The sequence below is a fragment of the Barbus barbus genome, assembly GCF_936440315.1.
Source record: "Barbus barbus genome assembly, chromosome: 31".
Taxonomy (NCBI): domain Eukaryota; kingdom Metazoa; phylum Chordata; class Actinopteri; order Cypriniformes; family Cyprinidae; genus Barbus; species Barbus barbus.
This window is the reverse complement of record NC_136759.1, coordinates 19,670,108-19,814,286: the sequence shown is the minus strand read 5'-3', so window position 1 is coordinate 19,814,286 and position 144,179 is coordinate 19,670,108. Positions and strand designations below refer to the sequence as shown.

General features: G+C 37.5%; 7 protein-coding genes across 9 annotated transcripts; 4 read left to right on the top strand and 3 right to left on the bottom strand.

The window, feature by feature from the left end:
• Window positions 1-7,458: 7,458 nt before the first annotated feature.
• Window positions 7,459-10,176, top strand: LOC306851532 (mRNA decay activator protein ZFP36-like). Its single transcript, XM_079387828.1, has 2 exons — window positions 7,459-8,186; window positions 8,319-10,176. The coding sequence occupies exons 1-2, from the start codon at window positions 8,154-8,156 to the stop codon at window positions 9,246-9,248; spliced, it is 963 nt and encodes a 320-aa protein (XP_079243954.1). The 5' UTR covers window positions 7,459-8,153; the 3' UTR covers window positions 9,249-10,176.
• Window positions 10,177-27,701: 17,525 nt separating this feature from the next.
• LOC306851531 (mRNA decay activator protein ZFP36L1-like) lies at window positions 27,702-30,910 on the bottom strand. The gene is made up of 2 exons (XM_079387827.1): window positions 30,738-30,910; window positions 27,702-29,839 (listed from the first exon to the last, which is right to left on the bottom strand). Exons 1-2 carry the CDS (start codon window positions 30,789-30,791, stop codon window positions 28,700-28,702), a joined length of 1,194 nt encoding a protein of 397 aa, XP_079243953.1. The 5' UTR covers window positions 30,792-30,910; the 3' UTR covers window positions 27,702-28,699.
• A 15,698-nt stretch (window positions 30,911-46,608) lies between these two features.
• Window positions 46,609-50,846, bottom strand: LOC306851862 (trafficking protein particle complex subunit 6b-like). Of its 3 annotated transcripts, none has more exons than XM_079388340.1 (7): window positions 50,638-50,846; window positions 49,880-49,971; window positions 49,702-49,769; window positions 49,490-49,607; window positions 49,317-49,400; window positions 49,092-49,185; window positions 46,609-48,823 (listed from the first exon to the last, which is right to left on the bottom strand). In XM_079388340.1, exons 2-7 carry the CDS (start codon window positions 49,967-49,969, stop codon window positions 48,792-48,794), a joined length of 486 nt encoding a protein of 161 aa, XP_079244466.1. In that variant the 5' UTR covers window positions 49,970-49,971; window positions 50,638-50,846; the 3' UTR covers window positions 46,609-48,791. The 3 variants fall into 3 exon arrangements, with proteins under 3 accessions (XP_079244466.1, XP_079244468.1, XP_079244467.1); XM_079388342.1 differs by having other exon boundaries at window positions 47,855-48,823; window positions 49,880-50,220; XM_079388341.1 differs by having other exon boundaries at window positions 47,855-48,823; window positions 50,733-50,827.
• A 59-nt stretch (window positions 50,847-50,905) lies between these two features.
• Window positions 50,906-58,836, bottom strand: LOC306851210 (uncharacterized protein). Its single transcript, XM_079387365.1, has 4 exons — window positions 58,606-58,836; window positions 56,643-57,093; window positions 52,635-52,901; window positions 50,906-52,554 (listed from the first exon to the last, which is right to left on the bottom strand). The coding sequence occupies exons 2-4, from the start codon at window positions 57,052-57,054 to the stop codon at window positions 52,085-52,087; spliced, it is 1,149 nt and encodes a 382-aa protein (XP_079243491.1). The 5' UTR covers window positions 57,055-57,093; window positions 58,606-58,836; the 3' UTR covers window positions 50,906-52,084.
• A 6,973-nt stretch (window positions 58,837-65,809) lies between these two features.
• Window positions 65,810-82,661, top strand: LOC306851743 (calcium-activated chloride channel regulator 1-like; the record flags this gene model as incomplete). The annotated part of the gene is made up of 15 exons (XM_079388179.1): window positions 65,810-65,926; window positions 66,040-66,177; window positions 66,283-66,433; window positions 66,554-66,659; window positions 66,752-66,920; window positions 69,966-70,193; window positions 70,348-70,572; window positions 70,663-70,843; window positions 70,941-71,047; window positions 71,134-71,349; window positions 71,567-71,831; window positions 71,959-72,105; window positions 75,703-75,921; window positions 76,071-76,420; window positions 82,443-82,661. The coding sequence occupies 15 exons, from the start codon at window positions 65,810-65,812 to the stop codon at window positions 82,659-82,661; spliced, it is 2,838 nt and encodes a 945-aa protein (XP_079244305.1).
• Window positions 82,662-97,450: 14,789 nt separating this feature from the next.
• Window positions 97,451-106,583, top strand: LOC306851742 (calcium-activated chloride channel regulator 1-like; the record flags this gene model as incomplete). The annotated part of the gene is made up of 16 exons (XM_079388178.1): window positions 97,451-97,597; window positions 97,871-98,008; window positions 98,105-98,255; window positions 98,368-98,473; window positions 98,557-98,725; window positions 99,188-99,472; window positions 99,623-99,934; window positions 101,160-101,390; window positions 101,545-101,769; window positions 101,862-102,042; window positions 102,143-102,249; window positions 102,353-102,568; window positions 102,783-103,047; window positions 103,157-103,321; window positions 105,833-106,057; window positions 106,198-106,583. The coding sequence occupies 16 exons, from the start codon at window positions 97,451-97,453 to the stop codon at window positions 106,581-106,583; spliced, it is 3,309 nt and encodes a 1,102-aa protein (XP_079244304.1).
• A 16,377-nt stretch (window positions 106,584-122,960) lies between these two features.
• Window positions 122,961-140,483, top strand: LOC306851501 (calcium-activated chloride channel regulator 1-like). The gene is made up of 14 exons (XM_079387783.1): window positions 122,961-123,146; window positions 123,261-123,398; window positions 123,507-123,657; window positions 123,778-123,883; window positions 123,969-124,137; window positions 135,787-136,014; window positions 136,134-136,358; window positions 136,450-136,630; window positions 136,731-136,837; window positions 136,932-137,147; window positions 137,365-137,629; window positions 137,738-137,884; window positions 139,251-139,469; window positions 139,617-140,483. The coding sequence occupies exons 1-14, from the start codon at window positions 122,997-122,999 to the stop codon at window positions 140,030-140,032; spliced, it is 2,718 nt and encodes a 905-aa protein (XP_079243909.1). The 5' UTR covers window positions 122,961-122,996; the 3' UTR covers window positions 140,033-140,483.
• The last annotated feature ends 3,696 nt before the right edge of the window (window positions 140,484-144,179 follow it).

Below are 144,179 nucleotides of genomic sequence, written 5' to 3'. Positions count from 1 at the left end.
ATGCTTCATAAAATAAATCTCTGGCTTTAAGAATCATTAAGACTGCATGAAGTACTGATATTTAAGTACACAAGCATGCACTTGCTTACCGTGCACTATTGAGTTTAAAAACATTTAATTTATAATAATGTTCACTTTTAAACGCTGGCTGTAGCTTTCACCTGCACCTGACTGAAAACTGCATGGAATCATGTTCAAGCAGGCTTAACATCTGCACATAATAGTTAGGTATGTTTCCTTCATTAAGTGCATAGTTTTCCTTTAAAGGAGTTGGCCGGGAGGGTTGCGGTGTTATCAGAGCATGGGGAATGTTGACAGGCGGGATGGTGCAGAGATAACGCTCGCACATCCATGAGAGCGAGAGGCCATGAGTGACGCACGCAAGACTCTCACACCTGCTGTTTTCCTCCCTTATCCCAATCCATCTCTTTTTTTTTTTGTTCTTTTGGTTTTATCATCTCTTTAAATATGAAGCATTTTAATGTTTTTACTTTCAGTGTGGTTTCCTAGTTTCCTTTTGAATCTGACTGTCAGCAGTCTTTATCTCTCGACCCCCGAGTAGGTTTGACATCATTTATGGGCTTATAGATGTTTTGATATTGTCACTGGAATCTCTGCAAGTTTCACAACATTTGGAGTTTTTCTGCTCTTAATTCCTATATATAAGAAAATTTTGTGATTGCAGAATAGGCTAGACTTGCATCCGTTTCTTCCACCCCTTTCCTTCATGTTCAAAACAGGAAGTCCTCTGAGGCCATTAGCTTTGTTTCTATTGAAAGTTGGGTCCCTCATTTAATTGTAAATTTGACAAACTCTGACTTTTTATTATTTTTATTATGTGCTTAACTCTTTATAAATAATAAAAACATACTGTTGCAAATTACAACTGTACTGTAAAATAAAAAAATGCATATTTAACAAATTTAATGTAATACCTGCTTCACTCTGAAATTATTGCAATTATAATGCAGCCCTGTTTATTTAGTTTAATTTTACATTCGTTATAATTAATTATTAGCGTGTCAACTTGAAAACCCCATTTGTTTCAGACTATTGTCACTATTGTTATTATTCATTGTTACTTTTTTATTTTTAGCATTGCATTTCATGTAAAAAGATGCTAAATTAAAAGTTTTTAGTATTTATTGATCAAATTATGTTTTATTATTTAATTTATAATTTTAATTTTCTTTTTTTGAAGTTGAAAATTAAATGATAATTAGAGTGCATTTTACGACAAAATAATACTCTTTATCTACTTCAAAATTGAATGTTTTATTTCAATGTTACTTGCTGTTTATTTGTAATTATTTATACAACTTAGTAGCGATTTATGTGTGAAAATTGTTTCTACACCAATTTGATTAGAGCAAAAATCACTGGATATACGCTTGTGTGTAGAAACTCGTACACGAACGCCTCAAACCAAATATATAGCAAGAAATGCAGCACCTTCATAGCGCGAGCATTACAAACAACCTCTTCTTCCGTTGAGAACGGTTCTCTGTGGGTTTTATAAATGAAACCTCCACAAATGTCTGTGGGTGTATGCAGCCACAGAAGTGCAAGCGCGGGCTGACAGATGGAGCACTACTGCTGGTTAAATGGAGGAGCTCGCTCTAGAATGAGAGATTCTGCACCCAGTCTTGATGACCATACCGCGCTCGACTGTGAGCTCTGGGCCCAAATATTCCCACAGGAGTGATGCACTTTATTTTGAGATAATGTGAATTTAGTAGTGTGAGATAAGGCCAGTGAACTATGAAATCCACTGATTTTGCCTCATGCAACTAAAGTTTGACACTGTCAAGGCTCAAGCTGCCGTTGTACATAAGAAGTATAGGTATCACTATAGTATACGCTCTAAAAAATGCTTGGTTAAATACAACCAAGCGATTTGGTTCTTTTGACCCAGCGGTTGGGTTAAATGTTTAACCCAACCTTCTGGGTAGTAACCCAAATGCTGGGGCAAAAAAGCCCAATTGCTGAGTTTGTCCATATTTTACCCAACACTGGGTTGTAATTAACCCAGCATTGTTTGACCAATTCTGACTATTAATATCTATTATTAACATCTTGGCTGTTTATTAATACTTATAAAGCGCATATACTGCATGACCATATTCTACATCCTTAATCCAAGCCAATACCTAAACTTAACAATTACCTTACTAACTATTCATAAGCAGCAAATTTGGAGTTTATTGAGGCAAAAGTTGTAGTTAATGGTTTGTAAACAGCGAGAATTGGACCTTAAGTGTGACCCAACTACATTGTAAAATAATATACTTCAATGCAAACTGAAAGTAATGTTTTCAGACACTTACAGTTTATATTAACATCTCATTATATTAATGTTGTTGGTTTTTTTGTTTTTGGTTTTTTGAACACATGGAGATATTTAGTAGAATACAGGTAACCAAATAGTTTCCAGTCCCCACTGACTTATTTTTATTTATTTTTTTTCTATGGAAGTCTTTGGGGACCATCATCAACTCCTTAGTTACTTTCAAAATATCTTATGTTGTGCTTAGCTCATATAGATTTGGAACAACTTGAGGGTGAACTGATGACAATCTTTTAGTAGGATTTAATTACATCATATGTGATTTCATACTTCTATTGTCTTTGAAATATGCTTGATTTAAATTGTTTAAGTAAATGTGCTGCCAAATATGGACAAGCATTTATGGTAAACTAAAATGTACTTCAGTGCCAATTCTATTGCCACTCTATGTAAATATATCTGAAATTAAATATTTGTAAAATTAATAATGAAGTTGCAGCTTAGTACATTTAAAATATAGTAACTTAAGAATAATATTGATGCAAACTTTCTTTTCACACTTTGAGCACTGCATTTCCATTTATTACATAATTGTTCTAGTGGTAATTAGGCACTGTCAAACAATTAGATCATGATTATGTTACCACATCCATATTTTTTTATCAGAAAGTCTTCAGAACCTTATCAATCTGTCATCGCTTGCTGCCAGCTGAGTCTACTCTTGGAATGTGAGAGCTTTACAAGTGTGTCGGTGCCAAAAAGGGCTTCTGCAAAACATATCAATTACAGCAGGAAACCTTTAGTTCATTTGTTTTGGTTTGGCCTCCAATAAAGCTTCTCAAATGGCAGATGGTGGGCTTAGGTGTTCATGTTGAGGATATAAAAGAGCTGGGGAGAGATTTCAATCAGAAGACTCATAGTAGTGCAACTGTACTGGCCAACTATGACTGCTTTGGGAGGGTGTTTGTGAGTGTGTGTGTGTGTGTGTGTGTGTGTGTGTGTGTGTGTGTGTGTGTGTGTGTGTGTGTGTGTGTGTGTGTGTGTGTGTAAACACATCGACTGCATAAACAGAGTTATTGCACAGAGTGAAGGGTGGTATTTGGTGGATAAGGCTAAGTTTGTTCCTCAGTGAATATTTCACACTGTGGAAATGTGTTTTAGAGGGATGTGTAAAATCTAAAGGGCCTAAGTGAAAACAGAGCAGAGAAGTACAAACACACCAACTTTACAGTTACTAAGTTATCCTTTATGCTGCTGTTTCTACTGATATATTATAGCGGTTTAAAGAATCCTGCTGCCTTGAAAAGTGCCGAAAAGCTTTATTACGTTGCCTTATGGGATATAGCATGTATTTCACAGCATTATGGATAATGTTTGCCCAGCAGGGCCCCGCCAGGCCAATCATTATGAACCCCGACACAAACCAGATTATCATGATTGTCCAAACTATTACACAGTTATTTAAAGTGCCCCTATTATTCCTTTTCGAATATTACCTTTCATGCAGTGTGTCATGTAGCAGTATGTGAACATAAACTTTTTGCAAAGTTGTGAAGCCGAAAGTGCATGATATATAAAGTTATTGTCTATCAAAATAAAGAGTCGACTCTCAATCGTCGTTAGGAATTCGAATCTTATTCTGTTACGGCTGTACATCACGAAGTAACACATTTGCATAATGTCCGGCCATGGGCTGTCATTCATGCTGTACGCGATAATTACAAAGTACATTACAAAATATTTTTTAAAGACGTTTCTTATGCTCATCATGGCTGTATCTATTTTATCAAAATTACAGAAAAAAAATTAATTTTGTGAAATATTATTGCAATTTAAAATAACAGTTTTCTATTTTAATAGACTTTAAAATATAATTGTATTCCTGTGAAGCGAAGCTGTATTTTCAGCATCATTACTCCAGTCTTCAGTGTCACATGATCCTTCAGAAATGTTTCTAATATGCTGATTTATAATCAATTTTGGAAACAGTTTTGCTGCTTAATATTTTTTGGGGACTTTTTTCAGCATTCCTTGATAAATAAAAAGTTAAAAAGAACAGTGTTTATTCAAAATATAAAGTTTATGTTACAATATATACTACTATTCAAAAGTTTGGGGTCAGTAGATTTTTTTTTTCATATTATTATTATTTTTTTAAATAAATTAATACTTTTATTCAGCAAGGATGTGTTAAATGGATAAAAAATGATAGTAAAGACATATATTGTTATTTTGAATAAACCAAATACATTTTTATTCATCATAGAATCCAAGAAAAAAGTATCACAGGTTCCAAATAAAATATTAAGCATATAAATCAGCAAAAGGATCGTGTGACACTGAAGACTGGAAAAATGGCTGATTAAAAGTCAGTGCAGCATCACAGAAATAAATGAAACATTAAGAATAAAACCAAAACATTAAAAATGGTACAGATCCCAAACTCTTAAATTTAGAAAACGTAAATGTATGAGCTGATAAAGTAATAACATATGAGTGTTATGCACAAATGTATGTTGCGTTGAGTTTTGTCTTACTGAATTTAAACAAGGGTTAATCAAAAAGGAAATGCACCAGGTGTATGTTAGAGGACGATGATAAATTATACCAGATATGTCATATCTCTAAATATAAACTTCCTCCTTAAATAATACAGTCAGCATTTTCCCGATAATAAGATAGATTCATTAAGCTTCTACTAAAACTAAAGATACCAGACCCGGAACAGTCTAAATTCGCTCATTTGAGCCAGATTTGACTAATCGCAGATCAAGAAAATGTGGTACTTTCCCTACAGAGGCTATCTAAATTTGACCTTGGCCCAAACACACTGTCCGGGTCCTGCTGGGTCATAACGTTATTATACACAGAAAGAAAACTAAACATGCCACTGTAGAAGTGGAAGTGAATGGACGAATATCATGACTGATATTATCACATGATTTAAAAATTAGTAAGACTTAATCAACCATGTTCTGACAAGGCAGTATGTCTCTTTTGGTTTGAAGAGCCTCCCATAGCGCCTACTTCTCACATTACAAGCCGAAACATGTATAGCAGCATAGGCTATATTAAATTAGGCCAAATTAAGTCATCACTACAAAGAACACACACTAACTAGGTAGTTTTGAAAATAACGTGGGTCTGATTTCTAATTTAGGTGGAGTAATAAAATGTGTAATAGCTCCATTTAGGAAATCCCCTCACACTGGTCAAGGTGACATACTATTGCTCACAAGAAAGGAAAGCTCAAACCATCTGTGCAACCGCCTATATGTTTGTTTGAACACAAGCCGTGGCGAGTAAACCACTGCTGGTTGATGAGGAAGAGTTTCTGTACTTATGGGAACGGTGCCAATGAGGAAAACGGGGAGCTAAGATCCCTAAAGAAATGTGTCTGATGACACAAGTGAGAATTTCCATGTCTCATGCACCATTTTTAACATCCATGCCCAGCCAAATTGGACAAAGTCATGGAGAGAGGCAGCTATTTTTAAGTGAACATGAGATGACGTGCCTGTTTTTAGCTGCCTTAGTCAATGCAGCAGCTACAGATGAAGTTGACCATGTAACAAAAGAATATCAGTCAACACGTCTACATGACTGAAGGGAACATTTGCTTAAATTTCCAGAAGAATCAGCAATTAATGAGCACAAGTGAAGTGATTCACATTTGTGCTTCTGTTTAGGCCGCTCATACTCACACATTACACAGATGCCATTATGTTCCCAACGTTCTCTCAAAGTTATGAACAAATGTTCTTCTAGTAACTGTAATAGAACATTAATTCAAGGTTATCAGATATTTAATTATGTTCTCAAAATGTTAGCATATAAATGGCATTTATACACCATTCATGGAACTTTGGATGTTCATGGAACATTTGTTCTAATGCTTTTTAAAACTATTTGTTTAGAACTTTCAGAGAACATTAAAAAATGCCTATCAGAAACATTCCATAATGTTTGCAAAATGGAACATTCCCTTCAGGTTTTCTCTAACGGTCACATAAACAACATTTGTTTTTTTGTTGTTGTTTTTAACAAAAACTGTATGTTTTGAATGTTCAGAGGACTTTTAATAATCTTAGTTAAACATTCCTGAAACATAATTTTTTTAGCTGGGTTAATACTATCCATTTAGTCAAAAAAAAGATTTGTTTTACAGACAATTTGTATTTTATTTTTTAGTTGCGGGGCTAGTTGTCACTCAAGAAAATTGGCACAATATATCTCAGAAACAATAAAGCATACATAATTGCATAAATGTTTGTTGGTTTCAAACACCAAGATATATTTGATATTTTATCCTCCAAACTAAAAATTCCAGTATCTTTTTTTAATAATAATAATAATAACTGTTTCTTAAACAAGTGAAAAATCTAAATAAAAAATAATATACATTCAGATAAGATTCAGAAATTCTATTGAAGTATATTCTAAACAAAAGACTATACTTTTTTTTTTTTTTTTGTCATTAATTACAGAATTCACCAAAACAATTTATCAGTATCTTTTTGTTCTATTTTACTTGTTTGTTTGTTTTTTTGTTTTTTTTGTTTTTTTTTTTTGGGGGGGGGGGGGGGGGGGGGGGGCTGTTTAATGGCACAAAATTGTGACAACTTACCCCATATACTTTAACAACATTCTCTGCTTTTGGGGCATGTTGTCACAAAAGTTCAATGAACTGTATCTTTTTTTTTTATTCTTTTTTTTCTTAGTCTATAGTGTAAAATCTGTGACGTCTAACCTCTCTTATTTAATCTAATTTAGTTTATGCCTAATGATTTGCCTTTTCAATATAAATGAGGTATTTTCAGTTCTCATCATGGCCACCGGTGGCAGGAGTGCAGCCTTCACACAATATGAGTCAGACTGATACCACAAAATGAAACCGGGACCCAGCAGACTATCTAAAATTGTGCTATTAAATAAAAAAACCAAACCACACCAAATTACATTCATAACATCCTGTAACTATGTATGGGATAAAATGCAGTCAGCTGGTCTTTATTGCAAAACAGTCCCAGTGATCTATTGAAAAGGTTGTTTTGTAATAATAACCCTCTGATGCATTTTGCAGCTTATTACACATAGACAGACAGACAGACAGACAGAGAGACAGACAGACAGACAGACAGACAGACAGATAGACAGACATACAGACAGACAGACAGACAGACAGATAGATAGATAGATAGATAGATAGATAGATAGATAGATAGATAGATAGATAGATAGATAGATAGATAGATAGATAGATAGATAGATAGATAGATAGATAGATAGATATTATATTAGATTATATTTGAGATTAAATTATATTTACCTTACCTGGAAAGGTCAATTACGGCCATTATTCACTGACCACTCAATGTTGTCATTGACCAATAAAAATGAAGTATTTAAAGAATAAAGAAAAAACTTATTTAAATGTAAAGTGTTCTTAATTATTTCAACCTGTTGTGGATTTGATTTCGTCCCACAGTAAAGTGGTAAGAAAAACACATGCTGGAAAACATAAAGAGTATCGTTCTCAACCAAACAGAGTTCTGTAGGCCATGGGAAACGTCTGTCGGGGCAGTTAACGCGACAGGTTACTGTAAATTAATCACACTACTCTCTTGTTTTGCCTGTTGGTAATTTTTTTTATTTTTTTTTTTTGCCACTGGCTAAAAAAAGCCGTGCTTTACAACGTCGACAATCGGTGGGAGCGGCGTACGGGAATATTATCGCCCCGCCCACTTGTTTTTTCTTCGCTTATGAGCATAAAACCGAGCTGTGAGCATATTGAACACCATACTGAACACAGCATAACGCTTCCAGCGCTTCTGACAGCAACATTCCTTCACAACAACACTTCACTATGGCCGATACACTGGGCGAAAGTCTTATCAGGGTAAGTCCAATTGAGTTTAAGTGTTTTGTTTTGTTTTAATTTGTTTTTTTTTTTTTCTTTTTGGGATCGTGTTAGAATTGCCAAGTGTGTTTCATCCTCCTAATTCATATTGTTGTTCTTTTTCCCCCCCAGAATCTCATCAACCTGGGTTTAGATGAGCCGTTTCTACACCTACCCCGCTCGGTGGCACCGAAGAGCGTCAGCTCCGAGGGGCACACCGACGACATCTGGCCGGGGGACAGCTGGAGCCAAACCAGCAAGCCCCAGTTTCCTCTTAAAGCAGACCGATCCATGAGTCTGACTGACACCCTCAACAGAATGAAGCCCCACGACGTGCCCCCACCCCCCGGATTTCCTCCGCTGGCACCCCTGCCCTCGAACCGGTACAAGACCGAGATGTGCCGAAGCTTTCAGGAGCACGGCAGCTGCAAATACGGCACCAAATGTCAGTTCGCTCACGGCGAGAGCGAGCTGCGAGGGCTGTTCCGCCATCCCAAATACAAGACTCAAGCCTGTCGCACTTTCTACCAGTTTGGATACTGTCCTTACGGAAGCCGCTGCCACTTCATCCACGAGGACAACAACTCTCTGACGCTCGACCAGAACCCGCGTCAGCTGCGTCAGAGCGTCAGCTTCGCCGGTTTCACGCGCAGCATCTCTCCCCAGACTTTATACGAGCCCCTGAGCTTCACCCGTGCGCCTTCGGTGTCTCCCCCTCCCGCTGATATCTTGTCCCCGGTCTTCAGCGACTCCTGCCGCGACATGTTCCCCTTCAGCCGTCACAGTACCGGAGATATCTACAGCAACGCGCCCTTCACGCCAGAGCCTCGGTCGCGATGTGTCTGCGGACACGGAAATGACTTCCAGGGCTCCAGCAACGGGCTGTACATGAAGGAAGACATGAGCAAAGCCAACCTGCAGCGCTTTTCCTCGGAAGACTCGCTGTCAGACCGCGAGAGTTACAGCAGCACCGGCAGCTCCAGCGGCTCTGAGTCTCCCACCTTCGACGCCTCGAGCGGGAAGCGCCTGTCTGTTTTCACGCGGATGTCTGTGTCTGACTGAGGAGGACTTTACCGCCATTCCTTCCCAATCATTCAATCAGTCAAAGCATAATGTGTAACCAGTCTTAATACTGTTAATTTATTATTACATATATTGCTAAAGGAGATTATTTTGATACCAAGCTGCCCTTCAAAGCCTAAGCAGGCATGGCTTTTATAACGGTGTATTATTAGCTATTTTCTGTGACATTGTCTTCCATTCGCTTTTGCTTTTCTTGCTTTTCGACGTTGTTTGGCAGTAAGCATTGCAGACAAGTGCCTTAAAATATCATAACCTATGCTAGTGGCATAAGCAGAGCTTGTGTCAAATGTGCATATAGAATTATGTATGCATATATCATATATCCAGTGTGTGAATTAGGGGGTTGACTTTTCAAAGGAAAGTCTGGCCGTTTTTGGAAGAAGTCAGTTCCCTAAATAATTTGCAACTTGTGTATATCTACCAACAATGTGACAAACTTGAGAAAATGACCATACATTCACTCACAAATAATGCACTTTACAAATCAATACGGGGTGAATGTTTCCATGTAGCATTTTAACCAAAGCATTATGATGTTAGGTACCTGTTTTGTACAAGAAAAATAAGAAACAAACCTAAAAACCATATATTTATATTGGACAAGAGCTGTCAAGTTAATGTTTTGACAACCCTGGTTGGGTCCTTACTCAAGGAAACTTGTCTTTTATCAGGGACTGTAGCAGTACAGTATTTCTTTAGAATAGTTCGCTTTGTTTGCAATGTTTTTTTGTAATTGTATAGACCTAACTAATATATTTATTGAGTATTTATTGAAGGTATAGCAATGTATTTTTTACTTATTTATCAACGTGTCATGACCATTGAAAAAAAAACAAGAAGCATTGACACGAAATGATGGAAATAATTTCAATTGACCAAAATAAATGCATATTTTGAAAAACAATTGTATTGAACTTGTGTTCTCTACCAAATGCACCACAAGAATATAAGCTCATCACCTACAGTGTTCCTCACATAACTGCTCGCATTTCAAAATCACTTCATCACATACCTAAGAAAAAATGCAGTTTTGTAAATACTCGGACCAGTATTTTGAAATACACAGAGATATTTCACACAACAACACTGAGATCTGACCTGAATCTCCAAGACAGCTATGCACGACAAAACAAAGTCTGAAGCAACTGATAACTGTCTATAGAGATTCGAATCTGTCCTGTATTTCCAGTGGTGTTGCCAGCTTCAAGATCTGTGAATTGGCCAGTTTAATGGAGTGCAGTAAGATCTTATCGAGTATTTCACAGGCACATGACAGTGTTGTGCATTACATAAGCCTACGCATTGCCTGCTTCATATGTTGAGCGTTGCTAAAGAATTACATTTGAACTATTTGCCATTTTTCCCCTTAACTCATGTTAATCAACCCTTTTATAACTCTTAATGTTTAACTGACTGCATCCTCTCTTAACCTTTTCATAAACCAGTGCAAAGACATCCCAATATGCAAACATAAGTGTATTGTGAAATCTGATGAAATGATTTAAAATCATTTGTATAGTGCGTTTGACTGTACAAAGCAGCTTTACAAAGAATCGCACCATACAAACCCAGTGAGCAATCAACAGGCAACAACAACCATAGAGATTTTAAAGAATGCATTGACTGTTTTTCTTATTTACTCTCAGAAATAGGTACAAAAGCTGTTACTGGGACAGTACCCTTTTTAAAGTACTATTGAGATGCTGATATGTACACTTGAGGTGCTAATATGTGCCTTTAAGCTACTAATATGCACCTTTTAGGGGTAAATAAGGTAAAAAAAAAAAATTGTGTACCTTTTTTTTTTTTAAAAAAGTACAGTTACAGCTTATTATTTAATAATATTTCTATCTTTCAACTACCCCGTTAAGATGACCTTTCAACAATCTGTGCCACATGTCATTTGGTGACAATACTTTTGTGTAGATATCACATTTAAGTAAATAGTTAATCTAGTTTACGCCATAGTAAAATAAATATAAATGAATTTCAAGAAAAAGCAGAACAAGTACAAGTGGCTATTCTTGTTCTCTGTATTATTCATATTGTTACAAAACATATGTGATGAAATATAAAAAAGACCCCACCTCTGTGATCCTCCTTAAAAGTGCTTTAGTTCTGAACTAAAAACATAATGTGGTCTTATCATTCTCACACTCCACAACTTGTCCACATCCTGTTAATTTATATAAATATAACGACCACCATAACTCAAAATAAACATAACGGTGTCATGCGTGGGAAGATGCCACTTTAAGATATCACATGTCCCTATTTGGTCCAAATGAGGAAGTGTGGGCCCTGCCAAATGCCACAGGAAAATCTGATCAAATTGACTAGAAAATTGCTCTGTCATTCCACTCGACAGAAGTCTTTAAGCTACAATATGGTTAATATCTGTGGCGTAGAAGCCACTGTCGCATTTAAGAGTTAAATTAACTTTATAGTCCATTTCTCTGCGCTCGTCTTCTTTGCCAGAACATACACAGGATGTGTAACCATAACGACAGTGGCAGTCCAGTAAAAGCAAATAACCAGATGAACACACAAATGGCCCGTCTTCTCCCTCTCTCTTCTTTTCAACGTGCTTTAGGACGCTACTGGTGCGCTTCACACAGCAAACAGTGGCAGCTGTTATACAGCACAGTAAAGCCGGGCCTGAAATTTGCAATAACAGTGAGTGACTTGTGATTACCTCACTGTTTACTAATGCCTAATGCTTCTGAACTCTGACAGCTCTCCATGGGTAGAAAATATGCTTATTTGACCAGCTCATACGCTACACCCTGCTCATTTTAAATGGGAGTTTCATTAAAAAAAGTCTCATTTATTCAGCAGGTTTGCTTTGAAGTCATTTTAGTCATGTGTGACTAACTTCACAAAGGTACAAACAAAGATTAAGTGACGGTGATTCTTAAAATAATATATATTGTGTAGTAAACACTGCACTTTTTTTGTTTTAGCTCCTCTAGATGGGTTACTATTTCCAAACATATATGGAAACACACAGTTCTCCAAATAGAGTCAGCAGTTTCGATGAGGAAGTAGGTAGTTACATTGCCATTGAACAAAATAAACACTTTAAAGGGATAGTTCACTCAAAAATGAAAATTCTGTCATTATTTACTCACCCTCGACATGTATGAGTTTCTGGTGAGCACAAAAGAAGATAATCATGTAGAATGTTAGTAACCAAACATCTGACGGCACCCATTGACTTCTATGGAAAAAAGAAAAAAATATGGAAGTCAATGGCTACTGTCAACTCTTTGGTTACCAATGTTCTTCAAAACATCTTCTTTTATGTTCCATAGAAGAAAGAAACTCATACAGGTTTGAAACAACATGAGGCTGAGTAAGATTTTCAGATTTTCATTTTTGGGTGAACTGTTCCCACCACAGACACTGAGCGGCACATGTAGCCCCAAAATTCAGATTAATAGGTAACCAACGTGAGTTTTCAATGGTTAATTTGTGGATTATTATATCCCCTGAATCCTGAATATCTGGTAACATTTAGGAGCACAGATGAAAAGATGTTCATATAAAGTGAAATTCAATTCAATAAACAGCAATACATAGAAAAGCAATGAGGAAGCAAGTCTCAAAAGCAACAACAAAATAAGGAAGTAGAGAGAAACAAACAGTTTATATGGGGTTACTATGGCAGCAAACCTAAAGTCAGGCAATCAAAACTGCCGTTTTGTTCATTTCCTTCTACTTCTAGTCTCGGGACTGATGTGAAATTCATAATTTCTGAACTGATATAAGCTATGACGTACTCTTTAACTCTTGGACTATAAATGAGTAAGCCATTGTTCAAAACAAAACCCATGATTGAATTTGTTTCTGGTAAGTTAGACGTCCACCCTATTCTATCAATGTTTCACAGACCATAGCGGTTTATAAAGTACTTTAACCTTTCACCGGTTTACGAACCTGTTTTAAGACACACCGCAATGCAGTGTTAGTGACAGCCTGGATGTCTAATGTTTAACCCGCTTGTAGCAATACGTTTATGTTCACTAAGTAATGAATAGAAATGCCTAAGAAAACTGAGCACAGACTTCTGTTAATGTTCCACCGGTTCGATTTTATAAGCTTGCCTTATCAAATTACCTTGACAATGGCCTGATTCAAGCAATCGAGAATGATAGTGGCCTTAAATTAATTTTACAGTCCGGCTTCAATACAAATGAAGCTCAACTGCCAACATTTATGACATAATGCTGATTACCACAAAGAATCACTCATATTGTTTGCGACTTGTGGCTATACTGTTGAAACGATGAATATTTGAACATTTGCGGATTCACTTCCATTGCAACCCAAACGTTTGCTAAAGAAAATGAGGGACAAGTGGAACACTTTTTTTTTTTTTCTGGTAATCAAGCCTCAAGTGCTATCTAATGAACTTGTATTGAACCCGGAATAGTTCTTCAAGGAATACAGTTGTTGGCGATATTCAGTGTGCAGGAAATCCGAAGAGGGTTTCACATTATCCACGTGATTTCAGGGTTTCAAGGTGTGCTGTAAAGTCTCTTGCTGGGGCAAGGTTAAGATCGTGGAAATTGCATTTCTGCTTCAAGTAGCATAAAGGGAATTGCACAACACCTGCTCAGTGCAGACGTGCACAGCGTCATGGAAAGGCATCTGGCTTTTATTCTGCCCGTGCAAGTTGCTGTCTAAGCCTGTCAAGGATTCGCCTGCCAAGAACAATACGAGGTCGGATCCCAAGCAAGGAGTGTGGAAGGAACACATGTGGCCGAAAATATGAGAGCCGAGCGAGAGATTGCTTAAATCACAGATGCTTGCTGCCAAATGTCTTGCATCTGTGGTAAAGTATTCTCGCTGCTGACTGGAGGGAGGGTGTTTCCATTTCCAATGTTACAATCCTATGAAAATTTCCTGTAAAACATGCCTATTTTAGGAATTTTCAATTAAGCAGTTGAGTTTTATCGAGTGGGATTTTATATGGCGTTCGGAGAGTCCCGTTTGTATTTTGCTGCGGCATAAACTCAAACTCACAGTTGTGATAGTGATATGCCATGATATTTGTACGGCTTTACCACACCCTGCCATGGCCAGAGGGTAAACGTAAAAGAGTGGGATTTTTCCCTCATCTCTCCCTTCAGTGTTTGTGCTTTTGCGTCACAAGCAAGCAGGACCTCTCCTCCCTGGGGCTGCCGGGACGAGCGCTGCTGGAGTAAGGAATGTACCAAAGAGAGAGCGTGTCTATAAAAGGAAGGCACTTCCACCACTGGCTGTTGACGTCAGTCGGCAACTATTTCCCTCTTTTCCTTCACTCTGCTTTCGGGCTAAAATCAAGGCCGCATGGAACATCTTTAATCCTGCTTCCTGTTCTCTTTTTATTTTATTTATTTATTTATTATTATTATTATTTAGCAAAAATGTATTTAGACATCAGAAATAATTTATAAATGAAGGTGGTGTCTAGATTAAAACAATACACATTGTTCAGTTTATCTTCAGTGGCCTTAAAAAAGTACTTGGGCATGTAACCCTGAATAGAAAAGACCGGGGAAAAAATATATATATTATTATTATTATTATTGTTTATAATATACCAAAATAATAAGTAAACATGCAATCTCTTTATGAAACAATCACTTAATTATATGTGTAATAACGCAAATAACAATAACAACAATAATAATAATAATAATAGTAGTAACAACGATAAAAATTGTTGTTGTTGTTGTTATATTATTAGTAGGAGGAGCAACAACAATAATTTATATTTATTTGTATTATTATCTATGCATAATACACTTTAGTGTGAAAAAAACTCTTTATACAACATGTCAAGCTACCTCTGTGTCTTGTTTTATAATATATAGTTATAACATATAGCCTAACATAATTATCACAGTAATCCTAAATTCTGCCAAAAGTACCAAACTAATGTTGTGTTCTTTAATTAAGACTGTGGTAATTTGCGAGTGTGGTAATTAACTACTAATGTTATCTGAAATATATTTGCATGACATGTAAAATATGATGTGCTTTGGGGAAAAACATACCAAATTTACTCTGAAACATTACCCATGCACATTTTTAAGACAAGGTATTTCACAAAAACATTGTTAAGTTTTCAATTAGAAAACATCAGGATTGTTCAAAAAGACCACTTTCTGTTTATCAAACATAATATGTTTAACTTGATCTGTGGTTACTCTGCTCAGACATATATATCTTGAGAGGAAATTACTTCATGCACTAAAATAATCATTCGAACTAGATGGTTATCAGCGATTGGTTTTGACGTTTTGTTGTCTAATGCAATGCAATTAAACTGGCTCTTAAATATCAAAATACTGTGTACAAGAATCTTATGTTTTTCCAGATAATAAAGTTAAACACGTTGTCCATCTAGTGCAACAAATTAACACCAATATCTGGTGAAACACTGCTTGTGATATGAGTAGACCAAAAAATACAGTACAAAAACATTTGTAGCAAAGAAAAGTTTATGAAAGTGCAAAAGATAGTAAAGCATTATCTTCTTTGCATGAGTTCTCCAGACAGAGCTCTGTGTTTGACACTTGTACGTTATGTTCTTTGTGTAAAAGGACAAAACAACAGCGTAGGTCTAAATACAAAAGAACACGTATTATTCTCTGTCTCTCAAAAGTGCAGAAGTTCTGTTGCTTCCTTTTTCAGGTTCCCTTGTGAAACATGACGCAAGAGTTTTACATCTGTTGACTGCAGATCTGTCTTATTCCCATATTAGGATTTAATCAGTGTGAAGGAAATCAATATAACACAAACTATGAATGATTGAACAAAAATGTATTGGCACTAAATTATGCCATGTCTCAAACATGTTCAGGGAGGGTTTATAAATTACTGGCTACAAAACATGACTATAGATCTATGTAATGATTAATTAGTGATGAATCTACTGATAATTAGCTTAATTACTAGAAAATTGTCAAGAAGATATATATATATATATTCTGTCTTAATTATATGTTGCATTGTATGTATGTATGTACAGTATATAGTCTGATTTTAAAAATATATTTATATATATTTACAAATATATATTTTTGATCTTTTTTTTTTTTTTTTGGTTTAGTTTGATCATTTATATTTCCCCATATATTTATTTCTAAATAAATATATGGGAATATTTTTTCCCATATTTATTTCTAATAAAAAAAATAAGATCCAATTCAAAATATCAACAAAGACTCTACTACGCAATACTAAATAACACCTGTGTCTGTGTTTGTGTGTGTGTGTGTGTGTGTGTGTGTACTTGTTTAGGCTACATTGTGTCATTATTAAAAAATAGTAAATGTTTATCTGAAAGTGTAACAAAGCAGACAGGTTTAGGGTCAGGATTGGGTTAGGGGATAAAAAATATTGTTTGATCAGTATAAAAGTAATAGAACTCTATTTAACTGAAACTCAGACAGCGGACATGTGCTCCATGTAAATTGTTTTGCTGAGGCATGATTTTTTTTCACGGCATGTGAAACAGCCTTTCAGCTTGAGACATGAAACCAGCTTCAGCATATGGCCAGATGGTCAGACTTCAAACAAGTCATTACAATCTTGTTTATGTTGAGTCTAAAATAAGTTCTCTCTGGAGTATTCTGAAATACTGCACATGACATTGCAAGTGTATGCAGGCGAACAATTCCTCTTTATGGCCACTGAGGCTGGCTATTTGAACAGGTGTGTGAATTTTGAGAGGGAAGTATGAATGTGAGTGGAGTTTGAAAGGACCACTTTCTGCAGACGCTTTTTGCAGGCAATGCTAAATTCCTTCCCTCTGCTCTGAAAATGATCCGGCGTGGAAATTACCTGCTATCAAATGGAATGATAAGTTTAAGTATTCCAGAGAACAGAATGCTTCAATGGGGAAATTTGCTGCTTTTAAGTTTTGCTCATCCCTCTTCCAGGAAAAAAGACATTGACATGTTTATCTAGATCTACACTGCAAACTAAGCATGCTGAGTGTCTCCATTATTTCAGTATTTTCAGAGGCATGTTTAAACCAGTGCAAATTATTCACCAGCTGCTCTGTCAATAGCAATAGAAAACACCCAGCAACATGCAAGGGAGACCGAGGCGAGATGTCACACTTAGTACTTCTGAATATTTCTCAGGAGGGTTATTTTTTAGTTTATTTGTGTTTAGGCACATATATAAAATAAAGACAAAAACTGGAGTTCATTTAACACAGACTGAAGGTTTGTGGGATTGGTTGTCACAGTCAGGGCTGGACTGGGACAAATAAATCGGCCCTGGCATATTGGCCCAGACCGGCCCACTACATACGATCAAAATACTACCCATCTTTGCACGCTCTTGAATATGTATACCAGCTCCTATTCCGTAAAAGCACTAAAGCCATATAATAATAGGTAGGAACATCCCCCGAAATGGAGACAGGAACTAACAATTGGAATTTGCTTTGATCAAGCCCAGTTAACACCTTTAGGGACAGAAGGTAATTTGCATGAAAGGTACTGGGAACTGACCCACCCTCTACAGTGTGCAATACATCTCTAAACTCTTAGGATCTGTATTACCTTTTAGTTTACTTCTTATAAGAATGAGACCATTGTACCAGACACCCTGAGACAATTCAAATGATACCAAACATGACTGTGAATATCACTTGCATTCATGTAGAACATTATATTAAGTTCAAAGTCTCTGAGGTTCTGTAATTCTTACAGAAGTAAAAGTACAAGTAAATGCAAAATGGAAAAAAAGCAAATATATATATATATATATATATATATATATATATATATATATATATATATATATATATATAAATCTTCATACAGCTTTAGTAGCAAGATTGTGTTCAGTTTAAATAGGAAGCACTTCATCCGGTACTTAGTGTCTTTCATTCCAACATAAGAAAACATTTCTGGAATCTGCATCTAAAATAGCATTTAGATGTATTTACACAGTTTATGTATGATTTACATGGACATGGATGCATTTAAACTGCAGTTACAGATGCATAAATAGGCCTAATGTTGTGTTTTTTAACATAAAACGTTGAATACTGGTATTTGAATATAATTTAAAACATGAAAAAAAAAGTGAAATTAAAACCGCTAATAGGTGACAGCAAAAACTTTGGTGACAGAAAGTGATCGTTAATGAGTGAGTTATTGAGATTCAACCGATTCATTCAAACGACTGATTCATTCAGGAACAGAGCATTTGACTGTTAATGAGTGAATCACTGAATCATTTATTCAACCGATTCGTTCAAAAAGCGGATTCATTCAATAAGTACACATTACTCAGAGACGCAAAACAGTGCTGTGATCTTTGCTTGGAACTATTTTCGTTGGCAAAATTGAGCAAAAACAAGCAATAAGTCTAAAATGTAAGTCACTTATTGCTTTACTGAACTTATATGAAATGATTATTAAATGTGTTCATGCTGATATCTGCAGAAAAATGGTACTCTTTGTGTAATATAGATATAGAAGTTAACTATATTATATAAATATAAAAATCATACAGAATCATTTTTGCTGTCTATAATTTAGAATGCCTGGAATTTTGAGTTTTAATACATTAATAAATCAAGTGCGTGCTCTCTGTGTGTGATTTGATGATATAGCCTACTTGATAATGTCAGATCACACATCATTACAACTGTAACGGTCTGTGGTTGTGGATGAAAAGGCGCACGACGAAGACATAAACAAAAGTAGGTATCTTTTAATGAACAGCATCAACACACTACGACATAATGTTAACTTAAGATCGGACAACAATACAGGCAGAACTGAGGACTTATAAAGGGAGCGATCAAACAAGGAAACAAGATAATTAATACAACACAGGTGATGATAATGATTGATTAACTAAACTGGGACAGGAAATACCAAATAAGGGCAAAACTGAACAGAAGCAGAAACCAAACCGTGACAACAACAACACTTACCCTATTATTGCAGAAGATATATTGTATATCACACACCCCAGACTCCACTTTGAGCGGAAAATGAATCATCCGTGATTGTGCGCGCACTTGTTTGCATGTATCAGAGTAAAATTATACGTTTTAATTAGGAAATATAGTGGAGTAAAAGTAAAAGTTGGCTGAAATATAAAAACTCAAGTAGGCTACAGATACTCCCAAAAAATACTTAAGTACTGTAACGAAGTACTGGGGTCAGCCCAATGTCAATTATGAAAATAACCAATGGGCTGCTGATTAAATGTCTCATGGGCCGGTCTGTCTGGGGGGAAAAAAAATCCTAAACCGACTTTTTTTGACAAATACATTAAACAGCCGCAAAGACCACAGCGCCGTCAACTATTTAGGCAGAAAAACTATAGGCTGCTAAGAGTTTTATGTGCCGATCAGACAAATATGGTATGAGAAGATGTATAGGCCCGGCCCAAAAAGTACGTCAGCCCAGCGGGAAAATGCCCGGTCTGCCAGATGGCCAGTCCGCCCCTGGTCACAGTGGAATCTGCCATTAAACATGCTGTATGTTTTTTTTTTTTACTGTACTAAAGCTTAAAAATGCATAATATGTTTAGCAGATATTTAGGAAACATGCTCACATAACTTGTTTCTTCGATTAACAATGCTACTGCCAGTTTATTCAATAGTATTTTGACACCCTGTGTTTCCAGTTGTTGGAAAACACAATGTATTGCAGCCATGGAAGCCAGCAAACAAACTGGGTCAGAGATAGCAGAAGTTGAAAAACTTTCAACTTTTCAAGTGCCAACCCAGGCGTCAGCCAATCAGATCGCCTCATGCAAATACCCTAGCGCAGACACTTGCTATTCATGTTCATGCAACACCAGAAAAGTAATGGGATTGGCTGTTGTCACTATGAAGTCGCGTCAGCACCATGCTTTAGATGCCTTCCGTCACGTGTCGATGCTGGCGCCCCATGTGAATGTACCGTTATAGTGTAACATTCGTTGAATTCCATTGTCAGTTGCGCTTGTTTCTGTTGCCCATTTTTCAGTCTGGCAACCCGCGTGAACGTTGAATCTGAGGAATATTTTGCATCCAGACTGCAGTATGGGACACGCGACTACACCTTCAAATAAAGTATTGTCAGCTTTTCAGCAGTAAAACAAACTGATTTTTGGAACATTTTTGGAAACGTATCAGAAATCCAGAGTCGTTTACACTAAAGAAAAAAAGCTATGTATATGTAAAATAATATTAATTTTGGTTGTTAATGTGTTTATTGTGTTGCTATACAGTTGCAAAGGGTTCTGGATGGTTTTAGTGCCTACCCTGCTGAAAACAAAAAAACAATAGAAACCATTACAGAAATTCTAATGGTTTCTACTACAAATACTATAATAAACATTTCAAACTATACATTTTTAACCATTAAAACCATTAATAAATGGTTTTCTTTAGTGTGTTTTGGGACATAGGGGCCTATTCCATTAGGATTTAATAATTTTAACAAGCCACCGATAGAATGTGACCAATTAAACCCACAGGGACCATCACATTTTCCATTAAAACCAATACAATTCCCATCATAACCAGTAAACCATTACAAATTTTGTCATGGTGTCTATTGTTTTTTTGTTTTGTTTTTACAACAGGGTTGTTATATGGTAGCTACAGTGCTAAACCCCTAAACTTAAATATAGGCAATAGAAATAATGATGCTTGCCTTGGAATACGCCTTTAAAAATAATAATAATAATAAAAGGGAAAATGGAAAGGCGAGGGCAAAAGGGGGGCTTTTTGAAGAACTGACTCTAAATTAAGAACATGTTAAGTTAGGCCGCTGGAAATATAGCTAGGGGTAAAAGGCCATTTCTCAAACCCTTCTAAAACATTCATCCAGTCAAGCCTTCACCGCTGTTGAAACAAAAGCGCGTCTGATTTAAACCACCTGACATGCTTCCATTATGGTGCTCAGCGGTGGAGCGAATGTAACCACTTCTGTAACAGCTGCACCACTGCTTACTTTTTTCCATTCCAGAAGTGCGAAACTATTCCATTCTAGCTGTTACTACAGTATGAGAGAGGAAACGTCTGAGGAAACAAACTTTAGGAAACTTTCAGCCATGTTTTGTCGTAGTGAGTCTACGGACCGTCCGTCACTCGCTCACACAGGAAGTTTGCCTATCGAGGGGAGTGTATACAGTACTATCTTGAGATAATACATCTAGGCAATTTTCAAATCCTTTGCTGAATCAGCAAAGGATATTGGCAAACTCATATCGTCAAAACCAGCCTAGACAAGACTAGCATTATCAGTCAAATTAGGCTACACCTTCAGACCCAAAGGTTCTCATGAGAAAAGAGTCATAGTAAGATTAGCTCTGTGGTATCGATGCCCTGAATTAGCATCCAGGAGTGATTTCCCTCGCCACAGTGTGTATTGGATTGATGTCAGTATTTGCGTGTTCATTCACATCAGGTGTGAGGTCACACTACGCTTCCTTTACGCTGTTTTCTCTGGCTTTGTTTACGCAGACAGCCCCCTAGTCAAAACACAGCGTTCATTGCTAGGCAGCATACTAGCGCTTGCAACACTCTATATTTTTCTCTTGTTACTGTGTTCATTTCACGTTAATAAGGAAAAGGCTGAGTAAGCAGATATCTAGAAATGTGCATTTTATTTTAATTAATTTGTTAACATGATCTAATTCTAAAGCTAAATATACCAACATAAACCATAGATACAAACATATGTGTAGTTGTTTGCTGTTATTGTCATGTGCAACATCTGATTAATTGATTTTTTTGTATAGAATATATAAATGAGCTAATTCATTATAGTAATGTAATATTTATTGGGAATTTATGCATAAAATATATTGGGAATATTTAAGTGAGGCACATAGCTTTATCTGGTCTGACTATATTAGTTGATGCTGTTTTATTCATTTTATTTTGTTAAGATGGTATAAATTCAATTAAAAACTAATACTAAATATATTAATATTAATTAGAATATAGCAAGTAATTATAATAATATATATATATATCATTTTACAAAGTAATTTTAACGTGAATAAATAAATAAATAGTATTTATGCACTATGAATTGGGAATAATTATTATTTATTATTGGAGAAATTACATATTTCCCATTTGACTGCATTTGTCATGTGAAAATTTAAAGTAAAAAAACAAAACAAAAACTATTGTACTAATGTTGTATCTGTAAAATAAATAATACATGTATTGTATTGTACTAATGTATTATAAATAAATAATTTAATTAAATTTTAAAAATTAAATTAAATTAAATTAATGTAATATCTATTGGGAATTTATGTTTATAAATATATAAATACATGAAAAAATATATATAAAATAGTATAGGCTCATATAAAGCTGTGTGCCTCACTTAAATATTCCCAATATATTGTTTACATAAATTCCCAATAGATATTGCATTAGTATAATTAATTAGTTCATTGATTTATAAATACTTATTTATTTTATAAACAAATCTATTTTTATTTAATCAGATGTTGCACATGACAATAAAAGTCAGAAAACTACACACACACACACATGCATGTTTGTATCTATATATTCTGTTTATATTAGTATTTAGCTTTAGTATTAATAAGTTAATCATGTTAACAAATGAAGTAAAATAAAATACACATTTCCCTAATTTCCCTAATAACAATGAGAGAAAAATATAGATTTTGAAAGAGGACCATTCGTTTTCTGTTCAAGGGTTTGACATGTAAACATCAAGCATGCATTCAGGAAAACATGTTTTCACAGAGTGGATCGGGAACAAAATTTCGCAATTTTCGAGTCTGTTTTCAAAGCCTTGGGCACCGGGACAAATCCATACATGCTGTGAAATGTGATTGTAAGCCTGGGTTGCTTTAAAAACACGTAGGGGTTTGGAGACCTGTCCTTTGACGGCCGCTTTGTCGTTCTCTCGCTCTCCTAAAGTGCTTTCGTCAGCAGGGGGAGAGGACCGTTGCTTCTGAAACACATGTGGGATGTGGAGCTGTGGCAGGATCACAAAGAGTGCCATTCAGCCCAGAGAGGCTCTGAAAACAGCAGCAGTCTCCCTTTGCCTCCATCTGTGGCCTTATTTCCTCTAACTCCAGCGCCTCTCCCTTCACTGCACCTCACACAAAACACAGAAAACCTCAAAGATTACAGAAGCAGACTTCGTTTCCCAAGAGTGAAAGGCATCGAGATCCAGATGCTTTGTTGAGTTGTTCTGGTCCAAAGAACTTTTCACGAATGCCCAACTTGCTGGTGTCTTATGACTTTAAACCATTAGAGGAACCAATCCTGGGTTTTTGAAGTGAGAACTTTTTAAGTTGACTTGATTATACACTATTATATAATACAAAATGAACTCGTTGTGAAAAGGTGAGTGCGGTTGGTGCTACGTCAGAAGTCTTGATTTCTCAACACCATCCAGCAATTAAAATCATGTAACAATGTCAACAATTAAGTGTAATTATAATTGAAACTAATTAAGTACAGCTGATTCATTTGTATTATTATTATTATCGTCGCAGTCATTTTGTGGTTGTTCTTTTTTATTTGAATTTACTGAAATTATAATATTTAGTTTTTCCTCCATGTCAACAATTAATTGTAGTAATTTTAACAGTTTATATATTATTACAGGAAATTAAATAAAATGTATTTATTTATTTAATTATTTTTAATTAGTTTAGTTACTTACTTTATCTATCTATCTATCTATCTATCTATCTATCTATCTATCTATCTATCTATCTATCTATCTATCTATCTATCTATCTATCTATCTATCTATCTAATTAAATATATTTATTGTTTTAATATTGTTTTAAATTACATGGTGTATTTACCTTGAATGTTTATTGTTAAAATCACACCAATCAGTCTGAAAGTTTGCTAACAGGGTTGAACCAGAAAACAAAACAGTGCATACAATATTTAGTTTGTCCTCCAACAATGTCAACAATTAATTTCAGTAATTTTAACTGTTTGTTTGTTTAATTTGTGTATGTAACTTAAATATCGTGATTATAAAATCACTAATACGTCAGAAATTTTGCTGACATAATTAAAAAGAAAATACAATATTTATTTTGGCCTTCTGAGATTGCAGACCAGCATTTTCTAAATGCTAAGTACTTTAATTTAATTGAATTATTATTTTTTATTATTTATATATATTGCACCCCATTCATATTGTTCTTTTTTTGTCAGAGTAAGACAGATGTGATTAATCTGTGGATTAAAAGAATCTTTGTGCTTTCTGTTCATTCTCAGTAGGGAACTGACCTCCAAACAACCTTGGAATAACCATTAGAAAACGTCTAGTTCATTCAGAGTTACTCAATCGGGCTTCTCCTGAGAGGGAGCAGTATTTATTATATTTTTTCAAATTCACAACTGTTTTGTAAGTACTTGAACATGTTCTTAAATCTGTCTTTTAACGTAGCACGATGAAAAGCACGATGGCTCTCAAACAAACGTCCACAGCTGAAATAATTGGTGAATTTCCAAAAACATCAGAAAGTGAAAAATATATGTCCACCCTTGTTATCTAAAACAACATCCTAATAATAATAATAAAAAAGATTGGATATCCAAACGTTTCTGGGAAAGAATAGTTTAGTTACATGAATGATCAATTCAGAAACCATGTCATTTCCACATTGTCTTTTTTGGTCCTTTAATGTTGTTCTTCTGATTTTCTACAATAACACATAATCTTCAAGCCTTTCAAACAAAGACCTGACAGCTTACAAAAGCCTTGTGAGTTCTGAAATGATAGTTTGTGTGTCTCAGGCCACGAGCACTTCCTCTTTTATGAGGTACTGCTACTGCTTTAGGAGGAAATGAAGCAAGCATGAAAGGGAAGTGAAACTGTCCAATTGTGACATTAATGAAAACATGTGCTGTTTTTTTCTTTTGCTGTCGTAAGGTCCTGCACGCTGTCTAAAATTGTATACTGTTGCAGTTGAGACATTCCAGGGGGAAATTATATAAAACATAGAAAATGTATACGTCTCAAGACATCTCACCACCCATCTAAAAGGCCTCATGGGATATCTGATGATGGGGATTCCCCATAAATAATATTCCAACACTGCAACACCGACTGTGGTACAAATTAAACATGAATGATTATAGTGCAACTAGCATTTAAATCTACAGTATTTATTAGGCCTACTTATATTTTAATATGAATAAACACCTGAAACTGTTAGCAATTTCAGCTTCCTGCTCGCTGATGGCCACGAGGAAGCAGGCTGTATGCTGTTTTAGCTATAGAAGATTAAATATAATAGACTTCAGTAGATGACAGGACAGTCTGTTACAAGCCATTTATTGCGATGTGACAACTATAAGCACTTTAATAATGGAGAATTAGCTAAGTTTGTCTGTCATGTGTATTTGTAAGTCTCTTCTGACCTCTGGTGGTTGTTTGGTTATATACACCTGCAAAGAGGACTTATTTAAAGCATTGCTCAAAGTTTTCAAAGGTACATGTATTATTTCTTTCTTCAGTGGAGCACAAAAGATTATGCATATAATAATAACAGTCTCAGTCAACTTTCAATGGGAAACAGATGCATGCTGAGTGAACATACCTAACTGTCTAATCTATATATAAAGTACATATAATCTTTTTTTTTAAGAACATAATAGTTTTATTCAGCAAGGACACATCAAATTGATCAAAAGTAACACCAAAGACACGTATAATGTTACAAAAGCTTTATATTTCAAATAAATGCTGTTCATTAGACTTTCTAATCATCAAAGAATCCCGAAGAAGAAGAAAAGTATCATGATTTCCACAAAATATTAAGCAGCACAACTGTTTTCAGCATTGTAATAATAAGAAATGTTCATTGTTCCTTGAGTAATGATGCTGCAAATTCAGCTTTGAATCACAGGAATAAACTAAACATATTAAAAGAGAAAACAGACATTTTAAATTGAAATAAATAAATACAAATTTTGAATGCGTTTGTGTCTGTGTGTGTGTGCGTACACACACACACACACATATATATATATACACATATACAACAATTAATAGACTATAACAAGAAAAAAATACATATATAACATCAAAACTTTGCACTTTTTTTTTATTTTTTATAAGAGGGCAAGTTGTCAAGTACCTGTTTGAGTCCAAACACTACTACTAGACCATTTATGCAAAAAGCCCTTATAATCACAACTATACAGCATTGCAAACATGAAACTATCAGTCAATTGATTATTTTGCATGAGAATGCTTGATCCTAACAACTTGCAAATATTTCTTTCTCGGTCTCATTGTCTTACAGTAGCCAGGTTGAGCTCCCCACCCCCAGCTCTTTCCGCTCACGGATTCCATTCTACACAAGAGCCTGGAGAGCATATGTTTGACCCACAGTCCCAGTGAATGTGGCCATCTGCTCGGGATTCCATATGATCCGGACCCTGTGTGAGAATGTGCCCGGCTTTGTAAAAACTCACTAGGCTATGTGGGAGAATCTTCCCCGCACACAATAGAGAACAGTAAGACAGTTTTAACCCTTTCCCTGGTTCGCCTCTCTCAAAGGACACCTCCCCGAACCATTGTCCTCCCTGACAAGTGAATAGTGAACAGAATCAGTTTCTTGTTACTTAACTGTCAAACGCTTTCGTGAGATTCAGTTTCAACTCTACATAACATCAACAGGACCCTCATTTGCTTAAAAGGACACAGTGGAAGAAATGAAGAGGAAGTAAATATGCAAGTTGAGGGTAGAACCACGTCATTCTAAATATAAGACATTAATACTGTTTTATAGCAAATAACTCAATATTTGTCACCACCAACCTGTTACCACATTGAGGAATATGCAAATGGGGGGTTAACCAGATAAAACAAAGGACTTCTCATTTCCATAGTAGATGGGATCTGCTCACCTCCCCCAACCACAAGCCACAAGAAACGAAGGACGAACAAACCTACAGCACTGATAAGATATAATCAAAGCACAATTTAGCAAATCAAGTCATTAATGCATGACTATGAATGAATGACTTAAGAAAATCATAACATGCTAAATGTTTAGTTTGTGCAACAAAATTACGCCAATGATTTTTTTGGTTTAATAGAACTTAGCAGAGCTTATTTTTTTCAAAGTCATTTGTGTAGGCAGTCACAATTTTGGAAATAAGTTCCTTTGGAATATTGGGGGGGAAAAAAATCAGGGTGAGCAAGTAATTTCCCTGTGGTTTCAAACCTGTATGACTTTCATCACAAAACAGGAGACGTCTACACAATGAACATCAATTTGGCCCATGCTTGACTTCCACTGAACAGACAAAAACTTCAAAACACTTGTGTGCGCCACAAAAATCATACAGGTTTGGAATGATGTGAAAACTGTCTGTTTACCAACCCCTAATTTTTTTGGTTGAACTATCCATTGAAGAAAAACACCAAGAGTCCATGTTCAACAACAGGTTTATTTTCAGTACAAAATGAGAGGGGCAGCAGGTAGAAGAAATCAATATATTAAACTTAATACAAACGTTATCAAAAAACATGTTTTCTATAAATACAATAAAATAAATAAAAAAAGGAAATTAAGTTACTTGAAACGCTCCATCGTGTAACAAAGCCAACAGGGGCATTGCAGACAATCAGATGCAAAAAGGGACCCATCAGAACCAGCTATAAAAATAACTAAACCAAACACAAGGCCACTAAAGGCTCATACAGTAATAAATCGATTTGCCTAAACTCATAATAACAACAGCTACACAACCGAAAACTATGACACAGGCAACTCATTCCAAGTAAAGCTCCAACTGTGCACTTCCAGAGGCCTGCGTACGGATCCTCGGAAACTTAAGGCAAGTAGGTCTGGGAACGAACCAAACGCCGATCTCAAAAAAAAAAAATAATAATAATAATAATAATAATGAGCTGGAAGAATGATATTGCAGACTAACACAACCAAATAAATTCAATTCTAACATCAGAAACAGTCAGTTTACAATGGCAGTATACAAACTGTGGAGAAAAAAAAAAAATTAAATAGAATTGGTCTCTAGTTAGAACGAGTACAATGAATCTCTCAAATATTGAAAAAGACCTTGTCATAACCTCTCTTTGGCCATTTCGGTACAATAATTTTGTAAATAGCTGATTGCTAAATGCATCTTAAAAGTTAACAGCTTCATATGTTACCAAACCACATCTCGATGCAAGAACTTTCCAAGTTAATTCTTTTCCCCACTTGTCTTTTCATTCATCAAAAATAAAACACGGAGAATCGCTCCACTTAAAAGCACATGAAACCCCATTTAAAGAATCATTTCTACATTCAGTACCTTCAAACAGTATGTTTCACTCTGAGCTTAACTAAAATGTCAAGTATCGGCCATATAATACAGTAGGTATACCACAGTATACAGTTCAGTCCCGGTGAGGAGCAAAAGTCTACAGGAAGAAGCTTGTGCCGGAGTTGCTGCCTTCATTGTAGACGCTGTCATCGGGTACCGAAAGCTGGCTGAAGATGGGAAGCCTTCGCCCGTTGGCGTCGGGTCCGAAGGACGAGTCGGAGCCACTCATGCTGCTGGATGAACTGCAGCTGCCACCCTCATGGTCTGAGAGAGAGGTGTGGGATAGGCTTCGGAGGCCTAGGGAAGCCCCGCCGGTGGGACTCTGTCGCAAGCAGGCCTCAGGCTGGGAAGGGGCGGGCTGGGTGGGTGACAAAGTGGGCGTCAGTCCAGAGTGAGAGTAGCCCGAGTCAGGAGAGGGCAGAAATTGAGGCTGCAACTCTCGGGCCTGGTCCAGAAGGGTGTTGGGGTCTATATCAGGGAAGGCCAGAGACAGAAGGTCGGACATGGCGGTCGATGTCGGAGTCGAAACAGAAGGTGCGCACAGGAACGCGGAAGACGCTATGGGGGGTTCTAGTGGTTGGGGAGCTGTGGGAAACCCGGCAAAGCTGAAGCTCTGCTTGAGGAGGGGAGGCCGTTGGACAGCAGGGTTGGAAGTCTGGGCTCGGGATTGCATGTAATCATCTTCGGCGTTGTGCACGAAATGGCAGCGGATGCCATAGGGGCAGAAGCCAATGGAGTGGAAAGTGCGGCAGGGCTCAGTCTTGTATTTTGGGTGACGGTTGAGGTCTCGCAACTCTTCGGGGCCGTGTGCGAACTGACACTTGCCGCCGTATTTGCACATGCCTCTTTCGGCGAACGTACGGCACAGCTCGGTCTTGTAGCGTGACGAGGTCACAGAAATTGAAGACGTGGAGCCGGAGAGGGAAACGGCGCCTGACATGACTGAAGATTGCTTTAAATGGCCAGGTTCAGCAGAAGACCAACCCAGACTTCCAGTGTTGCCCTCCACCATGCTAACGGAGCGCTCGGACCAAAAGGACATCTTGGTCCACTTTGACGGAGATGATACTTTCTGGGGTCCCCAGTAGCTTGAGTTCATGGTCCCGCTCTCAATGCTGTCAATAGAAAGTCCTGAACTGGTGGAGGAAAGTGTGCAGGGACTGTCAGGCTTCCTATATCCAACAGCAGCTGCGTGTGAGGGTTTCATTGGCTCTCGGAGATCAAGATCTAAAAGGTGCTGTAAAGGAAAAGAACAAAAGGGGTTAGAAATCTTAAAGTAGATGATGGGGTCTGGCAGTTTGATTTAAAAGCAGCAAGTATGCTTTTACTAAAAAGTCAGTAAATGGAAGCAAGGGAGCCTGACTAACTTTTGCAAGTCTGCTCTTTCAAAAGATTCCGAACACCACAATAAAAAATGATAAATGCGTACAATTTGCCTATTAAGTTTTAACAAGTTGTTATATATACACACACTTTCATGCTCACCAGTTCAGTATTTGCAACCATGATTCAGTTGTTTCGACAGGCTCCAGTGAGTCGACTCACTAGAACGATTCGTATACGAGTCGACCGCATCAATTCGCATAAAAATACTTTAATGCAGCAATAAAAAGATCGCGATTTCAAATCTGAAACTTTAGTTTGCGTACACATTTAAGATTTAAATAACTTCGAATCAAAAGAGGAGGAAAAGACACTTTGCAGCGGCATTTTTTTTTTTCACAACTCCGGGCAACCAACTTGTTTACGTTTAAAAATCAAGCATTGTTAAAATATTTGCGCTCTAAATCTCAACAATGCCACAAACAATGGTGCATTCATGCCGTTCTGTTGAAACGCCATACATGCAAAATAAGCACAACATAACGATAAAAAGGCGCACACTCGTGGCCCATGTTCCCCCCCTAGCTGGGAAGTTTCTAGCAAGCTAACGTTAGATTTCATTTAATTGATTCGATCAGTTATCGTCAACCGTACAAGAAAACTTTTGCATTAGGTTTTGCACGTTTCCTGCAAAATGCATTCAAATGCATTGTGAAATTCGTACTAAAAGTATGTCTCGTGCATATTTTGCTACGCGATCGGTCTCAAAACAATCACACGGTCGTTTTTAATTTATACAACTGTAACTATACCTTGCACAGGACATCATCCAGATCAATAAACTGATTGAGCGCGTAGGATGGCATAGTCCTACGTGATGAAGACTTTATTAGACGATTCCTCTGTGAACCCACGCAACTCCCTCGTAGTTTTTCCTGAACTCCACGCTTTTCAGCACGTGTTTTTAAAGCTGCTGCGCGGCGACCACACCTCCGCCTTCTCCTTGCTCCGCCCGCTCCACTCTGAACTGTACAAAGCGCGGAAACGAGTTGATTTTGTTTATAAGGCTACCCTTTATATAGCATACAAATATTATAGGCCTATATACATTTATCTTACATCAGAATTGCATTGGAGAGATATAATAGGCTAATCATTATAAAAGAGTTAGTAGCCAGGACGGCCATATCACATTAGGCCTTCAAGTGCTTCAAGTCAGAACTCCCAAAAAATGTTTGTGTTCTGTATTAGTGTTGTCAAATTTAATAGCTGATGGTAAACAAGTAAACCTGCTTTTGGGGCAATATTGTGAATATCATTACAATTTAAAAGCTATCTCTTTTCTATTTTATGATATTTTAATATGCAATTTATTCCTGTGATGCTAAAACTGAGTTTTCAGTGTCATTCATTACTTCAGTCTTCAGTGTCACGTGATCCTTCAGAAATCATTTAATACGCTGATTTGCTGCTCAGGAAACTTTTTCCTATTATTATCAATGTTGAAAACAGTTTTAGAAAGAAAAAAAGAAATGAATCATTTTATTCTACAAGAAGCACATTGATCAAAAGCGACAGTAAAGACATTTATAATGTCACAAACGATTTTAGTTTCAAATAAATGCTGTTATCTTGAACTTTCTATTCATCAAAGAATCCCGATTCAAATATTTCACCAAAACAGCAAAAACCGATCAACACTGATAATAATAAGAACCACTTTTGTCATTATTATTGAGCATCAACATATTAGAGTAACGATGCTGAAAATTTAGCTTTGTTATCACAAATAAATTAACTTTAACAATTATATTAAAACAGAAAACGGTATTTTAAGTTGTAAAAATATTTCACAATATACAGTTTTACTGTATTTCAAATCAATGCAGACTTGGAGAGCATAAGACACTTAAATTGTAATTATTCCAGACTTTTTTTTACCAGTAGCCTATATTCACTTTTCTTCACTATGCATTGAGTCTCACTCAGTGACTATTTTAGCTATACCCAATTAGTTTAAGAAAACATTGTTTGAGGCTATTGTGAATGATGCGACTGTGTTAAAACATCTCAAGGTTCAATCACACCACCCTGTTAGACCTGGAGACGACAACCCTCTGAGTTGCTTTGATACAACCTAGCAAAGGTGTTGAAAGTGTCACCCGCTGGTGAAGAGGTTGACATTAAAGTAATTTTATATTCCTTTTCCTGGTGACCACAGACATACTGATCAGCAGATCCCACTGTGAGAAGAGACGGATATGAAGACCTGCTGGTGCAGACGGCAACTATGCTAGATTCTTTGTAGTTTTTTGGTTAGCAAGTAAACCTTGAATCCAAACAGCGACTTCATTGGACCTACAATTTATAGTGGTATTTTTGGGACAATGCATATGGGTCTGTATTCATCAATAGACCTTGAGTCAGGGTAGTGCCATATTTAATTGTTGAAAGGGATTGAAGTACAGTGTGTTCAATGGATCATGCTGTTGTTTAACATACCAATTGTTCAGCTGATGAAAGTCTTTCCAAAAAATGTTCAATAGACAAGAACTCCATAAAAGTTTTGAAAGCTGTGATTTGGCAGAGATTACATGATCTAGGACCATACAGTGCATGCCATTGTAAAGACTGTAAGTCTATCCCTCATTGTTTTCATCCATGTAAAATTCAATATGATGTCTATACTTACCGACATCTGGTTACCGCTCATGATGATTATCAGTCCAACACTCTCCAAATAAAAGTTCATCAAAGAACCTTTCAGTAAATAGTTCAGTAAAGATTTTTTTTTTTTTTCTACTGTGAAGAACATTTAAAAAATCAAAAAAAATAAAAAATCAATCATGAAGAACCTTTAACATACATAAAAACCTTTCCATTGGACAAAAGTGGTCTTTAGTGGAAATAGGTTCTTTAGATTAATAAAATGTTCTTCACACTAAGAACATTTTTTTTATTTTAAGAACTAATCACTGGAAGGTTTTTTAAGGAACCAAAAATGGTTCTTCAATGTGAAACCCCCAGTTTTTGAACATTTATTTCCAAGAGTGCATGAATGTTAAAGGTTCTTCATGGAACCATCTAATGTCAATAAAGGTTCCAAAAGACATTTTCTACAGCCATGCCATAGAAGAACCATTTTTGGTTCCCCAAAGAACCTTTCAGTGAAAAGAACCATGTTTTTCTGACTGTGAAGAGCAAGAACCTTTTTCCACTATAAAGAATAGAATGATTCTATGGATGTTAAAGGTTCTTCATGGAACCATCTATGTTCCTAAAGAACCTTTATTTTTAAGAATGATAAAAAAGGGCACAGAAAGCCATTAAACCATTTCGCTTTAAAAACTAACTTTAATTTAATAGTGTCCGCTCTCTATATTTTAAGGTGGCTTGTTAGTGACTGTAACGTTACTCTCTCACCATGTTGAGCTGCACTAATAAGATTTCCCCCTTTGTTAATGAAAAGCAGACCAAAATGCGAAGGGGAAGGGAGGAGAACAAACCAATATGTCATCTTATGAAGGACTTGTTGAGACACAAGGGCTCTTGTGAACTAGCTGACTTAAGTCTAATTTCCATCTATGCGGCTGTAACTTTACCTCACCACCGAACAAAACGGCTACTCTGTCTAATACCTATTGTTAAAGTTTCTGCAAGACTAGCTTATAATTAGAAACGTACTTAAATGAGGAGGTCAAGGAACTGGAGACCTCAATACCGTTCTAATAAGGTAAAACAACAAGTGCTTTAGAGAGAGAGAGTGATGTAATGGTTCAGTAGGAGTTATGGGGGAATAAATAGAGAATACTTCAATAGAGTCAAACTTCAGAAGTCCTCGCTACTCATTAGAGGCCCAAATGATTGAAATCGAAATACCTGGCGGTCTAGAACACTAAACCTGTTGTCTTTGGGTCATTAGTGTGTGATAAACAGACATCTGGTCAGTTTGTTTTGGGTACTTGGAAGAAGCATTAAGGGGCTTCAGTGTTTGCTGTGATGTTGTTGTCAGGCAGGGTGTGTGGTTAGGGAAGAGGGGGCTTTTGGGTGGATGGATGGATGTGTGGGTGGGGGGTGTTTCCCTCCTGCTCCACTGATTGAGCAAAAGACTTTAGAACATAATGAGTAAAAAGTTCTTGGGCTAAAAAGCCTCCCCCAACCCCCAGGGGAACGGAGGAGTGGTAAAAGAAGGAGGTGGGGGCAGGGAGGGGTGATTGTTTAGGGAAAGGGGAAAAATGGCTGAAGACCCTCTGCAGTTTAATCCTTAATCACAACAGTGTCAGGGGGCAAAAAGGAACATCACCCGAAAAGACACCCCCAGCTTTTTCTGCGCTCGTCCTAGATGACCAGAAAGGAAATTATTCAACAAAGCGCTTTCAATTCATCAAAGAATCCCGAAATAGAAAATGTATCATGGCTTCCACAAAAATGTTAAGCACCACAATTGTTTTCAACATTGATAATAATAAGAAATGTTTCTTGAGCAACAGATCAGCATATTAGAATGATTTCTTAAAGTTTGTGTGACACTGAAGACTGGAGTAATGATGCTGAAAAGTCAGCTTTGCCATCACAATAATAAAATACATTTTAAAACATATTAAAATACAAAACCGTTATTTGAAATTGCATTAATATATCACAGTATTACTGTTTTTACTGTGTTTTTGAACTCAACCCTAAACTTATGAATGGTAGTGTATGGACCAATGTGGCACAATTGTCTTGTCCTATTAATTTTAAATGTTTCAATTGAAACCTTTCTTGAAAAAGTATTTCAAAACATTTGAAACCACAATAAATTAAAAGTACATTTCTAAGGACTTAAAATGTGTGTTTTAACCATTTTTTTTTGTTTATCATGGAAACTCTTGTTTGTTATTGACTCCCTCACATCTTTCTGAACAAATAAAGAGCAAATCAACAGAACAAAAATGACATTTAATTTAAAAAATCTCCCAAACTAAGTCCAGAAACTCAACAAGTGTGCTTTCATATGACCTTAATCCATTACGGTGCACCACATGCCATTGCAAATGACCTGTAAACGTCCCAAGAATGATGTCAATCAACTTGTAATGGGCTCTGCAGCTGCAGAGGCCCAACCTTGCAAATGGGAAGCCATTACATGACATAAAACCTCGGCTTGTGGTTTCCAGCGGTCTCGAAACAAACCAAAGCCACAACGAGATAGCTTTGCCTTGACAGGGATCTCCATCCTTTAGCGGAGCATGAAAAGAATATTTCACACCCGCCTCTCAGGGCTGTTCTCATGCAAATACGGTAAGAACGCATGAGAAACGCACACGGGCGTGAGGGACAAAAGAGTGTCCAATGGTCTTATAAACTCATGTGTAGCTAAAAATGAAAGGCTGAACATATGATTCGTGTCTTTTATGACTTTTAATGATTTGTATTGTTATACGTTTAATCTCCACTGCAGACATTCGGATGTCCTAAAGTTGCATTCCCATATGAAATAATTAGTTTTAGATGAATTTTAGGGACCGTGCGTTATAGTAGGAGATTAAAAAATCTGTCATTTCAGTCTAAAATGTCTCATTATCCTCCACTGCACATTAGCATGTTGACTGAGGAGGGCTTGAGTTTGTTTGTCCTGCGCAATATTAATCTGTTTTAATTTCATTTGCAGGTGCTGAAGCACACACCCCTCTGCATCGCCCCTCAGCGTGGGATCACCGTGGGGGTTTTGGAGTGAAAGCAGACAGACGACCTTCTGAGATGTCCCTGTCAGAGGATGAAACTACACACTCCAGTGCACTAAATAATCAATACAAATGTGCAACAATTTACTTTCAGCAGTAACTTAAAGGCACAACTTTGTACCTTAGTTAACCCTAAAATGTATTCATAGTATTGCCTTAAGAGTACGTAGTATTACTCTAAAGTACTAATATGCACCTTTTAGGAGACACAGAGGTGTCTCTTTAAAGGTACTGCCCCAGTGACAAGCAATTATACCCATAAAAGTGCTATTTTTCACAGTTTTTATTTATTTAATTTTTTATAAATGTAACTTAAGAGCCAAAGTATGGGCTTTCTTGAAAAATACATTACACTTTTAGCAATAGTTAAGTTGAAAATGAAAATTCTGCCAATAACTAAAGTGGTATTTTACTATCATCATTGTTTTAATATTTAAGTTGCTGTTCATAATTTGAATTGTATTTCTTTTTCTTTCTTTTAATTTTAATTTTGGTTAATGTTTTAAGTGATTTTTTTATTATTATTATTATTATTATTATTATTATTTTTTTTTTTTCTATAAAGCTTTATTTTTATTTCAGTTTTAGATTTAGTCATTTTAGTGCTATCACTGCTTTCTTTGGAAAAGAGCAACTTGGACATTCTTCAAAATATCTCATTTTGAGGTCCACAGAAGAAAACAATCATACAGGTTTCTAACAACAAGGGGTGAGTAAATGTCAACATATTTTTGGTTTTTAGGTAAATTATTCCTGTAATTTGCACTGGACAAGATTTTTGCATATGCTACTTTGTTGGTAAGATTTTAATAAAATAGTTATATAAGTATGTTGATGTTTTATTGTCACTTCAACATGTCATATACATAGTGTTAATCTAGTCACAATTTTACATTTTAATGTTTTGAATTAGTTTTTACTTTTATATTTTCTGTTTTAATTTGATAAATTCTAGCCATTTTCTTGTGTATTTATTTATTTTACATGTACATAGTTTTCATTCATTTTTATTTAAGTTTTAGTTATTTTAATACATCATTAAAATAATTGAAAATGAGGAATACAAATTAAATAAGTAAAAATTGTTGATGTATTTTATATTATTTAAGTTCTAATGTTATATTTTAACCCTGCTGTTCATAGGTTTGTTTTTTTTTAGCATTTTTTAGGATTTTACTCATAGTTAGTCCGATCTTTTTCTTTTTCTTTTTCCTTTCGTTTTTATTGTGTTAAAATGCTTTCTTCTATTCCAGCTTAATATTAAAGTCACTTGTACTTTAATTGATCACATTTCGGATCAATTAAAGTACAAGTGCGCCAGTGAGGCGAAGTTTGGGGTGCAGTTATCTGTTATCTGTTGTTCCAACCAATAGAGGAGAGGGGGAGTGTTTAGGAAACCTGTTTAAAAACCATGATTTAATTTGCAGTTCTGTTTGGTGCCACTAGAAGCACAAAAATAGACACACTCTCATTTTAGGGTTCAGTCATGTTTATCCATTTAGTGTGGATCCTTTCCATCATCCTGACACTAAACCAGAAACAGGTGATGCAGACAAACCAAAACAATCTGCACTTAAGACAATCTACACGGTAAACAAAACACTGCTCTCTGCCCTTGTAATGTGTGTGTGTGTGTGTGTGTTGGACTCTTTTTGCATTTACTTTTATATCAGAAACCTCAATGCATATGTGTGAGCGTAAAAACTATATGCACACTTTATATATGCTTAAGTATTTGTATTGTGTATGTTTTAACTGAATATGTTTGTAAAAGAGTGTATGATCGTCACAGTGAGATCATCTGTGCAGCAGATAGGGGCTAGTTTACTGAAAAACAGTCCTGGAGGGAAAAAGTGTCCAGTTACGCCAAAGAAAACAAGTGAACCTAAGAGAAAGGCAAGCCTTTACCAAACATCGTGATAGCAGGGATGTTGCTAAATAATAGCAGACACTCTTAACTGTCGGGCCTTTATGGATGAGTTGCAGCATTTTAACTATATTTGTCTGTTCAGAGTTGCATACACAACATAGCCATTGAATTATCACTGTTGTCAAAGCAAAACTGTTCTTCAGGAAGAGAAAACTATTGTTTAGGTGTTTACTGAAGGAAGGGAAATATCACTTTATGTCACTGTATGTTATTCGGGTAAACATGAAAGCTAATTGCCTAATTATATATGAATTATATAGGAAAATAAGAAGAAAAATGCTCAAATATTTAATACTAATGAAATTTCCATTGAGTACACACACACACACACACACATATGAGCATGCTTCTGCGTTTTTGCTAAAATGCGAAAGCACACTTTTACATACAATTCACTGCAGTTTCCCACAAATTAAAAACTAAATTTTGCACAAGTCCACTTTGAAAGTGTCACAGAACATTCAAGTGTATGATTGTGCAGAAATGTCACAACAAGCATGATTTTCATTTTCCCATGATTATTTTTTTTTTCAAATAAATCTGAAATTAAAATTTAATTATATATGATTATTATTATTAAAAATTACCAATAGTTAATAATAAAAATGTAATAAAATAAAATAAATTAATATAATATTTTGCCTAAACTTTGTTCCTAAAATAAAGTAACCGCATGCATGTAGATATGAAGCTCAGTGTATCTACACATATGGTCACATATCAAAATATGAGCATATTTCTTATATACACAAGGGTGGCTCAACTTACCCCAAAACCCCTCTATAGTCAGAATCCTGCAGATAATCTAAATCTGATGTTTAGCTTCATACTCTCAAGCATCTGTGATGTTAATCTATGAGCTAAAACCCACTCGAGACAAGTCAGCTGCACCAAAGAACCACTTCCCCATTGCCAAGCTAGCTTTTAATTTTTATTTCTCAAGTTAGTTTCTTATTTTTCTTCCCTCACCCCACAGGAAGTCTCTTCAGGCTGTGTATTGTGCCCTGCGCTGTGGCTCGCTCCCTGCCGAGGGCCCAATCTCGCTACGCAATGAGCAGATTTGTTTTCAAAGCCTCCCCCTGCTGGTCGCCTTTATGAGCGCCCCTTTAAAAGTACTCAAAGCACAGAAAAGTGCACTTATATGCATTTGGAACACGGAAGAGAAACTAGATTGGCCCCGTTTACAGATTCCCATTTACGCTGCATTGAGTTAATAAAGAGTTACGACATTTAAGACCTGTCTCAGTGGATTTCTCAGAGTTACTTGGCCACAGCAAAACATCTGCTTCCTGTATGGGAATGGGACTAATTCTGTTCCCTCACACACACATACACACACCCACCCTCAGGCTTACCCTGCACTCTTAGGGCCCTTGCTTTCTTTTCACAAGGCTGTCCAATCATAATAAACTATGGAAAGTCCTCTAATGAGATTCGGGGCAGCCCTGGAGATCTGCCTCCCAGTGCATGCCTGAGCACCTACATTGTGTTTTTCCACACGGGGAACAAAGAGAACATTGCACTCTACCAGAAGAGATCTCTCTCGCTCAGAAAGGACAGGCTTTAACTACTGAGCACCCTGTGGGTCAAGCGTCAAGAGAGCGAGAGACACTGTTGTGTATGCATTAATCAATACTATTTGCCAAAAAAGAGGTGAACTTGTTCATCGTGTGGCGTGCATTAACCATCCAGAATATTTTTTTTTTTTTTTTTTAAGCTGTGTAATGTACATTTATGTTCAGGATCATGAAATAACTTGCTATATATAGCATTAATCTTAGAGTTGTACAACGTTTAGCTTTTTGGTTTTGCTTCAGAATTGTCATTAATATGAAAGTTTGTATCCCCCATGGGATTTGCAAATTTTATTATTAATATTACTATAATTATTATAAAGGTAATTTCAATGTTTGGTCTTGAAGTTATGAGAAGAAAAGAAGAGTCATGCGATAAAAAGTTGCAATCGCTTTTTTTTATTTTAAATTCTGTGTTGATAAAATGCAAGATGTAAAGTCAGAATAGAAAAAAAGGTAGAATTGTAAGATATAGTCAACATTCTGAGATAAACTCAGAATTGTGAGATATAGTCAGAATTATGATATCAACTCAGAATTGTGAGATATAAATTTTGAATTGCAAGATATAGTCAGAATTATCAGATATAAACTCAGAATTGTAAGATATAAACTTAGAATTGCAAGATATAAACTCAAAATTGCAAGATATAAACTCAGAATTGCAAGATATAGTCAGAATTATGATTTAAACTCAGAATTGTAAGATACAAACTCAGAATTGCAAGATATAGTCAGAATTATGATATAAACTCAGAATTGTAAGATATAAACTTAGAATTGCAAGATATAAACTCAAAATTGCAAGATATAAATTCAGAATTGCAAGATATAGTCAGAATTATGATATAAACTCAGAATTGCAAGATACAAACTCAGAATTGCAAGATATAGTCAGAATTATGATTTAAACTCAGAATTGTAAGATATAAACTCAGAATTGTAAGATATAGTCAAAAATGTGAGGTATAACCCCAGAATTGTGAGATATAAATTTACAATTGCAAGATATAGTCTGAATTATGATATAAACTCAGAATTGCAAGATACAAACTCAGAATTGCAAGATATAGTCTGAATTATGATATAAACTCAGAATTGCAAGATACAAACTCAGAATTGCAAGATATGGTCAGAATTGTGAGATATAAACTCGGTACTGTATATCTCACAAATCTGTTTACAATTCTGATTCTTTTTTTCTTCAGAATTGCAAGAAACAAAGTCCAAACTGTGTGAAAAAAGGTCGCAATTACCTTTTTTTTAATGTTTTTATTCCATGGCGGAAACATGGTTTCCTTATATTTGATATCAATACAGTGCCAAAGTTTTTCATAAAAATGTCAACCAAAATCAAACACTGAAACTAGTCTAAGAAATGCACAATAGGCTGAGTGGGTGAACTAACAATGAGGTTGAATGCAATGAAGGCATAAACAACAGCAGAAGTGTAACTTACAGACTAGTTGTGTTTGGTTACAGTGTTTTCTAAATTCATTTAAATGGTTTCTTGTTCTAGTCCTCGCAAACCATGTTTATATTCACTGCAAGAGAACCCTTATTTAATACAGTCTGGACTGTATGAAAATAAATAATATTCAAAGCTTTGTTAGTTTCATGTCCCATTGTGATCTTTGTCACTGTCCACTCCGTTTTTGTTGCAATATTAAATTGACTTGCTCTGGAACAGCATAAAAAATGACCCATCCCCACCCCCACCGCTCCTGCCCCCCTCAGCATGATGGCGTTTAAATGACCCCTGAATCTAAACCAGGCCTACATTATCCAGGCCTGTCCTCCAGGCCTGTTGTTTATTCCTTTTTGAAGGCTCTTGACAAATAATCAAGATATCTGTCTGATTTGCAACTCCTGAGGGGCGACTGGGGGAGGACGTCAACACTGGACGAAAGTCTGAAGTTTCTTTGCCCCTCCTATAGACATATGAGCTTCAGGGTTGATACTTGTTGAGATAATAAGGCTCATATCCCACAGGCATATGGTTTGTTCCCAACATTGAGTTTCCCATTACTTTTCATGAATGGCTTTTGTAAATCAAGCAAAGTGTGAAATTTATTTTTGATAAATTCATTTTGATCATTTTATCACAATATTGTGAGTTGGTTCTTTTTAGTGAGTCAAAAACATAGAGTGTAACCAATGTAGTCCGATTCACAAACAAATGACTCTTATGAGTAAGTTCTTTTTAGTGAATCAAACTCAGCAATATAAACACACCTTTTCTGTTTTAAACGTAAATGACTGCCCATTTATTGGCAACAGTGCATAAAGTTCAGTCCACTCTTGGAGGATCAACACATTTGCATTTTGTTGTCACAAATTACAAGCACTTTCTTTTACACTTGACACATTAAATTGTCTGATTAAAGTGAAGAACACTCTCTTATAAGAATGGCTGTCATGCGTAAGTGTACAGCTTGTAGGAAGAGTTTCCTATAACAAATTAAATAAGAAGTCTCCTTTTCCTTTCCTACAATTTTCCAGCTCTGAGCTCCAGCTGGGACTCATTACAAACACAGTGCTAATTCATCCCAGTGCCCAAAGTTTGACACTAGTTGGCCATGCCCAGCAGGTACTGCGCTGGGATCAGAGGTCCTGACTCGTCCTTTGCCCTCTGAGAGGCCCCCTTGCCTGGATTCTCTTCGTAACAGCAATCCTGTTGATTCAATTAGAACCAGAGGAACGTAGCGAGACCTTGGACAAAAGGTTCAGCGCAATGCGGACCGTTCATGGAAGAGCCAGCGAGGCAAAAGGACGTCTATCAGACCGTCCATCACTGCACAAATGCACAAATGTCCCATCACCATGGAGAAGCCAAATGGGATGATGGGGCAGAAGAAGTGGGGGGCATATGGGGTGGAGATGGACAAAGGGGAGATTCTTTTATTTTATTTTTTTCTTAAGAAGGGATCCTATTGGACACAGTGGTGTGACATAGAGTGAATCAGCTGAGAAGGTTGAGTGACTGTCAATGAAAGGATTACAACTGACACAGCATTTCATTAGGTAAACAGTGAAGGATAAGCAAGAGTAACTAGCTTTCCTTTAATATGAGGGTCATGCACTTCTACTGAACATTGTGCACCACTGAAAATACTTGAAATTTTGTAGTTAGCAGGAAACATGATGACATTATATGTAGACTGAGCAAAGTTAATTGAATTCAAATCATTTTCTCAATTTGCATATGCAATAAAATGTATACAAACCAACAACTTGCAACAAAGCGAAGATAAACGGGCAAAAATAATTCTAAGTAATTTGACTTATTACTAATGTACTGTGTGAAATGCATAGTTCACCCAAAAATGAGAATTCTGTCATCATTTATGTACCCCATGTCAATTCAAATCTGTATGACTTGAAGTTTTCCGTGGAACACAAAAGAAGTGATTTTGAAGAATGTTTGTATCCAAAACGTTTCTGTTTGCATTAATTTCCATAGTATTTTTTTTTTATCCATACTATGAAAGGCAATTTTACCTGAAACAATTTGCTTGCCAAAATCTTCATAATCTCTTTTTTTGTGTCCCACAGAACATAATTTCATGGTCATATATGTTTGGGGTGACATGAGGGTGATGAGTAAATGACACAATTTTCATTTTTGGGTTTTAACTTTTAATAGAAATGAAGGAAATTCTCAGTGACACAGATATATTTGTTCTAATGACCAGTGATCTGCTTTCTTGAATATAATTAGTGATCTTTAATTATGCATAATCCTGACAGGTCAACATAAGGTGTTTTTACAGCCTACAGCCTTTTCTGTAAATTTAGTTTTATTTATTTTTAGAGGTCACGTGTGAGCAGAACCTGTTGTTGAAATGTCTAAAAATCTGCTCCAGCAGCCTAAAAAGTTGTAAAATTGATGAAAAAAAGTTATGTATTGATTAAAAACTATGCAAAGGAATATCGTCAAATTGGACAGGTGCTGAATGGCGATTCAAGATGTGAATGAGTTTCAAGAAAATTTGGGGAAATTTATCATTACCTAACTTGGTCACCGATTGATCCTCAATAGTGAATGGGTGCCGTCAGAATGAGAGTCCAAACAACTGATAAAAGCATCACAATAATCTACATGTAACCCACACAACTCCAGTCCATCAATTAATGTCTTGTGAAATTTTTACTTCAAACTGTATCTTTTGGCTAAAATATAATATTGTTGTCTATCCATATTGCTTTCTTCAGTGAAAAAAATGATCTGATCTGAATTAGGAGAGAAATATGCACAGATAAAGCATGTGAAAACAGTCCAAAATGGTTCTAAAAACAGTAAATGGTGATGTGAGAGGACAACATCGGATGGTCTTTTACCCTGACGCGTTATTATGGTTTAAGATTTTAGAAGGAAGAAGTGCTTTAAAGTTAAGATGTCTTGATGCATTTTTTATTACAGACGTGCGACTTTTCACTTCACAAGACATTAATTGATTAACTGGAGTAGTGTGGATTACTTGTGGATCATTGTGATTTTTTTTTCTTCAGCTTTTGGGATTCTCATTCTGACGGCACCCATTCACTGCAGAGGATCTGTTAGTGAGCAAGTGATGTAATGCTTAATTTCTCCAAATCTGTTTCAATGTGGAAACAAACTCATACATCTTGGACGGCCTGACGGTGAGTGCATGTTCAGCAAAATTTCATTTTTGGGTGAACTATTCCTTTAATATTAGACAGTTTATAACAAGTTCATTACATTTAATAATGGACCTAAATCAGCGTAGACAATGGAAGGCATACAACAGTATAACACACTGAGCAGAGGGTAAACCTGTTTGATTTGCATCAGAATATTTAGAGGTCCATTATATTGAATTCTGTTTAATGTATACATCCTATTAAATGCTGAACCAATGCAGTAAACATTCTGCCTCCAACCTTGTACATAATGAACTCAGGCACATAGCCATAGCAACTCTCAAATCCTCTTGATATCCCTCTACGCTCTCCGTCCCCTTCTTTTAATCAAGCCGAGGAATTACCAGGGAAGTGATTAGGTACAGGTCTTTAGTTTTTTCTCTTTCTTTTTAAAAGCGTAATCTTTTCAGAATAGTAAAAAGAAAGACTCTACATATATCCCGGCATTGTGGCCCACTTTCTCTCTGTTTTTACAAAGAGACTGCTGCCTGGTTCCCTTTTGAAATAAGAGTGGCAAATTAAAGGTTATTGTTTGCCACTTTTAAAAGCATTTTTTCCCCACCCACCCCTCAACCCCAGGCCCACGTCTGGGATTTGTCCTGCTGAACATCTTGGCAATTTATGTAGAAGACAAAAGGGGGAATGTTGTTACCCATTTTTCTTGTCAATCAAGATGTTAAACAGTGCTCTGATGGCCTAACTTCATGACTCTATATTAAGATGCTCAGTTGGTCTAAATTATCGCAACAGAGGTGCATTTGAAGTAAACAATAAATATTTGTAACATGCACTCTGGCAAAACTTTGGATACATTTTATTTTATTTTGTGAAAGTAAAATAGGGCTAAACAGGTACCTTTGAACTGCACAATAAACATTTTTAATACGTATACTGCCTAAGGTTTGGACACATTTGAATGTGTAGGTGGACAGGTTTTTATGAATATGAGTAAGTATTCCAAAGTGAATAACTATTTTATTGTAGTTCAATACAATTTTTATAATGTTATTTTTTACATTATTTAAATGTTATTTTTTACATTATTTAAATGTTTTAAATATTTAAATGCATAAATTTGTATTTGTATTTTGCTAAATTTGTACACAGTGTGTACAATGTTTATTTTATTTTATTTTAATTGTTAATTCCAGAATATGAATAAGTATTTCAATGTGAATAACTATTTTATTTTGGTTCTATAAAATATTTAAAATGTTATTTTTAACATTATTTAAATTTTGTAAATATTGAAATGTATTTTTTTTCACAGGCAATACGTGCTAAATTTATATATATATATATATATATATATATATATATATATATATATATATATATATATATATATATAAATTATTTATATTTATTGACATTTAATTTATGTATTTATTTTCCAGCATTGGAACTCTAATATCATCACACTTTGAAAAAAACTTTAAATTTTTGAGTAAATTTAAGACTTTATTTGATTTTTGTTTGCTACATAATTCCATGTGTTATTTCATAGTTTTGATAATTTGCTTTTATTTTAAATATCATCAATAACAAGTAAAAATAACAATAAAAAAAGAGTAGATCCATCCAAATGTTTAACTGGTTGTGTATACCTGTATAAATCTTTACATAACACAATATACGATCTCAATTACATAACCTTAAAGATCACAGTGTTTTCTGACACTATGGATGATCTTACACCGTTCCTCAATTCCAGCACAGTACACTAAACAGGGTTTAATGAGCAGGCTTGTGAAGGCATCACACTTAAACAGAGGAGTGTTATGCTGGGATTTTGTGTTCCTCCGTCTGCATTGATGGAGCAGCTGCGGCTCGAGTTCCCATAGTTCCATTAATCCCCCGCAGCACTCGAGGAGCACAGACGAGGACAAACGAGGGAGGGACACAGACACACGGGATGCAGAGAGGAGTGGCTGGGATGTATTGTCCCACTGCAGTTTATCATTAATATGCTCCTCTGTGAGATATTAATACAAGTTAGCCAAAGAAACGAATAACAGCTATTTCAGCAGGCATTTCAAAGCTATTTCACATGCATCTGGCAAATGGGTTCATCACAAACAGGGGAATCTGTCTTCAATGAGACAATGACATTACAAACAAACCTTTATTTAATTCATTAAATAAATGAATAAATACAAGTTTTATTATATATTATTTTATATATTGTATTTATACAGTATTATTTGTAATAATATTGTATATTGTATTGTGTATATATATATATATATATATATATATATATATATATATATGTATACACACACACATATATACGTATGCCTGTATATATATATATATAAGCCAAGCACTTTATAAAAAAAAAACCCTGTCCTGTAATACTGTATTACTTGTATTAATACTGTAATACAATATTAAAAGTCATCCTTATGTATATCCAATATATATTATTTAATAATAATAAATATTATTTATTATTTTTGTAATACATACTGTAGTACAGTATTGAAAGTCATCATGTGTTTCCACATTCCACAATTAAACTTTATATTATAATATAATTTATGAATTAAACTTTTTGGGGGGGCTACATTTAAGTAATGAGTATTTTGGGAGAAAATGGGCTTAATTGTCAAAAATAATGTAAAACAATGCAAAATATCTTAATGGTCTTAAATGTGCTTAATTGTCTTAATGCAAAATACAAGTTCAGTTATAGTTTAATTTATATCTTTATCATTTATTATTTTTAGTATCAAGATTCACACTCATCCACACCTGAAAAAGAAGGAAGATCGTCAGTTAAATTAGCCGTGGAGACAAAATCAGCAATATTTTATTAAAGTTCTGAAAGAGATGACACAAATACACTGACAAAATGGTGTAGACATTTCTGTATTTTTTTGTTTGTTTGTTTTTGCTAGTAAAATCAACAAGCACACTGAATTGAACATGAAATTTGAAGTAGAAAAACTGAAGTTTTCCTGTAAAACATACTCCGATAATATTTGTTTTAATCTTTAAAAAATCAATGTAGCCTAATAAACACAAAATATAATGCAGCAGCATTGCACAAGGCGAGTCTGGTCTAAAAGACAAACTGCCTGTTGAGACAAAAGCCAGGCAAACAGGGAGAAAGTGAGGAGAAACGTGTGGTGTAGGATGTTTTCTCGAATGTTCTGTGGGACAGAAGGTGTTTGAAGTTGGCCTCAGTTAGACTCAGCTGCAGACTCTCTTGTCTCGGCCTCCACTAACCCTTTCATGACAGCGCAGGAGAAGTGAGACAGCTGGCCGTTTATTTACCTCCACCAGCAGCAAAGGAAAACTGCTGCACAAAAGAGAGCTCATGAATGGCCTCTCACTAGGGAAGCCTTGCTAAACTTCTTTATGTGGGCCTTCAATTAAGCCTGCCACTTTTTGTTTGTTTCTTCTAGCGGCATGAAGCAGGCTTTTAGGACGTATAATCGAGAGGAGAAGAGCGCATGACCTTACACACTACATCTGACAGAAAACGAAAGAAAAATGCAAACAAGCTACAAAATAACAGTCTGCCATTTATAAACAGAAAAAGAGCATTAGCTGTGTTTTGTGCTGCTGACATTTTGACATATGCAATAATTATGCAACACAATTAACGCAACAAAGCGTTTTTCCTACGATGATTCAGCATCATGTGAAGAATGTAAATGTGTGTCATCTAGATTCTTTGTTTTTATGGTGAATAAACTCTTAATGTTTGATTTCCAGTTTCTGTAAAGAGATGTGTTCTCTCAAATCAATATATTTATAAATCATTTTAAACTGTGCTAATATTAGTTTTAGCTACATTGCAGTAGCTGCATTTTGAGTATTAACTTGTATTAGTAACAAAAATATTTATTTATTTAGAGTTAAAGGGAGATAAATACTGAATATTTGAATGCTACATTTGTGGACAGAAGCATCAATCACTTTCATAAAACAAAAAAAATTGGAGTAGTGCTAAGAAACTTGTAACATTGTCAGATAAATGTATATTTTTCCATTGTTATATTGCATTGGTAACTCAAATAAATGTATTACAAGTATATATTTTTTATTGAATAATGATAAATTCCTCCATAATTATGCAGTCAACAACAAACAAGCACAGTACACAGAAAAACTAAAGTACAAGGTTAAGAGATTTCAGACTAACTTAAGAGCAAGACGCTTGTACAAGATCATTCAAATCAAAGTTTTATGATAAAATATTATTTTTTGAGCTTTTACTCCGACAAGTGTCTGACTGACAAAGGTTGCCCTCTTCTGGTGAAATATTTTTTTTTCCCTTGAAAACTTGATCAGTTAAAACATATGCCTCTATTTAAGAATTTCCCCCAAACCATAAACATATTTTTAAACAACAACAAAAATCCGTTTTTCCAGAATCCATACATTTTCTCCATATGATTATCAATCTTTTTTTTGTTTGTTTTTTTCCAAACAATAAACTAAGTGTCAACACTAAATTATGGCTTTAGTTAACTGGGTTGAGATAACTACAGCTAATATGTACATACATAATTTACTTTTACAATAAACCTGTAGAAAAGAATGCATCTCTCATTTTAACATTTCACTTTTTGAAATTTTATCCAGCTGAAGGAGTATAAAACATATGGACAAAAACATGTTAAGTGAAGTTACGAGTTTTATGAAATATTCAAAAGTTACAAAATGTCATATTTATGAAAATATGTTCCCATGATTATCTGTGACAGCAATTTAGTCTGTAATAAGTGGAGCTGAGGTAGAATACAACATTCCAGAATATTTCCAAACAGGTCAAGATTTTGAATTTATGTGGTATGGAGAGAAAAAAATTAAATAAGATCGCAGAAATGCTTGAAACTGCAAACAGCATTATATAAAAGATAATGTTGTAAACATATAGAATCTAGGTCCGTGTAATTCACATTCACAAAGTTTTAATAGAAGAAACATTGCTGTTCAGAGCTCATTTAGTCCATCCTAGAGTTTCTGAATTACAACTTGGAATTTGCCTATAAACAGAAAAACAAACGACAATGAAGGCAGTTATAATCTTAATAACAGCGTCAAATCACACTTTACCTGTGTATATGCTTGCTATTAAAACCTCAAATATTTTAACATCATGTAGCCAAAAAAAGTATTTTATATAATGATTACTTTGTTTGCATGCCTATCTATCCTTCATACATTCATTTATTTACTTATAATTTAAAAAATTTATTAATTCATTCATATATTTAGTTAAGAAGAGTTAAATACTGTTTGGCATAAACGTACATGATGGCATTAAAGAAACCTCTGCAGTGACGATGCTCTCCAAGCCCAGGTTAGATAGAGCTCCTCGAATCAACCCACAGGAAAAGGCCAAGTACTGCAGAGACCCCAACATATTTAGAAATATTAATGTTTCATTTATCATGGTATAAAATAATGTAGACAAAATAAAACCTCAAGAGTATGATTTAGCATGAATGGACTTAAACAGACAATAGACATTCTTACTTTAGGTGCCTCTTCAAGGTATTGCTTTCCACTGGAAAGCTGAGTTAGGAGTGCAAATTTATTATCCTGTAAGACGTATGTGCCCTAAAGCAAAGCCAGTGAGAAGAAATGACAGTAACGCTGAATTCTACAATGCGTTTTCACATATTAAATACACAATTGAGCTTTCAAACCTGATGGTTGGTCCTCAAGTTGTCGATTTGTTTTTTGAAGATCGTGCTCCAAACATCTTTACACAGGAACTTCATTACGTCCAAGTCATCTTTGAAAGTGGGGCAGTCTTTTGTAAATCTTTTCAGAAACATATGCAAAATCAGGCAAAAACTAGGTTTATAAACTATGGTTAATTTGTAGTATGAAAAAAAAAAAAATTATGACTGAATACCTTTCAATCAATCCTTGTCCAACTCTGAAGCCCATCACCTCTAGAGTAGAGACACATGTCACTCTTTCCTTAAGAAAGCAAATCAGAACATGAGGCAAATGGCAAAACCCTGTAACAAAAACATAATTCAAGCAGAACTAAATCTGATGTATGCCATCTGGATGCTTGTTGATGGTACCTTATCAATGTCCTCCCGGGTCGCCTGCTCCTTGTACACGTGAGCAACAATCTCCATGTGGAGGAATTCAAACAGAGTGTCATCTGCCATATCTGAAAGAAAGAAAGAACATCATTCCTCAGACATCTGGAAACACTCCACTGGAAAATGGACATTTCTGTCTTCAACCCATTTAGAAGTGGCTCTTCCATTGTTTTTTACACTAGTGAATATTTTTAAGTAACTACAGGCGTTTTAAAAAAGCGGGTATATAAATATACAACCTGAGAAAGAGATTTTGACAACTTCTTGGATAATGTGTCATGTGCAGTTGCATTAATGCAGGGGTTTTCAAGTGAGTGCTATGGAATTAAATTAGTGAATAAATAAATGAATGGATGGATGAATTAATTAATTAATTAAATAGACATATCTGAAATGTATTTTAATAAATAAATCTAAGAGTAGTAGGAAACAAAAACAAAGTAACAGAAACGAAATGGTTGCCAAATAATGTCATGTTTGAGTATGAACTGTGACTTTATTAATTAAAATATAAACAACCTAACGTTTTCGTAAACATATATAACGTTACACGAGAACTTTACAGAAACTGTATATTATGTCTTTAGATGTGCTGTTGATGTCCAGCTTATGTCAAAAACGACAACTGTAAGCATACTGCTGAAAGTCTTCTTGCAATCTGGGCTTTATATTTAACATATATGTGATTCGTAAGATTACAAACCATAAGTATACATAAATGTAACTTAACTTACCTCATCTGTCTGATTAATGTGAAGAATGTTACCGCACCTTCAGCGATGTTAAATATGATATGATATTAGCATAAACACACACTTAAATGACTTACTCGCCCGTGTCTTCAGTCACGTAATAAAAATACATTTATAAAGAACCAGATAAACAAAATCCGCCTTCAGTTCTGTGTGTGTTGTGTGTAGCACTGATACTTACAACCAATACTGCCTCCTGCTGTTCTGGAGAATAACTTCATCTCATTTCCTCGCTGACCCAAACGACTGTCATGGTCATATTAGAGTTTATTGTAATAATATTTTACAATATTACTGTTTTACTATATATTTTTTAATCAAATAAATACAGCCTTGGTGAACATAGGAGACTTATCTGAGCCCATATAGCCAGGACATGCCAATTTCAATACAACTTAAGCAGGACCCCAGCTAACAATTTTACGTTCTAAGAACGTTTTCCTAACGTTCTCATTAAGTTATAAAAACGTTATGTTTGAATGTTCTTAGAACGTTCAAAACGTCCAGTTTTTTAGACGTTGTATTAACGTTCTTGTTTGGTTATAAGAACGTTATCCAAAACGTTTTTAGAACGTTTCAGTTTTTTGTTATATTAACGTTCTAATAACGTTATTTAAAACATCATTAAAACGTTCTATTAATGTTCTAAGAACGTTTTCCTAACGTTCCCATTAAGTTATAAAAACGTTATCTACTTCCTGTCATTTTTTCCCCTTCCACTTTAGTGTTTTTACCCACACACTTTGACTTTTCAGTGAATTTTGACACAGTACCAGTAGTTTAATGTAAAAGTAATTTTGTAGTACCCTGTATGAACACTACTAAGATTAATTGAATTAGTGGCATTACAACTAACCCAACCCTGATCCATTTTGTGTGTCAAAAATATAATGACACATATCAGTGAAATATTACTTTATATTAAGAGTCAAGCAGTTGAAATTAACAGATTTATAAATTCATACTTAACGAGTTCAGATTAGATGATGAAATTCATGACGACACACCTTCTTGTGTTAAAATCAGCCTTAAAGTGCATCCCAAACCTAACTGGAAGAAACTGATAGTTTTACGCAACTTTAAGCTTACCAATAACCCACTTTTTTCTCAGATAATGCAAGATGATTACAGACATAAAGCTACCTTGGTCCGAACTGCAATTTTGAAACAGTCACTGTTGAGCTACTTACCGTCTAAGATTCACATCAAGTGTTAGTTCGCAAACAAACCAAAGTAAATAAATAATAAGTCTATTGTTCTATTTCTCAAAAGTGTTACTGATTAAAACATCAGAGCACTGAATACTTTCCTATGAAACTGAAAAACGCATGTTGATGATGTTTCAGATCAGACAAGCTCCTGAAACATCTACAGGACAAAATACTTTTGTTGTTCCTACTGAATGTATAACGTCCCAAATAAACAGCACTCAGTCGTGCTTACACAATCCATTCTGCATAACAGCGTTCTTGGTTGAGGGTGAAATCTCTAAAGAAGGTGGGCTTGAGGTGTTTTCTTTGCACCCCTCCAAGATTTGAGGAGTCTCAGTGTCACTGCCCAACTCAGAAGGTGACCTCTTGTGGACTTCCAAGAGAGAGACCTTCCAAGGAGCAGCTGTTGGTTTGCTTTTAGGCATGAGGAACGTGGGATATGGATCAAGAGTCTGCGTTTGAGCTTCGTGCACGTTCGGACTAACTGAAGAGTCCGTGTCTGGGGTCTCAAGCTTGGGTTGGTGGTTCCTTGTGAAATTGGAGAGCTGCTCCAGGACCTGGATCTGGCGATCCATCATTCCCAGCATGCTGCAGTGGAAGGCTCTCTGCTCCGCCAGCTGTTCTCCAAGCCGGTGGTTTAGGATGGTTAGCTGCTGGAGGATGAGGCTGCTGGTCTCCTCAGAAGTTCCTGCTGGGACAAAACAAGAAGATCCTTAACTCCTGAGGTGATTTTAGTTTATGTCAGACAGAACTGAACCAGTATGTCACCTGGGAAGTCATTGTGGCTGCAATCAATGGCGTCTCTTGTACTTTCTGTAGAGTTGGGAGTGCATAGGGATGGTGGTTCGGTCTTCACTGCATAGAGATATTCTCCTGACAATCCTAGGGTCATAACTTCATCTGGTCCTACGGCCCAGCTTGGAGGCTCAGAACCAGCCACGTCATCTGGATTCAGACTCTCATCAACATCAGGTTCAAGTTTAGAAGACATGCTCTCAGGCTCAGATTTAGGGATTAGGCCTTCAGGCCAAGGACCTGGAAGAAGAGGTCAACAGGACAAAACATCACTTTCATCAAACATCAAGTCTAGAGAAATCTTGATGACATTGACCAAAAATAAAAATTCTGGCCTCATTTTCTCACTCTCATGTGGTTCCAAACCTGTATGACTTTCCTTAGTCAAGATATTTGGGAATGTTGAGAGCTTTGGAGCCCACTGACTTTTATGGTATGGACAAAATCACTTTTCTTAGACATTTCTCAAAATATCTATGTTCCACACAAGAAAGAATAAGTCATACAGGTTTGGAGCAATGTGAGGGTGAGTAAATGACAGATATTTTTGTAAAAGGGAAGTCTATCAAATGCACTTAAAACATGTCAATAATGCAAAGTGGCTATAAGAAAGTGATTCTCAACTGGTGGATCACAGGTATTAAGGAAAACAAATATTGCACAAAATTAGATTAAATAAGTCTCATCAATTTATAATCAGGAGGAGAAAATTATTCCCATATCTTTTTTTTTTTTTTGTGGTTGGCGTCAAAGGCTGCATGTCAAGGTTAGCCAAATTAGAGAAATTCTGTGTGAAATTCAACCATCTATGAAAACCTGGAATAAAACTTTATGACTATATAAGGTCACTCCTTGTCAACTCAGCCAGAGATCCTCGGCTCAATTTTTTGATATTGCTAATATTTTTTTTTCTGGAGAAAGATAAACATGTATTGTGATGAAAGCCAAACTATTAAATGTCACAGATGTATATTTACTGAGTAATCCACTATTTTGCTGGGGGGGGGGGGGGGGGGGGGGGGGGGGGTCTCCTCTATCATTCTAAAAATGAAGACCCATTCAAAATGAGTCTTCATTTTAAGCCCTTAATGGTTCGCTTCCAGAGATACTGGCATTGCAATATGGCTCCAGGAGTAAATCATTAAATTGTACACGTTCAGTGGTCAAAAACCAAATGTGAGTCACTTTGCATAAATATGGGGAAATATGATACTTCTAATATATTAAAGAGGAAGGTTTGAAGAATAAATAAAACTAAAACTAGGAATGTATCTCATTTCCTTCTGTCAAAACAACAGACCTGTTCTTCTTTTTCCAAAGTTTTCATGCCTGTAACTGAGGAAGTATTAAAGATATCACTATATTATTTTAGATTCTAGTTCTTTAATAAACTATTCTTTTGAAATCTTCAATTTCAAGGCCCTACATCGTTCAGTCCCAGAGATATGGGGGTCTCTATGAGGCTCCATATTCAGATTGTTGAATATTACACATTTTCAGTTGTTGAAACCCAAATGTTAGTCACTTTGATTAGAGCTTATAAATATATTTAAAGAGCAATGTCTGAAGAATAAGTTATGTTGAAAATAGAAATGCATCTTGTTTCCTTCTATAAAAACAGTTATATGGAACACACCTGTTTGTGTCATAAATATAATTTTTTCCAAAATTTGCATGCCTGTAACTCTGTAAAAGTTATCTTAATATGATTTTAGATTCTGCTTCCTAAGAAACTTTTCTTTTGGAATCTTCTTCTCATATATGGTTTAATCCTAGAGATCTCGGTGCAGCTCCATGTCCAAATTGTTGTATCCTACTCATTTTTTTAATGGTCAAAAACCAAATGTGGTTTTGTGTTTATCTAGGGGTTTATTTTAGGGATTAGGGATGTACAGTGTGACACATCAGAATATGAAAAACCAGGATTAAATGTTAACTCTAGGTAAGGTATAAACAGTGTAAAATTAACCAGGATCCCATTTACCTGGGGTTTAGAATTACCTAGTGTTAAAGGGATAGTTCACCAAAAAATGATTACTCACTCTCATGTCGTTCCAAACCTGCAAGACCTTTGCTCATCTTCGGAGCACAAATTGAAATATTTTAGATGAAATTCGAGAGCTTTCTGACCCTCCATAGACAGCAAGGGTAATACCATGATCAAGGTCCAGAAAGGTAGTAAGGACATCAGTGGTTCAACTGTAATTGTATAAAGCTACGGGAATACTTTTTGTGTGCAAACAAAACTAAAATAACTTTATTCGACAATCCTTCTCCTCCGCATCACCCTAGGGCACCATTTTGGAGAGTAGCACGATGCAAAATTACAGTTGAACCACTGATGTCACATGGACTATTTTAACGATGTTCTTACTACCTTTCTGGACCTTGATCATGGTAGTATGCTTGCTGATTATGGAGGGTCAGAAAGCTCTCTGATTTCATCAAAAATATCTCAATTGGTGTTCCGAAGATGAACGAAGGTCTTATGGGTTTGGAACGACATGAGGGTGAGTAATTAATGACAGAATTTTCATTTTTGGGTGAACTATCCCTTTAATTATGTCAAGTGTGAGAGACCTTATATGTTTTAGGTACTATCACTGATTCTGCCAAATGTGCCCTTTAGCAGTAGATACTACTTATTTGACTATGCTTCCTATTTTATAACAATAATAAAAGAAAAGTGACCAGCAATTGGTTTTTGGCCATTGAAAACAGGTAATAATATTCAACAAACTGGACATGGAGCCTCATTGAGACCCCTATATCTCTGGGAGTGAACAATGTAGGGCCTTGAAAATGAAGATTCCAAAAGAGTAGTTTATTAAATAACTAGAATCTAAAATCATATTGTGATAGCTTTAATACTTCCTTAATTATAGGCTTGAAAACTTTGGGAAAAGAAGAACAGGTAAGTTCCTGTCTAGTTTCAACATTATTTGTTCTTCAGACCTTCCTCTTTAATAGAAAATAATTATCATATTAAAGTGACTCACATTTGGTTTTTGACCACTGGAAATGTGTACAAAAAGATTAACAATTTACTCCTTGAGCCATATTGAAATTCCCAAATCTCTGGAACCGAAACCTGAAGCCAACCATGAAGATGCCAAAAAAAAGTTTGTTAAGACAATATCTACAAGGGCTTTAAGATATCATTAATACTTCTTGAGTTACAGGCATGAAAACTTTAGAGAAAAAACTTGAGAAGTGCTCATTCTCCGTTTTTGAATGTTCACCATTAGCACATAATACAACAAAGATTGCTAAAATCAACAGATTTTACTAACAGACGTACCAATCTCTGTGTAAAAGTAATATTATGAGGCTATTATGCCATTTTGACCCCCCTCTAAAAAATAGTGGACGACTCAGTAAATAATCATCTATGACATTTTATATTTTGGTTTCCATCACTATACATGTTTATCTTTCTTCATAAAAAATATTAGCAAAATCAAAAATCGGAGCCACGGACCTCTGGTTGAGTTGGCATGGAACGACCCAATACTGTTTTACACCTTCAGTATATCCAGTATGACTAATGTAAAATATCCTGAAGCAAAACCAGTTGAGGTCCAATGATGCTATAAGACATGCATATCTCTAGGACAAAAAAAAAAAGGATATTTCACCCAAAAAATTTTTTAATTCTGGGATAATTTATTCAACCAATCAGTTCAAAACCCATTTGGCTTTTTTTCTCTGTGTTCCCTAAAATAATATTTCAGAAGATTTGGGATAAAGTGCACAATATGTACCACTTTTGTGATGTTTTCATTGAGCCTAACAACATCTGTCCTCACATTCAGCTTCCCATTTTAATCTTTCATTTTCTGTCCCACAGAAGAAAGTCAGTCAAACAGGTTTGGAATGAGGGTGAGTAAATGGCAAAATTTTTGGATGAACTACTCCTTTAATAGCATGCATACAGACAAATAACTTCAAGTCATGCAAAAAGGCAATGAGAAGCAGTACTGTCTGCATGGTCATCCAGGTCTGCGAGTGACCGTCCAAGCAGGGCGTGCCCATCTGTGAGGTCGTCCTCCCTGCCTCCCACCTTCGGTCTGCGCACCAACATGTGATCCAACATATGGAAGTAGCGGAAAGATTCGATGGCAGAGAGGCGAGCGGTAGGACATCTGTAGCTGGCCAGCTTGATCTTACGGTACTTGTGTTTGAGGCTCTTCCAACGGTTTCGGATTTGGGTGACAGTGAAGTTGATCCCCCGCTTTGCAAGACTCAGCTTGAGGCGTCGGAAGAGGGATTCATTGCGCTGACGCTTCTTATCCAGCTCGTGGACCAGACCCATCTGCTCTATGAGGGCCAGCATCGCAAACGTGTCCGGTTCAGTCCACCACTTGTTGGGCTTCTTCTCGTTGAGGTTCATGGTCTCCTCCCTGTTTGAGGCCCCTAAACATGCAACCCACTTCAGAAAGAAGGTAGATTAATCTTAAAGTACAACTCTTATTACAAAATTTAAATGCATTTGAAAAGTTACAAAATTACAACAGTGAAATTCTGGGATTCAAAAACAAATTTAAATCTGGAAATGACTTAAGTATTTTTTTAAAAAATTCAAAACAACTAAACATTATGATGTACAATATTTCAGATTGTGCACTATTAGGGGCCGTTCACACCAAACACATTTTTTGCATTTTGACTGCTTTTCCGTAGTTTCTCTATATAAACATTTGCAAAAACGGTCATGTTTGATTGTGTCACGTCTTTTGAACACACACTTTTCACGTTCTCAAGTTAATCTTCATTTTACTGCCCTATGTCTCGCGCTTTTAAACATAAAAATATTTTTGTAAATGGCCCTTTACTAGATCAAATTATTGATATTGGCCATGTGAAAGAGCAAAATGCAAACATATTTTCTTTCGTGTGAAATGGCAAAAAAAAAAAAGACTAGATTTTTATCTGTCGGAAAAAATAGTGATCTATACATTATCACTCTATAGTGATCTTGTTTGATCACTATAGAGTGCGTTGCTGACTTTTTCAACAGCGTTGGTTCCAGAAGTATATTTTCCATTCATTTCCCCCATAGGGAATAAAAAAAAATATTATATTTTTAAATATAAAAACTATTTATTCAAAGTTGTTGATTATATCTATAACAACATACGTTAAGCGTAATGCAAAATATGCATATAAATACAATATTTAAGTTTTTAAAAAGTATAGGGTGACTGACTTAATTTTGTAATTTGTGGTGATTCTTGGGAGAGGCTGTTCCCTGCAACCTCTTTAGGTGAGATTTCACAGCAGTGACTCTCAGTTTCGTGGAATTTTCTGTACAGCATTATGGGTAATTAAAAAAATCCATCATTAAACATTATTATTTTACAAATAAGTTGAAATAATGTGAACAGATAGCTACAACAAAAGCATATACCATGATTAACAAACTCTGAGCTCACAACAGGTCTAGGTTTATAAATTATCATTAAAAAAATAAATGAATAAAATATAATAATCAATTTCCCTATTGAGAAAATGAATTAGTTTTTACTTCTGGACCCAGCTGTTTCATTTTTGTCACGCCCTCACCAGTGCACACCTCATTAGAGGAGATGTTGCTGAGAGGTAATGTTTTCTGATTAAAGATTATGTAGGCTACATTAATTTAATAATAATAATAAATGTACAAATAATTTGTAATAAACACTAATATTTCATTAAAAAATTAAAGTTGACAATTTTTATTTCATGGTGACTTTAAAGATATTAAATTAATTTAGCATGGTTCTCAATCATAACATTTATAAGGAAATACCAGAGAGAAGCATTATTGAGTAGTAATCTGAGACATTCCGCAGTGCAAATCATATGCATTATTAGGCCTAGTCATTATTAAATCGTAGTGACGTAAAGGATAACTATCAACACCGTAAGCATAAAGCATGCACAGAGAGTACAGATCACAGACCTGTTAAGTTGTAGGCCTCCTGCACATACTGTAGTGCAGCAGGGATTCATCGAAATCGCCTCCGCATCCGCTCAAACGCGCTATATTTGCCAAATAACAGACTGTGTAAAACATTTACGATACTTGTTAATTGTGGAAGGTTTTGAATCAGTGTTTAGACACTGAGAACATCTGTTTACTTCATACTGAGCCTTTCCCTCTTGATTTCTCATAGAAATAAATCGAGCGGATAGAACGGCCTTGAGCTTGAAACATGAAACCTAACATAGGCAGAGATTAACGGGGCGACTGATGTTTCCAATTGGTCGGAAACGATGGGTGTAAAGGCATGATGTCTCTCCACTTTGTATTTTAAATGTAACATAATTTGACGACGACAAGTGTCGTTTTTCTAGTGTAAATTATTGTGTAGAGGGTTACTGAAACTGAGAATAGAGACGGCGTGGTCACGTGATAAGTGTTAGTTTTCACAGCGCTGATGAGGCTGGACCAATGACAGTCGTTTGTGTTTAATTCATAAGGATTTTTATAAATGCGGATTTCTGTTTTGTTTATCATGTAGAAATCTGTGGACTGAATATAATATAAGTACTCATTTAGGTGCACAAGTGTCCACGGTAAAAGAAAACAAACCCTGAGGTTTGGCTGTGGCTCTATGATTGATTCGGCTTTCTGAGCCGTCAAGCGGCCCCTGGTGGAAAATCACAATATTGAAAACAGTAACATTTTCTGCTCCCGCTTGTAGTTGAATAACATTACATTGTGATCTCGTTACTGCCACATAGTGTGTCGGAGTAGCTTGTGTTGATTCACAGTAGTTGTGAATAATGAATACATATTTAGAAGTAATCAAAAGAAACTTGAATATTATTTTTTCTTTGACAATCAATGGAGAATTACCACACACCTACCATTACTTCAGTGCAAATTTAATCAAGCATTAGGGTTAACGAGGGGCCATCACTAGACCCGTTTAAATGTGTGAAATAGTGTTCTATGCCCCCATAAAATATTACTGATAAATTCTATCCGATTCTATACCGATCTGAGAATGATTCCCTGACAGTATTTCAGCAATCATATTGTGTGTTTTCTGTGTTGAAAATCAGAACTAGCGACAAGGGCCGCGTTTTACATATGGCAGAGTATTGCAGTCGCCAAACCCTAGCCCAGTTTTTCCCAACTAGTGTGCTGTGGAAAATTATGCAAATATCTTTATTATATTTCATTATTATTGTAAATCTGTGTTATTGGTCTTATGTCTGTTTGAGGTTTTTACAAATATTTAACCAATGAAAAGCATTCAAAACGGCTTGTCACTAATCCTAAACTGTCAGCAAAACGTAGAAACTCCATTCAGAGTGTCACGCACAGCCTGCAGACAGATCTCCGCTTGTTCGCAATGCAAGGGTAAATAAATGATGTTTGAATAAGTAGTGTTTTCTTTACTCAAGAAACACAATGTTTGTAAAGTCAAATGTTGTTGTGTGTTTAAAAAGTGTCTTAGCATTTATCGTCTAGTTGTAGCCAATATATTTTTGTATGTTTCAAATATCCTGTGCATAGTGCTTCATCGTTTATATCATGAGATTCTGGCCAAGTGTATTAAACAACAAGAAAAACTAAGCACCCATATAACTACAATAAACATTAAAACCTGTAAGTTGATGAAGGCGATAGTGCAAGTGTCTGATAAAGCCACAATAAGAACTCTGACAACTCAGTGTTTAATTATTATTATTTTTTTTTTAACTTTCTTTTAGTGTAGCAAAACTATGGTTAATTTTAACTACCATGTGTTTTTTTGTTTTGTTTTTATTTGTAGTAAAACCATGGTTAATTTTAAGGGAGGTTTGCAAAACGGTCTGAAACTGTCATTTAGTCTGATTCATTCTGATACTTCACTCACACACTCTCAGTGGTAACAGAGACAGTCTCTTTTGGGAAATACTTCTTGAATTGTTCCAAAAGGGTGACCAGTGATGTGTTCTTTCAAGCTGCTAAGACTCAGTCCATTCTCCTCCAGATGCTCCTCAAGCTCAGGAAACATCTCCACATTTCCTTGTTCAACTCACTCAGCCCATCTTTCCAGCTTTTTCATAAATACATCAACTTTGTCATTCATTGTCAGGATATTTGTGCTTGGCCCTTGTAATGACAGATTAAGCATGTTAAGCCTTTCGAATATACATGCCAAATAAGCAAGTTTTGACAACCAAGCTGGATCTGTCAGGCAGTGGGCGAATTACAATTTTGAGTCTTTCAGCAATGAGTGCACTTCTTCGCGCAGTTCAGAAAGACGTCAGAGTGCCTTCCCTCGTGATAACCACCGGACTTCGGTGTGAAACAGCAGTGCTTCGTGCTGTGAGCCCATCGCGCCTCATCCCACCGGTTCACACATGAGAATCAACGCCCCTTGTCGGCTGTGAGGGGCTTGATGTCATTTTGCGCTTCTGAAGAGAGCCTGAAGCCCCCTCTCCGCCCTATTCTGCGTGGTCCTGTGTGCACTCAGAACTGATCTGTGTTCTCACGAAAGCTGTGGACGAGCTTGGCCTCGAATGGACGGCCCCGGAAGAGCCCGCTCCCGGCTTCCTCGACGAGTGGTTCTTAAAGGGACACCATCAACCTCTCTTCCATTCATGCCTGCGGTCCACAATGAGCTCACTAAAACATGGCAGGCTCTGTACTCAGCATGTGTGAACCCTTCTACTGCAGCTGCTCTCCCCACCATTGATGGTGCTGAGGAAAAAGGGTACAGCAAGCTCCCCCCTCTCAAAGAGGCAGTAGCTGCTTATCTGTGTCCAACGTCAACTCGTGGGCTCAAGACTGCAGCACCTCCATCCAAACCCTGCAGAATGACGTCAGCCCTGCCCAACAGGGATTATGCAGTGGCTGTCCAGGCTGGCTCAGTCCTGTATACGATATCTGTGCTACAGGTATTTAAAGCCAAACTTCTCTGTGACATGGACGAGTCTGGCCGGGATCCTAGCGCCTTCAGAGGGCTTCGCACGGTGACAAATCTGGCCCTGCGCACTACGAAAGCAACGACGCAGGCAGTTGTCAAGGCCATGGCCAACTTGGTGTTGCTAGAGCGCCACCTTTGGCTGAAATTAACGGAAATCAGGGACACAGAGAAATTGGCCTTCATCGACTCCCCGGTCTCGCCCAAGGAACAGGTCAACCCTGCCATGGACGGATTCACAGAGTGTTTAACCGAGGCACAAAAGAGGTCAAAAGTGCTGCATCATTTTCTGCCTTAGCGCCCCAGCTTGGCGACTGTTTCAAGCCGCCCAAAGACAGCATTCACGCAGCAGCCTGCAAAGCCGGTGCAGCCTCAGCCCCCACCTAAGTCAGAGCCTGGGCTTCAACAGCGCCCCTGGACGGCCTGGAAGTACCCCTTCCCGAAGCGACAAGGTCCCCGCTCTCACACAGTGTTGGACCCAGAGCCCCAGAAGCCATCCTGATCTGTGTGCAGAGAGGAAGAGGAGAGGGCAAGTTCTCGCCAAAACCAGAACCCCCTCAAAGAAAGTTTGCGATCTTTCCCCACCTCTTTGAAAACTTCTGAGCGGTGGAGGTATTGTAACAGGACATGTCCTTCAAGCTCAGCATGTGCCCCAACAAACTACTGCTGTGATAGCGGACCCACATACATTAAAGATCATTTCTCCTCTCCCTGCAATCACAAATATCAGTTCCCCGTCTCTGAGTGGCTGGCTTGGAAAGCCATTGCGTGTCAATTTGGATTCTAAAAATTATAAAATTAGGTTACTTGCTTCAGTTTGCTCACTGGCTGCCTTGTTTCAAAGGCATTAAACAGAATTCGGTATAGGACAATGAAAGCGCACATTCTCTGATCCAAAGTGCAAACATTGCTTGCAAAGGGTGCCGTGGTAACGGTCCCCTTAGCAAACAGTGAGTTTTTACAGCGGATACTTCCTCATTTCCAAGATAGTGGGCTCAGACCAATTCTCGATCTTAGACATCTGAATCGCGCCCTCATGTGACGGCCATTCAGAATGTTAACGTTTAAACAAATCGTTGCTCAAATATGCCCCGGGGACTGGTTTCTGTCCTTCGATCTGAAAGTTGCATACTTTCATATCCAAATAGCCCCTGTCACAGACTGTTCTTGAGATTCGCATTTGAGGGAGTGGCCTATTAGTACATGATCCCTCCATTCAGACTGTCCCTGCCCCCCCGCACTTTTACGGAGTGCATGGATAGCATCATTCATGTTGGGGACTGCGTGTCCCTCAGGGTATTTCAGAGGATGCTCAGCCTCATGGCGGCTGCCTCCTCAGTTATTCCCCTAAGCTTGCTACACATGCGGCTCCTCCAGTATTGGCTAAAACCTCATGTACCATCCCATGCCAGGCGACTGGGCCGATATTAGGGCCCAGGCGCCTAATATCGGCCCTGGCGATTTTATGTGGTTTTGCATTGTCCTGCTGAAATACACAAGGCCTTTGTGTGAAATAAACATCCTTTTATAGCTAATCATGTTACAGACCTGATGTTAATTAATTTAATTAGTTGACAGATATTCTCCCAGCTGAATATTTTCATAATTGCTTACTTTTTCAGCCCTTTGTTGCCCCCCCTGCAACTTTTTTGAGACCTGTAGCAGGCATCAAATTTGAAATGAGCTCGTTTAGTGGATAAAGTGTAAAATTTCTCCATTTAAATATTTGTTGTGTTCTATATGTTAATTGTGAATAAAGTATTGTCTCATACTTTTCATTTTATTCAAATTTAAAAAAACTTCCCAACATTTCAGGAATTCTGGTTGTACATAAGGTCTCGAGAGAAGGCGGAATGAAGGTTATCATGCTATTTAGACCATTTGTGATGGTCATCCTTCGGTCTCATAGATTCATAGTTATATTCGTAACTTACGTTACATTAGTAATTGGAGTGTTAGCCTGGTTATCCCTGAGCCTGCTTTCTCCCAAAGATTTTTCTTTCTTCATTTTGTCACCAATGGAGTTTTGGTTCCATGCCACTGTCGCCTTTTGACTTCTGAAGCTGTGTGTTTGTAAGAAACTAATTCATCATTAAGGCATATTAACTTGCAACCTTTACTTTGCTCCTTTCTCCAAATCTATTCCAATAAAGGAACAAACTCATCTACATCTTGGCTGGTATGAGGATGAGTATATTTTCAGCAAATTTTCATTCTTTGGTGAACTATTCCTTTAATCATTTACCTGGTAACACTTTATTTCAATGGTCCCTTTTGAACATTTTGTTGACACTAAGTAATGTTGCAACTACATGTCAACAAACTCTCATTAGATTATTAGTAGACCGTCTGCTTCATATCTACTAACTCTTTATTTTGATGGTCTCTCTATTGACACTCTACTGACTGTAAGTAACTTTGCAAGTACATGTCAATTTATTCTAACCCTAACCCTACTAATCTACTAATACAGGTGCATCTAAAAAAAATTGAATATTGTGAAAAAGTTAATTATTTTTTGTAACTAATTTCAAAAAGTGAAACTTTCATATATTCTAGATTCATTACATGTAAAGTAAAACATTTCAAAAGTTGTTTTGTTTTAATTTTGATGATTAGAGTTCACAGCTCATGAAAGAAAAAAAAAAATCCAGTCTCTCAAAATATTAGAATATTTCCTAAAATCAATCAAAAAAAAGATTTGCAAAACAGAAAAGTTCAAGTTCTTTAAAGTATGTTCATTTATGCACTCAATACTTGGCCGGGGCTCCTTTAGCACAAATTCCAGCATCAGTGAGGTGTGGCATGGAAGCGATCAGCCTGTGGCACTATTGAACCTTCAGCTCATCTGGATTGTTGGATTGACTGTTTCTCATCTTTCTCTTGAAAATATCCCATAGATTTCATTTGGGGTTCAGGTCAGGTACGTTGGCTGGCCAATCAAGCACAGTAATTCATGGTCAGCAAACCAATTGGAAGTGGTTTTGACACTGTGGGCATGTGCTAAAGTCCTGCTGGAAAAGGTAATCATCTCCATAAAGCTTGCCAGCAGATGGAAGCATAAAGTTCTTCAAAATCCCCTGGTAGACGGCTGCATTGACTTTGGACTTGATAAAACACAATGGACCAACACCAGCATAAGCCACAGCACCCCACATCATCACTGCTTTTATCTGAAAAGAGGACTTTAGACCACTGAGCAACAGTCCAGTTATTTTTCTCCTTAGCCCAGGTAAGATGCTTCTGATGCTGTTTCTGTTTCAGAAGTGGTTTGGTAGCACTTTTCCTGAAGATGTTTGAGCGTGGTGACTCCTGATGCACTGACTCCAGCTTCAGTCCACTCCTTGTCAAGCTCTCCCAAGTGTTTGAATTGGCTTTGCTTGACAGTATTCTCGAGCTTGCGGTCATCCCTGTTGCTTGTGTGCCATTCCCTACCCAATTTCTTTCTTCCAGTCAACTTTGCATTTAATATGCTTCGATACAGCATTCTGTGAACAGCCACCCCTTTCAGTAATGACCTTCTGTGACTTACCCTCTTTGTGGAAGGTGTCAGTGATTGTTCTCTGGACCATTGCCAAGTCAGCAGTCTTCCCCATTATCTTCCCCATATGTGGTTTCAAAGAACAAGAGATACCCAGAATTTATACTGTAAGAATGGTCATTTATAGAAGCTCAAATGTAAATATTCTAATATTTTGAGATACTGGATTTTTGACTTTCACGAAATGTAAGCTTCAATCATCAAAATTAAAACAAAACAACTTTTGAAATGTTTTACTTTACATGTAATGCATCTAGAATATATGAAAGTTTCACTTTTTGAAATTAGTTACAAAAAATAATTAACTTTTTCACAATATTCAATTTTTTTTAGATGCACCTATACACTACTAACAATGAGTGTTAGTAGAAATGCAGGTGCAATGTTACTTATATTCAAGAGAATGTATTCAACAGAAACCATTTAACTTAGTTGTTGATTATGCAGTATACAAACAGAGAGGACTGCATAGAAATGAATAAAGAAATGCAATGCAAAACAGGAATAAAATTAGTAGTAAACATGTTCACACTGTGATGACTTTATTTTTTTCCTGATAGAAATTTGATTGATACCATCAGTTCATGCCAGTAAAAAAATCTTTCCATTTGACTTGACATTGTTCAAAACAGAGTCCGGGGGTTGCTGTTCATCTGTACTCCGGAGCTATTGACTCACGTACAGTGTTTGTCTTGTTATGGATGTTGCTGTCGTCCACCTCCACTGGAATCAAGCTAGATGGAAATGGTTATGTTGATGTTGTTATTGCAATCAGTTCAAAAGTACCACAGGATAACAGACTAATTGATAAAATCAAGGTGAATATGTTCTTTTTTTGTCTATTTAACAAACTTCATGTACTTCAGTGGTTTTAGAGATTTTTTATTTTTTAAAACAATTTCTCATTTTATCTTTTAATTTCTTCTGACAGGAAATGGTCAGTGAGGGGTCGATTTACCTTTATAATGCACTGGATAAAAAGGTCTATTTCAAAGAAGCTACAATACTAGTCCCACCTCAGTGGAATGGGACAAACTTTACCAAAGCAAGAACAGAGTCCTTTGGAAAGGTACAGAGAATGATGCCCTTTTATCTTGCCTGCCAAATATTTTTCACAAATAAATGACGTCACTTGAATAGGATGATTCTCAGACCATTTCTATGTGAATTGCAGGCCAAAATAAGAATTGATAATCCTAATCCAGCATACGGTTTTGAACCATACACTAATCAATATGGAGAATGTGGAGCTGAGGGAGAGTACATTCATTTCACCCCAGAATACCTCCTGAATGATACTTTAATTCAGCTTTATGGATCAAGAGGTGAACATTGTTTACATTCCTTCAACATTTAAATATTTATCATGAAATAAGAGAAGTCGGAAAGGTCTATTTATTCAGTATTATGTTTGTTTTTTAAGCAGTTTTCTTGTTTGTTTGCAGGAAGAGTCTTTGTGCATGAATGGGCTCATGTGAGATGGGGCGTGTATGACGAATGCAATGGAGAAAAACCATTTTACCACTCGAATGGCCGTATTGAAGCTACAAGGTGATAACTAAAAGAAAGCATATGATTAAAAAGCATATGATCTCTTTGGAAATGATCTCATTCTCAACCATTGGTTTCCTGTTTATCTTTAGGTGTAGCAAAAATATTGAAGGTCAGTTTTATGAAATTACTGCTGGAGGATCTCTTCAACAGTGCCGCATTGATCCACAAACTTCACTACCTACCAAAGGGTGCATGTTTTTTCTGGACAGAAATCAAAGCACAAACAGCTCCATTATGTTCTTACCGGGTCTGGATACTGTAAGTATTGATTACACACAGATCCACACATGAATATGTCTACAGTAACAAATATCAACAAACTATGAGTCAGCTACATGAGTCTTGGTCATAGTTTTAGTCATGCAGGGATAGTGGTCTGGATCAAAAGGATCACTCAGGGCCAGAGAACAATAGCCAACCATGAAACATGTAACAAGAGCAGCTACAGTGTAAAAACAACTGACAAATGAACAAGGAAAACACAGGGGTGTTATACAAAGGTGGCTGCTGGGAAATTTTCTAAGTAAGGCTTTGCCACATCCAACAATTTTAGCAAACATCCCAATATGATTTAATGCTAAACAGTTAAAGAAAAACTAAAGTGCACAGAAGCAAAAAAAATATATATATTTTGAAAACTTGAAACATATTTTACATAGAGATAATTGTTTTACCAAGTTCAGAATTAAATTTGAGGATGCTTCTCCAAGCTTTTTTTCCAAGGTAAATAAAAAAACAAAATCTACATTTTCATAATTCCTAATTTATGTATACAGTGCAACAGCAAATAACGTGAGGAAAAAAATATATACATTTGTTTAGAGTTTTTTTGTGTACCTAAGTACCTAAATGTCAATCTGCAATAACAAACAGGACCACCTGGGGATGCAACAGACCAAAATACAAAAATAAAAACTTTCTGAATGTGGTGATCTGAAGGCGACTAGGCATCATCAGTGAACAGTTCCTCTGTCAGAGAGAGTGTTTGTGTCTGTGTTTGGAGTGTCTGATGCTCATATGTACATAAACACCATTGAGCAATGCAAACTCTTATAAAACACTCATCAGACATGCGAACATATACTGAAATGTGCTTGTACAAAAAGCTACTGTATGTGCACCGAAAGCACACATATACAGTTTATTTCACAATAATAATAACGTTACATTAATATTCATGCATATCTAATCCATGTTCCTGTATCCAATTGTAATCGTCTTTACCGTGATTACAGTTGGGTCATTCCGTCTCAACTCAAGCAGAAGTCCCCGGCTCAAATTTGGGAATTTTTATTCATTTATTGATTTATTTTTTCTGAAGAAAGATAAACATACAGTGGAGGCCAAAATTGTTAGAACACTTGGCATGTTTAGGAGTTTTCAGTTGTTTTTGTTGTATTGGCCATTACAATATAAAACAAAAATCCATAAAACCAACTATTGCTGGAACTACAGTCCCTGTGACAAAGGAGTCTTCTGGAACACTGAAGATGATTTACTGGCCCCCTCAAAGTCCGGACCTCAACCCCATTGAGCAAATTTGGGGCGAGTTGGAAAATAAACTGAAATTTCAATATGGCTCCAGGAGTACTGTGGTCAAAAACCAAATGTGGGTCACTTTGCATATAGATGATACTTATTTTCTTTTAAAGAGGAATGTCTGAATAAAAATATAATAATGTTGAAACTAGAAATGTATCTGGTTTCCTTCGGTCCAAAAAAAAACACTGCATTGAACATACCTGAGTGCCATAAATATTATTTTCCCAAAGTTTATGTGTCTATAACTTAAGATGTATTAAAGATATCTCAATATGATTTTAGAGTCTAGTTCCTAATATACTTTTATTTTGGAATCATAATTTTCATATATCATTCCGTTTCAGAGATATGGGGACCTCAATGAGGCTCAATATTCAGATTGTTGAAAATGATCCACTTTCAGTGGTCGAAAACCATTTGTTGGTCTCTTTGTAAACAGCTGATACGTGTTTTATTTAAAGGGTAATGTATGAAGAATAAGCAATGTTGAAACTAGAAATATTGCCTCCCTCTATCAAGACAATTGCATAGGAAATACCTGTTTGAGTGCCATAAATAGCATTTTTCCAAAATTTGCATGTCTGTAACTCGAAGTATTAAATATATCTTAATAGGATTTTAGATTCTGGTTCCTAAGAAACTTTTTCTTTTGGAATCTTCAATTTTAAGGTATTTAGACTCGATGAAAAAAATCGATGTTACGACCTTTGGTTTAAGCCTATGCTTATATCCATTACCACCTGTAAGCTCTTTCAGTAGCTGTGGTCATTGTATAAGTATTTTATTTTCTGAGTTGTGTTGTGGTAATAGCAACAGGTAGTGCTAGTAGCTCACTGAGTTCAACCATTTCACTTTACCAAAATAATGGCACCCACCATAGTCCAAAAGACAGGTATGCTCACAAGATAGGAACGAGATACCTTTCTAGTTTTAACATTATTTATCAGACATTCCCATTTAAAAGGATCCACATTAGGTTTTTGACCCCTTAAAATGTATATAATTTAACAATTTACTCCTATAGCCATGTTTAGATACCAATATCTCTGGAACAGAACCATACAGGGCCTTAAAATTGAGATGCCAAAAGGAAGGTTTGTTAAGACCCCATATCTAAAAGCAATTTTTTACCCACCTGTGATTTGGTTCTGAATCTCAGGTGAAAATTGCCATTTTGACCACCCTCTACAAAATAACGGATTACCCAGTAAGTACACAGTACATCCATGACATTTAATATTTTGGTTTTCCTCACTATAGCCTACATGTGTATCTTCTTCAGAAAAAAAATATTGACTGGCAAGGAAAAACTTGAGAACATTGAAGGGCAAACTAACAGAAAAACTGTAAACTGACTACAAGAATGCACCAGAGGAAGTAACTGAAAAGTCCTTACACAAGACAGGGGGAAAAAAGACAGTAATCGTAACACTAAACAAGCAGCAGAATGACAGCCACCACAATATATTAACTAAAAGATGAGCTCACCATAAAACCACAGGCCTAAAGAGTAAACAAATGCACCAGCATGAATAAAAGCAGCAGCAAAGAGCGAAACAATAAACAGTAACACTGCATAACCTGTATGATTTATTCATGTTGCAGTCCATTATTGGTGTATACCTCCCGTGCTCACTTTCCTAAAATCTGCTCAGGTTTGTCAGAAATGCAGAAAGTAAATCACAGAACTTACTTCGAAATTATTTGAGATGCTTATGCTGTGTAATGCACTTTTATTTATGAAGGAAATCCTATTTTCAGGTGACTGCATTTTGTCAAGAAAATGAGCACAATTATGAAGCTCCAAACATGCAAAACAAAAAATGTGAGAAAGCAACATGGACTGTAATATTTGAGGATTCTGTGGATAAAGATGTACTCCGTTCTCTGAAACCACTGCAGTCCCCTCCACCACCACCATCTTTCAAAATTGTGCAGCGAAAGCAACGGGTCGTTTGCCTCATCCTTGATGTCTCAGGAAGCATGGGAGTATGTGATAACAGACATTAAATTCATCTGAAAACAAAGATGCTACCATGACAAACTTTTCATGTTACCAATGCTTTGAAATTACAGTTTGATAACTAACTTTGAAACCGTAAGAAACAAATGTATGTTGTTGTTGTTCTCACCCATTTTCTAGGGCTCTAGAATTCTTCAACAGCAGCAGGCTGCCACACATTTCCTGCGGAACATCGTTGAGGATCAAGCCAGGGTTGGAATTGTAACCTTTAGTACTTTTGCTTCTACTCTGAGCCGCTTGACTACTATTGACAGTGACACCACAAGAGAAAATCTTATCAAATTGTTGCCAAAAGTAGCAAGTGGATCAACAAACATGTGCTTGGGCCTTACTCTAGGCTTACAGGTATTAATTGTACTAGTATGGATTTTTATGTTTTATGTGATATATGAGGTATATAGAGTTTGTCTATGTCATTGATCCTTTTTTCTTCAGATACTTAGAGAGGACAATGGGGATGCATTCGGAGATGAACTCATTTTTCTGACAGATGGTCAGGCAACGGACAACATTACTGGTTGTGCTCCATCTGCAATACAAAGTGGTGCCATCATACACACACTAGCTTTTAGTAACAGTGCAGCTCATGCACTAACAGAAATGGCAAACAAAACTGGTAAGTGATATCAGCACGAATAATAATTTACTGTATCTGTCTCAGTTTATATAATATAAGCACCGGTTTATGATAAAATGTCACATGATGAAAACAGGGGGACAATTTTTATCACCCAATGATAAGACCACATCTAACCAATTAATGGACGCGTTTGCTTCGCTTACATTATCAACTGGAGATTACACAAATGAACCAGTTCAGGTATGTAAAGGTTTCCCTTTTTGCCCACAATACCTATATTACTCTGAGAGTGTAATAAATCATAGTCATTTTAATCATCCCTTTAGCTAGAGAGTGTTGGAGCAAGAACATCTGATTGGTTCAATGGGACAGTATCAGTGGATCAGACTGTTGGGAACAAAACCAGCTTTGTAATAATCTATGAAATAAGTTTTCCTAGTATTTATATACAGTCACCAAGTGGCTTAATCTACACTCAGACAAATATGAGTCATGATCTATTGCAGAAAACCGTCACTTTAAAAGTTCCAGGAACTGCAGAGGTATGATAACCTTTATCGACCATTTATTTATTATGTTTATAGCTCAAACCATTAACATGAAGGCCTAAATGTTTTTTCGTAAACACAATAAAAGGCATCAAGAGTTTTAAATAAACATTTAACAACAACTTCAGACTAAGGAGTTTAATACTGATGATTGAGCTGATACACTTACAGCAAACCCTTACTGATCTGCTTTTATTTTTTTGTTTGGTAGCCTGGGGACTGGAAGTACAGTATCCAAACTACAATACTTCAGGCTTTGACTATAACAGTAACTAGTCAAGCGACACAAGCTGATGTTCCTCCTATCATTGTCAAAACCCACATGGACCAACAGTTCAGTGATGGCACTAAACCCATGATAGTGTTTGCTGAGGTTAGTCAGAATTACAGGCCTGTAATAAATGCTGATGTTTGGGCTACGCTGGAGTCAGAAACTGGCTCCGTACATACAATACAACTCCTTGACAACGGAGCAGGTAAATTATCAACAATAAAATGTCAATTAAAAAATAATAATAAAATTAAATTAAACAAATAAATAAAATTAAGTGTAAGGCACTTTTCCCAACTTTAGCAAATAAATCAGAAATCCATCTTTCACAGGAGCTGATGCTTTTCAAGATGATGGAATCTATTCCAGATATTTCATAAAGATGGTAAATGGGAGAAGCAGCTTGAAAGTAAGAGTGAAGAATCAAGATGGACGAACCAGATTTGCTGTCCTATACATACCTGGATGTGTGATAAATGGTAAAACCAGACATCACATCACATCTTCATAGCATAATAACCTGTCAAGTTATTAATTGAGGAATTAACTATGTACTGTATAAGAGCAATATCAATATTTATATTGAGACGAGATTGATATTGCTCTTATACATAGTTAATTCCTCAATTAATAACTTTACAGGCTATTATGCAATCTTAAATGAGGTTCTACAATACGATCATGTAAGATAAATTAAATATATAACCCAACTTCATTCATTTTCAGATTAGATATTAAAAAATAGTATGACAAATTATATTAATTAAATGTTTATAATCACAGAAGTATGTCATCAAACCACAAACTCTTCATGTGGTATGTTTGATGGCATTACAGGGTGTCCCAAATGAACGCATTTTGTCAAGTGGACTTCAACACATATCCTGAGCTCAGTGATTAGGAAGCAGTAAACACTACATAGGGACCATGTCAGTTGGAATGCAGCTTGTCAATCATAAAGTTTTGTTCCTGAATTAATCTGTTTTGAACAAAATGTTTGTGTTAATGATTCAGTTATTCACTCATGAAGACACTTTTTTGGTGTAACCCGAAGAAATAGTCAGTGAATCAGTGGCGAAGCTACGGGTGGGCCTGGGTGGGCCTTGGAAATGAGTGATTTTCCAAATAATAATTTAATTAACAATAATAATAACAACAACTGTCTTATCACATTATAACTTTATATATTTATATATAAAGAATTATTAAATGCAATTTATCAAATACTTGTCAAAAATAAAAGTTAAATATGATTCGTCAGGTTCAGTTACTACCGCCCACTTTACGACGTAAAGATGAAATAGTAGTAATTGTGTGTTTGAGTTTAATTTTAAAATTGTGAAGCAAATATCAATTAGTCAATACTTTAAAAAGCGTAAATTTAATATACCAATTGGACTGCAGCAAGAAACTGTCACGGAACGGCGAAGAAGCACCGCAAAAAAGATGGAGTCAGGGTCCAAGTGCAGGGAAGGTGCTCTTTAATTGAAACGAAAAGGCCAACACGGCACAAAAACAAAACAGAAACGGACTGGGATACCAAAACGGCAACACAGTGCATGTATCCCAGACCCGAGCAAACACTAGAATTACACTCACATGAAATATTAATGACGAACCCAGGCAGAGTGGTGGGAGAGGGGAGACTATATACTGTAGTCTGTGGTAAATGGGGAACAGCTGGGAGTGTGAAGTGTACAGGTGTGTGTGGTTAAGCAGGTGTATGTGATGTGGCAGGTGTATGTGATTACGGAGATGAGTCCGGGAGGAAGGGAGATGGTGACCTCTGGTGGCGACAGGGAGAAGCGCAGGGCCCGGACTCATGACATGACCCCTCCTTTAAGGAACGGCTTCCAGACGTTCCACCAAAACCCCCAAAAGTCCAGAGGGAGGTGGAACAGGGGGAGGGATGGTGGGCCAGGCCCGTATAGCGGAAGGGAACCTGGGGCCTGAGGCAGTGCCGGCGGGATGGAGACCCAGGGCAGAACCAGCGGCCACCACAGCGTTGTGTTTGGAAGCTTTGTGAGCGAACACCGCTCTCTCGGGAGCTTCGTGAGCGGGCATCGCTGTCTCGGGAGGAATGTGAGTGGTCACCACCGCTCGCACCGACATCAGCGGGGGTTCCCGCACGCTGCGCATCAGCCCAGGATGCTTCGGAAGCAGGCGCGAGGCACTGGGCGCAGCCGCCGACGCCTCCACCGCCCCCTGGATCGCCGCCTCGGGAGAACTGTGAACGGGCTGCGCAGCTAACTCCACCCTGAGGGCTGAGCCGCTCACCTGCAGAGCTAGGTCGATGTAGTCCTCCAGCGACTCCTCGGGGTCCTAGTATGCCGACATGACGGCTGATGCCATTTTAGAGCATATACTTCAGGTGTTAACGCCACTTGACCTGGATCGTGAGTTATGTGTGGGATTTTGTTTTGACGGTGCTTCTGTGATGTCAGGTGCAAAAGGAGGAGTGCAGACTATTCTTAAACATACTTTTCCTCATGTACACTGTTCTCGCCGCCTTAATCTCGTTTTAAGCAGCGTTGCAAAAGTATATAGACACGTCAGTACATTCTTTGAAACACCTAATTCTGTCATGGCTTCATGACTGGAAGTAATCATCATGCACGATTTATGGATATTCAAAAGGAGTTGAATCCAGCACGGCAGTGGAGCGGAGTTGGAGCGGTCAGTGGACACAAGGTGGGGCTCTAAGTCGTGCTCGTTCACCAAGATCCTGACACTACTTGATGTGATCCTAGAAACATTTACTGAGTATTCTGAAAGCAGCAGTGGTCAAATACTTGACCACTAAACTAGAGAGTCAGCTTCTAAACTAGAAGCTGACTCTCGTTTGCAGCAAATGCAAACAAAAAAGTTCTTGTTTCTTCTAGTAACATTTAGAAAAAAAAATTGTATCTGTCACAGACTGCATTCATTTAATTGAGGGACTGAAATCGAGTGTTCAGAGACAATACAAATCAGGATTTTGAGGAAGAGCTTAAATTAACACTTGACCTGATGGAAAAACATGAAGTCCACAAAATGGACGTTGCTGCCTCCTGAGAAAGGAAACTTCCTGCTAAATTGTCTGTCTCCGTAATCACAAGCTCTTGGGAAAATTGACAGCATTAAAAGTGATGAAGATCTGAGGCATCTGTGGAATGAGGTGTTGGATCGCCAAACCAGGGAACAGCCGTTCATTTACAACAGTGCTGCTGTTGCCTGTTTACCCGGTTCAAAAGCTTTCGGAGACAGAAACTCACTAACAGTTGCAAGTAAACACTGTAACATAGACATTGGTGATGCTGAGCTCACAGTGTTCATGCAGCAGCTAAAACAGAAGGCAGATGCTTGACAGTGCCTCCCATCACTCATGGAAGTGCTGGATATCAGTCCTGAGGACATCTTTCCAAACATCAACAAAATGATACGATCACTCATTACTCTCCTGATGACATCATGCAGTGTCGAAAGATTTTTCTCCACAACAAACCGCATAAAAACATGTCTACGGTCCTCAATGCTTACTGTTCGCCTAAGCAATTTGTTCACTCTGCTCACTTTTGAATGTGAACTGACAGACACTTGATTATGACGAGATCATCTCTGTGTTTAACCAGAAGCCCTGTCGTCTCAGACTAATATTGTAGGAGGACGTGTAAATGTAAGTCAATTTTCTTAATGTTTATAGTTATTTAAAAAAAAAATAATCTAATTCTTATAGTGTCATTATACTTAATAGAAAATACGAAAAAAAAAATAAAAATAAAATTGTGTGTTTCTCATAGTTGGGTTGTTGTGGTGCTTATTGTTTTTGAAGCATTGTGCTGCATTGTTTTTTATTTATTTATTTTCCATAATTTGGCGTGCAGCTTTCATACAGTACTTTTAATTTTGCCCACCCTGTTTTATGAAGGCCCACCCACCTAAAAGTGTCTGGCCTCGTCCCTGCAAAGAATTAATGCAAAAAGTGGAACTACCTGTTATATAAATGCCAATATACTGTAATTACCTATAAAGATGTGTGGCTAAAAATATAAATAATAATAAATAAATTCAGGTGGCTCCTCTAATTTCAATTGTAGTGCAGCTGAACCCTCCAAAGCCTCCCGTTTTTGAAGAACCACTTGATGTTGGAAACTTTACCAGAACAGACACCGGAGAGAGTTTTGAGGTGAAACTTTCGGGCACAACTCCACCAAATTTTCCTCCTAACAGAATCACAGATCTGAGTGCTGAGATCCAGGAGGACACTGTGCTTCTCAACTGGACAGCTCCTGGTGAGGACCTCGACCAAGGGACAGGTAACCCATACAATTACTATAGCAGTATTTAAAATGTTTTTCATCTTTGCTGACAAAATAAGAGTTGTTTTAAAGTTACATCATGAAATAATGTATCATTAATTGTCTTGCACTGTGTGTATATGTGTGTGTGTGTGTGTTCCTTTAAGCTAAATCCTATGAGATCAGGTGGAGCTTTGACATTAAAATGCTTCGATTCAACTTCAGCAATTGTCATGTAGTCAACACAACTGCTGTCTCACCTCAGAAGGCTGGATCAGTTGAACAGCATTCATTCAATCTCAATATCACAATCCAAAATGGCACCACACTCTTCTTTGCAGTTCAGTCGGAGGACAAACAAAAAGCAAAATCTGAAACCTCCAACATTGCTCAAGCTTCAAAGATCCTCCCTGCTCCAAGACTTCCAGTAACATCAAACCCAGGCATGAACTTGACAGTTCTTGTCATTTCTCTGTGTGTGGTAACTATGGTCATATGCTTTATTGTTGCTGTAGTCGTATGTGTCGTGAAACGCAGAAAACGCTCTGCTCAAAGTGATATGGCATTAATAATTGCAAATGAATGTCCCAACAATCATTATACCTAATTTAAAAATAACTATGTACATCCAGCAGCTTTAAAACCTTTCTTAATATAATCAATTTCATCAAACATAATTTCTTATTCTTTTAATATTTTTGCAGCATATGTAATCTTGCACAGATTAAGAAGGATTTATGTTTCTGTCTATCACGTAGGATTTTGTGGACTGAATATAGTTTCATAATTATTCAGTTAGGTGTACATTTGTCCACTGTAATACAAAACAAATCCTGAACTGTCTGTGTCTCAATGACTTATTTTGCTTTCAAGTGCCTCTGGTGGAAGATGACCAAATTCTAATTAGAAAACAGTAACGTTTGCTGCCTCGTGCGATTTCTGCTCCAACTTGTGGTTGAATAACATTGCTTTGTTACCTAATGTAATATCTAGTGTTGTTTCTCATAGTTCCATTTTCTTTCTTTTCTTTTTCCAAATAAATAAATACCATTAATTAAATGTCACATTTTAACAGCACTTTCAAAACACTTCTAAAATACACTCCTAAAAATGTTTTGAGATCTTTGTTGTATACTTCTACTTTGTTATCCTTTTTATGTATTGGTGTTTTTGGCAGTTGTGTGTTTCTTTGAATAATGGTTTTCTTTTATTTTTCTTCACCTTTCAAGTTATGGTTTTATGTAGATGTGTTTACAGCAAGATTATAAAAAAACAACAAAAAAAAACCAGACAAAATAAAGTGTATACTTTCTCAAAATGCCTTGCTTGCTTTTTGTTGTACTGTACTGGAATGAAAGTTAGTCGTAAACTCATTGTTATATAATGAGATTTAATGTCTGGTCTGATAGTGAACGCCCATAAGGGGAAGTGGTGTGTGGCCAAGTATGGTGACCCATACTCAGAACTTGTGCTCTGCATTTAACCCATCCAAGCATACACACCGTAGTGAACATACACCTGGAGCAGTGGGCGCCCGGGGAGCAGTTGGGGGTTAGGTGCCTTGCTCAAGGGTCTCACCTCAGTCGTGGTATTGAGGGTGGAGAGAGTGTTGGTTATTTACTCCCCCACCTACAATCCCTGCCGGACCTGAGACTCGAGCCCACGACCTTCGGTTTACAAGTCCAACTCTCTATTCATTAGGCCTATAAAGATGACGTCTTTACGACTGCGACTGCCCCAACTTATAACAAAATAAGTTCACAATTAAAAACCAATCATTATTTTTATTAGTTTGATTTTTATTTTATTTTATTTATTTATTATTATTTTTTTATGAGGGGCTGTACAAGCCACATTCATTCTGGCACTCTCACACACTTACATTTTCCTTTCACGTACATATAATTTGCATCAAATACCTTTGATAAAAAAATATGAATTTGGCCTTGTTGCTGTCTAGAAACACAATGCAGGTAAAGCCACAAATCTGAACATGTTCTTGTTCTGATCTGTAAATAATTCTGTAACTCTTAAGTTTCATGAATTTTTTTTAGATCATGCCATATGATTTTATTAAGAGGAAACTCTAAAATGCTAACTAATATAACTCACATTAGGCTTTGTTGCATCACTGAATTACACTTAAACTTCCTGCCTAAAACACGCCTGGAACCTAATGCGGAAGTAAGCATATGGGCGAAACTTCTGGTTCATTATCCGCTATAGGGAAATAGTGAGAATAACAATGTGTAGTAAATGATAAAACTGTTTGCATTACAAACCAGTGTGTTCATAATTAAAATACACTAAAATAATATGGTAAGACACACCAATTTGCAGTATCGAGCAGCAAAACGAGCGGTTTTGTACAGCTAAAAATAGCTGTAAGTGAATGAGACCAGAATCAAGACCCATAAAATGTACAAATGGCCACACCAATTTTTACATGAAGAATAAGGTGGATAGTAACGAATGCAGCATAGGACGCGCATCTGATTGAAAGAGTAACTGCACACTACTTTAGCAGACAGTTCACCTTGTAGGTTCAACAGAATTAAATTAAAGGTTTAGTAGACCCGAGCGGGTCCAGTGCCACCGTCTGACATCGCTGGATCAGGCAATCCAGCTGGCTGAGGATCATCTGGTGGCGTGCCCGGAGGTCGGCGAGCCCCTCGCTAATCTCTCTCCAAACCCTTCCCCTCTCTTTTCTGCCCTACTCCTGCCCCTAGATCATGGGGCAACGCACCCCCTCGAGCCCCACAGCACGGAGTTGTTCCGGGAACGTCTCAGGCTGACTCAGAGGAAACGAGAGAGAGGGCAGAGTTATTGCCATGGCATGCGGCATGTCATAAATGTCAGCTGGTTAACCCTCCGGCCATTTCAAAAGTGCCATAGGCCTTTATCACAGTCCGCATGTCGTTATGTCCGGCTCCGATCAGTAGCGTAAAGGAATTTCTGCTTGCTTTATTGACAATGGACAGACTCCAGTTTTGTGAAGAAAATTAAACTAATTAAACTAACGTTAAACACAATAAACGTCAATGTTAAAGCTGCGTATTTATACCGATTCCATACCATGTATGTCATCCTTCATTTTAATGTGTAACATTAGCCTATCTGAGTGACGCAACTGTCAGCGCTGCCATCAGATTAATGAAGAGCACGCAGCTGCCAGAGGAATACTGATTTAATTTTATTTTTAATATTATTTTTGAAATATATTTATTGTGATTAACCTCCTGCTCTTGTTCACAGTATAATGATATTCAATCATTGCATGCAATCACGGAGAAAAACTTGATTAAGATGATCAAACTTATTTTTAATTATCGTCTATGGGCTGGAAATATTTCTTTATTTGAACAACTTCAATTTGATGCAATTATAGAGGATTGCAGCATAAAGTGAGCGCTTGAAAAATGTGAGCATTATGTTTAATACAACAAGTTTGCCCTAAACCTTTAATTTAATCCTTCTATACAGCTGTAACAGAACTGTTTGTTTAGTTTCCTTTTTGTCCTTATTTGGTTCTTCCTGTTTTAGTTTCTGACCTAGTTTTGTTAATTAGTTATATTCATCACCTGTGTTTGATTCAATTACCTTGTTTCCTCGTTTGTTCCAGCCCCTTTATAAGTCCTCAGTTTTGCCTTTGTGTTTGTCTGATCTTGAGTTAACAATGTGCCTAAGGTGTGTTGATGCAGTTTATTAAAAGAGTCCTACTTTCGTTTATGCTTTTGTCGAGCGCCTTTTTCCACAACCACCGGACCGTTACAGAAGATCAGACCGCAACCGAAGATGGGCGAACCGGCGCGATTTTTTGATTTGGCTTACGCCAACCGGGACCCAGTGAGCTTCATGTTGGCGTTTGCGCCTCTCGCCCTCACCAGCACTCTAGAAGACGGAACCCTCAAGATGCTGCTCCGGCTCGGACTCACGCTCCACCAGCAGCGAGAGCTCCCAGACACCTCCGACCTCACTTGGAGAGAAGCCGTCATCCGGTGTCTGGAGAGTCTCCGACCCCGAGCCGGAGCCTTATCCCCGGCGAAGTATGTTCCGCCCGCGGCGATGTGGAAACCGCCGCAACAGGCGATGAACGTTGCGCCGTTTACGGCGATGATGGTCCCGTCCAGCCCACCTGATTTCCCGCTGGTCCCGTCCAGCCCCGCACCTCCCGTGCGCCCTCTAATGTCCGCGCTGCAAGCGCGCCCTCTAATGTCCGCGCGGCAAGCGCGCCCTCTAATGTCCGCGCGGCAAGCGCGCCCTCTAATGTCCGCGCTGCAAGCGCGCCCTCTAATGTCCGCGCTACAAGAGCGCCCCTTTGAATCCGCGCTGCAAGAGCGCCCCCAAGTGTCCGTGCTGCCAGAGCACCCTCCTGCGTCTCCGCTGGTCTCATCCAGCCCTCCTTCGTCTCCGCTGGTTCTATCCAGCTTCGCGCCTCCCGTGCGCCCTCAAGTGTCCGCGCTGCAAGAGCGCCCTCAAGTGTCCGCGCTGCAAGAGCGCCCTCAAGTGTCTGCGCTGCAAGAGCGCCCTCCTGCGTCTCCGCTGGTCCCATCCAGCCCTCCTTCGTCTCCGCTGGTCCTATCCAGCTTCGCGCCTCCCGTGCGCCCTCAAGTGTCCGCGCTGCAAGAGCGCCCTCAAGTGTCCGCGCTGCAAGAGCGCCCTCCTGCATCTACGCTGGTCCCGTCCAGCTCTCCTTCGTCTCCGCTGGTTCCGTCCAGCTCCGCGCCTCCAGAGCACCCTCAAGTGCCCGCTCCTCCAGAGCGCCCTCAAGTGCCCGCTCCTCCAGAGCGCCCTCAAGTGCCCGCTCCTCCAGAGCGCCCCCAAGAGTCCGCTCCTCCAGAGCGCCCCCAAGAGTCCGCTCCTCCAGAGCGCCCCCAGGGGTCCGCTCCTCCAGAGCGCCCCCAAGAGTCCGCTCCTCCAGAGCGCCCCCAAGCGCCCGCTCCTCCAGAGCGCCCTCAAGCGCCCGTTCCTTCAGAGCGGCCCCAAGAGTCCGCTCCTCCAGAGCGCCCTCAAGAACCCTCTCCTCCAATGTGGCCCCCAGAGGGGAACTTTCCCAAAGAAATTTGGGGGGGGGGGGGCCATATAGTCTCAGTCTGTGTGGCCAGGCCAAGGGCCAAGGCCACGGAGCACCCCGATCCGCCAAGGCCGCCCAAGGACCCCGATCCGCCAAGGCCGCCCGAGGACCCCGATCCGCCAAGGCCGCCCGAGGACCCCGATCCGCCAAGGCCGCCCGAGGACCCCGACCCGCCATGGCCGCCCGAGGATCCAGATCCACCATGGTCGCCCAAGGACCCCGATCCGCCAAGGCCGCCCAAGGACCCCGATCCGCCATGGCCTCCCGTGTCTCCTGATCCGCCATGGCCTCCCGTGTCTCCTGATCCGCCATGGCCTCCCGTGTCTCCTGATCCGCCATGGCCTCCCAGGTCTCCAGTCCTGCCATGGCCTCCCAAGACTCCTGATCCGCCATGGTCTCCCAAGACTCCAGATCCGCCATGGCCTCCCGAATCTCCAGTCCTGCCATGGCCTCCCAAGGCTCCAGATCCGCCATGGCCTCCCGAATCTCCAGTCCTGCCATGGCCTCCCAAGACTCCAGATCCGCCATGGCCTCCCGAATCTCCAGTCCTGCCATGGCCTCCCAAGGCCCCGGATCCGCCATGGCCTCCCGAATCTCCAGTCCTGCCATGGTCTCCCAAGGCTCCTGATCCGTCCTGGAGGCTTCCCTGTCCCATCCTGGTCCTGCTCCAGCCTCCAGGACGCCCACCCCCCCTCCCCGATGTTACTGTTACGGTGCGGGACGCACCTTCCGGGAGGGGGGCGATATCTGTAACAGAACTGTTTGTTTAGTTTCCTTTTTGTCCTTATTTGGTTCTTCCTGTTTTAGTTTCTGACCTAGTTTTGTTAACTAGTTATATTCATCACCTGTGTTTGATTCAATTACCTTGTTTCCTCGTTTGTTCCAGCCCCTTTATAAGTCCTCAGTTTTGCCTTTGTGTTTGTCTGATCTTGAGTTAACAATGTGCCTAAGGTGTGTTGATGCAGTTTATTAAAAGAGTCCTACTTTCGTTTATGCTTTTGTCGAGCGCCTTTTTCCACAACCACCGGACCGTTACAACAGCCTTTAGTCATAATTAATGTTTTAAACTTTGGCTAATTTTAATGCTTTTTAATGTGATATGTTATTTGTATAGTTTTCTCGCTGTTCTGTAATGAAGTAAGATGATCAGACAGTGAAGAATTGCCTATACACATACAGTATGCCTCGCGCGCTCCTGTTAAAGTCACGAAATACGCATCGGGATATCGTGACAACATATTCCTTTGTTTCATAATACTCAATTAAGTGTTGTAAATTGAGATTGGTGTCTTTAGAAGACGTATAAGTGCTGAATTCTACATAAATAATCCACAACAATGCCGTGCTATGGGCACAGCCATTGATAGAGGCTGCAGAGGAAGTTCTTTTACGCTTCTATTTCAATCTTCCGCTTTTCGAACGCGGAAGTGTGATAAAGGTCATTGCCATTATGGTCCCCTTCCAGAGAATTGGTATGGACCTCATCGGGCCATTAGAACATTCAGCACGCGGCCATCATTTTGCATTAGTTCTGGTAGATTATGCAACACGATATCCGGAAGCAGTGCCACTGCGCACCATTTCTGCAAAGAGTGTGGCGGACACCCTGTTTCGCATTATCTCCCAAGTGGGAATCCCCAAGGAGATTCTCACTTATCAGGGCACGGCGTTTATGTCACGATAGAAGAAAAAAGGAGAACTGCCCCCCCCAACTAAGCCTGGTTTCTCCCAGGGTTTTTTTCTCCATTCTGTGACAGAGGGAGTTTTGGTTCCTTGCAGCTGTCGCCTCTGGCTTGCTCAGTTGGGGACACTTAATTTCTAGCGATTATCGTCAATTTGATTTCACAGATACTATTTAAACTAAACTGAGCTAGACAATGACATCTCTGAATTCAATAATGAAATGCCTTTAACTGAAAATTGAGTGCTTAATCTTATTTTTATACATTACTGACACTCTATCCTCCAATTTGATACGGTTAAGTGCTTTGACACAATCTGTATTGTTAAAAGTGCTATATCCTGTAAATAAACAAAGGTAAAGTTTAACATCTCTACCCTCTCTGTCAATGTCTTTGAGGATTGTTCGAACTTCTTTTACCCACCTGGAATATAGATTTTTGAAGAAGCAGAGAATCTTTTCCCCTTTGCTACAAAGGGATTTCTTTAATCTGAGGTCAGGATCAGTCCCACTCAGTTCCTTGAAATGAGCACATGAGAATCTCTTCATGAAGAGAAAAGGCCACTTTTCCTGAAGATCTGAGATACTGGGTGGAGGGCATTAATGCTGTTACGTTGCGCAATGAATGTCATTTTCATTCATTCTTGGACTTTGTTGCGCTCAGCTGCAAAAGGTCCTTCTTGTGAAAATAGCATCTCCTTTCTCTTTACTTCTAAACACTCAACATGTTCCTCTTCAGGAAGTTCAGTAGGGTTCCACTTCACACAACCAGCTATCCAGTTTAGCGGATTTAGATGTTGAGGGTTGGCTATCATCCACTTCACCTCCTGTTTGTTTAGGTTTTCTAAATCGAGCCATATTGTTTTGTTCCGGTTAAGATGTTCCCACCCTTGTCTTCAACTGACACAACAAAGAGTAGTAACCACACCCAATTAACGTTCCCTCTTCTGTTTTGTCACTAAAACTGTTTCTGGATGACTGACTGTTTCTGAACAATGTTGCTTGGTTGGATTTAAACACACCTCTCTGATGGAATCCACAATCACCCTAACCACGTTCTCCCATCTGAGGTTTCAGGTCGCTTTCCTTGTGCAAGACATGTTCTTAAATTTGGTGTCATCTTACCCCAGGGTATGTGAAAATCTGACGTCAGTGCTGCACTATGAACTGGGACTGGAGTGGAAGTAGGAATCTGTAACTGAACTGGATCCAGGACACTGCACAAGGAATGTTGAAGAGTTGGGATGGTTGCTTGGCTGAATAGCTATTTTAATTACCTAAATGAAATATTGAACATAAAAATATTGAACATATACTGTAGAAATAACAGCACTGATAATTTGACAAATGTACATATTTCTACTTCATTGATTGTGAACATGGCTTAAAGTCCACATAAGCTATTTTAACTACTGCATATTACATGTACACAAATGACTAACATCTGCTTTTGAAGAAATTAATAACTTTCCTGCAATCTATTGGTATATTACATATATACAAATGCATGGAGCCCCTTAAGGGACATGGTGGCGGGAAAAATTCGGGGTGAGTGTAAAAAATTTGAGGTGGAAGGAATTTTTTTTATTATTTTTGCATTCTCTCGCAAAGATATTTACGTTCCCTCGCAAAACCAGTTGAGTTCGAAAAAAAACAAAAAAACTCTTCATGTTCACATTACAGCTTGTAGTGGTTACAGCTCCCAAATGTTCACAATCTAAAATGCTTAATGTGCCTTAATGTATTAAGACAGTGACACTGGAGGACCAAATTCGATAATAATAAATACTAATAAAATTATTAGGCTAATATTAATAACCTTATTAATATTACTATTAAAAAAGCAGAATAGCCCAGAATATGAATTCAATATGAATATGAATGCAACACCTTGCACGTTAAACTTTTTCTCCCCCATAGAAAATGCTTAAAGTAGGCTATATGAATGAATACCAATTCTGTTTACAGTTTATATTATGCACAGAAAAGCAGATAAGCCCAGAACGGAACAGCAGTGGTTCATAAAATGCTTAACGCAGCCTAATAAAGATGATAAAAAAAGACCAAAAATGCTATATTATATATATATTAAAAATATGTATTGTTTACATGCAAGCGCAAAATATGAGTAGAATTGAATAAGGGTTTTCTCCCCCATAGAAATGTGCACTTAATGTGGCTTAATATATATATATATAAAAAGCTCAAGTTTTATATTTTATTAAAAGCATACACTACACACAGAAATATGAGCAACATTATTTTTATTGTTTTTATTTTTTTAATGTTTTGCCTGCGAGAAAATAAACTGCATAACATAAACTGTAAACAGATTTGTTATTTTTAAATCACTGTATTCATTCATTAGCCTACTTTAAGTGTTTTATGGGGGAGAAAAAGTGTCACGGTACGCTGCGAGGGTGCCGTGGAAAAGACGGAGCCTGGGTCCAAATGCAGGTGAGGGAATTTAATAGAAACAAAAAGGCCAACACAGCACAAAAAAAACTAAACAGAAAAGGACTGGGATACGAACAGCAATGCAGTGCATGTATCCCAGACCAGACCAGACCAGACCAGACACTAGAAAACAAACACCTACTTTTACCCAGCATATACATGAAATCACAAATACAAAAACATCTAATGAAACCAGGCATCGTGGTGGGAGAGGGGAGACTATATAGACCGAGGCAACGAGGAACAGCTGCGGGTGTAATGAGTGGGACAGGTGTGTGTGATGTGACAGGTGTATGTGTTTACGGGAGATGAGTCCGGGAGGACGGGAGATGGCGGCCTCCTGTGGCAACAGGGAGAAGCGCAGGACTCGGACTCGTGACAAAAAGCTTAATGTGCAGGGTGTTGCGTTCATATTCTGGGTTATTCTGCTTTAGTAGGCTAATATTATTAATAACGGTTATTAATATTAGCCTAATAATGTTATCAGCATTTATAATTATTGAATTTGGTTCTGCAGTGTCACTGTTTTTAAAACACTAAGCCACATAAAGCCTTTTAGAATGTCCCAAAACCGTGTCTTGAACTAAGCACTGACGTATTTCTTTATTTGAGTCCGAGTTCAAAATAAAACTCTATGAACCGCTCCATTGTGAACATAAGGAGCTGTATGAACCACTGCAAGCTGTAAAGTAAACAGGAAGAGCTTATGTGAACTCCAGTTTTGAGAGAGAATGCAAAAGTTTTGCGAGGGAACGCAAAGCTTCTCGAGAGAAAGCAAGACATTTGAAAAATATTTTTTCCTCTCACCTAAATTTTTTTTTCCACCACCATGTCCCTTAAGGAGCTCCGTACAAATGACTAACCTCTACTTTTGAAAAAAAAGTAGTTTCCTGCAATTTATTGGTATATTACATAAATGACTAACATCTGCTTTTGAAGAAATTAATTAGTGTCCTGCAATCTAAAGTAAGAAATTACTCGTCATCCAGTTTTTTATATCAACTATACATTCCGTTAGTTTCTCAATTTGGTGTTTCACCGGGCTGCAAAGAACTATAGACCTGAGGATCATCAGCATAACTGAACATGGTGTTAGTGAAAGCTAACACCATGTCTCCTGATAATATCTCCCAAGGGTAACATGTAAAGCATGAAAAGTAACGGCCCTAGTACTGAGCCTTGAGGTACTCCATACTGCACTTGTAATCAATATGATACCTCTTTATTCACTGCTACGAACTGATGGAGGTCAGATAAGTATGATTTGAAGCATACTAAGGCACTTCCACTAATGCCAACAAAGTGTTCTAGTCTATTCAAAAGAATGTTGTGGTCGATAGTGTTGAACGTAGTGCTAAGATCCAGTAGAACTAATAAAGAGATACAACCATGATCAGATGATAGAAGCAGGTCATTTGTAACTCTAATGAGAGCAGTCTCAGTACTAACAATTGTTTTGTTTAAACTCAAACTACTGTTTATCGATCTCCTCAAACCCAGCAGACTCCATTGACAAACACGGCCATTTTACCTCGCATACCATAGTAAAGCAAGCTTCGTTTAAACTCAACAGAAAATAAAATTCACCAAAACGGTCTCAGTTTGTCTTTCCACAATTCCAACAAGCATCGACTCTAGTTTTGGTCGAAATAAACCATAATCTAATTCACTAGATGTGAAAATGTCGGGAGAGCAGCCGGTGAAAGAGTGCGCAACTTTACTCATGGAGTTTCGACTTTTAGGGAGGAGATTATAACCTTTGCGGCTAAACTTGCAGTTTCATTCCACACTAAAAACCATGTAAACTATATAATAAAAACATGGTGTAGCAAATTAGCTCAAAGTGAGATGAACATAATTAATCATAACGGGTTGTTATCAATTATATATTCATCTTCAGGAATTAACTGTAGCATTAATAGAACAATAAAATGATTTGTTCGTCCACAGTACAGACAGTTTTAATCGTTTATTGACTCTAAGGAAAATTATTTCTCTGGCCATGAAAAATAATTTCCTCTCTAATACATCGCTAATAGAACATGTAACAAAACTATTTGTTTTGTTACATGTTTTAAAGTGACCTCATTCTGTGAGTCGCAGACACAGACAACCAAGTTTGAATACATATGGATGTTTATTAAACTACATTACAGGGGAACATGTAACATTGAACTAGACACAAACATACACACATTAAACACAGATGCCAACGCAAGGAAGGCATGGAGAGAGAGAGAGAGAGAGAGAGAGAGCGCAAGAGAGACCGTAATGGCAGGATTTACACATCAGCTAAACACAACCTGTTAGAACCATCAGAGGATCACATCTCCTTAATTAAAAGGGGTCGAAGCCTAGAAGCGTATCTAAATAGTTAACAAGCGGTTACTTGCATATTGGTTTTGTTGGTGCTGAGTAAAGTGTTCTGGTGCATGTATAATGCGTAGATTCTTGATGAATTCCTTTAGGAGTGAAAGCTTCGTCATTCCAGCCATGGGTTGATTGGTCCGAAGTGAATTGCCAATTGTTCAAGTTACTGAACTTAAAACTGGCAGAAGCTCGGACTCTCCCGAAAGGGGCGCCGCGAGATTTCCAAGGTGGTATGTGTGTCTCCAGGGCACCGAAAGTAAAGAGAAGAAGCCTTTTTGGTGTGGGAGAAGTTTTATCTGGTTTCCCTGTAACATCCATTTTGGTTAGTTTGAATAACAACAAGGCACATAGTTTCAGCGGGAAAGTGTTTCTTTGTCCCCCTTGACACCTCATTTGCATGTTTTATGACTGATCTGGAGATGCTGTGTAATTTTGCCACAGTACATAAAAATAGTATGATGCATTTCGCAATCATATAGTGTACATCTGTAACAGTTTCTCTGTTACTTATGTACCAGATGTCCTCTTAGAGCAGTACGGTCATTACTTACCTGAGCATTAGAGGGCACTCTGTTAAAGTAATGCATGGAATTTACCAATTTAAGGTAGCAAAGAAGGAGAAATTGCAGGAAGTTCATTCTCTATCTCCTTTGGAGAAGCTTACCTCATGGTGGTTTGGGCCTTTGTACCCTGTTTGAGGAACTTTGTAGTTCTAAGCTCATCCAGGGTTTGTGTTCTGAGCATTCTGATAACTGACTTACATCTACTGCTTAAAAGCAATGCTGGACTTCAAACAGCTCTTTTCTGGTTGAACTTTGCTGGGGAATCATCTTGCCATTCAAGTACTGTTTTTTTTTTTTTGCACTTCATGTTTCAACAAAGCCTGAGCAACGTATATGGGTCTAAGTGATTACAAGCCAAGGACTGTGTTTTGGAATACTGGGGCCTCATTCATAAAATGTTGTGCAGAAACCATCCTAAATTTGATCTTACGATCATTTCTAAGATATGCGTACATGCGATTTATAGAATGAACGTACGAACAGAAATCGCGCGTACGCATCTCTTTCAGATGTGAAATCTATGAGTCTCAAATGATTTTGAACTTGCATGCAATTGACTGGTTTCAGCTCTCTGCCTTGTAAACGACTCCTAATTAATATCATTAACATATAAAAGATCATCAATCATCATAGTTTAGAACAGTGAGCTGCAAGAACAGCTTATATTTAAAAAAAAAAACTGTAATACTCTTGATGTCACACTAAGCACTTTTCCACGTCAAAGACCATCTTTATAAATATGAATGTTGGCGTGGATTTAAGCGTACGCACACTCTAAGATAAAATATGAGCATACGCACGATTTATAAATGAGGCCCCTAGACTGGCTTTTATGCTCTGGTCCTAACTGTTGAACTCCCAATTGTTTGTGTCATATTAAATTAGCATGTTTTGGGTAATTATAGTTAATACACTTGAATCACGAGTACAATTTGGTCTGTTTGGTCCCTCATTTCATGTGACACTTGCACAAAATATAAAGGTATAGCTGTTACACATCATTGTTTGAGGAATAAAGAGCAGATCATTTTGATATCAAGAAACAGACATCTAAAAGGTATTAAACCAGAGATACATTCATACACATGAATATGAGAGCTTAGAGCTTACTAATACGAATAACGAGTGGTAACTAGGCTAATATAATAAGGAAACATACAAACAACACATGCATATACCAGATACATTTGTAACTGATTAATTATGGTCTAAATAAAGAAAATGTCTCTATGTGTGTGTTATGTATCTTGTAATCATGGGGGGTAGTCCACTGGTACCGAGGGTCATTTAGTTCTCTTGGAATGTGTTTGAAGTCCGATGGAGAGAACAGATAGTCGATTCTGTTTAGCATCTTTCTGACAGTGGGGTGGGGGGGGCAACCACTGGCAATTTAGCACCCATATAAAGGTAGAATGTGGGGCCAGGCTGTGAATTATATGCAAATGTCAAAAGGCTAAAAGGGTCTCTTAAGACATGAAGTCCCAACGACCATCAAGGATTATAAGCAGATGTCACAATGGTAATCAAATTAACTTACCGAACTTGCATAAATCCTCCGTTCTGTGTCTCTCTCCAGTCAACAGCAGCTGTGTTGTCTGTGATGTGACATCAGGTGGCGCGCTATTTACAGCAGTCCTGTATTATTGCCCCGTGTATTATAGTCAGGTTACAGCAAGGTTACAGCAACACTAAAATATACTGTAAAATATTCCCGCCAAGTCAAATTTACCCAGAATGCAATATAAATTACAGTATTTTACCGTATTGTATAAATGTGGTATTGTACTGTAGGTTTTTACAGTACTGTACTGCTAAATCTACAGCGATTTCTAACAGTGTATAATATTAATGTATGTTCAACACTCTTACAGTGTAATTGAATTGCAATTGTAATGTCACCAAAATACATTTGAAGTTTATGCTGAATGAATTCTGCATTTCAAAAATTAAATAAAAGAGTGGATATTTATACTTGGAATAGTTCCACTTTAGCACAAACAAGTATATTTAATATAACTTTAGTTGAACTCAGGGGCGCGGGAACAGGGGGTGCTGAGGGTGCTGTAGTACCCCCAGTTTTTTTCCCGGGGCAACTGTAAACTCTTGTGTATAAAAAAAAAATATATATATATATATACTGTATATTTATACTTGAATATTTGGGATTTGACTATGAAAAGAGATTTGATTATGTTTGAGTTTTGAGTTATACAATAATTCAAATCAAATCACAATGTGTATTATTAACCAATCAGATTTGTTGTTGCTGATTACAACGCATAACTAAGGTTAGCTTGAGGGACGTAATTTCAGTTAGACAAGAAGCTCATGAGCATGTAGCAAAAGAGAATTTATAGTCGTTGCTGTATCTGTCACTTGCATTGAATCGGCTGTAGAGTAAAACTTTAGCGTTCTTATAGTCCATCTGCTCTCTCTCTCTCTCTCTCTCTCTCTCTCTCTCTCTCTCTCTGGTGGACTGTTTACTAAAGTTTGTAGAAATTTGGGGTGTTAATGAGGTATTGTGTACCTGTTATACGAGAACAATGAAATGATGTTTACTTTTTAAACATGTAAAGAAATAGTTTTGAATGAAGTGTGAATAGTTGCGTAACTTAAGATAAATTTGTTATAATAAAGATTCATTTAAACATTTCTATGGTTGCTATGGTTTCTATGGTTGCTTCGATGTTTATAACATTTCGTTTACATTGGCTATTTTGCTATCTATTTCTAGGTGGTGGTGGTTGAGGAGAGACCCCCCACATGATTGTAAAGCGCTTTGGGTGTACAGCAATACACAATAAAGCGCTATATAAATGCATCATTCATTCATTCATTCAAGATAATTTAGACAAACCTTGGGAGCATTTTTTGTTCGTTAAATGTTTTTTGTTTCTTTTTTTTTCTTTTAAGCAACGACCAAGCAGCCAGCGTCAGCAGTGAGTTGATCGCCTATGTTTGATTAATTTAGCCTAATCAAATCATCACGACTTGACTAAAATAAAATCGATAGGTCTATAAAACAGTTCAAGCATATCACAGTGTTAGTTTAAATGTTTAACCTATATAAATGTGCGCTGTTAGACGCATATCCAACAGTTTGTGTGGAGAGTGGAAGCTGAAGCGAGCTTTACAGGACATGGAGGCTCCACTTGTATTTTTTTCTTACAGTAAAAACTACTTAAAATACGCTGTGTGATTTTTGCTCATATAGGTAAGAGTAATATATCATTTGGAACTGTAAAGGGTCTACTTTTATTTGTGTGCATTCACAAAATCAACATTGTGCTTTTATAAAATAGGAAAACAGAGAATGCGCTTTCTGCCGGTCTTGAACAAGAGCGCTTCAATGATGAACCGAAACTTGGCAACTCGAAACTGGCTCACAGATATGATAAATATAACTAAAGGGGGGGGGGGGGGGGATTGCACGCTCTGTGTCTCGTTGTCTCATCGGGTGGGGTGGGGGGTCGATTCTGTGATCACGTGCAGTTGCTGACTCTCGCTAAAGCGTGCAATCGCTTTATTATGTGTGCTGTTTTATCGGTACTTTCGCTTTCAAAATCGATTGCGTTCAGCAAGGAGGGGAGAGGATGGAAAGTGGGGGGACACAGTAACTCGTTTGGGGGGGCACGGCGCCGGCCCTGATGGTAGTATAGGAACTTGCACAATGAGGAATACTTCAAGGAGCCATGGTGGAAACTTGGCAAATGATACCCTGGGGACAACCGATGGAGACAGAGCCGCTGGAGGTGGAGATCCACACAGAGAGCCAAGAAAAGGGGAATAATTTCTCCAAAAAAGTTTTTTAAATTTCCCTAAAAAAATTTCCCTCTTAAGTAAATCAAAGGAACAAATTAGAAACTAGGTCAGAGGGGAACACAAACAAACCAAACATACATTTGTAATAAGTGGAAAAAAGAATGGCCAGGGGACATTTCGGATCATAATGCACACTTCATATGCAGCCATTTTACTGTATCATATTCAATGAACCATGTCATTGTTTCACTCAGAGATAAGGATCTGTAAAGTTATCTTTTGTAATAAGTAGAAAAATTAACAACTAATTCTTTAATACTTCAACTAGCGACTCCTCCCCGCTTTTGCATCCTAAATATACATATATTTTACTGTAGCAATTTGGAGCTGCATGCATTTAAAGTCAACACAAATCTTTTACATTTTTAACTCTGAATTAGTAGCTAAATTAGTTCACCCAAAAGGAGTTAGTAGAACTAAATATGTTCCTAGCTCCTGTGGTGCAAACATGCCAAAAAAGCGGGAACTTCCGCCAGTAGTTCTAAGAACTGTGAAGTTTCCTCCAGTGAGAAAGCACCTAGTAGGTGTGCTGATAGTGTGGCGCACATTTATTTTTTTATTTTTTTCATGGCTGGCTTGACCATGTGTATTTTTAAACTGTAGCTGGCTTGACTGTGGAAAAAAACAAACAAAAGAAAGAAAAAAAAATTCCAGCTACTATCCTAACCTCGGTTCAGAGATAACTGGAACAAGTATTGCATTTACTAACATTATGGGGAAACACGTTCTCCGAAACAATGTTTCTTTGAAATACTGTAGCCTGATTTGACTACATTCTTGTAGCAACACGAACAAATAGGTGCAGCTTTGCTGTGTGGCCAACTATGCAATGCCCCCCCCCCCCCTTATTCTTAGGGAGCCAGAGGTGGACAGTAGTGGAGTACACTTTACTTGAGTATTGTACTTAAGTACACTTTTTGAGTATCTTTACTTTACTTGAGTATTATTTTTTCAGGAAACTTGTGACTTTAACTTTACTACATTTGAATGACAAATATTGTACTTTTCACTCCACTACATTTCTATCAAGGTCCTCGAAGTAGAAAGTCGTTATGCAGCAGCTTTGAAAGTCAGTGAATTATTTTTTTTTTTCTTTTTGAAAATGTGATTTTTTTGACAGCATATCAGTAATCACTCTTGTCTGGTTAAGTAAAGTGATTTTCCCAGCATTTTTTTTAACACTGACCAGTTGCAAATGTGATATGTTTTTGCAACGATTCAATTTCAAGAGGTTTATATTGTGGTATGTATTAGACAAAATATTGTATGATTTTGCAAGATTGTGTAAATGAAAATATTACCCATAAAGCCAAAGAACAACTGTTGTGCATCTCCTAACAAAACACAATAGGTTCTGTGTATGACATCAACGTACCGCAAGAGCGAGAATGTCAAATAAATCTTGCTGTTGCTGTTGTAAAGTTATACAGCTACAGTTGTGTTGCTGGGTTTTAAAGCAGGTTTGATTTTTGATTTTTTTATCAGTCTGTATTTACATCATTTTCACTGTCCACTCGGTTCAAATGTGGATGAATGGCTACACGTAGATGTGTGCACACTGCCAGAGCTGTGCGAGATCACTACCATCCTGCTTTTGTGGGGATGGGCATACAACAAAAATAAAACAGTGCATTGACATAAAAAAGGAAAGTTACTTTTGGTACTTGAGCACTTTTAAATGCAAGTACTTCTGTACTTTTACTTAAGTAAAAATCTGTCTTTACAACTTTCACTTGTAATGGAGTAATATTCGCCTCCTCAGCATGATGTCGTCTGTCGAGGTCTTGTCTTCTGTCACGGTACTCTTTCCCACGCTTTCTAACCTTTTTCAATTTGAGGGGGGCAACAGCTTCTAATGTATTAGAGAAGATAGTGCCCATGTTGCTAGTCATTTCGTCTAGTTCATGTGTATTTATGGGTACACAGAGCAGTTGAGATAAATCAGGCAGGTTATTTGTGAATCTGTCTTTGGTGGCTGGAACAATAGTTCTGCCCGAAAGATAACGCGGAGGCATATAATTAATATCAGTAATACGCAGCATGCACGATACAAGGAAATGATCAGTAACATCATCTCTTTGAGGTATGATATCTATATCGGTAAGATCAATTCCATGCGATATAATTAAATCTAGTGTATGATTAAAACGATGAGAGGGCCCGGTGACGTTTTGCTTGACTCCAAAAGAGTTTATTAGGTCAATAAACGTCATAATCTGGGTGCGAGTGATCTAATGTTTAGGAGCCCAAGCTTTAAAAATTGTTTTTGTTAATTTATTTTGCGTTTTTCTGGTTTAATCATGATCAGATTTTTTCTAGATCCTGCATTAAATTTATATTTTGACCTCGCTATTCGGGGAACAGACACGGTCTGTATAGATTGGAAAATGCAAGTACATCTATCTTTTAAGTGGGTAGAACAAAAGTCATCATAGTAGTTATTTGAGAATTGGGTTACTAGTCATATGGAGCGTAGAGTCCTGGAGATGTTGTCCGACAGGAGTTCCGCTCCGACTCTGAAGGGGTGCAGGCCATCAGCACGGAAAAGCCTAGGACGCTCCCAGAAATTATTACAATTATTAACAAAGAGCAGTTTCTGTTCTTTACACCATGACAATAACCATTCGTTTAAAGCAACAAGTCAACTGAACCTTTCGTGTCCTCGTCGATATGTGGGAAGCGGTCCTGACACAATGATCATCGTCGCGGGAGATGTGCTGCGTACCGTCTCGATCAGGCTCCTGAAGTCCCTCTTTAGTGTCTCTGCGTGCAGCACGACAGAACCGATGCTCTCGTCGCCCTTCAGGATCGCGGGTATCTGCGCAGAAACATCGAGAACACGAACACCAGGGAAACAGTGAGTGTGCACTTAACCTTCAGCTAACGTAGCATGGACGTGCCGGACGATGGCGTCTCCAACGATCACAGCGTCATGCTCCGTCTCGGTGCGAAGCGGTTCCGGGTGGAGATCTCGAAGAGCGGAGGCGGAGAGGTCATCACCCGGGGCCTGGCTCGTGTCTTCTGCTGTTGCAGCTGTTGATGCCTGACTTGCTGAGCGCTAGTGGGACAATTTCCATTGCACAATTTTCCAGCAGACACTCTACTTTGGATTAGAGAACATTAGTTTCCCTGGACCAAAGTTTGGACCACACCCCTAAAGCAGCAAGGTCTGCAAGAAAATTGGAGTGAGTAACCTCATTCTATAGCCTGCAGGACCCAATCCGATGTGTCCAGAATGGCTACCCAATCTTGAAGCCAGGCAGTGAGGACTCTGAGTCTCTTGAATGGCAGATCGCATGAGAGCAGGACAGTCGTTGAAAAGTAGAGGAGTGCTTTTTTGTCATTTGGTCCACTATAAATCTGGTAGTTTGCATAGGCAAGTAGGACAGGCCCATTACACGCCACTACACATAGGATTCAAAAAACAGTAGTTCCTGGATGACTTTCTACTTCTGCCAAGATTCTGGAGTGTTTTTGATGTACACTCTACTATCCCATAAGGCCACAGGAGAGAATTTATGAATGGCAGTGAAGCAATACAATTGACGCTGGTAGGTTACATGACCGTAACAACATGGCAGATATAGTACCTCTTGTAATAATTTATATCAAAAGGAAATTGTATATAAATAATTACAATTAATTATGATTAATTACAATTATTTATATCGGCTGACATTAATAATAGTCACAAAATAAAATTGCCATCAGCTGATCTGTCTGTCCATGAAACATTCAGTGTAAGTTCGTATCAACGCTAAGAAAGGATATTTCCTTGGCCACATAAAATACTTTCCTATTAATGCATTAGAGCATGTAGCGAGGGTCAAAATCGTAAAGGGACATTTAATATGCAAGGCAGAATCAGAAACTCATGTAATTTGTGCACACAACTTTTATTAACTAAGCACTAATGCAGACTAGTCTAACAAACAAAGAAACTAACAAACAAGCATACAATCACTCATACACGGGAAAGGGCTAACGAGAGTTGATGGATGAAACCATCAGGAAAACCAGAGAATGCAGTTATGGAGAAAGTCATTTAACCACCTGAGTAAAACCATCAGCACCATTTATAATGGGGTCTATAACTTATACTAAACCTCTGTTTTGTTTAGTTAAATGTTATACTTGCACTGCCTTTGGTCAGGTCGAGTGTCCGGAATGCAGTCTCAGATGAAAGTCTTAATGGTTTCAAAGTTTTGGACTTCCGATCACGTTCTTCTGGGTTGAAGGTTGATGAATTTCAAAGATGTTCTGAGGTAAAAATGTTCTTCCAAGTAGTGAGTGGAAGAAAGAGCTAAGAAAGAGATCTGCTGAGGTCCAAGGAGCTTCGTTGAATGGAAAGACAAGGCCGCAAGGCCTGGCACAAAACTTAAGTGTCCAGAAGAGTTTTAGCTCACATCCTCCTGGGATCTAACAGAACCGCAGACTGCCTGGGCATCTCTGAAGTGAGAGCTTTATCTGCTATAGAGGTCACACCTCTGGGGTGTCAAATACCCAATGGAGTCCTGGATTTTTGGAGGCAAAGTTTTACGACCCTTTGTCTCTGAACATGGTAATTTGCATAGGTAATTCACCTGGGTTAATGCACAAACTTCTAAAGATTCTTAGGACACTAATATGTTGCATAGGTATCGACATGTAATATTCACTCTCAATTAGATAATCTGAAGACGAATTGATAGAGACTAAACATGATGCAGCTAAAGTGATATTAACTAGTGATCTATCATAAGTATGCAGAAAACGGCGTACAATACACAAAAGCATATACAAGAACAGTAATAATATACACAATGACCTAAAGATATGTGTGTTCATTCAAAGAAGGGTTTTCTATGAATTAATTAGAGAAGAGTCAATTTTTATGGCGTAATGTGTCTTTCCTAAGAGGAAGTGTTGCTCACCCGCATTCCATTGAGCAATAAAGTGTTATCAGATGGGTTGCCATGAAACCAGGGGCCTGGAGTCTTTGACAGACATACCAGCAACAGTATGTGTATTGGGTGGGGGGTCTGTTAACATTTGTTAATCTAATAACTAATTGATTTGTTAAATCAAATGCAAAATTGTGTGTCTGATTGGTCAAAATGCTACACTCTGAATTTCATTGATACTACCCATATTCATGCCATATAGAACACATATTTTTAATGGTCGCAAAGTAAGTTTCAAACCAGACATAGTACCTAGTATGCAGTTTTGTTATAGTTTTAAGTTTATTTGTAAGTTGCACAAAAAGTCAAAGACAAATTGTATATTGAAATACTTGTAATTTGCCCACAGCCATAGACTTATGAGAGCCTTATTTTATGGACTGTGATGGGAGCAGCACTGTAGGTGCTTTCCTGTGCAATGATGCAATGTAAAGTGAAATAAACAGCTGGTGATAACTGTCTCCAACATGCTGCCCCATGACACTTTTATTGTTTTTATAATAGCACCTAATTAGATTGATAACATTCAGCCTATTCCAGTGAAGGACATCTGTGATCAGGCCCTTTAGGTTAATTTTTGACTTTATATTGTTCAAAACCGTATTCGGGAGTTGCTGTTCATCTAAACGCTTCAGCTATGGACTCACAAACAATGTTTGTCTTATGGATGTTGCTATTGTCCACCTCCACTGGAATCAAACTAGATGGAAATGGTTATGTTGACATTATAATTGCAATCGGTTCAAAAGTTCCACAGGATGACAGACTTCTTGATAAAATCAAGGTGAATATGCTTTTTTAAATTATTTAGAAAATATTTATTTGATTTCTCTTTAGCAAACTTTAGGCTTTAGAAGCTGTTCAAATTTAAATTTAAAAATACATTTAAAACAGTCAGAAATGTACAGTATATATATATATATATATATGTATGTATATATGTATATATATATTCTTTGTTGTTGACAGTATTTGTGAATTAAATTAAGCATATTTGCTTATTTAATAAATGCACTAATTTTTCTCTCATTTTATCTTTTCACTTTCTTTCTGACAGGAGATGGTCACTGAAGGGTCAGATTATCTTTATGAAGCATTGGACAAAAGGGTCTATTTCAAAGAAGCTACAATACTAGTCCCATCACACTGGAGCAGTAAGATTTTTTCCAAAGCAAGAACAGAGTCCTTTGAAAAGGTACTGAGCATGATGGCATTTATCTTGTAAAATATGAATTTGCAGTCACTTCATCCACATATGATGTTACTGACACAATTTCTATGTCAAACACAGGCCATAATAAAAATAGATTATGCTAATCCAGTTTACAGCATTGAACCCTATACTAATCAGTATGGAGAATGTGGAACTATGGCAAAATACATTCATTTAACCCCAGACTACCTCTTAAATGACACAGTCATCCAGCTTTACGGATCAAGAGGTGAATTGTGTTTACTTTCCTTCAACATGTATTTATATATCTTGATATATCTTGATTCATATATATTAATGTTGTAACCTGTTTTATTTGAAGTTTACTTATTTACTTGCAGGAAAGGTTTTTGTGCATGAATGGGCTCATCTGAGATGGGGTGTCTATGATGAATACAATAAAGAAAAACCATTCTACTATTCTAATGGCCGTATTGAAGCTACAAGGTTATGAACTGTTAATACGACAATATTATTCAAATATCCTTGGAAATTTCAATCACTGTAATTATTTTCTTGCTTATTCTTAGGTGTAGCAAAAACATTGAAGGTCCGTTTTATGATGTTACGGCTGGAGGATCTCTTCAACCATGCCGTATAGATCCACAAACTTCACTACCTGCTGGGAATTGCACATTTTTTCCAGATAGAAGTCAAACCACAAACAGCTCCTTAATGTTCTTACCAAGCCTGGATTCTGTAAGTGTAGATTTCACACGTTTACACACATTATAGATTAAAGGCTTATTAATTAAACATAATCATGAGACAGTACATACATAAGTTGTAATCAAAGAATTTATGTCTTGAGCCAAGGGTGTTACATGTCTGTGTTTTATCCTGAGACCTAGTTTTGCCAATTCTGTTTAATTAGTTACCGAGTTCACCTGTCGAGTCCTCGTTATCTGCACTATATTAGTTCCTGTATTTTGAGTTTGAGTTTGTCGGTTATTGTTAATGTCTTCATGTTGGTGCAGCCTGCTTCTGAGATTTCCTTGTATCCTCTCCTTGGACTATTATTAAATGTGTGAATTTAGATGTTTCTCCTTTGTCGTGAGCCTTCCTCTGCACAACACGTAACAGAATAACGGACCAAAACAGAAGTATAGCGGTGTGTTTTTCCCTCGTTTTGTTTCCCGTACTTTCCAGTTTTTATTTTAGATTATGAATGATCCTGCTGTCCTCGTCATCCTGCTGAAGCAGGGGGACCGCTCTCTCGAGGACCACACTGAGGATTTTGTGTTCCTGGCAAATCTAACGCACTACCTGGACTACTGCCTCTGCAAGTTCTACAAAGCTGGACTTAACAACACCACATGTGAGCAGTTGTCCGGGAACGGTCCTCGAGAGAGCCTCGCCGCATTCATCGAGTGGGTACTGGTGTCCTGCAAATCGAAACTCACCGTGGACATCGCTGATAATGACACCAGCCCCACTCGGGACCCAGTGCCCAGTCAACTACCACCCCGCAGCGCGGAGCTGCCCGAGCCCACCGTAGACGGAGAGCCAGAGCCTGCCGCGGTCGTTGAGCCATCGCCATCATGAGCGACAGAGCTGGCAATCGTCTCGGAGCCCGAGCCCCTAGTGTCTAACCAGGTGCGAGAGCTGACAGTTCAAGTGACAGTGGATGCAGCTGTGGAGATTGTGGGGGCTATAGAATGCCCCGTTCACGGTGCCACCGCTGGGGGTAAGCACGAACTGGAACTGGGAGACCTCATAGACTTCCACTCTGACACACTCATCTTTCATCCATCTCCTAAGTTATATGCCTGGGAATATATCCCAACCAACCTCCCTCTCCCACCTCCTCTTATTGATCTGGTCCCGGTTTCAACACGTTCATCGCCGGATTTCGTCAGCCTCTCTGCTCACCCTCAGCTCACCATCTGTGGCGTGGGCTCGCTACTGGTCTGCTGATCTCCAGCTCCATTGGCGTTGAGTCTGGAAGATTCCTCGACTCCGCCCTTAGCCTCCGAGACTCAGACTCCGCCTCTGTCCTGCGACCCAGCGGCTCCCTCGTCCCTCCGGCTCCGCCTTGGTCAGTCATCCCCCTACCTCCACCTCGGGACTACAGTCCTCTGGCTACGCCTCGTCCCTCTGGCTCCGTTGGGCTCCTCCTTCCCTCCAGCTCCACCTCAGTTCTCTGTCGCTCCGGCTCAGTCGCGGCCTTCTGGAGCCCCACCTTCACCTCTGTCGCCGAAGCCTCCGGCTCCGCCTTGGCCTTCCGGATCCTCTGCTTCACCTTGGCTCTTCGGCTCTCTGTCACCGCCTCGGGCTCCACCTGCTCCGCCGCCGTTGGTCGGCCCCATGGAGTCGACATTCACTCCTCCACCATGGCTCCTCCCTCCGTCGGCTCTTCCGTGGGCCACCAGCGTGACTGTGGCCTGGGTTTTCATCTGGCTCCTCCTGCTCCTGGTTTCTCCTTGGCTCCTCCCACCCTCCACTCCTCCATGGACTTTAATTTTGTTCTGTTTTTGGTTCCACTCCCTCCTCCAAAGCCCCCACCCTCCCTCCTCAGTTGGATTGTTACGGCGCAAGGACGCACTTTCCGGGAGGGGGCGAAGTGTTACATGTCTGTGTTTTATCTTGTGACCTAGTTTTGTCAATTCTGTTTAATTAGTTGAGTTCACCTGTCGAGTCCTCGTTATCTGCACTATATTAGTTCCTGTCGTTTGAGTTTGTCGGTTATTGTTAATGTCTTCATGTTGGTGCAGCCTGCTTCTGAGATTTCCTTGTATCTTCTCCTTGGACTATTATTAAATGTGTGAATTTAGATGTTTCTCCTTCGTCGTGAGCCTTCCTCTGCACAACATGTAACAAAGGGGACTGCTACACTTTGTTTATGAAGTAATTTAGAGCTTAATAATCCTACAATCAATATAGATCCATTTCGGTTTTTAACAGCTAATTGACAAGTCATTTACAAAATATAAAGTTTTAATTAAAAGAAGTTAATATTAATTGTGAGGTAAAGTTGAAATTAAGTGATCTGAAGACAATTAAATTAAGCATAATCAGGTTTTTCTCTTTCTTACTTTCTTGTCTATAAGAAAGAATATGCCATATTCATGTGCCATAACCTGTCCCTGAGTGTTTGCTGAAGTATTTTATTAAAATGACTTTTTTTTTGTAGGTGAACACATTTTGTCGTGAAAATGAGCACAACTATGAAGCCCCAAACCTGCAAAATAAAAAATGTAACAAAGCAACATGGACAGTCATATTTGAGGATTCTATGGATAAAGACATTCTTTCTTCTCTAAATTCACTGCGGTCCCCTCCACCACCACCATCTTTCAAAGTTGTGCAGCGAATGCAACAGATTGTTTGCCTCATCCTTGATGTCTCAACAAGCATGACAACAGTATGCAAACATAAAAAAAAAAAAATACTAAATTTTTTTTTACTTTACTTGAATTGAAAATGCCTGAATACCAATCCTATGAAACAAGTTTGATAAATTAAAAATTTAAAGAAACGTGAAATATATACATATGACTTGTTTAACCATTCTCTAGGATTCTAGAATACTTCGACTGCAACAGGCTGCCACACATTTCCTGCGGTTTATCATTAAGGATCAAGCCAGTGTTGGAATTGTATCCTTCAGTACTGAGGCTTCTGTTCTGAGTCACTTGTCTACTATTCACGATGACATCACAAGAGAGAATCTTATAAAACTGTTGCCAAAAGAAGCAAATGGACTGACATACGTGTGTAAAGGCCTCCAATTAGGATTACAGGTGCTGTATTTTTATTTTTACATTTGTAATGCTTGTAGTATGTACGGTTTGATCCATGCCAGTGCTTTCTTTTTTTTCTTCAAAACCATCAGGTACTTCAAAAGGACAATGGGGATGCAATGGGAGATGAAATCATTTTTCTGACAGATGGTGAGGCGACGGATGACATTAAAGGTTGTAGTCAGGATGCAATAAATAGTGGTGTCATTATACATACACTAGCTTTAGGTCCTAAAGCAGATGGTGAACTGATTGAAATGGCAAACAAAACTGGTAAGTAAATAAAAAAACATAGTATCTATATCTGAGTAAATCACAATTACATACATGGCAGTTTAGTACCTAATTCAAAAGTGCTCCATGTTGAAAACAGGGGGATATTTTGGATCATCCAATGATAATATCACATCTAACCAGTTAATGGATGCGTTTGCTTCAGTTACATTATCAACTGGAGATTTGACAAAAGAACCAGTTCAGGTTTGTCAAGTGATTGCACATTGTCCATGGTACATTTATTAAGCTGAGAGTGTTATCAATGTATTGAATATTTTAATCATAATTATTTTTATCACTCCTTTAGCTAGAGAGTGTTGGAGCAAGAACATCTGATTGGTTCAATGGGACAGTATCAGTGGATCAGACTGTTGGGAACAAAACCAGCTTTGTAATAATCTATGAAATTAATTTTCCTAGTATTTACATAAAGTCACCAAGTGGCTCAGTCCACACTGAGACAAGTATGAGTCATGATAATTCACTGCAAACTGTCACTTTAAAAGTTCCAGAAACTGCAGAGGTAAGAAAACATTTATCAACCAGTTATCTATTAAGGTTATAGTTCAAACCATAAACATGTTAAACATATTATTGTAACACAATAAAAGACATCTTGTCCTAGAGTTTTAGATAAATGTTATCAAAGACAAAGAAGGAATTTATTACTCATGATTGAGCTGATACACTCACAGCAAACCCTTATTGAACTACTTTTACTTTTTTATGTTTTGTAGCCTGGTGACTGGAAGTACAGCATCCAAACTACAACAAATCAGGCCTTCACTATAACAGTAACGAGTCAAGCGGCACAGGCTGATGTTCCTCCTATCATTGTCAAAACCCACATGAACCAGCAGTCCAGTGATGGCACTAAACCCATGATAGTGTTTGCTGAGGTTAGTCAGAATTACAGGCCTGTGATAAATGCTGATGTTTGGGCTACGCTGGAGTCCGACTCTGGGTCTGCACATACATTACAACTACTGGACAATGGAGCAGGTAAATTACCCACTTGTTCCAAGTGTGTGCTCAACCTAAAATATAAATAAATAAAGTGTAATGTACATTTCAAACTGTGCCAAATAAATCAGAAATCTATGTTTTATAGGAGCTGATGCTTTTCAAGGTGATGGAATCTATTCCAGATATTTCACAAAGATGGTAAATGGGAGAAGCAGCTTGAAAGTAAGAGTGAAGAATCAAGATGGACAAGCCAGATTTACTCTCCAAAAAAAGAGTGGTGCACCATATGTACCTGGATATGTGGTAAACGGTAAATTGCCAGAACAATATTTAGTTTGTTTAAACTTGATCACATCACTCACTCACACACACACACACTCACACACACACACACACACACACACACACACACACACAAAAGTTAATGCTCTATCGTGTTGGAAATATGCCCTACACCAAACCCAACCCTAAACCTACCCGATAGTGTTAACAAATGCAAAACTGGTATAAAAATGTATTTGTTGATGCAACCGTGCCATTTCAACTTCCTTTTATGCAAATTTGAACAGTTTTGTCAAACCGTAGTTACACGGGATTTGAACCGGTGCTCCTCCCCTCCTAAGTACGGCTCCGTACTCCATGAGCTACCGAACAAACTTACTGTCTATGAAAACCCATAGATACGATGCTGGATATGTGCGATGCTAACATTCAAAAGCATCAGTTTTCAAATCTTCCAGCATATTAATATTGATATTATTTAGTTTTGAAGTCGTAACATGATATTCTTAAAGTAATTGTGCGAAAAATACACTTTATTAATCAAAACTCTGTAAATTTGTGTGAAAAGGATTAAAAGGTGTCAGAGTTTTACTGCCTCTAGTGTTTGTTTCTTTAGGAAACTGAAACTGCAGTAATATGTAGTTATTGGTACGTATTTCGTGTCTCGCTAAAAAGTGCACCCAGGTACGTAAATGCCATGAGACTAGGTTGATTTCTCCATACAGAATCTTTCCAGACACTTCAGATTTTGAGGTCCACACTGGTGGACTCTCCTCTTCAGTTCACCCTACAGGTTTTCTATGGAATTCAAGTCAGGGGACTGGGATTGCCAAGTCAATACCTTGATTTTGTGGTCGGTAAACCATTTTTGTGTTGATTTTGATGTATGTTTTGGATCATTGTCCTGCTGGAGGATCCAACCATGGCTCATTTTTAGCTTTCTAGACTTTCTAGACATTTTTAGCTTTCTTTTTAGTTTTTAGACAAGAGTAGAGGCTTTTTTCTTAAAACCCTTCCAAACAATTTGTGGTTGACGCCAGATTGTAGTTTTGGAGACTTTCTGACACCAAGACCCAACTAACTTCTGCAATTTTCCAGCTGTGATTCTTGGATATTTTTTGGCCACTCGAACCATCCTCCTGACAGTGCATTGGGACAAGATAGACACATGCCCTCTTCCAGGCTGATTCATAACACTTCCAGTTGACTGGAATTTCTTAATTATTGCTCTGATGGTGGAAATGGGCATTTTCAGTCTATTGGCTATTTTCTTTTTGCTATGTTTTGCCACACATCACAGCTATGTTCTTTGGTCTTACCCACTGCGAATGACTAAGGTTGTGTCTGAAAACCTGAAAATGCTGCCTTCGGAGGACACACTTCAAGGTAGAAAGGCATCAAGCCACATTTGAATCCAAAGTTATCTTGATTTCCTGTCACCTGAGATACCTTCATCTGGTCAATTATTGAAGGCAGCATAGATGTATCCTTCACTGCCTTTGATATCCCACAATTATGTGCGTTCCATTCTGTGATGGTTGAGCTAAAAACATAAAGATGGCATCTGAAAGTTGTGTTTGGTAGCGAGAAATCTGTTTAGTTATTACCAAAGCTTGTTCTACTTTGTTGTAGGTCATTAAACTGCCTCAGAAGTCCGAAATCAGTTTTGTGAGGTGCTTCCCTGCGCAAACGCTGCCTGCAAAGTCATTGCCTGATAAGGCAGCAAGGCAGCAAGTCAGCTGCCTAGGATTTTGGATATAGCCTAAGGGAGTTTGGCCCATGTGTTACCTCATATTTATACCCCTGTGAAACTGGAGGTCACGGTTGAACAATTTCCTGTTCCTAGTCACTCAGGAGTACTAAAAAGCTATAAAATATCAATAGGAATATACTTCAAAAATATTTTGCTCATATGAATTCATAGGTGTGCCAATAATTGTAGCACACATATATTTAACAAAGATATATTTTTTTTAAATAAAACTGTTGTGTTTGCAATTGTTTGTTTTAAACGAGATATTATTTTTTAATATTTGTTAATATTTTGAGCAAAAGATTAGACATTTTTTTCATTTTTCAGCCTTGTTTGCTCATATTTACCAAGGGTGCCAATATTTGTGGAGGATATTACAGGTGCATGAGATGCAAAAGTCACAATGCAAATATCATGATAATAATTTAATCAAATGAAGGACATATCTAATATAACCAAAATACTTTCATATTAAACATCACAACAGGTATTTATCACTCAGTTTAGTGCTTTTAAACATGACCATTTATAATAATTAAATTAATAATGCATTTTTATAAATACACTTGGATGTATTATATGCATCAGTGCTTTGAACAAATTGTGTGAATGATTCAGTACAATCATAAAGACTGTATCGATGTAACCTGCAGAAAGAGTCACTGAATTAAAACACACACTGGACTAACTGTGGTATTAATGGAAATATAATTAGCTATAAAGCACCTTGAAGGAAAGAAATTAAGACACAATCAAGCAAATTCAGGTGGTTTCTTGTCATTTCAGGTGTAGTGCAGTTGAACCCACCAAAGCCACCAGTTTCTGCAGAATCACTTAAGGTTGGAAACTTCACCAGAACAGCCACCGGAGAGAGTTTTGAGGTGAAACTTTCAGGCACAACTCCACCAAATTTCCCTCCTAACAGAATCACAGATCTGAGTGCTGAGATCCAGGAGGACACTGTGCTTCTCAGCTGGACAGCTCCTGGTGAGGACCTCGACCAAGGCACAGGTAAAATATAAAATTATTATACCAATATTTAAAAGGTCTATCAATTCTTTAACATCGTCACTGACAAAAATGTTGTTCTAAATAATCATGGAGTAATGTATCTTTATTTGCCTTGCATGGTACATTTCTTTCTCTGTCAGCTAAATGCTATGAGATCAGGTGGAGCTTTGAACTTGATATGCTTCGAGGGGGCTTCAGCAATGGTCATGTAGTCAACACAGCTGCTGTCTCACCTCAGGAGGCTGGATCAGTTGAACAACATTCATTCAATCTCAGTTTCCCAATCCAAAATGGCACCACACTCTTCTTTGCAGTTCAGTCAGAGGACGAACAAAATGCAAAATCTGAAACCTCCAACATTGCTCAAGCTTCAAAGATCCTGCCTGGTCCAAAACCTCCTGGAATGTCAAACCCAGGAATGAATTTGACAGTTATTGTTATTTCTGTGTGTGTGGTAACTATGGTCATATGCTTTATTGTTGCTGTAACCACATGGGCAGTGAAACGCAAAAAAACTCTCTGCTGAAAGTAAAGTGGAATTAACAATCTGATGCAAACGGATGTCAAATCAATCCATATTTACATCCAACAGCTTTAGAACATTTCTTAAAACAATACCAAACTAAATTTCTTAGTAGCATGTTTAATCTTATAAAATTATTAAAACAGACTTCTGTTTTGTTTATCAGAAGCTGTGGACTGAATGTAATCTCCTAATTGTTCGGTTTGTAGTTAATAGTCCACTTTAATAGAAAACACATCCTGAGCTGTCTGTGGCTCTATGAATGACAAACAGCCGGCTAGATAGCAGAGCAATCATGTAGTGATTATTTTTCACCAGCAGAACGGGCTGCAAGATACCTGTTTACTTGGTCTTGCACCGCTACTATAGCCATGAAGAACTTAACCTGAACTAAAGTGGAGCATTATTGTCATTATCAAAGGAGACATCCCTATCCATTTTAGGTAGGCACGTACTAACTATTCATGTTAAAGTAAAGTAACACTGTTTATATTTACGACATATATCGTTTCTGAACAGTCTTCACAAAGTAGAAGTCTATTCATCCAGTGATCCATTTCTAAAAGCACAAACAAAAATTACATTACAAAAATTGTAAAAGTTGTAATTATTTCTGTACAATATGTTCATTTTTGTAATGGCTTTGTAAAGTTATAGTTTTGTTTTAATACTGTTCTGATCTGTCTGTCTGCTGCTGCTGTTTTTGTTTTGTTTTTTGTTTTTTAATTAAAGTTGAGTTGGGAGTTGTATTAAAACCCATTTTGAGTCAGTTTGACCCTCAAACATTATTATTAATTATAATAGTGGTATATGAAACATGCAACAATTTAAAACAAAAAAAGTTAATTGTCATGAATTCATTGTCTTTTTTATTATTATTATTATTATTCATAGATAATATGTCAGATTTAAATTATATTTTCCACTGAACTAGAAAATGACCCTGGTTTCCATTTCAGAAATCTGGTCATCTAAAAAGGAAGTCTTCACATTTTTAACATAAGTTCATTAAAAAAGTGAAGCTTTTTTTGAAGCAAAATTTGCAAAACATTCATTATCCATTGACAGTCACTGGAGAATTACTATGTCAACATTGAATAATTACTATGTGAGTTATGTGGGTTTTTGGTTGGGTATGTTTGGAATATCATACTACTCATCCTATTTTCAAAGTACTGTACTGTATACAGTATGCAGGCAGATTTGGCAGTTGTGCAGTACATAACCAGGAAACACTTCATATAAATAAATAAATGCAAAACAGGAATAAAAATAATATTGTATTATATACACTACACAATGATTACCTAAGAATATATACTGTATGCTGTGCTGGAATAGGGCTACTTCCATACTGTATGTGAAAAAATTATGTAAAAAGAGTGGCATGTCCGAAATCATAGTATTCGAAAAACAGAAGGTGAAAGGTACCCGGATGACCTACTATAGCTCTGAGATTCTGAAGTGCATATTTGATAGACATTTTACTATCCCATGAGGCCATAGATTTGTGAATGACAGTGAATCGACACAACTGACGCTGGTAAGTCAAATGACAGTAACAACATGGTGGCATCCAAATGTCATTCCTACCGCACGCATTCTTACTATATAGGTATTGTTCATCTAAACTCTGCAGCTATGGACTCAAGAATGATGTTTGTCTTATTATGGATGTTGCAGTGGTCCACCTCCACTGGAATCAAACTAGATGGAAATGGTTATGGGAAGTTGTGGCCTAATGGTTAGAGAGTCGGACTTGTAATCCGAAGGTTGCGGGTTCGAGTCTCCGGCCGGCAGGAATTGTAGGTGGGGGGAGTGAAAATTCACTTTATAAAAGGCCCAGATTTCTAACTTTCATTCATGGGGATAACATGGATCATTTTAAATGATTTAATGTAACATTTATACCCATTTTTTGCAGTTTGCAGTTTTAAAATAAAAAAAATATCACTTTAACCACTAGATGGCCATAGAGCTCCACTATATGCTATTTGCTATTTGAGAGACCTGAAAGATATCTTTTCACAAGTTGGATTCAGTTGGATTCATATCTAAATATTATAAAATCACAATTATAACAAAAATAAAATATTTTTTGTCAAAGTTTAGTATTTTTTGTACTGAAAAACCCCCAGTTTTTCAATAATGTTACATTATGATTAGAATCAAACCTGAACAAAATGTTACAAAGAGAAATGTTGGAATCTTAAGATTTTATCATTTATTTCAATTATCTATTTTTAATATAATTCTACAATTTTAATCAACATTTCAGTTACTAACTGTAACAGAACAAAAATGAACAGAAATGAACAGTTAAATTACATATGAACACATGAACTGAACAGCAATAACAAGTGAGCAAATAAAGCAGTAAAAAGATAACATTTAGTAAAAGAAATCAAACAACGAGGAACAATAAGTGTGTCACCATATAAAGATATTTGTGTTGGTTCTGCATTTTGGATGATTTTATTTGACAAATTATAGCCTTACAAATGTGTGTGTGTGTGTTTGTGTGTGTGTGTGTGTGTGTGTGTGAGTGTGCACATTTTCAATGTGTCAGTGTCACCAATTTATTTTTGTGGTGGTACTGCATTTTGGATGATTTTATTTTACAAATGATAAGAGAACAGTTTTTATAGTCTCAAAAATGTGTTCCTCTATATGTGTGTGTGTGTGTGTTGTGAGCAATATAATTTAGCATTGTGGATGTTTTTTGCATTGGTGGAAGTGTGCCACTTTATTTGTGACATTTCTGTCGATGTGTTCTGCGTTGTTTCTGATTTTGATGATGAATTTTGTCTATTTTGATTGCGGGGTCTCCAGAGACCCCGAAACCCACGAGTGTCACAAATTTTGTCACGCTAACATAAAAACAGATATCATTCCAATTTTTTTTTTTTTTTTTGTAGATCTAGAAAGTGTTGAGAGCCATAGAAGGTTTCATACCATTTGGACAAAGGGAACATTTTTTTTAAAATTGAGCAAAAGTCATTTGGGGTCAATTCTGCCCCGTAAACCATCAGAGACTTGGACCTCATTATTAAAGTACAAATCCAAGCACCAGAAGCACCACACTCTCTAAGTTTTCTTTAATTGAAAAATATGCATTTTTATTCATTCAAAGGATATAGTTGCAATAATATTTTAGATCAAAACTTTAAGTGCCATTGTTTTAAAAAATAATGCTTTATTGACTGACGTTTCATTGACCTTCAGTTGTTATGCTTTCAAATTTCATGCCATTTGTATGCATGTAATTTCACAGTATTTTCACCTCCTAAATTACTACACTTGTGAATTCACAGTTCTATAATGGTACAATTTACACAGGTCAATGACATTTTTTGTATAACATTAAAATTCTTTTTAGAATAATTGTGATTATTACTTATTTTTAACTTCAGGCAAACAGCCTACATTATGGTACAGTACAAATATTTGGAGAATCCCTTATTCTGCTCCTTATTTTCTTAAAGAATACAAGAATAAACACTATTTTCTCAAAGAATAAAAGATAAAGAATCACAATTGTCCCTTATTTTCCATTTCTGAAGTTAATTGGCAACCCTAATGATGACATAATTATCTGTTGACTTCCCTGACAGCTGCACCTTGCTCAAAAAACAAAAAATAATAGATAAAAAATGGATAATAGAAAGCACAAAGGAGGCACTGAAAAGGCCAGAACAAAAAAATAAATAAAAAAAGTGGGCCGGTCTAAGGCTTGAAACTCCAGGGCTAAAAATTAGTCCCACTCCGGCCCTGACGTAAACCTACTGTAAAAATGATTGATTTACAAAAGGAAGAAATTCAAAGGAAAGAAAAGAAGCTTAGCTCCTTGGAATGGAAATGGAAAAATGGAAAATGTTAGTACGCGAGGCTAGAAATCAAACATTAAGTCTGATATCACTGAGAGTCAGTTAGCATCCCTTACTGATTCCCTGGAAGAGGAAAAGGAGAATGTAATGCATCTATATGTTGAGGTTAGAGACCATGTCACACCATCGACTGAATTGAGGCGCCTCATTGATGCTTGTGAGGCAGTGACAACAGATATAATTAAAGTTGCCTATGACAGAATATCAGGCATTGATGAGTTTGATGCAGAACAAGCAAAACGTTGCTTAAGAGAATTACTTGAATCTAGGTATGCTCATTCTATCTGTGGCTCTACCGTTTCCCGAATTAGTCATAAGTCTAATGCCCAGTTAAGCCAAGACAGAAGGAGAAGATTCAAGAATTGAAAGACAAACAAGAGAGAGCTGAAAGTTCAAAAATGTGAATTGGAGAAGTTACAGGCAGAAAAGGATTTAAGGGTAGCACAAGCTAGGTTTGAGGCCTATAATCGGATGGAAGTTGATAATCCTGCAACAAACTATATTGTTAGAGAACAGCATTGCTTGCCTCGGAGCTCTTTCAGCCAACCTGCAAGTACATTAATTTCTTCATCTCAAAATGAACTGCCTTCTCTCGTGCAAGACAGCATAAATTTGAACAGACTGCCAGCTCCATAGCCTTTTGTATTTAACGGTGATCCCATTCAGTATGTCGAGTGGAAGGCTTCCTTTATGTCACTGATTGATCAAAAGAATATTTCTGCTGCTGATAAACTTTATTATCTGAAAAGGTATGTGAGTGGATCAAAGCAAGGCTTTGGATTGTACCTTCTACAAGAGTGACAACGAGCATATAAAGATGCCTGGAGCAGATTAGATCAAAGGTATGGTCAACCATTTGTGATGACCATTTTTCTCTTAAAGGGATAGTTCCCCCAAAAAGAAAATTACCCCATGATTTACTCACCCTCAAGCCATGTGTAAATGGCTTTCATCTTTCAGAAGAACACAATCAGAGTTAGAATAAAATGTATCCTGGTTTCTTCCAAACTTTAGAATGGGAGTGAATGGAAGATGAGATTTTGAAGCTCAAAAAAGTCCATCCATCAAAAAAAAAGCTCCACATGGCTCCGGGGAGTTACTAAAGGTCTTCTGAAGTGAATCGATGGGTTTGAGAAAGAAAAATATCCATATTTAAAAATTGATGAAGCAAAACATCCAGCTTCTGGGAGACCGCAACTTATGAAGAATGCGTAATGTCTCTCTTAGTTCAAACTGCTTACACAGTGTCCTACGTCATGCATCATATCGCGTTTTGAACTGCGAGAGGCATTACAGCCTATGTGTTACAGCCTACATTATGGTACAGTACAAATATTTGGAGCATCCCTTTGTTACGTGTCTGTTTCTGTTCAGTTCCGTTTTGACCTTATTTGGTAGTTCCTGTTCGGATTTAGTTAATTCGTAATCATCATTTAGTCCTGTCACCTGTGTTCAGTGTTGTGGGTAACGCATTACAAGTAACGCGAGTTACGTAATAATATTACTTTTTTCAAGGAACTCGTAAAGTAACGCATTACTTTTTAATTTACAAGAAAATATCTGAGATACTTTTTCAAAAAAGTAACGGCAGTTACTTTTTCCCCATTTATTGACTGACAGTGCGCTGTGTGAGCATGCTGTTACTATAAATCTAGATGTGAATGTACATGAATTCATCCCACTCGCAAAAAACAGATTTAGTATTCATCAAAATGAATTAAAACAGTGAAATGCAAACTCAGAATATGATGCAAACTGCAATAATTAAATATGTTAAACAACACAAATGTATCTAATCCCATTTTATTAACCAATGTCTTTGCTGCTGACCTTTGATGATCCAGTTCAACCATACTAATAAGCAAAAATTACTTTAGTTAAACTAACAATTGTACTTCATTGTTTTTTTATTGCTGAAGAGTATTAAACCTTCTTATCCTGAGTTTTACTTTACAGACGTGAATTTACTTTTCCTTCACAAGATACAGGGCTTTTACATTTGTATTAATGTAATTTTTTGTATTAAAAACAATCAAGCCCTGCTCATATTTAAAAAGTAACACAAAAGTAACGTAACGCATTACTTTCCATAAAAAGTAGCTAAGTAACGTAATTAGTTACTTTTTTAGGGAGTAACGCAATATTGTAATGCATTACTTTTAAAAGTAACTTTCCCCAACACTGTTGACCGGATACATAAAAATTATAAAAAAAATATATATATTTTTTGGACTTGACACATCAAATCTAATGAATTCTTCTTTTATGTAAAGGTTTGTTGTAAGGATAAACCCAGACAACAGCAAGTTCCAAGTCAGCAAAAGAAGTGGGAAGATGGTGCAAAGGAAGAACTCTGGCCTGAACCCTCATGTGTCCCCCTACATTAAGGAGTTTCTGGATTTCAGCTGGAAAAACTATTAATCTATGACTATTAATCTATGGCTGAATTTGACTGAATTTGTTCATTAATTGTTTTAAAATACTGTAATATGAAATGCATGTATACATGTTACTACAGGTTTGAACAGTTGCTACTATGAACAAACGCATTCTACTCAGGAGAGTTTTTTGAATTTAAAAATTTAAAAAATTGTTCTTATGACTGAATTTGTTCATGAATTGGTTTAAAATGCTGTAATATGAAACGCATGTATACATGTTACTGCAGGTTTGAGAAAAACAGAGTTTGTGAAGAGAACTGAAAGTTCAATCTGCAAGAATATAGAAATGTTATTTAAATTTTTACAATTGAAAAATTAAAAACAAATTACACCATTGTCATTGCTTATTCCTATTTACCGAGACCTGATGAAATATAGTAATTTACAATTTTTACAGTTTTACAGTAAATAGACAAATGGACAATGAATTACAAGTTAAAAAAAAAATATTGTATTAAAATATAATTCTGAAGAAAAGACCGTAAAATTATTGTAAGTTTTACAGGGAAAATAAGTATACTGTAAATATCAGATAAATGGTACTGTAAATATTAATACAGCATTTTTGCTGTACGTTTAATTTTCAGTAAGTTACTAGCAAACTGCTGTCAGTAAGTTACTGTAAATTCTACAGGAAATTTTAAACCGTGTAGGAGCCAATGGCTCCTTAAATTAAATATAGCTTAAATTAAATAAAATTGAAATTAAATATAATATAATAATTATAAATAGCAGTAATACCACTTTGACATAAAGGTGGTTTACATGGGATGCGGAACTTTAGTATAAGCCTCTAGTTCAGCACATTTGCATGCACACCAGTAAGCTGACCTTATTCAATTCACCAGTTTTCCCCATTTATGCACAAATCAGTAACCTGACAATGCAAGTAAACCACACTTACATGACTTTATTAATAAATCAGCTTATTTCCCTGTAGTGGCGTCAAAACATAATAATTTGCTTATCTGACTCCGAGTGGGTGTTTTATTTTCATTCTGCTACATGTGTGGACATATAGTAGGACATATAATGAAATATTGTGTCTTGCAGGACCATGGTGCTATATACTAAGTAAACATAAATATAAACATACAACAATAGAAGTATAAAAAAATAATAATCACATATACACAGTTAACCATCTGACTATAGATATACTATAAATAGTTGACTATACATACACAATCTAAGAGATTTACAAGAATTTACATAAATTCTCTACATGAGATTGTGCAAAAGAGATACTTCAGGGGAAGCTGGGTACAGTGCAAGGTGATTTGCGGTGCAATGCACAAGTAAACATATATTGTATTATTGAGTCTTTTGTAGCAAGGAGGGTTTATAAAAGTGTCTAGCCTGGGGGAAAACTATTGAGCGGTCTTGCAGAGCAAGTTTTAATTTTCTGGTACCTTCTACCTGATGGCAAGAGTTGGAAGAGACTGTGGGAGGGATGGGTGGGGTCCTTCACATTGCTGGTAGCCTTGCTGAAGCATCGTGCAAGGAAACTGTCCAGGATGGAAGGGAGAGGGGCACCGATGATCTTTGCACCTGTGTTCACTGTCTGCTGTAGGGTCTTGCGGTCAGCAGCACTGCAGTTTCCATACCAGACATTGATGCAGCTGGTCAGCACACTCTCAATGGTGCTCACGGCAAATCAAATTAGCGACAGACACTTAATGGCAAACAAGCAGTGTTAATAATAAATAATATTATTATTGGCTCGGAGGCCTAGTAAATATCCTCACTTACGTTATTTGTGCCTTCCATCTTTGACGTTAATAAAAGATTATCAGCATTTTTTTTCCTCAATAGAGATCCCACAGCGGGCAGTTAATGATAACAAGGCCCACCCATTTAGAGTAAAGATATGATTGGTCATTTTTTCTGTCATTTGAAATTACGTTGCTATTGATTTACTATTGCTTGGCCCTCTGTAATTTCATATATGGACCATCAATCACAGACCCGCAAACACTAGGCAGAAACATTAATGCAGAAAATGGGCTGACCTTACCAGCTATCATTTCATCAGCTATAATTTGGGTAGGGTTAGGGATTGGGTTAAGTCTATATTTTTGGACTGTAATGTTGATCCAGGACCAACAAAAGATGTTAATCCAGGAACATGTATTCCTTGACAAGTTGGACAAACACAGAAGAAGTGCATATTTGCATAATACTTAATGTCAGATATGTAAAATAAATCTCTCCTATCTCTTGCTCTGGCTACTGTGTATAGACCACCAGGGCCATATAAAAATTTCCCAAAAGAATTTGCAGATTTCCTCTCCGACCTATTGGTTAATGTTGATGAAGCGCTAATTGTTGGAGACTTTAACATTCATGTTGATAATACAAATGATGCGTTAGGACTTGCGTTTACAGACTTAATAAACTCTTTTGGAGTCAAGCAAAACATAACCAGACCCAATCATCATTTTAATCATACACTAGATTTAATTATATCGCATGGAATTGATCTTAATGATATAGATATAGTACCTCACTACCTTGTATCATGCATGCTGCCTATTACTGATATTAATGGCTCTGTGTTATCGTCCGGGTAGAACTATTGTTCCAACCAACAAAGACAGATTCACAAATAAACTGCCTGATTTATCTCAACTGCTCTCTGTACCCATAAATACATATGGACTACACTATTTTCTCTAATATATTAGAAGCTGTTGCCCCCATCAAATTAAAAAAGGCCAGAGAAAAACATACTGCGCCATGGTACAACAGCAATACCTATTCTTTCAAGAAAGAAACTCATAATCTTGAACACAAATGGAGAAAACCTAACTTGGATTTTTTTATAGAATTGCTTGGAAAACCGTATGTACAGCTATACAACCGTATGTGCCCACGTTGCATTAGTATGACCAAGATGGCGGCGCGTACACATCGCGAGGCTCAGCGTCTCTCCAGTTTTTGTAATTTTGCAGTATTTTTCCTGCTCATCTCGGGCCTGTTCGCACTTAACAGCTTTGCCTTAACATCTTACCCCCGACAGGAGCTTTTGGATATCGGGCTGCACTTTTCCAACAGTTTTATAACCAATCATCGGCTCCAGAACACCCGAGGCTACGCACTCTACTCGGCCGGGCGGAAGTGCTCACAGGCGGCGCCAAGATCATAAACAAAGGCGGGGAAGCGCGGAGGGCTAAGAGCTAAGCTAAAGCTAACACCACACCAGCTCTCTTTACCCAGAATTTTCCTCGCTAATGTGCAGTCATTGGTGAACAAAATGGATGAGATACGACTTTGCATCACCCATAGTAAGAGACTTTTGGACTGCAATGTCATGGTTTTCATGGAAACATGGCTACACAGCGACATACCCAATAATGTTATTGATCTAACCGGACCCTACACGCTCCAAGCAGATAGAATGGCAGATGACTCCGACAAGACCAGAGGCGGAGGATTGGGCATTTATATAAACAAAGCTTGGTGTACGAACTCTGACATTGTTGGAAGACACTGCTCACCTAACCTAGAGTTTCTCATGGTTAAGTGTAGACCTTTCTATCTACTGCGGGAGTTCACTTCCACCATTATAACTGCAGCCTATATTCCCCCGGATGCTAATGTCAAGCTTGCTATGAACGAACTGCATGCGGCCATTAGTAAACAACAGGCTGTACACCCGGAGGCTGCATTTATTGTTCTAGGTGATTTTAATCACTCCAACTTAAAGACAGTGCTCCCCAAATTCCATCAGCATGTCTCCTGCCACACTAGAGGAGACAACACTTTGGATCATGTTTACACAAACATCGCTGGAGCTTACATTGCAACTCTTCTCCCCCACCTGGGACAGTCTGATCACCTTTCTTTGTTTCTCACCCCTAAGTATTCACCCCTCATCAACCGTGTGAAGCCATCAGTGAAGACCATCAAAGTGTGGCCAATGGGTGCAGAGTCTGTACTTCTGGACAAGTTTCAACACACGGACTGGAGTATGTCTGCTTCTCAGACTGCCAGTGGCTCTCATACGGACATTGATATCTATACCACCTATGTACTGGATTACATCAATACATCCATTGACAGTGTTACAACAGAGAAACAGATCACAACGTACCCTAATCAGAAGCCATGGATGAATAAGGAGGTGCGGCTCCTGCTGAAAGCCCGCAACACTGCTTTCAGATTAGATGACGCTCAGGCCTACAGCATATCCAGGGCTAACCTGAAGAGGGGCATCAGAAGGCCAAGCACAGCTACAAGCTAAAGGTAGAGGAACATTTTTCCAACTCTGACCCCCGACGCATGTGGCAGGGCATCCAGGTCATCAGTGACTACAAGCCATGCAACTCCACTCCGACGGTCACAGACGTCTCTTTCTTTAATGAGCTAAATTACTTTTAGGCTCGCTTTGACAATAACAACAAGGAGACAGCCACCAAGATCACACTCTCAAGAGACCATCAGACCCTCAAACTCACCTCCACAGATGTCGGCACAGCATTGAGCTGGATCAATGCACTCAAGGCTGCTGGCCCCGACGGCATTCCTGGACGTGTGCTCAGGACATGTGCAGAGCAGCTCGCAGGGGTTTTCACAGACATTTTCAACTTGTCCCTCACCCAAGCAACTGTGCCAACATGCTTTAAATCCACATCCATTGTGCTAGTGCCGAAACTGACGTGTCTGAATGACTACTGCCCGTAGCACTCACACCCATTGCTCTGAAGTGCTTTGAGAGACTGGTCCTGGCACACCTCAAGAACTGCCTCCCACCCACACTGGGCCCACACCAATTTGCCTATCGAAGCAATAGGAGCACTGAGGATGCAATATGCACAGTACTGCACTCGATACTCACACACTTGGCTAACAACAATACATATGTACGGATGTTGTTTGTTGACTTCAGCTCAGAATTCAACACTGTCATTCCCTCGAAGCTGACCACTAAATTTGGAGACTTGGGTGTTAACACCTCCCTCTGCAGCTGGATTATGGACTTTCTGACAACAGACCTCAGCATGTTAGGTCTGGCCACACCTGCTCCACCTCCATCACACTCAACACCGGCGTACCACAGGGCTGTGTGCTGAGCCCATTTCTCTACTCCATCTACAGCCATGACTGCAGGCCTGTGCATGGATCCAACTCCATCATCAAGTTTGCTGATGACACCACAGTGATTGGCCTCATCAGAGACAACGATGAGACTGCCTACAGGGAGGAGGTACAGCACCTGGCTGCATGGTGTGCTGACAATAGCCTGCTCCTTAACACCAGCAAGACAAAAGAGCTTATTGTGGACTTCAGAAAGAAGAAAGTTGGCACGCATGACCCCATCCACATTAACGGGATGGTTGTTGAACGTGTCTTCAGCTTCAAGTTCCTGGGAACCCACATCTCGGAGGACCTGACCTGGACAACCAACACCTCCAGCCTAGTCAAGAAGGCTCACCAACACCTCTTCTTCCTTAGGACACTGAAGAAGAACCACTTGTCTCCAGCCATCCTGGTGAACTTCTACCGGTGTGTGATCGAAAGCATCCTGACCAACTGTATCACAGTCTGGTATGGGAACTGCTCAGTTGCTGACCGCAAGGCACTGCAGAAGGTGGTGAAAACTGCCCAATGCATCACAGGGACACCACTTCCTGCCATTGAGGACATCCAGAGAAAACACTGTTTACGTTAAACTCGTGGCATTCTTAAGGACTCCTCTCACCCTGACCATAGTTTAACTTACTGCCCTCTGGGAAGCGCTTCAGGAGCCTCCAAACAAAGACCAGCAGACTCAGGAACAGCTTTTTCCCTACAGCTGTCTCCCTACTGAACTCTGCCCGATAATCCCCCCTCACACACCACTACAAACTATTCACCCCTCCCCATCACTAAATCGGTTTAAAAAAACAAAATCCATCTACACACTGAGTACTATGTACTGGAAATTTTTATTTTCTATGCACTTTCAATGTCCATTGCACTAGTGTTTATATATCTTAATGTATCGCTTATTCATATCCATTTGTAATTATGTTCATAGTTTTTGCTCATAGTGTACAGACATTTACTGCATAATCCATCTGTATAGTATGTGTCAGACCTCTGTTGTGTGTGTCTTGTGTTTCCACGTGCTCCCTGTGTTTCCATGCCCATATTTGGTTTGTTTCCTGTCCTCGTTTGATGTCATTAGTAGTTTATTCTGTTCTAGCCGTGTTTGTTTAATTGTCTGATTATCCAGTGTATTTATAGTCCTTTCTGTTAAGTTAGCTGTCGTCTGGTCTACTCGTTACTCCCCGGTGTTTGATGTCTGTGTTTGCCTTGCCTTGTCCTGATGTCTAAAGTAAAGACTGTGTTTTGAGTTACGTCCTTGTCTCTGCGTGTCCTTGATCTTCCCTGCTGTGTGCACCGTGACAGTATGTTCATATCACCCATCTGTATATCATACTGATAGTATTTAAAAATGTGTAAATTATGTCCCTAGTACTGCCTTATCTGTATATTTCTGTACATATGTTACATCTTGTAGGCACTGTATATCCTGTACCTCTCCGCTTATTGCACTTCTGGTTAGATGCTAACTTTGTACCTTACACATGCAATGACAATAAAGTTGAATCTAATCTAATCTAATCTATAGACAGGCTCTAAAAGCTGCCAGGTCTGAACACATCTGCAAACTCGTAGAAAATAACCAAAACAATCCAAGGTTTTTTTATGTAGAACAGTGGCCAGATTAACAAATAATCAGACGTCACCCGGACTAAATATTCCCTCACAGTTTAGTAGTGATAACTTTACGAATTTCTTCACTGATAAAATAGATAGCATCAGAAATACAATAACAAATGTAGAATCGACAGCCTCTTGTAATTCAGCTTCATTCATTGTGCCCAAAGAAAAACTGCAGTGCTTTACAACTATAGAGCAGGAAGATCTAAATAAATGTATCACTGCATCTAAACCAAAAACATGTTTATTAGATCCTGTACCCACTAAATTACTGAAAGAGTTGTTACCTGTAGTAGAAGAACCGCTTTTCAATATTATTTACTCGTCGTTATCTCTAGGTCACATCCCAAAACCATTCAAGCTGGTGGTTATTAAGCCTCTTAAGAAACCACAACTAAATCTTCGACACTGTAGATCATGATATACTCATAGATCGATTACAAAACTACAGGTATTCAAGGGCAGGCTTTAAGATGGATTATATCCTATCTTTCCGATTGCTATCACTTTGTCTATTTAAACAGGAAATCATCTCAATTAAATCCAATAAACTATGGAGTGCCACAAGGATCTGTCCTAGGCCTCTGCTTTTTTCAATATACATGTTACCCCTTGGTAATATTATTAGAAAATATGGGATTAGTACAGTGATATTTGTGTATAGATTTAGATGTTTCATTAATAACATTTATTACTGCAAAATTAAAGTCTGGCAACCTGCACTTTGTGATTATTAAAATTGAGTGAACGTAGGCTGTAGTTCTCATGGATGAAGAGCTCCTCAAGAGGTAAAGACCAGGGGCCCCTTATAGTCTTAATGCGGCCCTAACCATATGAACCCTGAAACTGATGTATGCTGTTAATCACTTAAGATGACAAATTAAGCATTGAGCAAAACCATGGTTAATTTGTGGTTACCATGGTTTAACTAGTAACCATGTTTTTGTTTGTTGGTTTGTTTTATTTGTACCAAAACCATGGTTAATTTTCGTAAGGGAGGTTTGCAAAAAGGTCTGAAACTCTTTGCCATCTAGTCTGATTCATTCTGGGTACTTCACTCATGCACTCAATAGTTCACAGCGGCATTATAAGACAACTCATTATTTCATGTGCAGCTTGTTAACAACTCTGTAATTAGCCTGGTTAGCCTTGAGCCTGGTTTCTCCCAAGGTTTTTTTCTCCATTTCTGTCACCAACAGAGTTTTGGTTTCTTGCCACTGTTTCCTTTTGGCTTGATTTTTTTGAGGAAACTTTCTGGAATTAATTTCTGTAAGTATCATTGACTTGATTGCCCTATTTGAACTGAGCTGGACGATGACATCACTGAATCAATGATTATTTGACCTTAACTGAGTGTTTACTATTGTTCTCTTCCATTATTGACACACTATTTTCCTGTTTAACACTGTAAAGCTGCTTTGACACAATCTGTATAAAGCACTATAAAAAATAAAGGTCACTTGACTAGTGCAGATACATACAATTTATATTCACATAGTCATAACAGTATAAAAACTGAAACTTTTTAATGGAGGGGTCCGTGCCCCAGTACTGATGAAAAACAACATTTAGCTTTATGCAAACACTTTTATTCAAAGGGACTTATATTGCATTCAAGGAACACATTTTACTTTCCCTGGGAATCAAACCTATGACCTTAATGTCACTAGTTCCATGATCTAATGACTGAGCTACAGCAAGGCTAGGAAAATTCCTGTTAAGGAAATAGTTCACCCACAAATTTGTTGAGAATTTCCCCACCCTCAGGCCATCAAGGATGTAGATTATTTAGTTTTCTTATCAGATATATTTGGAAACATTTAGCCTAACATACGTTGCTCACCAGTAGATCCTTTGCAGTGAATGGGTGCCGTCAGTATGACAGTTCAAACAGCTGATAAAAACATCACAATGATCCAGTAATTCACAAGTGATTCACATGACTCCAGTCCATCAATTAACTTTTTGTGAAGTGAAAAGCTGTGTGTTTGTAAGAAACAAATCCAACTTTTGATCTTCGCTTTGCTTCTTTCTCCAAACCTATTCCAATAAAGGAACAAACTTGTCTACGTTTTGCCTAGCCTGAGGATGAGTACATTTTCAGATTATTTTTTGGTTAACTATTCCTTTTAAATGTGTTAGATTTGGCTGAGCTGTCATTTGGGTGGCTCACCAATGTACTAGAATTCTCTAATACTAAAAATAAGTAAGCTTCACCAAAGTTCTTGTGGGGAGAATAATTGATTAAAGGTTATAGCATAGCAGTTCTTCAGCAGCAATGTTAGCATGTCTTCCTTCAAACAATCTTAACACAAGATACTCCCTGTAAGACCAGACCTTTATACCTGGTAACACATGTGCTAACAAAACAATAACACCCCATGGAGAGCCGATGATAGTGTAATCTCATGATGACCTGATAGGACCTCTCTCATGGAGAGCTCTTGATAAACTGACAGGATGCTGACCTAATAAGCTAATTATATGGAGCACTTGGGTCACACTTTTGTAAGCAGATGGTGATTGTATCTGAGGCACAGTCACAGTGTAAATGCATCTGAACCGAAGTACACATAATCCTTTATTATCAATTCACATATCCTTTATTATTTTGTTATATTAGTTGTTGATTAAGCTATACAAACAGAAAGGATTGCATACAAATGAATAAAGAAATGCTATGCAAAACAGAAATAAAATTAGTGCCGTATAATGTTTTTTTTTGTTTGTTTTTTATTTTATTTTCATATTTCCTGTTTCCTGACAGAAATTTGATTAATACCATCAGTTCATGCAGTACTGAATCCCTCTATTTGACTTGACATTGTTCAAAACGTTGTGTTCAGGAGTTATGGACTCAAGAATGGTATTTGTCTTATTATGGATGTTGCTGTTGTCAACAGACTTATTGATAAAATCAAGGTGAATATGTACTTTTTTTGTTTATTTAACAAACTTCATGTACTTCTGTGATTTTAGAGGTTTTTAATTTTTTAAGTGTTTTCTCATTTTATCTGTTCATTTTCATTCTGACAGGAGATGGTCACTGAAGGGTCATTTTACCTTTATCGTGCACTGAATGATAAGGTCTATATCAAAGAAGCTACAATTCTACTCCAACCTGAATGGAATGATACAGATTATACCAAAGCAAATACAAACAGAAAGGACTGCATACAAATGAATAAAGAAATGCTATGCAAAACAGGAATACAATTAGTGCCGTATTGACAGTGTAATGTTGTTTTTTGTTTGTTTTTTATTTTCTTTTCATATTTCCTGTTTCCTGACAGAAATTTGATTAATACCATCAGTTCATGCAGTAAAGAGTCCCTCTATTTGACTTGACATTGTTCAAAACGGTGTGTTCAGGAGTTATGGACTCAAGAATGGTGTTTGTCTTGTTATGGATGTTGCTGTCGTCCACCTCCAGTGGAATCAAACTAGATGGAAATGGTTATGTTGATGTTGTCATTGCAATCAGCTCAAAAGTACCACAGGATAACAGACTAATTGATAAAATCAAGGTGAATATGTACTTTTTTTGTTTATTTAACAAACTTCATGTACTTCTGTGATTTTAGAGGTTTTTAATTTTTTAAGTGTTTTCTCATTTTATCTGTTCATTTTCATTCTGACAGGAGATGGTCACTGAAGGGTCATTTTACCTTTATCGTGCACTGAATGATAAGGTCTATTTCAAAGAAGCTACAATTCTAGTCCCACCTGAATGGAATAGTACGGATTTTACCAAAGCAAGAACAGAGTCCTTTGGAAAGGTACAGAGAATTATGCCATTTTATCTTCCTTGCCAAATATTAACATTCACATATAAATTACTTAACTTGCATAGGATGATTCTCAGACCATTTCTATGTGAATTGCAGGCCAAAATAAGAATTGATAATCCTAATCCATCATACGGTTTTGAACCCTACACTAATCAATATGGTGAATGTGGAGCTGAGGGAGAGTACATTCATTTCACCCCAGAATACCTCCTGAATGATACTTTTATTCAGCTGTATGGATCAAGAGGTGAATTATGTGTATATTCCTTCAACATTTATATATTTCTCATGAAATAAGAGCGGTCAGAAAGGTCTATTAATACAGTAGTGTGTTTGTTTAATTAGCAGTTTTCTTGTTTGTTTGCAGGAAGAGTCTTTGTGCATGAATGGGCTCATGTGAGATGGGGCGTGTATGACGAATGCAATGGAGAAAAACCATTTTACCACTCTAATGGCCATATTGAAGCTACAAGGTGATAACTAAAAGAATGAAAGCATATGATTAAAAAGCATATGATCTCCTTGGAAATTATCTCAACCATTGGTTTCCTGCTTTAGGTGTAGCAAAAACATTGAAGGTCATTTTTATGAAGTTACTGCTGGAGGATCTCTTCAACAGTGCCGCATTGATCCACAAACTTCACTACCTACTGAGGGGTGTATATTTTTTCCAGACAGAAAACAAATCACAAACAGCTCCATTATGTTCTTACCGGGTCTGGATCCTGTAAGTTATTGATTGTACATCTATATTTCCACACATTAATATTTCTACCTGTGGTAGTAACAAATATCATCAAACTAGAAGTCTACAACATACATGAGTTTTGGTCATAGTTTTAGTCATGCAGGGATAGTGGTCTGGATCAAAGGGATCACTCAGGGCCTGCCCTCATCGGCCACGAGAAGGTAAAAATATTATAGTGAGAGGAAGAAGATCCAAGTCCAAAAAAAGGTTTAAAGAAAACAAACTAACAAAGTAATTAGCACAGCAAAACCATTAAACACAGAACAATAGCCAACCACAAAACATGGCACAAGAGCAGCTATGGTGTAACAACAACTGACAACTGAACAAGTAAAACACAGGGATGTTATACAAAGGTGACTGGTGGAAAATGTTCTAAGTAAGACTGTAATTCTAGCAAGCATCCCAATATGATTTAATGCTAAACAGTTAAAGAAAAAGTTTAAGAAAAAAGGAACAGAAGGAAAACCTATTAAGACTTGAAATGTTTTGAGAGCTTGAAACATATTTTGCATACACAATAAGGCGTGGTTTCACAGATGGGGATTAGACTAAACCAGGATTAGGCCATAGTTCAATTAGGACATTTAAGTAATTTTTATAAATGTGCCTTAGAGAAAACATTACTGTTGTGCATCTTGAGAAAAAACAAAGGCACTGATATATTTTAAGATCAGTGAGTGCAAGATTCTTTCAGTTCAAACAGCTCAGACTTACATTTTAGTCTGGGACTAACCTTGTCTATGAAACCGGGGGTTCATGTTTTACCAAGTTCAGAATTAAATTAGAGGATGGTTCTCCAAGATTTTTTCAAGGTAAATAAAAAAAAAAAAAAATCATTTTCATAATACAGTACAACAGCAAAAATGTGAGACAAAAAATGCTACATTTGTTTAGAGCTTTTTTTATGTAAATAACTACAAGTCAATCTGCAATATGAAACAGGTCCACCTGGGAATGCAACAGACCACTGTTGTAAACACCAAAACACAAAAATAAAAACTTTCTGAATGTGATGATCTGAAGGCGACTTGAAATCATCAGTGAACAGTTCCTCTGTCAGAGCGAGTGTTTGTGTCTGTGTTATACAAAACACTCATCAGACGTGACCATACTGAAATGTTCTTGTAGAAAAAGCTGCACCGAGAGCGCACATACATGGTTTGTTTCACATTAAGAATAACGGATTCATGTCCACATTCCTGCGTGCAATTGTAATCTTCTTTACCTTGATTACAGTTGGGTCATTCCATGTCAACTCAATGCAGCTTTCTGAATTTCATTTTTTTTTTTTTTTTCTGAAGAAAGATACATGGATAGTGAAGGAAGCCAACATGTTAAATGTCATGGATGTATATTTACTGAGTAATCCACTATTTTGTAGAGGGGGGGGGGGGGGGGGGGGGGGGGGTCAAAATGACAATTTTCACCTGAGATTCATTGCCAAATTACAGGGGAGTACAAATTACTTTAGAAGGATGGCAACATCATTATGTTATTTTTGCACAAAGATTGGTAGGTCTATTAGTAAAATCTGTTGACTTTAGCGATATTTGTTGCATTATGAGCTGATGGTGCCCATTCAAAAATGGGGACAGTGTTGCCAACTTTTAAGCAACTTTAGCTAAATTTAGCAACTTTTCACACTACCTTAGCAACTTTTTCTTCCAAAAGCACCTAGCAACAAATGTAGCTATTTTTAAAATTTATTTGGCAACTTTTAGCAACTTTTGATAACTGACTCAAACGAAAGAAAGGCACACATTACACAAGAGGAAACCAAAGATACCTAGCAGTATAGAAACATTACGTGAATTAAGACCTTGTTAGTAGCTTGTACCTGCGATTGTTGATCAGTTAGTAATTTTACTTTACTTTTAGTCATTTAGCACATTACCGTACTTAGTTAGTACACTGTAAGAAAATATCTAGAAAAATGGAAAAGGTACTAGTAATTTTCTAGGACATTATCCGTAATCCATTATAACCCTGTAACCCGAAAACACAAAATGCAATGCGTAATTTAAAATCCAGGTAAAAAAAAAAAAAAAGCAGAAAAATCCATACGGAAAATTCCTTCACATTAAAATAGTAGATTGTGCCCTATTTTTACAGAATTTTCTTAGAATGTAGCACACTAACTAACGGCTAATACACTGCTTAAAACTATAATTGTTATAATTGAATGTGTAGTTTTTCTAGTTTACAAGCTAATTGACAAAAAAAAAAATACATTGTAATTGTTCAAAAATGTGTAAGTGTTTAATAATTCAATGTTGTATTTAAAAATAGTTATATTTTAATATTATGTTATATTATTTTACAAACAAATCTAAATGAACATTTCATATTTTTTCCTGAGAATTGATGTAGGCCTAGTGACACAATTTTGCGTCGTAATTACGTAATGATGTCATCGTGCAATGAAACATCAATTAGCAACTTTTAGCAACAAATCGATCATCCTTTAGGAACTTCGCCTTAAAATTATTTGGCAACACTGAATCAGGAAAAAAAGCACTTTTCAAGCTTTTTTTTTCAAATTTTGCTTGCCAATAAAGTCCCGTTCACACCAAGAACGATAACTATAAAGATAACGATATTAGCGTCCACACCAGCGGACGATATCGTTTGTATCTAAGCGCACGCGCGTCTGCTGCTTTAAATTCTCCAGTTTGTTATAGCAGGATGGATTTTGATTGGCTGTCAATGTTTGTATCGTTCATCGGCTGGAAACTATATAATTTCTCTGTGCCTTTATCATTATAGTTGTGGTGTGGACTCTGCTGTTCTCCAATATTGAGAATGATTTTTAGAACTAAAAATTTTGAACTAAAACTTTGTCGTTATCTTTATCATGCTTGATGTGAATGGGCCTTAAGTCAGGAAGTATTAATGGGGTCAAACAGAGTGCCTTTCAACCAGTTTTATTTTCTCATTCATATCAAAAATAGTAGACATTCAAGTACTATAGAAACATATTAGCTGAGCTCCCACACATTTTTTTGATAATTATGAGCCATTATTCGAAGTATAAACCATAAGGCTGGCCAACGATTTTCAAATCTTAAAAGATTTTAAAACCATGGGAGACCACAGACATGAAGACAGTTAAACTGATTTTTAGCCTTATAATCCTTTGAATAGACAGACTGTGATTCAAACAGACTGCAAGACCACACACTTGATGACTATAGAGCTCAAGAGGTTGACGTCATGCAATCTAAACTCCGACATTTTGGCAAGCAACGAGGAGAGCGCTATAGCAGCCATGGCATTGGTATCGACAGTTGTAAAACAATAATGTAAAACCAGACTATTTAGACCTTACAAACCTTACACCATTTTAACATGTGCGCTAGGATGACAGAACATGGAGGGGAAAGCTAGGCTTACCAATCGCCCTGTGTTAGCCGAGATGTCCCATATATTGGGCTTAATTTATGTGTCCCGTACCTGACCTCCCTTGGCCAGGTTCTCGCCTCCTTACGCAGTATTCGTTAAGTAAATCAGAAAGTCCTGAACATAACTGTTCAAGGAAGGCTGCAGAATCCTCTGTCGGCTTATCGCTCCCACTTCATAAGTGGTGCTCACGCTATGCCAATCCCGTCCGTGTTTTTACTAAAGTAAATTTCTATTTTGGCAAATACAAACAACAACATGATTATTTTTCATGAGTCCAACATCCAGCCGTGCAAGAAAACATGCAATCTAGCCGAGACGTGATCAAGAAGGGAAACCATCTTTCACTATTGCAAAATATAGAAAAAAATGTTTACATTTAAGTAAACTTCTTAATCTTATTCGTAAAACACACAAAATGACCAATAAAAACATTTTGAGCATCAAAGGCAGCCCATATTAATTATATAAGTTATCTTTAATTGAAAATATGCATTTTCCTATACACGCTTGTCCCATAAAGCAAAGGGGAAATCATTTTATCGTATTCCTCAGATGACTAAAATGGTTCAATGCAATAAAACATGCTAACACACAACATCTGGGATTAAACAGCTAAACTTTTATGACATTTATGATGTATACTGTACTCACCGTTATATAGTTATGCTGGCTACCTACAAGGACAGCTAGGGGTGATTACGTTAGCTAACAACACAGTTGACTTAACCTGCAGTGACGACATTTTTGCAGTCTATGGTTTTAGCTGGCAGACTCCTGAATATTCATCCAAGAAATTAGATGGTGTCCATTTGTACCCCTCTAGGCTTTTGTAGTCTTTTAAAGAGTCTCTGGAGTAACGTTAGGAGGGAAAGTTGATGAGGTAGTTGTAGATATCAGGATACTGCAGGTAAGGAAATCTATCCGTTCATATATTGATACATTTTAAAAGCACCCCAGGGGCATTATAGGGATCTGTTTAATCTATTGAGTTTTGCTATTTACAGGTCTATGCCTTTTGAATTAACATGCGCAGTGAACTCTGTTGCCTTGAAACTTATGCTGGCGTCATTCATTTCATATTCGCTCCCAGGTCCTAAGGTTTGTTTTTGGATTATTGTCTGGTTGGTAGATCTAAAAATGGCCCATTATATGATTTCCAACAGAGTCAGTCACTTTTAGATTTTTTATCTGTTGGTATTTAATCAGTGATGCCATGTGTCTAAACAAGATGTCCAGGACCTCCAGCAGAAATATAGGCCCACAACATTAAAAATACAGCAGTATATTTCATTGTACACATGGGGTACTTTTTATCCCTGTGTTCACAGAACCCATCTTGAGTGTTTGCTGCTAAAAAGTACATTTTTTAGCTACATCTGACCATAGAAGCCAGTGTCATTTGAAGTTCCAGTCATGTCTGACAACTGAATATGTTGGAGATTGTTTTTTTTGGTGAAAGCGTTTTCTTTTCTTGATTTTTTTTCTTGAAGCTCTTCCAAAAACATGTGGGGATGTAAGTGCTGTTTGATAATTTTTTTAAGGTTTTCTAACCCCGAGACTCAACTATTTTCTGCAATTCTCCAGCTGTGGTCCTTGGAGAGTCTTTAGCCACTCAAACTCTCCTTCTCACCGTGCATTAGTATGATATAGACACGTCCTCTTCCAGGCAGATTCATAACATTTTATGTTGATTGGAACTTCTTAATTATTGCCCTGATGGTGGAAATGGGAATTTTCACTGCTCTAGCTCTTTTCTTAAAGTCACTTTCTAATTTGTGAATCTCAGTTATCTTTTGCTGCACATCAGAAATATATTTTTTGTTTTTTCTCATTGTGATGGATGATTAATATGGAATTTGGCCTTTGTTTTCCCTCCTATTTATATTTATGTGCAACAGGAAGCCATGGCTGGATAATTTCATGTTCATAATCATGCTGGTGTGCTCAAAATTATGAATATGAATGGGAATATATTTCAGATATATTTTACTGATAAGAATTTCTAGGGGTACCAGTAATTGTGTCCAACATGTATTTGAGAGAAAAAAAAAAAAAAACATACAAAAAACCCCAACATTTATTTCATAATAATTACCCCCATTTTAAATTCTTATTCTCCAATGATAGCTTAGATTTTTTATTTCTTTTTCTATAAAAGATCAAAAGGATTAACAATGCACATTTATTTTCACAGAGTTCTTTGATCATATTTACCAAAGGTACCGACAATTCTGACCACGTGTGTATAGTAGGGGTGGGTGATATAGCCTCAAAATTATATCACGTTATTGCAAGTATATTTGCGATATTGATATTTATGAAGATATACAAAAACAAATATGGAACAACGTTTTATTGGTGATTGCAGCTGGCAGGCAGCAGCATTTATTAGTGCAAACACAATGAAGGGCATTTTCCATTCATTTCCAATGAGCTAATGTCATTGATGACAGTAGTGATGGGTCGTTCTTGAACTATTTGTTCGTTTTGAACGAATCTTTAATGTGACTCGGGAAGAACGAGTCGTCTCGGGGAGTGATTCGTTCAGTCGCGCATGCGCATTGCACAGCATTCTCGGGTTTGAGTTGTTCGTTCATCACGTGACAGCCCCATACGCTTAACCAATGCAGCCTGAGCCGGAAAGAGAATTGATGTGTTTGGAAAGTAACAGATAACATTTGAATTATATTTTGCTAAAATGAACGAAATGAACGAAATGACTCGAAAAAAGATTTGTTCATTTTGCTGAATGAGACTCAAAGGTCCGAGTCGGTAAAATGATCCGAACTTCCCATCACTAGATGACAGACTATCTAATTCGAAGTGTAAATCTATTGTCATAAGCTGGCAGAAACAGAATTATAGTGCAATAGTATAGTGACCAGTGTTGGACAAGTTACTTTAAAAAAGTAATTAGTTATAGTTGCTAGTTACAAATAGTAACTGAGTTAGTAACATTGTACACTAATACAAAACGTCAGTTTAAAAATACTTATTTAACACTGATCATTTTCTAACATTCTAGCAGACATTACACCAACAAAGTACAATTTAACTTAAAATTAATAAGTTAGTAAAATTATATTTTGTGGCCATTTTTGAGACCCCCTTTTTGAATCTGGCTTGCACATGAATGCAGCCTTGCTAAGCAAAAGGGAATTATTTTAAAACATTAGAACATATTACAGTTTGAACATTATGTGTGAACGTTATAATAAATGTAGCCTATTAATAGAGCTGTTGTAATTATTATAATTATTATATAAATTATTCGCACATACATGACAATAAATTTGCTCATATTTGGATACATATATTTTGCATACATGTTCATATATGTGACATTATACTGCATTTCTCATACAGACAGCGAGCCGTCTTTCTGGGGACGATTATAGATTCAGGTGTGGGCATGGATTACACCAGAACTATGCCTGACTATTCAGTGACTGGCGACATCTCTCAAACCAGGGACTTCATATCCCCTCAAGCTTTTTCAGAGGTTGCTCGGTGTCGGTGTAACACAGTCACTCCCACTAGCCACTCTGGCAGGTTGAATTTTATATACAGTAACAGAGCTCGAGATTAATGCTTGTCTGGGACAAGTAGATTTTTTGAAGGGGCAAGTGAAAGAAGATAATTTTACTTGCCTGACAGGACAACTATTCTTATTAAAACATCTAATTGCACCCAAAATTTTGGGGAGAATGGTTCTGATTTTATTACATTCGATGTAAACGGGGATTAATAATGGATAATCAGTAACAACAAGGTCGCGCCAGTTGAAGCTCACGCTGTGAGAGAATCTCGCGGAGAAATCAACACAAATGAACGCAACTGCACACAGAAGAAACATAACATTTTCATTTTGTTTTTATATTTATAACATACAGCCTAGTTAAGCAACATGACACGACCAAGAGAGGGAAGTTCCCTGAAAACGATGATTGCAAATTTGACATTTTATACAACAGTTAAAACGAGTAGTTACTATACTTTTTAGTTCAATATTTGAATTTGAATTTATCGAAAGTATATCTTGTCAACGTTGACTGTTTTTGCTCCATTTGGTTAATTAAAATAGTTCCAAACAAAGATCACAGCAGAACAGTCACGCATTTTGCGTTTTTGAATTTTGAGTCATTTGAGTCAATGATTCAGTGGTCTATTCATAAAGACAGGCACTTGCTTCATTCTTGAATGAATCAGCTGTCTGAACAAATTGTTTGAAGGCATGCTTCAAGGACTCATTAAGATCACTTGCTTCCACGTAATGGCGGTTTACTTTTATAGTAGCCTATCTTTGTATTTTTCCAACATTTCATATTTGTATATTAAAATATACTGTACAACAAAACATTTTCATGCGACCTTACATGACGTATTATGATAAAATGCATTATGAAGAAGAATTGGACCTGTTCTGCAGGTGCATTAGAGCTAACATTAGCATCATGCTACATAAGACAATTTATGAGATTAATAGTACACTTTTACTCAGAACTCACTTTAAAACACCATCGAGTGTTTGTAATAACTTCCTTTTGCGATCACATGTGTATACTTTGGGCAGCCGTGGTACATTATAAATGTAGTCCAAAAAAACGCAACCCACATCTCTGTAATTTTTCCTGTGACTGTATTTTCAAAATAGCCCAATTGTGCGGGGAAACCGCGACCCTGACAACACTGGTTCGCTGTACCCTTATCAAATATGAGTATACATATCTTTCACGCACTGTCACTCTCTCTCTCGGACACTCGCTCTCTCTCGCCGCGTTTGCTTCACTGTTGTCTAGCCCGGCGCCTTATAATCACACAATCCCTGCATCCCAATGTGCATAATAGCCACCCTGTCTGCCTTAAATAGTATTGAGAATTATTAATATCACATAGAATTTAGGATGGATAATGTGCACATTGGGATGCAGGCAATGATTACCTTCCGCGCTGCGATGACAGCAAGAAGTTGGCGTCAAAACTTATCAAACGATTAATTTGCGCTAAAAAAATATTAATGCGTTACAATTTTTAGATTCATCGCATGCATTAACGCGTTAACGTTGACAGCTCTAAATTTAACATATATTTGATTCTCAACCCAAGGCAGGTTGATTCTCAACCCAAGGCACTCTAGGTGGCTGAGTAACAGCTCCCTGTGAGTGACTAATTGTCATTATGATCTGGCTAGAACCAGCCAGTCATTGAGGTAGTTCAAAATGCGGATTCCCATCTGTCTCAGAAGGGAAAGAGACGCTTCTATACACTTCATAACAGTGCAAGGCCAGAGACAGTCCAAATGTAGGACTGCTGACAGGCCACTCCCTCGAATGCAAATTTTTATTTTACAGTCTGTGATGGGGGGGCTATGTGAATTTCAAAGTATGCATCTTTCTGATCCACCATCAGAAACCAGGTCCTTTGGCAAATCTCTTTCTGGGGCGAGGATCTATTTCAAAGTTAACATCTTGAATGGCCATCTCATAAATGAGCGATTCAGTTGTCTAAAATCTAGAATAGGTCTGAGCCCGCCATGTTTCTTGGGAATGAGGAAGTAGTGGCAGAAGAAGCCTGACTCGCTGTTCGCTAGAGGTACCCCTGCAAACATGTCCTTGCGGAGCCCATGTTGGCTTTTTGCACTTCAGTCGCTTAATCTGAGACATTCTTGCCTTCCCCTGCACCGGGGTCACAATGGCGGACTGATGCCAGCTCACTCAGGGCGGTTTTAAGGTAAAACGGACTTGTCAATCAACTATCGTGGGAGCGGCCTGTACAAAACTATGTCATTCTGACAGGAACCTCAGAACGGCCTGATTTGAGAAAGGGGATTTTAAAGCAGGGATTTAAAAAAACAAAACAAACAAAAAAAACACTGGGTGGATTTTTATCATTATATGATGGATGTGTACACACACTTCCAACACACATTTATGTTCAAACTACTTAAAAGTGAATTTTGCATCCGATGACCCCTTTAAGTTACAGGCACGCAAACTTTGGAAAAAGAACATTTATGGCACTCGGACAGGTATGTTCAATGCAGTTGTTTTACAGAAGAAAATGAGATACATTTCTAGTTTCAACATTATTTGTTCTTCAGACATTCCACTTTAAAAGAATCCACATTATGTTTTTGACCAATGTTTACATTTTAACAGTTTATTCCTATAGCCATGTTTAGATGCAAATATCTCCCGGAATTAACCATACAGGGCCTTAAAATTGAAGATGCCAAAAGGAAAATTTGTTAAGACCCAGTATCTAAAAGCAAATTTTACCCCCCTGTAATTTATAAAACCACTGGGCACCATCCCAGTTCCTAAAAAAAAAAAAAACTTTCGTTCTATATTAGTATTACAATTAACATATACATGTACATAAATACAAATCTAAACATTAACATATACATAATTATAAAAAATGCATTTTACTGTGAACAACAGTAGGCCAATCACATGTGACGCAGCATTCCCGCTCGTGCCTCATGTTTGCAGCTGAAAGCAAAAGATCATAGATCATAATTGAAGGACAGCTATTATGCGCCGAGAAAAGAAAAAGAAAAAAAAGATGAAGCTCGTGCATCACATCTCGAAGCCTACATTCATAATCCTGTAACTTTTTTGGCTGTTGACGTTAGTAACGTGTTTTAATGTTGATAATAATTTAACCACCAACAACGCATTTAATATTCTGTCTGACTTTCCATGTTCCCTTACGAAAACTAGCTATGGTTTTACTACGAATAAAACCAGAAATCATGTTTCTTGTACCCATGAATGGTAACCACATATTAACCATGGTTTTGTTACTTCAAATAATAGTTTACAAAGTTTAAGATAATATTTTTTGTGGTTATAAAAACAGACTTATTTAAAATGACTTAAAATGCATTATATAAAAACAATGAAGCAATAATGATTGGTTTAATAATTGTATGGTTTCACTGAAAAACGCTGTTAAAATACATAATGTAATACAAAATAAACAATTTAGATATTTACATTTCATATTGTTTCAAATGCCTAAAGGCAGTAATAATAGGCTACACTTACAGAACGATCAAGTCCTTTAATATTGACCAAACATTTAGGCTGATTCAAATATTCACTTATTATTTTTGGCCACCTTTTTGTGATAGAAATGCTACAGCCTCTATTTTCAAAACATGTGGACATCACAACTCTTACAAAAATTAACCACGGTTTTATCATAGTAAAACTGCTCAATTTTCTTTTGATATTTCTGAATGCTTGAGATTATAAAATTAACCAGACAACTGTATTAATAAAATAATAGCCATAGGTAACTGTCTAGCGCTAACATAATTTGTAAATAATAAAATTTATTTACAATTTATTTATAAACTTTTATATTTTATTAAAGTTCTATTTTGACCACCTATTGTGTTTTTTTTTAAACATCCATAATATTTAGGGGAGAGGGCACAACAATACAATTCTGCTAGGGCACCTATTTAGCCAGGCAGCAGCCCTGATGAAGGGCCAATTAACAGAAAAACTATAAACTGACTTCAAGAACACACCAGACAGGAAGTAACTTAAAAGTCCTTACACAAGACAGGGGAGAAAGAGACAGGAATGGTAACAATAAATAAGCAGCAGAATGACAGCCGCCACAATAATTTAACTAAAAGATGAGCTCACCATAATACCACAGGCCTAAAGAGTAAACAAATGCACCAGCATGAATAAAAGCAGCAGCAAAGAGTGAAACAATAAACAGTAACACTGCATAATCTGCATGATTTATTCTTGTCGCAGTCCACTGTTTGTATATACCTGCTGTACTCACTTTCCTAAAATCTGCTCAGGTTTGTCAGAAATGCAGAAAGTAAGTCACAAAAATGGGTACTTTGAAATTATTTGAGATACTTACTCTGTTCAATGCACTTTTGATTCTTAACAGATAAAACTTGGACTTAGATTAGATTTAGATTTGTTTATTCATTGCAGGCATTTTGCAGTACCTGATTTTCACTTTTGTTTCACTTTCGCACGTTGTTTACATTGGTTTTGCTTTGTTGATTTAATGTTCATACATAATTACTGCATGTGGGTAGCTGGCGTAAAATTTACAGTAGGCCTATGGAAGTTTCGATTTAAAATAAATAAATAAATAAATAATAAAAATGTGCCTCAGAAACTGAGCCAATCTTTGGGATCTGGTGACATATCTCATTTACAAAGGAACTCCTATTTTCAGGTGACTGCATTTTGTCAAGAAAATGAGCACAACTATGAAGCTCCAAACATGCAAAACAAAAAATGTGGCAAAGCAACATGGACTGTAATATTTGAGGATTCTGTGGATAAAGATGTACTCCGTTCTCTGAAACCACTGCAGTCCCCTCCACCACCACCATCTTTCAAAATTGTGCAGCGAAAGCGACGGGTCGTTTGCCTCATCCTTGATGTCTCAGGAAGCATGGGAGTATGTGATAACAGACATTAAATTCATCTGAAAACAAAGATGCTACCATGACAAACTTTTCTTGTTACCAGTGCTTTCAAATGAGTTTGATAAGTTATAGTTTTTCATCCATTTTCTAGGGCTCTAGAATTCTTCAACAGCAGCAGGCTGCCACACATTTCCTGCGGAACATCGTTGAGGATCAAGCCAGGGTTGGAATTGTAACCTTTAGTACTTCTGCTTCTACTCTGAGCCGCTTGACTACTATTGACAGTGACACCACAAGAGAAAATCTTATCAAATTGTTGCCAAACGTAGCAAGTGGATCAACAAACATGTGCTTGGGCCTTACTCTAGGCTTACAGGTATTAATTGTACTAGTATGGATTTTTATGTTTTATGTGATATATGAGGTATATAGAGTTTGTCTATGTCATTGATCCTTTTTTTCTTCAGATACTTTGCGAGGACAATGGGGATGCATTCGGAGATGAACTCATTTTTCTGACAGATGGTCAGGCAACGGACAACATTGCTGGTTGTGCTCCATCTGCAATACAAAGTGGTGCCATCATACACACACTAGCTTTTAGTAACAGTGCAGCTCATGCACTAACAGAAATGGCAAACAAAACTGGTAAGTGATATCAGCACGAATAATAATTTACTGTATCCATCTCAGTGTATATAAGGACCAGTTTATTATCCAATGCAAAAATGTGCCATGTTGAAAACAGGGGGAATGTTTTTAACACCCAATGATAAGACCACATCTAACCAGTTAATGGATGCATTTGCGTCACTTACATTATCAAATGGAGATTACACAAAAGAACCAGTTCAGGTTTGTCAAGTGATCCCACAATACATTTATTACTCTGAAAGTTTCATCAATATTATGAGCATTTTATCCATATCCATTTGCATTACTCTTTCAGCTAGAGAGTATTGGAGCAAGAACATCTGATTGGTTCAATGGGACAGTATCAGTGGATCAGACTGTTGGGAACAAAACCAGCTTTGTAATAATTTATGAAATAAGTTTTCCTAGCATTTATATACAGTCACCAAGTGGCTTAATCTACACTCAGACAAGTATGAGTCATGATCTATTGCAGAAAACCGTCTTTTTAAAAGTTCCAGGAACTGCAGAGGTATGATAACATTTATGAACTAGTTATTTATTCAGTTTATAGTTTATAAACCATAAACATGCACATGTATTATTGTAACACAAGGCATCTGGTCTAGGAGTTTTAGATAAACATTCAACAACAACTTTAGATAGAGTTTATCTCAGATGATTCAGCTGATACACTTGCAGCACACTTGATACACTTACTGATCTGGTTTTACTCTTGTGTTTGGTAGCCTGGGGACTGGAAGTACAGTATCCAAACTACAATACTTCAGGGTTTCACCATAACAGTAACGAGTCAAGCGACACAAGCTGATGTTCCTCCAATCATTGTCAAAACCCACATGAACCAGAAGTTCAGTGATGGCACTAAACCCATGATAGTGTTTGCTGAGGTTAGTCAGGATTACAGGCCGGTAATAAATGCTGATGTTTGGGCTACACTGGAGCCAGAAACTGGGTCTGCACATACATTACAACTACTGGACAATGGAGCAGGTAAATTACCCAAAATAAAATATAAATTAAAAAAAATAAATAAATTAAATAAAGTGTAACGTAATTTTCCCAACTTTGGCAAATAAATCAGAAATCCATCTTTCACAGGAGCTGATGCTTCTCAAGGTGATGGAATCTATTCCAGATATTTCATAAAGATGGTAAATGGGAGAAGCAGCTTGAAAGTAAGAGTGAAGAATCAAGATGGACAAGCCAGATTTGCTGTCCTATATGTCCCTGGATGTTTGTTAAACGGTAAACCCTGAGATGCTGAGATATTCTTTTAGATGAGATTGATATTGCTCTTATAAATAGTTAATTCTTAAATGAATCACTTGACAGGCTATTACGGCATTGCAGGTTGAGATTGCGAATTGCATCCAACAGCTCAGTCTCCCGCTCACCCCTCCCTTTAGAGAAGCTATGGTGGCCAAAACAGACCTAGTCTCAGCCTCAGACGTCACGCCCACGGACCGTTGGCTAACGGCTGATGCATATGGCACACTTTTCTGGAAACACTTCAGGAATGTCGAAGTCGTCATCTGACTGGTGGAATTAAACCGGATTTCCGGGAGATGCGAGTGTCACGTTTATTTTCGGTCCGCCGGGAAACAAAGATGCAGTGGTGCCAAACCCCTCATGACAGAAGAAAGCCGTCGTGTTTACAAATGTGATGACAAATGCTTATCAGAGTCAACTAAACGCTGTATTTTCAAAAGTATGTGAAATATTCGTGTTCTTGGCATTCAATCTTTAAAATACATCCGAGAGTTTCACACACCGGTCTGTTATTGTGGTGACATTTCCACGACCCTGAAACGTGACGCTAAACGAAACGAACTATGATTGGTTGTTTGATATGTCGGTCAAACAGCCTCATGGCCGGGCCTTGGCAAATGAACGCGGCCATCTATTCCAGACCTTCTGCCGTCAGTCTGAAGGTCTGGCTATGCGAGACTAATACAGACCTAATATGCTGTCGTTTGAGACCACAGTGAGTAATGAGGTTTCTTTACAAAGGTAAATTAAGGAATAATATTTACTTAATTATTCAATAAACTGATGCCATTGTGAATATTACAATTTTTTCGTAAGAACAACATAGTGACAAAACGTGCTCTGTAGAGCAGTTTGTCCGTTTAGGGCTACTGTAGAAACATGGTGGTGACTTCCATGTAAGGGGACCCGCGGTGTATGTACACATAAATTGCTCATTCTAAGGTAATAAAAAAAATAATGGTTCATTATGTAAGGTCTTGATACGCCTCTGAAAATGTAGTTATGTATATTATATTGCATTTTGGTCTATAGATCATCCTAAATATTACACAGTGCACCTTTAAAGGAAACCAAACTACATTTATTTTCATATTAGATATTAAAAAAAATATCATGACAAATAGTAATTATTTATGATTACAGAACTAGTTATTAACACATTTTGTCAAGTAGACTTCAACAGATATCCTGTGCTCAGTGAATAGGAAAAAGTAAACACTACATAGGGACCATTTCAGCTGGAACGCAGCCTGTCATTCATAAAGTTTTGTTCCTGAACAAATCTGTGTTTTGAACAAAACATGTGTGTGAATGATTCAGTTACAGTTCATTTCAATTGTAGTGCAGCTGAACCCTCCAAAGCCTCCAGTTCCTGAAGAACCACTTGAGGTTAAAAACTTCACCAGAACAGACACCGGAGAGAGTTTTGAGGTGACTCTTTTAGGCCCAACTCCACCAAATTTTCCTCCTAACAGAATCACAGATCTGAGTGCTGAGATCCAGGAGGACACAGTGCTTCTCAACTGGACAGCTCCTGGTGAGGACCTTGACCAAGGGACAGGTAACCCATACAATTACTATATCAGTCTTTAAAAGGTTTTTCATTTGTTTAACATTTTTCCTGACGAAATAAAAGTTGTTTTAAAGTTACATCATGAAATAATGTATATTTAATTGTCTGCGTGTTTTTTTTTTTGGTTTCCTTAAGCTAAATCCTATGAGATCAGGTGGAGCTTTGACCTTAAAGTTCTTCGATTCAACTTTAGCAATGGTCATGTAGTCAACACAACTGCTGTCTCACCTCAGAAGGCTGGATCAGTTGAACAGCATTCATTTAATCTCAATATCACAATCCAAAATGGCACCACACTCTTCTTTGCAGTTCAGTCGGAGGACAAACAAAAAGCAAAATCTGAAACCTCCAACATTGCTCAAGCTTCAAAGATCCTCCCTGCTACAAAACCTCCAGGAATATCAAACCAATGCATGAACTTGATATTTCTTGTTATTTCTCTGTGTGTGGTAACTATGCTCTTGTGCTTTATTGTTGCTGTGGTCATATTTGCAGTGAAACGTATAAAGCGCTCTGCACAAAGTGATATGGCATTAATAATTGCAAATTAATGAATTTGAACATAACTATGTACATCCAGCAGCTTTAGAAAGTTTCTTAAAACAATCAATTATGTCAAACAGATTTTCTTAGTTTCTGAATATTTTTAGAGCATGTGTAATCTTGCAAAGGATTTCTGTTTTGTCTATTACATCGGATTCTGTGGACTGAATATAGTTTCATAATTATCCAGTTAGGTGTACAATTGTCCACTGTAATACAAAACAAATCCTGAACTCCCTGTGCCTCAATGATTGATTCTGCTTTCAAGCGCCTCTGGTGGAAGATGACCAATTTCAAATTAGAAAACAGTAACCTTTGCTGCCTCGTGCGATTTCTGCTCCTACTTGTGATTGAATAACATTACATTGTGACCATGTTACCTAGTGTAATTTTTAGTGTTGATTCTCATAGTTCCATTTTCTTTATTTTTTTCCAAATAAATAAATGATTATTCAATGTACCCGAAATGTCTCCTTTTTACAGCCACTGCGGTCAAGTCAGCCACAGTTTGAAAATACTCAAAAATCAAGACAATCTGCGAAAAAGAAAATGCGCTTTCAGAGTGATTTCCGTTGATTTGCCCTGACCTTTGAGATACTATAACAATTTGTATTGTTTTTAGATTTTTGTTGTACTTCTACATTGTTATCCTTGGGGTTATTGGATGCAAATTCACTTTGCATGTTGTTTGAACATAAATGTGTGTTAGAGGTGTGTGTACACATCCATCCTATAATGATAAAAATCCACCCAGTGGGTTTTTTTTAAATGCCTATTTTAAAATCCCCTTTCTCAAATCAGGCTATTCTGAGATTCCTGGCAGAATGACGTAGTTCTGTACAGTCCGCTCCCACAATAGTTGACTGACAAGACCATCTTACCTTAGACCCACCCTAAGTGAGCTGAGAGCTGTCCACCATTGTGTGGACTCCGGTGCAGGGGAGGACAAGATGTCTCTGATTAAGCGATTTACGTGTTTTGTTGTTGGATATAATAATGAACATATCAGTCATCATTTACTCCCGACATCTGAGCCGCTGAAGACGCAGAGGATTAACGTTACTTTAGTTTTTGAAGGGAATGTGCCGTTCCCGATCTGCCTAAATGTGTCTATGTTCGCGTGAATCATTCGTGATCCAGCTTCATCTACTGAAGAAGTGAGTATATGGGTTTTTATATGGGCATTTCCTATTATATGCTAGTTAGCAAGTTTTGCAGCTGAAGTTTACTGCCTGCTCTTCACCCCACGGAAAAAAGGGGCAGGGTCAGCAGAGCTCATTAGCATTTAAAGCAACATGGACTATAATGGCTTGATGTAAACAGAGCTGATTTTGACAGGATAAAAAGGGTGTTTTTTGCACTACCATTGAGAAATTTTAATCAAAGTATGTTATAGACTTTTCATTAAGACCTTAAAGAATCATATCAACTTGTGGAAAATATGCATCCGTTGACCCCTTTAAAGATCACCTTTTAAGTTATTGTTTTATGTAGATGTAATACAACAGCATTGTGATAGAAAAAAATAGACAAAATAAAGTGTATAGCAACTCCCTCAAAATGCCTCACTTTTGAGAGCTACTCTCTCAAAATGTATTTTGTTTTACTGTACTGGAATGAAAGTTACAATGGCGGACTGATGACAGCTCACTCAGGGCGGGTCTAAGACAGTCTTGTCAATCAACTATTGTGGGAGCAGCCTGTACAGAACTATGTCATTCTGACAGGCCTGATTTGAGAGAGAAAGGAGATTTTAAAACAGGGATTTAAAAGAAAAAATACTGGGTGGATTTTTATCATTATATGATGGATGTGTACACACACCTCTAACACACATTTATGTTCAAACAACTTGTAAAGTGAATTTTGCATCCGATGACCCCTTTAACATTAGAAGCATAGAGACCTCAACTACTATATCAATCATACTACTGTATATGCATATACAGATATGCAGCAGTTTGGAGATGTGATATTTTGGAGATGTGGTAAAATGAAGGGGATCTATCCAGGGGCCACTTTCAAATGTGGCCAAAAATATATTTCCAAAAACATTCCAAATTATAAATATGGGCTTCATATTAATGTCATGGTGCACACACAAGGAGGATTCAGGAACACGCAGACGAGGATAAAACTCAAATTAACAGTCTTTAATGAATCCAAACAAGGCAGGGCAAGACAAGGCAAGGCTGACACAGACAAGAACACCGGGGAGTAACGAGTAGACCAGACGAAATCAAGCTGAACAGACAGGACTATAAATACACAGGATAATCATAAATAATGAGACAAACACAGCTGGACAAGAATTGACTAATAATCACATATAACAAGAACGGGAAACAAACCAAATATGGACACAAGAGGCGGGAACACATGACACACACGACAGAGGACTGACAATTAACAGTTATAACTTTGACCAGTATTCTTAGTTAAGCATATTACAACAATTTACGCTTATGACTCGCAAATATAATGCTCAGTTTACTGAAATAAACCAGGCTTGATTACGTATGCAGGCTGCAAATGCGACTTCCGGAGGATGCAGCCTTCGGTTTGAGAAATGACCTGTATATGTAAGAGAGTGCACAACATTCAACCCCTGCCCCATGAATTGTATAAATACAATAGCTCCGCTACTAAAACCTACATTATATTTCTCAGCAATTAGGTTATAACTTAGCTGTTTTTGTAATTAAACCAACAAGCTTCACTGTTAGGCTACACACTTGTGCATTCAGTCAGACTTTGTGCTGCAAAACATCCATGACATCTGTTGTCCATGCTGGCAAATAATAATGTCCACTCAACCTGGCTTATATAAATAAATGTAATAATATGGCCATTGAAAACCTGAGGGCGTACTACCATGCGCATAATAAATTGATCACTGATGGGATATTGGATACCACTCATGTCAAGTACCTAACGTTCCTAAAGGAATTGTAAATAATGTGTGCACATTTGAATAATGTTCAACATTAAAAGTAATCCAAATAAACAGACAAAAAGAGGCCAAATTTTAATAACATTTACAGTGCATCTGGAAAGTATTCACAACTCTTCACCTTTCCCACATTTTATGATGTTACAGCCTTATTCCAAAATGGATTAAATTCATTATTTTCCTCAAAATTCTACAAACAATACCCCATAATGACAATGTGAAATACGTTTGTTTGAAATCTTTGCAGATTTATAAAAAAAAAAAAAAAAAAAAAAAAAAAAAAAAAATTAGCACATACATATGTATTTACAGCCATTAGCTCAATATTTTGTTGAAGCAGCCTTTGCCACAAATTACAGACTCAAATCTTTTTCGGTATAATGCTACAAGCTTTGCTCATCATCATTTGGCAGTTATCTGCCATTCTTCTCCTCACCTCTTAAGCTCTGTCGGTCAGGTGTGGGTGAAGGGATGAGAGAGAGGACTCACAGGAGGAAATAGGGCTTTATTAATAATACAAATTAAATAAACAACAAAAACTACCCCGTAGGGGAAACCAGACTGGCAAGGCAGGACAGGACAAACCGGCCCAGGACTGCAAACACAAGGAGATTATAAAGGGAGCAAATCAGGAGGGTAACGAGTAAACACAGGTGAGGCAAATTAACCAATAATCAGGAAACAAGGTGGGTGGGGTCAAGACAATTGACATGAGAGCACATGGCACATCGAACCAAACAAGACAAGCCATGTGCTCACACAAAACAAAAACACTAGCCATGTGCAAAACAGGACACGAACACGCAGCTAATGAGAAGACTCATAAGCTGCATGTTCACAAAACATGACAAACACGAACGCACGCATCCAGTGAAAAAACACAAGCTGCGTGCCACACAGAACAAGACAAAACAAGAGAAAAAAGCACGCACACAGAGGACAGAGGAGCGCACGGCCCGAGCGAACTCGAAATCGCACGCTGCCACAGCGAGAACACACCTGGAGCGTGAGTGTCCGAACCCCGACACGAAACCAGAACCAAGCCTGAACAAGACAGGAGTGCCGTGATCCGAACACCACGCCCCAACATGAAACAGAGCACGCAGACAAGAGAGCACACAGCTCGAGCACACTCGAAGCCGCACGCTCACCAGAAAACAAGACAAGAAGGGAGTGTCAGGGCTCCATCAAAGAACCATGAA

Excerpts from the sequence above, each read along its gene's own strand:
- LOC306851862 (XM_079388340.1), bottom strand. The coding sequence starts at position 49,969 with ATGGCAGATGACACTCTGTTTGAATTCCTCCACATGGAGATTGTTGCT. Across the intron at positions 49,770-49,879 it reads CCCGGGAGGACATTGATAAG|GAAAGAGTGACATGTGTCTC; the intron begins GTACCATCAACA and ends TGCTTTCTTAAG. Across the intron at positions 49,186-49,316 it reads ACCTTGAAGAGGCACCTAAA|TACTTGGCCTTTTCCTGTGG; the intron begins GTAAGAATGTCT and ends GGGTCTCTGCAG.
- LOC306851531 (XM_079387827.1), bottom strand. The coding sequence starts at position 30,791 with ATGCCATCCTACGCGCTCAATCAGTTTATTGATCTGGATGATGTCCTG. Across the intron at positions 29,840-30,737 it reads TGGATGATGTCCTGTGCAAG|CACCTTTTAGATCTTGATCT; the intron begins GTATAGTTACAG and ends TTTCCTTTACAG.
- LOC306851210 (XM_079387365.1), bottom strand. The coding sequence starts at position 57,054 with ATGAACCTCAACGAGAAGAAGCCCAACAAGTGGTGGACTGAACCGGAC. Across the intron at positions 52,902-56,642 it reads CCTGGATGACCATGCAGACA|GTCCTTGGCCTGAAGGCCTA; the intron begins GTACTGCTTCTC and ends CTCTTCTTCCAG. Across the intron at positions 52,555-52,634 it reads CAGCCACAATGACTTCCCAG|GAACTTCTGAGGAGACCAGC; the intron begins GTGACATACTGG and ends TTGTCCCAGCAG.
- LOC306851501 (XM_079387783.1), top strand. The coding sequence starts at position 122,997 with ATGGACTCAAGAATGGTGTTTGTCTTGTTATGGATGTTGCTGTCGTCC. Across the intron at positions 123,399-123,506 it reads GAACAGAGTCCTTTGGAAAG|GCCAAAATAAGAATTGATAA; the intron begins GTACAGAGAATT and ends TGTGAATTGCAG. Across the intron at positions 123,658-123,777 it reads TCAGCTGTATGGATCAAGAG|GAAGAGTCTTTGTGCATGAA; the intron begins GTGAATTATGTG and ends GTTTGTTTGCAG.
- LOC306851532 (XM_079387828.1), top strand. The coding sequence starts at position 8,154 with ATGGCCGATACACTGGGCGAAAGTCTTATCAGG. Across the intron at positions 8,187-8,318 it reads TGGGCGAAAGTCTTATCAGG|AATCTCATCAACCTGGGTTT; the intron begins GTAAGTCCAATT and ends TTTCCCCCCCAG.